Source organism: Ceratotherium simum, chromosome 5 (assembly GCF_057802395.1).
Source record: "Ceratotherium simum simum isolate JZ-2026a chromosome 5, ASM5780239v1, whole genome shotgun sequence".
Classification (NCBI taxonomy): Eukaryota; Metazoa; Chordata; class Mammalia; order Perissodactyla; family Rhinocerotidae; genus Ceratotherium; species Ceratotherium simum.
The window spans coordinates 81,303,818-81,447,996 of record NC_141904.1 but is presented as its reverse complement, the minus strand read 5'-3'; the positions used below and the strand labels follow the sequence as shown (position 1 = coordinate 81,447,996).

The window sequence follows — 144,179 nt, the reverse complement described above, 5'->3', positions numbered from 1 at the left end:
ATTCATTCATTCATTCATTCAGTAGACATGAGCTGAGCCCCTTCTCTGTGCTGAGCACTAACAAGGCCAGGCACAGGGGAAACAAAGATGACTCAGGCTCTCATCTTGCCTCGAGGACTCCTGGTCTTCAGACTAATGGTGAACATCTTTGGAGCACTGCCCATGTGTCAGGTGCTGTTCTCGGTTCCTTATATGTGTCAACGGACACGTGTCCCGCTAGGTAGGTATTAGTATTACCTCCACTTGACAGAGGTGGGAACTCAGGTCTGGAGAAGTTAAATCGAGGTCCCACATCTAGGGGAGAAGCAGAGGTTTGAACATGGGCAGTCTGGCTCCAGAGCCCATGCTCTCTCTGGTTTAGCAGGGGAGGCAGACATGATAACGACTCAGCAATAAGCGCGATTAGAGACTCGTGCCTCAGTTGCTTCATGTTCCCAGGCATGCTGATGCCTCACTGAGCTGGGCAGGGGGAAGTGCGGGGGAGATCATGCCCCGGGAGCAGCCCTCCACCCATGACAGGTGAGAGTTGGAGGACAAATACCCCAGCTCCTGGGTGAGACTACTCTGGGGTGTGTTCTCTACCCACCCCTGGTGCGCCCCCCAGCAGTACCCTGCTCAGTCACGCATGCCTCCTGGCTTCCTTCTTCTCCACCCTCCTATTGTTTCCTGGAATCGTCTTCCAACTAAGCTATTCCCATTGCAATCCTGGGCTCAAGACTCGCTTCCAGGGGAGCCCTGCCTGTGACACCGTATCTCCCTGAAGTTTGTATCCTTTAAGGAACAAATGCTAAGTCCAATTAATAGCTGTAGCCCTGGCCCAGAACACACTAGGACCGAATGGAGTACACCGAGTGGAGGCTGCAAAGACCTGGGGGGCACTGATTTGGCCCGCTGGGAGGCAGTGAAGGCCTCTTGGAAGAGGTGACATTGGAGCTGCTGACTCTGGACCCCCCCAACCCTCTATTAAAGGGCACTTTCCCCTACTGATTTCCTCCTTGCCTTTGGAATCCACATGCTCCTCTGGGGTCTCAGAAAGTTGTGACCCAGCCCCCCAGGATTCTAGTGCCTTCTGAGCCTCGCACTTTCATCTCAAAGCATTTACTTCCTACGTATTTATTAGCAGTGTTAACCACCTGATTGCTTCTGCTTGATGTTCCTGTAGCCATCGGAGGCCACAGGTTGCCTTCCAGGGCCTCGGTTTCCGTGTCTGTAAGAGAGGACGGTAATGCTTCTCTTACAGGTGCTGGTGTGTCTCAATGTGACAGGTGAGAACAGGCTGTCAGCTCACGGGCTTCTTTGGGAACTCCCTGACTGGGGGCTCCACCCTGCCCCTCGGGAGGGCTGTGTCCAGCTCAGCGCTCTCATCTTGTGAGTGAAGGAAGCTTGGTCACTAGCTGCTTAACTTCACCACCTCCCTGGGTGCCGGGCCGTCTCTCAGTCTGATCTTTGACCTCCCCGATGATGTCCTGGGTTCCTGGAAGATATCAAAAGGAGAGAGCTTTCCTTCTTGCTCGTTTCTTCTGGATGCCCCAGGCACCCAGTGGAAATCCAAGCATCTCACCTTTGGAGCTCACGGCTTGGCCTCTTCCCAAGGTGGGTTGGTCCCAGGTCACCTCTTTAGCCACACCCGGAGCAGAAACAGTCCTCCTGACTCTGCGAGGAGACCCAGCCCACACGGAGCCCTGTTTGTACTCATAGAACTCCGCCTCCCCCACCCCAACCCCACCCCCAGTCACACTGCAAAGCCGTGAGGATTCTCTAATCGGCCTTGGGAGGCTCCGAGACTCCTCCCAGTTCCTGTTTCCCTTTGTTGCTGATTGCAACAGGTAATAATCATGGCAAACGTTTATTACACCTTTCCTAAGTGCCAAGTGCTGTTCTAACCATTTTACAAGTGGTAGACCCTAAATCTTCATAACAATCTTATGAAGGAGGGATGATTTTTATCCCCATTTTACAGATGAGCAGATTGGGGCCCAGAGAGTTTAAATCACTTGCCCAAAGTCACAGAGCCGGGAAGTACAGAGCCAGGCTGTCTGGCTTTCAGTCCTGGCTACAAATGCAGTGTGCTAGTATAGACAGTGTGCTTATGGGTGTGTGTAAGGGGCAACCCCCAGGGACTCCAGGAGATAAATGTGCAGACCGGCTGACAGTGACAGCAGGCTCCCCCTAGGGCCTGCCCCAGGCTGAGTGGGCAGAGCAGCCCACCTGCCTGTGGGCGGCTGGGAACAGCTGCCCTTATTGAGAAGCGCTGGCCCTGCAGCTGCTGAGCAGAAGTGTGTTTGTTGTTCTTCTTGGGTAGAAGTTGTGGGGCCAACTTTCTCTGTTGTCAGAGCTGGCTTGGCCTCTTCCCAAGGTGGGTTGGTCCCAGGTCACCTCTTTAGCCATACCCGGAGCAGAAACAGCTTCATTTTGGAATGCAAGTAAACGTCTTCCTGTTTGTGTCACTACCCATGGCTTCCTCTTTGTGTCACTGTCCTGGGCAAGGTGACTGAGAGAGCCCTCTGTGATCCTTCTCCCTGCCGATCATTCGTGGGACTGAATTACTTATGGATTACACAATATATGACATATGTAGTACACATGCTCACAACATATATATGATAAATTGTGAAATAACCCCTACACTTGAGTAAATCCCAGCTGTGCTCTTCTGAGCCCTAAGACCTTGGCTCATGGATCGCTGTGAACTCAGTCTGCCCATCTGCAGAATGGGTATTAACAGTGCCGCCTCATCCTCAGGTGGTTGTGAGGACTAGAGATGTGTGGTGCATGGAAAGCCCTGGGAATAGGGCCTGGCACACCTGAAGCACTCAGTATGGTTATTATTCTTAATCCAGTGTCAGCGATTACTGTTATTATTCCTGTTACTTCTGTCTTCAAGATTGTTGTAGGACTTAAATGAGATGATGCTTGGCACAGAGTAACTGCTCATTAAAGGGTAGTTATTTTATTATTATTTTTTGTTATTGTATTTTACTAAGTTCTTTTGCCCTCGTTTGGTCCCCACTCTAGATCTGAGGGAAAGCTGAATTCCTTTTCTCACTGGAAAATTGTTGAAACAGATGCACAAAAAGAAAAATGTCTTATTCCAGGTTTCCTAAAGAGTAAGGGTCAAAGCTGTGACTGAAATTCAAAATCTTTGGGCTGGAAGTCCTTCGTCCTTCCTCCCAACCACCGTGAATCCCCACTCTGGGATAAGGCATCGAGGGCTCCTTTTAACTGTCCTCCTGTTATGCAGGAAACAGCTTTTTAAATGACACCAGCTACTAACTGCCTGTTTACAAAACAGTTTGCATCTACCATCTGGATCTGATACACTTATTAGTGCTTTGAGGCCCATTTACTTTAAGATCCATTTCAAAGATGGGGAAACTGCGGTTCACAGAGGTTGAGCTTTCTTGGACTAGAGGCAGAGTCTTCTGCTCTAGTTCTCCAGTGTGGAATTGCAGAGAGTTCCTTTAAGACTGGTGGAGGCTCGGGGTGTTGGAGGAAGCCCCTGCCTCCACAGAGCACAGTTCTTCCTTCCCCGTCCTCGCCTCCCTGGCCACCCTGGCAGCTCTGATCGTCTGTGAGGCCATAGCCTCTGAATCCAGCTCCGTCCCCTCGTGGAATTGATGACTCCTAGTGAGCTGGCTGTGTCCTAGAGTCCAGTCCCGCCTCACCTCTCGCTGCGCAGACCGGGTTTGGACGTCCCCAGCTCCCTCTCCCAGCACCTGACCACTGGCTCTCCCTAGGTCCAGCTTCCATGCTCTCATCCCAGATCCACCAGCTTGCAGTCACCTGTCCACTGTGTGGCTGAGCTAGACTCTCCCCCATCACATCCTGCTGCCTCCAGATCAAGGCAGGACACTCAAAGACGGAAGAGGGAAGTGTGCAGAGGTGCAGAGGACAGATGTTGCTGATGTCACCGACAAATAGTGACACAGATACAGCAGAAAGAACATAGAGATGTACATGTGGGCACTGACACTTGGTTGCAAGTCCCCACAGCCCAGCTCACCCTGGCTGAAGCAGTTTGCTGGCAGGCAGAACTGCAAAGCCTGAGGGGCGTCCCAGCTCAGGACCTGGTGCACCCGGAGGTTCAAACAATGCCACCTCCTGGCCTTCTCAGTAGCAAGCTGTCCACCTTAGTTCCAGGCTTGTGCTGACTCTCTCAGCAACTCCTGTGGCCAAGAGCACGGGCTTTTCTGGTTGTTCCAGAGAAGGTTCCAGAACCGAGACTCATTGGGCCAAATGGCCTGACATGGGCCAGCCTAGAGCCAATCCCTGTGGCCCGGGTGATGAAGCGAGCTGATTAGCCAGGCCTGGATCCAGGGGATGGGACCAGTCCCATGAAAACCTCCTGGATCCAGAAGGGGGAAAGGCTGGTTCCCTTAGAAAAATCTGGGTGCCGTTCCCAGAAGGGGAGGGGAATCTACGCAGGAAAACAACCAAGGACCAGGGCAGCATTTGTACACACTCTGTCACTGGGCATCCCCGGCCAAACTCTTGCATCCTGAGACAATAAGCTTGGACCTGTCAAGGTCCCAAATGAACTTGAGAGAAACCTGAGTGGGGAGTTTCCTCTGAGGATGCAGGGGCTGGGCAGGAGACTCTGTCTACACTGGCCTGAGTTCAGGCTGAAACTGGGCAGGGAAGTCAGGTTCCCAACTCTCCTTCCTTCCTGCAGCCAACAGTGTCCACTGATGATGGCCCTGCCTCAAATGTGGGGCGATTGTTCAGGAAGACAAAATGCTTGATAGCTTCTAAGGGACACATGCTGTCTTCGGGTGGTGCAGAATGCAGCCTCTTCACTCAGAAAGAGAGTGAGTGAGGACAGGCTGGGCTGCAGACCAGTGTGGTCTGGCAGGGGGAATGATGGGCAGACTAGGAAGGTGCCTTTGGGTCTAGGGTTGTTGGTGGGCATGAGGGAATCTAGCCTCGTGCAGGGGAACAAACCAGATCCAATTATGCCAACATGCAAATCCTCCCGGCTCGAAGCGTCTCTTACTTTTCTCATTCCTCCAGCTTGGCTCAGAGAGTTTTCTCAAAGAAAGATCCACTCGGTGTCTGCTTGTACAGCTGCAGAAAAGCCTCCTTAGCTTTGCCCTGGAGCATAGAGCTGTAGACGCAGCAAATGATCCGCGAAGGGATGGGATTTGTATTGACAGACACTTGTTTATCCAGATCAATTAGGGAAAATTATTTTTTGCAACACTCCCCAAACAAGGCTTTGCAGCTAATAAGGAGTTTGAGCTGTGCAACACAAATGACAAAAATGTGAAATGAGATGAGAAAACAATCTGCCAGATTGCCTCTCAGGGAGGGCACTGTATGGTCAGGAAGAAATGCTGCAGTGACCTCTTGGGACAGCGGGCAGGATGCTCTCTAAATCACTTGGCATAATTAAGGAGGGAGAAGTTTGAAGTTGGGGAGGGAGTGACAGTTTTTAAAAGCTGGCCAGTATGTGGAGGAAGGGCAGGAGAGAGGGAAGGGAATAGCATTGCTGAGAAAGGCCTAAGGAATGCTGACATATTAGGTGGGGAAATTCTTAGGGGAAATTCAGGGTGCTGGGTGACGTGGGCCTTCCCTGTGAATGTATGTATTGTCAGTAGGAATTATTAAGAAACCCCCAAATGCTTGGAGGGCTGACTTTCTTCAATTTGTCCCAATCCTGCATGGGCCCTCTTGCCCTCTGACTTCCTTTGGGTTTGGCCAACGGGAAGTTTCATTTGGGTTTGGCCAACAGGGAGCTTTGGGTTTGGCCAATGGGAAGCTTCATTTGGGTTTGGCCAACAGGGAGCTTTGGGTTTGGCCAATGAGGAGATTCCATTTGGGTTTGGCCAATGGGAAGCTTCATTTTGGTTTGGCCAACAGGGAGCTTGGGGTTTCGCCAATGCAGAGCTTCCCTTTGGGTTTGGCCAGTGGAGGAGAGTGATGTTGGGGGATATTTGTTCCCCTGCTTCCCACTTCCACATTGCCTTGGATTGGCTTTTGCTAGCTTCAAGGAACTACATGATCCCTTGGGGTTTCTTTACACCCTGCCCTCACCTTTGTAAAATTTCCCTCTATTAAACACTCCTTAAGTGATCCTAATTTGAGTGTGCTGACTTTTTCCAGCCAGGACTCTGACCAACCCGCTTGGTGTGCGTGCATTTCTTATGGAAACCTTAAAGGGGTGGGGTTCTGTGTCCTGGGTGGGAGACTGAAGCAGCAGTTCACACAGACAAAGGAAGAGCTGACTTCTGGTGCAGCACACACATTCAGGAGCTCCCCAGGGCTCTCCTGGCAGCCTGGCTGTCCTTTGCAGCTATGGTCACTTGGAAGTCAAAAATTTGAGTCTCAAAATATCAGAGAGGCCCCAGGAGCTCACCCAGGCTGGGTCTTGTTGGGCCGTCATGGAGTGGTCCTCCCTTGACTGAGGCTGGGAACAACCAGCATCTTGCGACACAGAGAGTGAGGAATTGTGAGTTGCTAAGTGTGACCATCTTATTGATGTGGAAACTAAGGCTGTAAGAGGTTCAAGGTCACATGCCAAGTAGATGGCAGCATGGAAAGAACTGTAGGAAAGTGAAAACAGGGCTTGGCCCAAGATCAAATATGATGTCAAGCAGAGGAGATGTCAGACAAGTAAGTACAGAATTGGAGTGGGCCAGATGGAGGAGGATGCAGAGTGGGAGCATTTCCAGAGCACTGGAGGCCAGTCAGCTAGGAGGGTTCTGTGGTGCTGAGATGGAAAAGGTGCTCCTCCATTTTTCTGATTATAAAAGCAATTCAGATTCATTACAGAACATTTGAAAACCATGGCATAAAGGAAAAATCACCCAGGGTCTTACCACTTAGACTGCCTCAGTTAGTACTTGAGTATGTTTTCTTCCAGGCTTTTTTCTTCAATACAGCTACAGGCATCCTGTTCTTATAGCGTTGCATTCTACTCCTCTCTCTCAGCATTGTGAGTAAACATTATGAATAAACGTGATTTTTTAAAATTTCCATTTTTTCTATCATATAGATTGCCATGATTTGTTTATATAGCTATTCCCATGAGAGTGGGCACTTAACTTTTTCTTTTCTAATTTTAATTTTTTTGCAAGTTAATGATACATATGTATCACTATAGATATGTTATATACAAACTTTGTACTTACATTTTTGTGTTCATCTCTGATTATTTCCTTCATTCAGAATTTTAAAAGTGGAATTATCAAAGGACGTGAACATTTTAAAGACTCTTGATAAATATTGATGAATTGCTTTCCAGACAAGTTGAACTAGCCCTGTTTCTCCTGCCAGTCACCTAGGAGAGTGCAAGTCTCAGTGAAGCTTTGCCTGTATGGAGTATGGCCAGCTCTGGTGGTCTAGTGGTTACGATTCGGTGCTCTCACTGCCATAGCCTGGGTTTGTTTACCGGTCAGGGAACCACACCACCCATCTGTTGGTTGTCATACTGTGGTGGCTGCATGTTGGTGTGATGCTGAAAGCTATGCCACCAGTATTTCAAATACCAGCAGGGTCACCCATGGTGGACAGTTTTCAGTGGAGCTTCCAGACTGACAGACTAGAAAGAAGGACCTGGCCACCCACTTACAAAAAAATTGGCCATGAAGGTGAAGGATGGCACAAAAAGATTGGGCAGTGTTCTGCAGGGTCACTAGGAATTGGAATCAACTTGATGTCATTAACAACAACTCTTCAAAGCCTGGCCCTACCCCCAGGTCCTGGCTCCACCCCTAGGCCCTACCCCACCCCAGATCCTGGCCTCGCCCCCAGGTCCCACCTCCATCCATCTCAAAGGTGAGCCCAATGCCTGTTAGTGAGCACGTGCAGTGGGTGAGGGTTGCTCTGGTTCCAAGAGTAATATGTATCTATTTTCTGCTTTCCAGATGTTTCTCCCCTCTGGGGCCAATTCCATGGCTCCCTGGAAAGTGATATGATGACCTTGGGCTTGAGCCCAAAGAGCAGGGGAGATTTTTGGCAGGTTAACGGTGGGTTGGTGCCAACCCACTTAGAGCAAAAACACTGTATGTTGGGCTCACGTGGAGGAACATGTCTGCATCTGCCTCCCGTGGACTTGGAGGCACCACAGCCTCCTCCAGGAGACTGCCTGGGCAGCCAGATCCCTTTGAAGCAGAAGCAGGCAGGATGTGTTTTGGAAGGGATTTATGTATAGGGAATTGATGTGAGAGTAGGCACGCACTAGGTGGGGAATCAGGAGACCTGGGTGTGTAGAGACCATTGTACAAAGTCAACAGTTGTGTAAGAAATGGATATTGAGCTTCTCTGAGTCGCAGCTTCCTCCTCTGTGTGGTTAGTGTTGGAAAGTTTTCTGGGCCTTTTCTAATGAGTGTACATACATGCATGTGTGCACACCCTCACATGCACATAAATACATCCAAAACACATGTTCTATTGTGCAAAATATTGTGCAATATTGCTGGATGGTGGATGAATCCCAACTCTTCTCCATCTTTAATTTTCGACTTCCTCCTACTTAGCCTGATGCTGCAAGTGCACTTAGTGGGTTATTAGTAGTAGCTATTGAAACCTAGGGCTGTCTTTACCCTGAACAGTGCCCTCTCCCTGTCAGTACTCTCAGGGCGCCACCTCTTCCTGTGACTGGATAGAGTTCATTTTAATATTAACTCAAAAAATATGATAAGAAAGTTGATCTGCAGAGCTTGCGTTTACACTTCTCTGGTGTTCATGCCATCACCCTGCGTTGCTCTTCTTCCTCAGTGCAGGAAACTTAGAGTTGCTGGATTGTCCATCTTGCAGATGTGGAAACTGAGGCCAACAGAAGGGACATGTCTGGCCCAAGAACCCCCACCCGGTGAGTGGTGGAGCCAGGACTAGAATGTAACTCTCCAGATTCCAGGCTGGTGCTTTATTTATTTTATTTGTGGTTTACAAAAGGTAGAACCCCTTAAAAAATGAGTATTATGTGAATCCAGTCAACTCATAAACAGATGGAAGCAGTGGGGAGGGGTTATGTGTAGCCCAGATCCTTATCCACCAGGGGCTTCTGAAGCAATTCCGTGGATCCCTACAGTTCTGATGTTCACCACGCAGCCTGCCCCATTCATTCACTTATTCTCTCGTTCATTTATCCTTCAACAAACTCCAGATGAGTACTTATTACATCTTAGGCTCCATGCTTAGCTTAAGTGAGCTACCTAGTGTTCTTGCAATAAACTCCTTGCTCTTGCCTTTTTCCTTTCTTAAATCATTCAGAGTCATTTCTGTTGCTTTCCATCAAGGAGCCCTAATAGGTGTAAGGAGTCTATACTATCTCGGTGGTGGAGCCCCTCTGGCAGATTTTAAGCAGGGGAGTCTCTGGGACAGATCTGAGTGTTAAGACAGATTGTGCTGGTGGCTGAGCAAGGGGTGGCTTGGTTCCCATGGAAGTAGGAGGGAGATAGGAGGCAGGAAGATTGGTTAGGTAGTATTGAAGACCAGGAAAGAAATAGCAAAAGCCTAACTAAGCTAGGTGAGTGATGGCACCAAAGGCAGGCAAGTGTAGTGATTAAGAGCTTGGACTCTGATGACAGACCTGGGTTTGAATCCTGACTATGCCACTTACTTATTGTAAACATGGGCAAGTCACTTAACCTCTGTAAGATAACCTCTTATCTGTAAGATAGGCTGGATAAGAGTGTCTCTGCTTGTGGGGACATTGGGAGGATTCACTGAGATAACTAAAGTGGAGGCTAAGCATAGTGACTGGATCATAAGAGGCACTCAGTAAATGCCCATATCCATTGATGATGATGGTGATGAGGATGGTGATGATGATGATGGTGAAGATAGTGATGATGGTGAGGACCATCAGGGATGGAGATGATGAGTGGGATTTAAAGGAAAAGTCAGGGATGACTTCTGGAGTTCTAGGCAAGGTGACTGAGGGAGCCCTTTGTAAGAATAAAAAAAGAATACAAAATGTATTCATGTGGCTCTATGCTTTTGTAGAGTTTGAAAAGTTGGATATTGGATATCTTAACCCGGGTCAGTTAAGATTGCCTTCTCTCTCCACTCTGACTGCCCCTATCCCATGCTCTCTCTTCTGTTGGGTGGTGCTGGGGCAGCTTCAGGAAGGACCTGTGCAAACTTCATTTGCTCTGTGTTAAACCTGTCTCGGTTTATGCACAATTTGCACAACACCTGAATTATGTTTACTTAATATTTCTTTATATTGACTTATGGTTGTACATGGGAAGCCAGCATCGTTTCCATAAATAGAAAGTGACTACAGATTGAAAGATGATGAAAATCAAAGTTACTCAGTCTGAGCTAGATACTGTTGCCTGCAAGGACTCCAAACCAGAGACTGCTCTTTATTTGTTAAAAAGGAAGATTAGCTAGGGTTAAAAAGGTGTTAAAGACATATGGCACCAAAGTAAGACTTTCTCCTTGCAGTAACCAGCAAGATTCGAAGAGAATTGATGATGGAACATGGTAAATTTCTCCTGTGTGAGTCAGTGTTATTTAAGGAGGGGTCTGTGGACCACCCAAAGCCCTGGTTCCTAAACTGCCAGCGGAACTCACCCTACACCACGTCCAGTCCTACATCATGGACAGTCCCGCCCCAAAGACAGGCTGTCATGTCACTGTGCCACGTGGCTGCACTCTTCAGGACCTGTGGAAATTGACGTCGACAGGTGAACACAGGTAAAAATTAGCTCAGGATTAATCAGCTTGGACTTTCGGCCTGACTTCCTCAAGCAGGCAGAAGGGAGACATCCTCACCCCAGGCTTCTATTTAGAGAAGGCATCTGAGCAGCTGGGTTGGGATGAGCCAGGATCTGCAGAGGGGTTGCTCTAATCGCCAAAGCAGGCGTGCTGGTGATGTCACTGGAGCCAGGGCACAATAGTCCAGCTCTAGAGACCAGCACGAAGTGATTAAAGGCAAAAGAAATCCCCCACATCTTCTAGAATCTTCCTCAGAGATACCCCCTTCCCACAAAGGAGGCTGAAGCCAGCCAGTTGTTTCCCTGGAAATGAGAAGTAAAGATGAGTAACTTTTTTGCCATGCTTTTTTTTTTTTTTTGAGGAAGATTAGCCCTGAGCTAACGTCCATGCTAATCCTCCTCTTTTTTGCTGAGGAAGACTGGCCCTGGGCTAACATCCATGCCTCCTCTACTTTATATGGGATGCCGCCACAGCATGGTTTGATAAGCGGTGCATCTGTGCGCGCCTGGGATCCAGGCCCGCGAACCTTGGGCCGCCGAAGCGGAGAGTGCGAACTTAACCACTATGCCACCGGGCCAGTCCCTTTGCTGTGTTTTTAATGAGTGTGCTTTTCTCCATCCCTGCCCTGCCGAACAGCAATTTGCTCAAATGACTTCCACAAAGACTAATTAATAAGTGCTAAGATAATCACGGACACCAAAATTGACCTCTGCAAAATATTTGCATCCTTTTCAAATTCCGTTTCTATGCTATGACATTAGCAGTGATGCTCAAAATATTGGCAACATCTCCTTTTTAAATCTTTAAATCTTTAAATTATAGAAAATTTCAAACATGTCCAAGAGTAGAGAGAATTATAAGAATAATGATGCCCTTGGACCCAGCACCCAGTCTCAGCAATTACTAACTCATGGCCAGTCTTGTTTCATCCATTACCACCTCCTCCCTTCCATTACCCTACTAGGTTATTTTGAAGGAAGTCCTAGAATTGTGTTATTTCATCCACAAATACTTCAGAATGTATTAGGTTGAACCATATGCAATTGCTCATAAACACATATATTTACTTAAAGTTGGTTTGTTTGATGAGCATTCAAACGTGGTCCACGCATTCTGGCAGCATCCTCATGTGCTTCTTCCCCTCCCTCCACATGTCTCCATCCTTCTCACGTCCTCTGTGTTTATAGTCATCCCAAGAGGGGAATTGGGGAAGGAGGTAAATTCGTCTTTGGAACTCCCAAGCTCTTTTTGGGGGGGAGGGGTTGTCTGCTCTGCGGGGTTCCCATCCACCTCCTTTAGGCACTCAGAGACTGTATATTTTCTACCTACTGAGGAATTTTTATTCCCAACAAATGCTAATGCCCTGAGAAAAGAGGTTCCAGAGATGAGACAGCTGGTGGATTGGAGGGTGGAAGGGGCTCTTTGGTGCTTCTGTGCCCAGTTGGGCTGACATTTCTGTTTGAGAATTGACTGAGGTCTTGCCACTGCTCTGTGACCCCAGCGAAGTCACCATCCTCTCTGGGCTCCAATTTCTTATGTTTGTTCACTTACTATTCCCTTTCTTTCCCATCACAAGAATCGAATGCTCCCTGTTAGTTGCTGTAGTAAAAGCCTAGCATGTAGCGAGTGCCCACTCGTCTGCTGAGCAAGTGGCCCAGATGCTCCCAGGAACCCCTTCCGTGCGGTTCCACAATACCAAGACCCGCCAGTCCTGCCCACCTCGAGACGCCTCATTTCCTGCTCCTGGCCGGGGGGCATCTCCCACCTCTGACTTTGCTTGGCTGACTGAGAGGGAAATAACCGCAGGCTCCAGTGGAGGGAGAAGAGCTGGGCAGGGATGTTGGAGGCCACTTCCCCAGTGTCCTTGACTGAACGTCCTCCTCCTGGGTGACAGCCTGGGTCCCAGTGCTCAGCTCTATTTTGGTCACCATTTGGCATGCATCACCTTGCAGAGGCCCGGGCCCTCAGGGACAAAGGGCCAAAATCTGCTACAAGAATGGTAATTTGAGGAACTTGGCCCCCTGCCCCTGGGGCTTCGGTGTTCTTTGGGACAAGTCGAGTGATGATATCATGGACGTAATTACTTTCTGGACTACGGAGGGCCCGGGTCTCTGGGTGCCAGCTGGTGTGAGGCCCCAGGGAGCCTAATTTAGGAAAAGGATTCAGTGGGATGACAGCTGTTGAAAGTGCTTGGCTCCCACCTTTGGCCAGAGAATTTAAGAAAAAGGCCCTTTGAGACCCCTAGCTCTAGAGGCAGATCTTCCCTGAGGTTTCTCAGGAAAAGGCTCAGCTCTTGGAGATGAAAGGGCCCACGAAGGTCATCTTGGCCAGCCAATACCCTTCCCAGCACCCCTAAGAGGTGGTCATTCTGGCTGTGCTTGATTACGTCCAGTAATGGGGAGCTCAGTTTCTCTGCAGACAATCCCTTTCATTATTGGACGACTCTAGCTGCTGGACAGCACCAACCTGACCTCTGCGTAGCTTCAGTCTGCCTTGATGCCACTTCTATTGCCCTGGTTTCACCCTGCGGAGCCACAGAGAACACATTTAAATTCCTCTTCCTTGTGACAGCCCTTCAGATATTTCAAAGCAGCTCTCATGTCCCCCCTGAGCTTCTTCTCCAGGCTAAACATAGCTCTTTCAGCCATTGCTCATATGACATGGCTTCAGTCCGCACCACTGTCCTCATCATTTTCCACTGGATGGATACCAGCTTTTCACTGTCCTTCTTAAAGTGTGGGGCCCTGGAGGCACTGATCTGAGCAGAGGGGAGTCGGACACTCACTTTATTCGTACCCTCACACGTCTACCATCACAGCTCGCTTGGCAGACACCCCACACTCTTTACACGCACCAAACCCCCTCCATCTTTCTCACACGTGCTGCTGTGAAGCCGCACCAGCCCCTCCAGGATGCAGGCAGCTGTGCTTCAGCGCCCAAGCACAGGGCTTCCAACCATCTGTCCTTGTTACAGTGTCGCCTTGTGGATTCATGCTCTTGTTCCGGGCTATCTGGATATTTCTGGGTCCTAATTCTCTCATTCGACATTGACAGCCCCCTCAGCTCTGCGCTGCTCGCACGTCGATGAGCACGCCGCCTGTGCTCGCCCCTTCAGGGAGAAACACTAGCTGTGGGACTGGGCATGCGCAGGCTCACGTGAGTTCCTTCTTCAGCACCCTTTTAGACGTGGTCATTCAACGCATTACAGTCACATGGTCACATAGCTCCCTTTTCTTCACCCACTCACAAGGGTGCTTGGGGAAGCCAGGTTACAATCCATATATTCTGTGTCTATGCACAATCCTTGCCGAAGTGCCTTGTTGTGTGTTCAAGGCAGTGAGGTGGGTCAGGGGTGTCCCAGGCACGGTTAACCAGGCTGCTCCTACTCATCGCCGCCGTGTCTGGAGGGCCGACGCATCTCCAGGTTGCCCCAGGGGCCAGAGGGAGGCAAGCCCCGAGGCTGCGGTGTGGACAGGACAGCCGCCTGTGTGGGGTCCTGGGGGCTGATCAGCAGGTGGTGAACGCTCCAGGCTCCTGGCTGAGACCACCAGGAAGGGCTGAGCTCTGGGTGACAGATGAGGGGAAAGGGGAGCCTCCTACCTCTTCCAGGTCCGCCCACCTGTGAACCATTTCCAGCGTCGAGACCCAGTGGTTTTATAACTAGAGAGACTATAGATCTCACATTTCTCTGGCTTATCTTCCTTCCTCCTTTCCCACTTTGCTTTCTTTTCCTTTCCCTCCTTCTTTCCAACAGTTTTTTTGCCCCCCGAGCACGTCTGTCTCTGTCCTCACCATTGCTGGGGTGCCGGTGTCCTCCAGGTCGCAGGCCATTGGGCGAGGCACATGTCAATCACCAACAGCCATGACCACGGTGAGAGGCAGGCCAAAGGCGCACACAGGGCACTGTGGGAATGCGAAGTTTCTGGATCATTCCAAGGCTTGAGGGTCTGCCCCATGGTCTTCATATGCCTTTGAACTCTCCCTGGAATCATCCGACTTTGGCGTCCAAGTGACAACTTCTCGGGTAAACTGAAGGAGATAAAATTCCCCAGTTAGTCTCTGGACTTGGTTTTTTGGTCTAGAAAATGTGTCCCCATAATTCCAGTCAGCCCAGGTCATTTTGGGATTCAGAATGCTGCTGAATTTGGGGACAAAACCTGACAGAGAGCAACTAAGCATAGGTCACTGTGATATACTGGAACCAGGGCCAGTGGTGGTATCAGAGCCTGGGAGAACCAGGAGCTTTTAGTACCTTATGGAGAGAGTGTAGACTCTGACATCAGTCTTGGGTTTGTATAGTGGCTCTTCCTTCCATTGGCTGTGCGACCTTGAGCCTCAGTCTCTTTGGGCCTCAGTTTTCCATGTCTGTAAAATGGGGGTGATACTTTGCTGGATCATTGTGAGGATTAACTGAATTTGTGCAGTACCTGGTGTATAGCAGACTGTTGTATTTATTACTTCACAGCTCTGCTGCTAATAGAACTACGAAATCTTTTTAAAAATCTGTGACTCTTCTAAAAAAAATGGTGGACAACATGAATAATATAGATTCCGTAGGGTGCTTGAATTATGGTTTCAAAATGATTTCTAATTTGTGTTTCTCATGCAAGTAACTGTAAGTTGGCCTTTCTTCACTGTTAGGTTTTGTTAGAAAGTGTTTCGAGAGGGGAAAGTGCAGGTCTTGCCTTTGTTTGGGACAGCTGGGCACCACACAGCAGGGGTCTGGAAGCTTGTCCTGATGACAATGACAGATGTGCCAGGGCCTGCCCTGATCTGAGGCCGTGAGGGGGGGTGGTAAATCAGGGAGCCCCTGGGGGCTGAGCTGGGAGCGCTTTTGCGTGGGTAGGACATGAGGATGGAACAGTGCCGTGCAGGAGGGGCACAAGGCTTCACCACTCGCTTCTCCTGGGCTTCTGGTCAGGGTTTGGGGTAGAGGAGGATCAAAGTGGGGAAGATTCCTCCTGCTCCTCTGACCTTCACCTCCTCTCCCCCAATTTCAAAGCCAAGATCTGAGTTCCGTGTTCTCTCTTCCTGCCGCTGTCCCCACTTGTCTACTCGCAGGACTCAGCCCAGCCTGGCCGCCGGCTTGCTGCAGGTCAAGCTGACCCTGTCTGGAGATCATTTCTCTCCTGGGTTTGTCCGCCTTCCCCCTTCCTCCTGAGTCCTAACATCACACTGTTTCATTAGGATTTCCCAACTCCGAATTCCGTGATGTGGCCAGCTCATGCCATTCCACACTAAGTTAAGTCAGCAGAATTTCATCCTATTTATAGGACGATGTGACAATCCAGACCCTCTGCTGGCCTGGCAGCCATGGTAGACTTTGTTTTCTTTTCTCTTTTTTTTTCATTCTCTAAGTTTTAAAGATAATTATTCTCACAAGTAATATGCAAATATATTCTCACTGGGAAAGATTTTAAAAATAGAGAAAAATAGGGGCCAGCTAGGTGGTGTAGTGGTTAAGTTCGTGTGCTCTGTTTCGGCGGCCAGGGATTCACCAGTTTGGATCCTGGGTGCAGACCTACGCACTGCTCATCAAGCCATGCTGCAGCGGCATCCCACACACAAAATAGAGGAAGATGGGCACAGCTGTTAGCTCAGAGCCAATCTTCCTCAGCAGAAAGAGGAAGATTGGCAATGGATGTTGGCTCAGGGCCGATCTTCCTCACCAAAAAAAATAAATAAAAGTACAGAAATATAGAAGGAATATATAGAGTAAAATATTTAGGTTCCACTTCATTCAATTCTGACTGTTAATAATTTGGTATGTTTCTTTCTAGTCTTTCTTCTTTGCATTTAAATACATATCTGTATAAATACAAATTGCTTTGTACAGTAAAGAGTTTAACCTTGCCCAAGAGGGGGTCTAGCCTGGCTCCTGGGAGGTAAGCTTTGTTCACCCGGGGGCCTTGGGCCAGCCAGATAGTAACAGTGTGATTTAGGGTGGGGCTGGCCACGTCAGAAAGACCAACAAAGTGATTTAGGGTGATTTGAGTCATGCACTATCAGTTGACCTGCAGATTAGACCAAACATGTGGGCAATCAAGCAATCAGCCAATCGTGCCTATGTAATGGAGCCCCAATAAACACTCTGAACACTGAGGCTTAGGTCAGCTTCCCTTGTTGGTGATACTCTGTGCGTATTGTCACACTTCAATGCCAGATAAGTAACATGCCCGTGACCCCACCTGGAGAAGATGATAGAAGCACCGTGTTTGGCACTTCTCCTGGGCTCTGACCCATGTTCTTCTTCTCTTGGTTGATTTTAATCTGTATCCTTTCCCTGTAATAAACCATAATTGTGAGTATAAGAGTTTTCATGAGTCCTGTGAGTTTTTCTAGCAAATTATTGAACTTGAGGGTTTTGGGAATCTCCCTGGATTTGCAGTTGGTGTCAGAAGTGAAGGTGGTCTTGGGGACAGTGCCCTGTGACTTCATAGTTGGCCTAAACTCATCACAGTGTGTGAATGTGTGTGTGTGTGTGTGTGTGTGTATGTATTTAAAATTACATAATTGGGAATTCCATTCATGGTTCTGGAACTTGAATTATTTCACTTCTTATGTGCTTGGAGACCTTCTTTAAGGCTTCTGTGCCTCAGTGTCTTCACCTGTAAGGGTTGGGGTTAGGGCTATATAAGTGATGATGATGATGATGGTGATGATTTCCACACCAGACCACTGAAGTCTAGCTTATTGCTTTGAATAGCTGATTAATGCCTATCACTTCTGTTAGCTCCCTCTGGGTTTCCCACAAAGACAGCAGTAGGTTGGGGGCTGGAGTGCTTTATGGGAAGTGACTCATTGGCTGCACTACAAGGTTAGGTAAATTAGCCAGATGGTCTAGAACAAGTATTTATTGAGTACCAATTATTTATGGAGCAAACATTAATTTGGCACACACTATGTGCAGAGGCCCTGTCCTGATAACTGTGGCATTATAAAAACAAGTATATTGGGGAAAGAAAAAGCAGAAGGGAATGAACATGCATGGGAACATCTACTAAGTGTCACTCACTGTTAATCTGTTATTTCATTTCATCCTCACAACACCCCTCAGAGGAAACTGTTATGACTCCCATTTTCCAGAAGAGAAAACTGAGTCTCAGGTTAAGAGACTTGTCCAGGTTCACACGGCCAGAATGTGTTGGGGGTAGAATTGAAGCCCAGGTCTGTCTCATTTCAAAGCCCATTCATTTTGAACTGCATCTCACTGCTGGACAAGACATGGACCCTGAAAAGGCTCATTGTTTCCTTGGAGAAGGAGTGGAGAGGTGGGAAAGATGAGACATAATACAATTAAAGGAAGCTCAGACTCGCAGAAGCACTTCCCATTTATAAAGTTGCTTTGTCACTCAACATGTCATTGGAATTTTCAGAACAACTCTGACATAGGCAAGCATTATTATTCCCATTTGCAGATGAGAACACTGAGGGTCGAAGGGGCTAAGCACCTTGTCCAGCTTACACATCAAACACGGGGCAGAGCTGGTACTTGAATCTGCATGCTGCAATGGGCGGGTATAACAATAATGTGAGTGATGGAGAGTCAGGACTCCTGCAGGCAGGAAGCTCTTGTCCCAGCTCCAGGACTTCTCCACTGGTCCCTGGAAGGTGGTCTGTGTATTCTTGGACTCTCAGCTCCTTTTTCTTCTGGTCTAGCTGCTCAAGTCCTCAGGATACTGAAAGCATATTCCTTTGGGCTGTTAGTAATGGAGCATTTCAAAATTGAACCTAAATTAAAGATAAAAGCCTAATTAGTTTCCTTTGCAGCTTTATCTGCAAACAAATAAATGGCTGCCTCTGGAGGGTTTTCTTCATTTTTCCAGGTATGAGTCATCATCATATATACGCTTCCTCCAAGATGCAGTAGAAAACTAATGAGAATTTAATCTCTGCTGAGCAGAGTAGGAAAAACCCAATTTGAATGCAGGGATGGCCACAGGGCAGTCAGCAAGTGAATTAGGATGCTTTTGCTTATGACCTGAGTGCGGCCTTCTATTGGTGGCTGAGCTCTGGCTGCCAAAATAAGGCATGAATGAAACCGGTGTTTATTTTTCTATGTAAATGTCAGTTTATGAGACACTCCATGGACTTTACTCTCCCTCTGGAGCAGGCCCAGTGGACAGGCAGAACTATGACGGCCTTTGCAATGATATGAACCATTTCTCCCTCTGGCACGGCTGCTGCTGGTGTAAAGGTGTCCCAATCTGTCCTGGAACTGAAGATCTGTTTTCCTTCTTTGGAAGAACAGATAAACCTGGAACAAACCTTGTGACCATCCTCTCTGGCTCCTGTTCTGAGGACCACAGGGTTGCCCGGACTTGGGGAATTATTCAGGAGACTTCTGCTCTGAGAAACCTTTGCTCAGCGGAAGCAGTAGCAATTAATTTGCCCACTCCTCCAGCTACTTTTAATTGGTCACCTGCTATGTCCCATCCACAGCGCTAGGAACTGGGGGCATGGCCAGGAACAGAACAGATGTGGACTCCCCAGGAAGCCTGAACACTCTTTGTCTTTAATCAGGACGAAGTGTTTTCACAGCCACAGTCACAGCTGGTACCCACAGCAAGTATGAGGAGGAGGCAAGGATTGGTTATCCCACCTTCCATGTGCGGAAACTGAGGTTGGAGAAGGCAAAGTGACTCACTGACAATCACAAACCAGTGTTGGCACCAGGTCTTCAAAGGGATAGCTTTTTCTAAAACCCTGGACTTCAAAACCAATGAACTGTGTAAACTTTGGGGAAGCTACTCAGTGTTTTAGAGCCTCAGGTTCCCCTCCTGTAAGATGGGGATAAGAGAATCTATTTTGCAGAGTTGCTGAGATGGTTGAGTTAGATGATATAGATGGATATTAACAGACGTCTATTGTAGACATTGATAGATAAAATAGATAATATGCTTAAAGAACTTCACAGACTGTCCAGAACTTGAGAATGATCACTGTTACAATAATTATACTGGCTAATGTTTATTGAGGGCTTATCATGTTACAGATAAATTATATTATCTCCATTTTACAGTTGAGAAAACCTACGCATAAGAAAGTAAGATAACTAGGCTAGAGTCATGTGGTTTATTGATAAAGGTGATAAAGCAAGTATTCAGAATGTTTAATACAGGTGTAAATTACATATAACTTCACCATCTACAGCCCTCTTTTATCTCCTCAATGGAAAGAAAAGGCAATTGTTTTTGAACTACCAGAGGAGAGGATAAAATATTTTCCCCAGATAATTATAATATACATAGACATTCCAGATGTTAGGCCACACATAGCCTCCTGAAGGAAGACTGGGGCCTCAGTGTTCACCTGTTCACGGGAGAGTGTTACGATTCTCTCCAGGGGGTTGTGAGCATTAAACGAGAGGAGTCTTAAATGTTTTGCACCCCAAGTGCTGTCACAACAAGAATCGCTTGTCCTTGTACGTTAAACTCACAGGGTCCCGGCATTTGGTGCTCTGAGTGTGTAACGATGCCATCTGACATGGAGATAAATTATTCTTCTCTGTCTACAGCCCAAAAGTTGATATTTTATTGGGGCAAAAGGACACCCAGCTGACCATCTTGCACATTTCAAGTAAATTATTTAAATTAAATGCCTGGGTTATTGATGACCCACTGTGCAAACTAAAGACCTGACTTTAATCTCATTTTTAAAGACTTGTTCAGGAGCTGTTTTCTCTGTCTCATTTTGCCTTTAATAACCTGTCTTTTATATTAAAATAATGGTTGGTGTCACAGTATTGAGGTACATAATTCAAAGGCGGAAAAACAACAGAAAATTGCAATTTCTTGTTTCTCAGGAAATAAGAAAAATAGAAATACTCTTTACTACTTCACCAATTTTCAGATGTGAAAGAGAAGAAACTTCAGGTAATAATTTCTTTTTATAGATTTTTTGCAAAAGTATTCTTTTTTAATGTGGTAAAATATATGTAATAAAATTTATCATTTTAATCATTTTTATATGTTCAATTCAGTGACATTAAGAACATTCACAATGTTGTGCAACCATCACCACTATCCCTTTCCAGAACTTTTCATCATCCCACACAGAAATTCTGTAACCATTCAATACCAACTCCCCACTCCTCCTCTCTCAGCCCCTGTTAATCTCTATTTTACTTTCTGTCTCTATGAATTTGACTACTTTAGGTACTTCACATGAGTGGAATCATATAATATTTGTCCTTTTGTGTCTGGCTTATTTGCTTAGCTTAATGTTTTCAAGGTTCATCCGTGTTGTAGCGTGTGATGAGCTGAATTTTGGCCCCCCCCAGTAAAATTCATATGTTGAAGTCCTGACCCCCCAGGACCTCAGAAATAACCATATTTGGAGATCAGGTCTTTACCCAATCATTAGAGTGCGCCCTAAGCCAGTATGACTGGTGTCCTTATAAGAAGAGGAAATTTGGAAACACACATACAGAGAGAAGACCATGTAAAGACACAGGGAGAAGATGACCATCTAAAAGTCAAGGAGAGAGGCCTAGAACAGATCCTTACCTCATAGTGTCAGGAGAAAACAACCCTGCTGACACCTTGATCTCGGACTTCTAGCCTTCAGAACTGTAGAAAATAAATTTCTGTTGTTCAAGCCACCCAGTCTGTGGTATTTTGTTATGATAGCCCTAGCAAACAGCGTGTGCCAGACAGTCCTTCCTTTTCATGGCTGAAAAATATTCCGTTGTATGTACAGACCTCATTTTGTTTATCACTTCATCTGTTGATAGACATTTGTGTTATTTCCATCTGTTGGCTATTGTGAATAACGCTGCTTTGAATAGTGGTGTACAAGTATCTGCTTGAGTCTCTGCTTTCAATTATCTTGGGTATATGCCCAGAAGGAGAATTGTTTGATCATACGGTAATTCTGTTTAACTTTTTGAGGAACTGCCAAACTGTTTTCCGCAGTGGCCGCACCATTTTATGTAGTCCTACCAGCAAAGCACAAGGGTTCCAATTTTTCCACATCATTGCCAACACTTGTTATTTTACTTTTTTGGGAGGATATGTTTGTTTTTTAGTACTTGTTCGACCGGAGGCATTAACATCAACACAAGGAAGTCCACTTCCAGGACGGCAGAGTAGGCTTTTAACAGGCTGATCCTTACTCAGAGAACAACTATAAACTCTGGATAAAATGCGAAAACCTGTACAAAGTTTCTGGAAAGTATATTAAAGTGAGCAGATTTTGAAGAAGGTCAAAACTCAAAAGAAGGGACCAAACACTGAGTAGTTTCCAGTTTTCATGGCTTATCTTAAAGGCAGGGTGCAGTCATGGTGAAATGAACAGCAGCTAAAACTCCAGTAGAAATCCTGCCATATTTCTGGCCTGGGAACCAGAGCTAAGTTCTATGGGGCTTCCATGACCACTGGAGAGTGACAGTGGAGTCCTGGATGCGAGAGAGCTGGAGAAGGGGAACCCCCAAAATTCTTCTTATTCTCCAAAATGCCTTGCTGAACACTGAAAATGCATGTGTGGGGTGGATGTAAGCAGCTTCCGGCTAGGGCTAAACAAAATCAATTGTGTTTTTATATATTAGCAATAAACAATTGGAAAACGATATTGTTAGATTACAGTATCATCAACAATTTAGGAATAAATTTAACCAAAGATATCTAAGACTTTTAGATATCTTGCAATGGAAGACATCTGCAATAAGAGAAATGAAAGAATACCTAGAAAAATGGACTGATATACCGTATTCGTGGATTGGATGACTCGATATTGTTGAGATGACAATTTTTCCAAACTGATCTATAGATTCAACACAATCCCAATCAAAATCCCAGCAGACACTTTTGTAGAAATTGACGAGCTAATTCTAAAGTTTATGTGGAAATGCAAATGATCTAGGGTCAACCAAAACAATTTTGGAAAAGAACAAAGTTGGAAGACTTACACTACCTGGTCTCAAGACTTACTATAAAATCATAGCAATCAAGACAGTGTAGTGTTGGTGAAGGATAGACATGTAGGTCAGTGGAACAGAAGAGAGGCCAAAATAGACCTACACACATACGATCAACTGATTTTCAACAAAGATGCCAAAGTGATTCAATGGGGAAAGAACGGTTTTTGCATTCTTTAGCCAAAACAGGTCACAAGCCTAGCTGAGAATCAAGGAATAAGGAAATAGGCTCTCCCTCTTGATGGGAGCGGCAGCAAAATCACATTGCAAGGGGTGTGGAGGCAGGCAGACGTGAACAACTGGATGCATTTTGGAGTTTGCCACCCCAGACAACCTGGATTATCCTTCGGGACCGCTCATCAGACAACTGTGCTTGTCTACCCAGGTTTCAGCTCAAAGGCCACCTCCTCTGAGAAGCCTTCCCAGATGGCTCTACCTCAAGGTGACCCACAATTACCATTTATCATGCTGCCCTGTTCAGCTCCATCCCAGCTCTTTTATAATCTTGTTCGTTTGTTTCTTCATTTGTTCGTTTTCCCCCATCAGGATATGATTCTAGTTTAAGGTGGCTTTGAAGTAAGTGAAAAGAATTGAGGCTGGAAAGGTAGCCAGAGACCAGGCCGTGAAGGGCTGGAATGCCCCAGTGAGGAGTTTAGACGTTAAGTTGTAGAGAAACTAAGGATCAGAAGTTTAGAACAAGGACGTGACCTGATAAAATGGATATTTTCTAACAAGACTCTTGAGACAAGGGCACTGGAGTACATTTCTTTGGGAGGTGGCGTGAAGGGAGAACTGGAGAGGGTGAGAACAGGGCAGAGTGTAGTCGATCGGAGGGCGGCTGTGATGGTCTGAGTGAGCGTGGACAGTCTGGGCGAAGGGGTCAGTTCGGATTGGGAGGCGGGTCCCTGAAGGCTGATACGGCTGGATCTTCTGATTTTTCAAGAGTACGGACATTTAGATGTTGTATGTGGAATCTCATAATTTTCCATTGTTGACAAGTAATAAAAATACTTCAGCTATGTTGAGGGTGGGCTGTGGCCTGAGCCCCACTGGACAGCCTCTCTGCCAAGCATAATATAATCACATTTCACAGGCGTAATTGTAACTTAACTTGAATGCCTGGAATCCAAGTTATTGCTCTGAATGGCTTGTGTGTGCAACCCAAGGTCCAGCACCCAGGAGACAAGGTCAGGAGGTGGGAGGGCAAGGAGCAAGAGGGAATTGGGAGCCCTGTGGGGAGACGGGGGCCCAGCTCTCTGCCCTCACTTGGAGGAACCCTGGATTCTAACACCTGACGAGGGGTCAGGGCGCAGCTCTGCCACTTCCCAGTTCTGTGGGCTCGGGCAGGCCGCTTCCTCACTTCAGCTTCTTCCTCTGCAGAATGGGAATGGTGACCCCTACTTCTCAGAGCTGGTTGACAGAGAAAACAAGAACATGTAATTACTTGTGTGGTGACGACCACGAACCACATGCGGTCCTGTACCCTCTGCCTGAACGAATTCACTTAACACTCACGGCAACTCTAGGAGGTCATTATTATGTATTCCTTTTTCATATGGGGAAACTGAGGCATGAAGACGTTAAATAACTTGTCCAAGTCCAATAGCTGGAAAGTGGCAGAACAGGATTCAACTCAGGCTTCAAAATCCGTGGTCCCACCTACTGTGCTATACTCCTGGATGTGAAAGTTCCTGGCACTTAGTAGGCCCTCAGTGAAGTTATTCATTTGTTCAACTGATATTTATTATACACTTACTGCGTGCCACACCATGTGGTAAGCTCTGGAGGTGGAGTGGCGGACTAGACAGACATGGCTCCAGGCTTCATTGGATCTTTGTTGAGTGTTTGCTGATTGCCAGGCTCTGTGTGTGGGGGTGGGAGATGTATTAAAAGGTAGGTTTTATTATTATTCATGTCTGATGAGGCCAACAGGTCAGGAGATGACTGCCGTTGAAAGATAGTTTGTTACTCACAGGTTCCAAGTGGAGGGGTGTGCCACACCGTGGGGGTCCACACGGGGAAGCACAGGCTTGGTCAGGCGGCAGGAGTGAGGGGAGAGCGTAGCCAGGAGCCTTTGTTGTGGTTTTTGCCGAATGAATGGGTGAAGAAGGGTAAGCAGGCTGAGTAGTTTGGGATTGAATAGTTTGGATAGTTTTGGCAGGCTCTAGGCTATAGGGGTAGTCCCTATTGTCCAGTACCTGGCCTGGGGGTGATGTAGGGCAAGGGGACAGTCTCCTGAACTGCAGGAGCTTGATAAAAGGAGGCAGGTGGGGGCAAGGACTCAGACTGGTTGGTTTGCATATCAAAGGTGTGTGTTTGTTGCTATCTCTAAGGGGCTAATAGCCCTGGGAGGACAGTCCCTCCCATCATTGAGGTCCCAGACACCAGAGAATCAAGGATCAGAAAATAAGAAGATATAGTTAATACAGAGACACATTCTCTGGCATGAAACAGACATGGTTCTGCCAGGAGGGGAGCACAATCGTAATACACAGTAGCAAACAAGTACAAGAATTTGTTTCCTTGTTCATTCCTTTATGGGACATTTATTCATTCATTCAGCCCATATTTATTGAGTGCCTGCTATGCGCTGGGTACTGGCCCAGGTATTGAAGGTACTGGGAATAAAGCACAGACAAGGCCCATGCTCCATGAAGCTTACATTCTAGTGGGGGAGACAATTAATAAGTAAACAAGAAAATAAACAAAGTACACTCCTATCGTGATATCTTGTACAAAGAAAATAAAGCATTGAGATGATTAAGTAATAAGAAATATATACATTTGTATCTGCCCCCCGTTCCTGACACAGAGCTCCTAAATTCCTTGGAACTTCCCTGGTGAGAGGAGCATCTTTTGTTGTAACGAGGTAACTCTTGGTGGGCTCCTGAATGGGGGCTGGACACCAGAAAGACCAAGCCATGGTGAGAAGCTTAGAACTTTCAGCCCTGCCCCCCATTCTAGAGACATGAGGAGGCTGGAAATCGTGTTAAGAATCAATCATGTCTAAGTGATGAAGCCTCCATAAGAATCCCAGAAGTATGGGGTTTGGAGAACTTCCAGGCTGGTAAAAACATCTATATGCCAGAAAGGTAGTGGTGCACCCCAACTCTATAGGCACAGAAGCTCCTATACTCGGAACACTTCCAGATCTCGCCCTATGTACCTCTTCATCTGGCTGTTCATCTGCATCTTTTATCATATCCTTTATAATAAACTTGTAACTGTAAGTATTTCTTTGAGTTCTGTGAGCCATTCTAGCAAATTATCAACCCCGTGGAGGGGGTTGTGGAAACTCTGATTTATATCCATTTGGTCAGAAGTACAAGTGACAACCTGGGACATACAATTGTCATCTGAATTGGGGGCAGTCTTGTGGGACTGAGCCCTTATCTTGTGGGGTCTGTGCTAACTCTGGTCAGTGTCAGAATTGCATTGAATTGTAGGACACCCAGCTGGTGTTGGAGAAGTGGTCAGTGTGGGAAAAACCCACACATCTGGTCACAGAAGTGTTCTGTGAGTAGTGAGTGTATTGAGTAGGACAAAACAGAGTTGTCCTTCAGTTGGTGTAGAGGAGTTTTTCCCTCACAGGGATGTAATATAGATTGACTGGGGATGGGCCTTTCTGATCAGGTGGTCAGGGATGGCCTCTCTGTACAGGTGACATCTGAGTTGATGCTGGAAGACAAGATGGAGCCAGCCATGTAACGATCTGGGGAAGGAAGGAGCATCCCTTTACACGGCAAGTGCAAGGGTCCTGAGGCTGAAAATGCTTTGTGTGTTACGTCTCAAGCACCATGGAAAGGCCTATATGGCTGGAACATAGTGAGTGAGGGAGGGAGTGGCGGGAGATGAAATTGGAGAGGTTGGTAGGCACCAGATCATACAGACTACAATAAGGAGACTGGATTTTCTTCTATGGGGAGATGTCACAAGCCTGTACGTAGGGAGTGATTTGAGCATGTCAAACATCAGCTTGTGGGGAATGGGTCATGGAGGGGACCAGAGTGGAGACCAGATAGGAGGCAATCGAATCACCAGGTGAGTGACGACAAGTGCCTACGGAGCACCAGGCACCACGCCAGGCACTGAAGGTGCTCGGTCCTGGTCCTCAGGGGCTCACAGTGTTGAGAGCAGACCATGAGGGAACAGACCCTCACAAACCCGGGTCAAAGACGGACAGCTCGTCTCCCCCCACGCCAGCTCTGTGAGCCTCGTCTTCTTAACTGGCCATATGGTTCTCAAAAGTGTCCAACTTGCTCTCCGGCATTGCTCTCTTGCAGGGAGACACCAGCAAAGCCTCTTGTAAAGGACCGCTGGCAGGGCCTTCTTAGGGACTTGCAAAATTGAGCTCTGCCTTGGAGTGCCAGGGCCACGGTTCCCTGGAAGAGCATGTGGCGGAATGTTCTGGGCCCCAAGCTTCCCTCTCCACTGCTGTCTGGTGAAATGTGAACAGGGCTCCAGGACCCTCAGCATGAGCCTTGAATCTGGGCGGCTCTGCCGGGGTCTCGGGTCATTTTTTCTGCCTCCTGCTACACGGTCTCATTGGAGTATACGGCTCAGAAGTATTTCCCTGGGGCCGGTCAATATTTTAATGTGGATTCTGTGAGAGTGGAGGTCATACCCATCCGTAGTGGTTCATCGAATCACGGCCAAACTCTGGCTAACACAGGGATTCCATCAGCCGGCAGGGACCAGGCTCAGTGTGGATTAAAGTAACTGGCGTGGTGGGATTTTTGTTTTTCAACTGAGAGTGCGGGACCAAATTGCATTGCAGGCAGAGTCTAAGGGAAGAATCACAATAAAACAAGAAAAATGAGTATTTGTTTAAGATCAATTCTTCCTTCGTTTATCTATCTCAAAGTCTCTGAACTTGGCTCAAAAAATGACGAGAAAAACAATAAAAATAGCAACAACAACGTCATTAATAAATGCTACTTGTTTTACCAGTTGCTTCCACCATTCTTTTTTTTTTTTAATTTTTATTGAGATATAGTTGACATATAACATTTTGTGAGTTTAAGTGTGCAATGTGTTGACTTGGTACATTTATATATTGCAATATGATTACCACCACAGGGTTAGCTAACACCTCCGTCACATCACATCATCATTTCTTTTTCGTAGTGAGAACAATTAAGAGTGTAGCTTTTCCTGCATCTGCTGGTTCTCAATGGCCTTTAGCTCAAAATAATCCATGTGCCAAAGAGGGGTATTTATTCTGGTATCCTTATTAGTTTAGGTTTAAACTCTTAAGCCACCATTCTTAAAGAGGAGTAGGAAGATTTCATGACCAGGACCCAGGAAAACGAGATCTAGTCCCAGATCTGCTACCTCCTGGCCACGTGGTCTTGAGTAAGTCACGTTTCTCTCAGGCCTCAGTTTCCTCATGTGTAAAACCCCTACAACACATTTTATCATCTATGAAAGGCAGTGACACTCTCCTGGTTTGCCAGCTACCCACCAAGTGACCCTGGGCTTGTTCCATGATCTTTCTGAGCCAGAGTTTTGTCATTTAAGAGATTAAAACACCTACTTCCAGGTCCCCAGATACACTATTTCTAGTCTGTATTACTGACAATAACGCCTGCTTACTTGAACTGTTCTGATATTTTTCCCCTGTATGGTTTTCCTCTGCTCCATACAGAATATCTAGTGATCTATGATGACACAGTCAAGGAACTGAACACAGTTGTTTTTGAGCCTGTTTTTCCAAGAGCCATGGGGTCTGTCAGTTTTGGGGGAAAACAGGACGGAACAAGTCCTCCCTCACCAATTCTGGGAGGCCAGGAGCTGCGATCGTGTTTCATGCATAAGATCTGTTGTCTCCTGATCAGAGGTCAAGGTGGGTCAGACAGAAGGGGCCACCCGCAGGTTAGCTCCAGGCCCTTTTCAAAGCTGGTTTCCTTCCCGACACCAGGATCTTGGGTGCGATAGGGGCCCCAATCCCCTTCCTGGAAGACCCTGAAACTGGTCTGGCAACCAGCAGCTCTGGGACAAAATGCTGCTCCAGCTGGTTGGTTGGTTAAGAAAAACCAACGTGGGGAGATTTCCCGTAGTTCTCCTCCCACTCGTCACCACATGGGCGTCTGGACAGAGTTTGGGTGGTGGTTTTCATTTGCAGCTGTTCGACCAAAGGCCGAGCTAGACAGGACTTGAAGGGGAATCATTAAACGTGGCCTTCACAACCTTTGCCCAAAGTTCCAGGCTCATCTCCAGCCATTGGACTTTTCACAGGCCCCTCCTCCAGTAACTCCCCCTTTCCTGCCCTCTGATTTGAACCATGTGGTCAAATTGTCTGCTGCACCCTCTCTCCCCTCTCAGCATCCTTCCTTAAGGGACTTCCAGAAGGAGACGGCCTGGCAGCCTGGGAAGACACAGGGAGCTCCTGCTCCCGCCTCTCTATTGATGCAGCAGCCAATAGCCAGGGGTGAGCCTTATGAAGGGGTCTGGTCTAGAGTGTTTCCCCTGGTTCCTGGGGGCCCTGGGGTCTGTGCGGGGCCTCCACTGTTGCCATAAGTTTGAGGCAGAAGCTGAATGGGAGGTCTCGAGCTGCCTTCCTTCTGCTAATTCTTACAGCCCTACTTTCGTTTATTTCCTATATGAGGAGACCGTATAAAATTTCATTGACATGAATAGTTCAAAAAATGTTTGAACATGCCTGAGTTAGCCCATTAAGTGCTGCTGAAAGAATGTTCATCTCAAACCAGATTAGGAAAGAGCTATTTCTTCCGGGAATATCAAATAAGCAGGCTGTACGTGAACAGGGCTCTGTGTAATTTACACAAGTCTTTCCCGTCTGTCACCCCACTAGATCCACAGTGATCCTGAGAGGTGGGCAGGGTGGATGTTATCGCCCCCACTTTACAGGCGACTGTTGAGGTTTAGGGAGGTCTCGTGACTTGCCACTAAGTAGGGAAGCTCAGATCCAAGCTCAGGTTTTCTGCCTTCTAGCCCAGGGCTCCTTTTGTTTCACATTTAGAACCCCTAGAAGAACTGGGGAGTCCTGGGTGGCTAAAAGAGGACCCTTGCTAGAAAAAGCCTAGCTAATGAAGGGTACCAGAATACACCACCCTAAAAAGAGCTAAAGGCCACTGAGAACCAGAAGATGCAGGAAAAGCTGTTAAACAAGGTGCAAAATGAAATTCATATTTATAAAGGAAATTTCTGGTTGTAAAGGCGTCTCTTTCTCCCGTAATAGAAAGAGGAGGATTCTTAATAACTCTTGTCAATGGAGAAAGCTCAGACTTAAATCTGCACAATAAGCCTTTAAGCAACCCCTACTTTTCCTGGTCACCTTCCCGTAACTTGCCTTCCCCTCCCAGAAGCCCCAACCCCCTTCTCCTTTGCTTAGACTAGGATGGTCTACAAGCCTCATTCATCTGACCACCTCTTTGAGCCACATTTTGCTTTGGGAACTCCTGTGCATAGGTATGTATCTAATTTTTTTTTTTTCTTTTGAATCCATCTGTTATCAGTTTGATTCGTGGGCTGCAGCCAATGAACCTAAGATGGGTAGAGGGAAAGAGAATTTTTTTCCTTCCCTACACTACTCTGGCAGCACTGCCCAGATGCCGGGGCAGCAGTGGGATGGGGGCAGTGAGCAGAACGTCAGAATGGTGTCCTAATCATCAGTCTCAGAAAGTTACCCTCTCTAAGTAACAACTGGGGCTGACGCCTTTGATGGGTCGTTTGGTGCTGGGGTATCGTTACATGCCCTCAAGTCGGCTCTGACTTCTGGCGACCCTATGAATGAGTGATGTCCACAACGTCCTGTCCTCAGCAGCCCCACTCAGCTCCTGTAGACTCATGCCTATGGCTTTCTTTATGGGGTCAATCCATTTCATATTTGGTCTTCCTCTTTTCCTGCTGCCTTCTATGTTTCCCAGCATTATTGTCTTTTCAAAAGAATCCTGCCTTCTCAGTTTATCATCTTTGCCTCCAGCTATAGTTCAGGCTTAATTTGCTCTAGGACTCACTTGTTCATCTTTCCAGCAGTCCGGGGTATCTGTAGAGCTCTCCTTCAACACCGTATTTCAGATGAATCAATGCTTCTCCTGTCAGCCTTCTTTGCTATCCAGCTTTCCCACCCGTATTTAGCAACTGGGAACACGAGGATGTGGATACTCTTGGCCTTGGTCTCTAATGACACCTCCTTACACTTGATGATCTTTCCTAAAACTTTCCTTGCTGCTCTTCCGAGTCCCAGTCTTGATTTCTTGGCTGCAAACTCCATTTAAATTGATGACTGAACCAAGGTAACACACTCTAACAATTTCAGTGTTTTCATTGCCTACGTTAAAGTTGTGTAGTTCTTCTGTAGTCATGATTTTTGTCTTCTTGGAGGGGTATAGTGTCTGCCATTTTTCCTCTTCCTAAACCTTTTCCTGAACGCTGCAGTTAAAGAGTGTTTTCAGGAGGGGAGAACACCGGATGTCTGGCCTCAAGTGAAGGAGACATGGCAACCTTCTTCCTCCCCCACAAGAGAAGCCTGGTGCTGCATGTGTCTCTCATACATTAGATAATCATGCAGACTGCTGGTCACCCACTTGACTACAGATGACTTAGCCTTGTGGAAAAAGCCATTTAATTCTAAAGAATTAGAGAAAATAGCTCTAATTTTGCATTATAATTGGAACAGACACGATCCAGGTTAGCTCCATTTCTTCTTATTTATTTCCTTTTGGACAGTTTCCTAACTTGGAGGATGCGACATGGTGTCATAAAACCTTTGTCTGCAACTGGATTTGGCTTTAAACTTTGGGATAGAAAGAAGTTTCTTAGGGGGAACAGTGCCCTGACCCTAGAGGGAAATTAGTCCCCAGGTCCCTCTCCATATGAAACGGATGGCCCATAAATGGGGCCACATTTGCATTCTCATGCAGGGGATTTCTTCGCAGGACAATGGAAAGCAATCACAGTTTGGGCAAAATCTGGAAGATCTCACTCTAACTGGCAGATTAACAGCCTAACAACAACGGAACCAAAACAAATATGTGTACCCAGCAGAAGGCACTTGTGACTCTGAATATGGAAGAAAAAATAAAAGTCATAAGAAGAGCCGGCCGCCCGAGACCATCAGTAGGCTGCCAGATATTTTCTGGCTCCAACAATTCGGCTTCTCACTAGCTCACGGGAAGTGTCTCTGGAGCCATTTAAACTGTTGTTCAGTGTTCCAGAATGAGGTGTTTTCGTTTTAGGCCGTGGGTGTTTCATCTAGAATATTTGGCATTTTCTTCCAAGCCCCTATTTTAACAACTCTTTGATTTAGAAAATGTGAATAAACAGAGGTGCAATCATGGCTCATTCTCTTAGCCCCACACGCTAATGTGGAATTTGAGATAATTTAGCCCCCACTGAATCGATTTCCTCTAGTGAAGATGCACGGGTCGTATATGGTAGGAAAACCACTGGCAGGGGAGTGAGGGTGGATGGAGGCGGGAGAAGTTTAACTTCTGAAAGGAAATGACAATTTTCAATTGCTGGTTCCAAATGAATTGAGTCCATTCACCGAAGCGAGCCATGAAGTTTCTCCTGGATGGAAAAGCGTCGCCCTGACTTAGAAAGGCAGCTTGTCATACCCGGTCACATCTTGGACTGAGAAGCCGAAGAACACCATGTCTGAAACCAGCTCCGTCTCTGAGGGGGTTTCTTTATGTGAGTTGTTTCCAATTGATCTGATGTCACCTTATATGTGGATTTTACCTCACTGTGCCTACAACCCAGCTTTGTAGGGGGCTGGAGGGAGAAACTCTACCACATGAAATGTATGCTGTAACTCTCACATGAATCCTTTTAGGAATGTGATGTTTTCATTCAATGTGTGCTTTGGAAGTGAAGAGACAAGATAGTCAACTTCTGTCCTCCATTTCTACAGACTCACAGACTATAGCACTTGACTGGCTCTGAAAGGCACAAGTTGCATTCTTAAAAGACTATTTTATAAGTCACAGTTTGTATAAATAGAGACCACCCCCCACCTCCCCCACCCCCCAGTTTGTCTAATCAGCTAAGGCAGGGGTTAGCAAATAGCCCACTGGCCAAATCAGGCCCACCTCCTGATACTGTAAATAAAGTTTTATTGGAACCCAGCCATGCTCACTTGTTTATGTATTGTCTGTGGCTGCTTTCCCAGTACAACAGCAGGACTGAGTAGTTGCAACAGAGGCCATATGGCTTGCAAAGCCTAAAATATTTACTATCTGGCTCTTTACAGAAAACGTTAGCTGACCCCTGGTCTAAGGTTATAGAAGATGCAAACTGGCCGCCCACACACTGGTCGTAGCCTACCGTTACGTTTTGCCGGTGTTTTAAAAAGTGAAGCAACAAGAGCCATGCAAGCAGCACGGCCCCTGCTGTGGGCACCTGGCCTGCTGCATGCAGTGACCTCACTGCCTGGCTCCTGTAGGGGCTGGAATCCCATCCCTAGTTAGTAAATTCAGGAAGGGTGTTGACTCGAAAATCAGGAGACCCAGGTTGCGGTATTCGCTCTACCTTGAGCTTGCTGTGTGACCCTAATAAAGCTACTTCTACTCTCTGGCCTCAGTTTCCCCACTTCTCAGGCAAGGTCTCAGATTACCTGGCCTCTAACCAGCCTTTTCAACTCTAACCTTGCTCAACACTCCAGCCTTGCTGCTCCAAGTGTGGTCCTCAGACCAGCCCCACGGCATCACCCAGAGCTTGTTAGAAATGCCCTCTTAGGCCCCGACCCAGACCTGCTGAACCAGAGCCCACAGTTCAACAAGCTCCCCAGGTGAGTCTTATAAACACTAGGTCTGAGAAGTACTTCTCTAGAATATCACCTTCCTGGTGTGATGTTAGCAGCGAATGCTGGTCTCCACTTTCTCAACTGGAGGCCTTTGGGGATTTCAATTTCTGAGATATTTTAGTCCTGGGGAGAGTTAGGTGAGACACAAAATGTATTGTCCTATTAGTATAGAATTTCCCAGTCTTCTGTCAAGGACTCTCTTAGGACTTTGTGGGACCCATTGTAAGTCTGAGGGTCAAGAGAGCTACTAGCCATCCTTAAAACATGCCTGGCACAAATGCAGGACAGGCAGCACCTGGCTTTGAAATGGCAGGCGGACTTTACCAATAAAGAAAATCTACATTCACAACGTGTGTGTGTGTGTGTATACACGCATACGTGTGTGCGCACATGTAGCAGGATGCTGAAATATCTCTCTCAGTGGGGAGGTCATTTTTGGGCATTTGCCAGAAGGTCTCAGGGATTAGAAATAAAAGCAAGTTTGCTGACGGACTTTAAAAAACATCACAGAATTTTAAAAAAACCACTGTTTCCAGGAGTAGAGGAGATTGCAATTGAGTCATCTTCCAGGGTCCACTGTTGGGTAATACAAACAATAATGATAATAGCCAGTACTTATTGAGCACTTACTATAAGCCAGGAACTGTTCTAAATCTTTCACATGAATCAACCCGTTTAATCCTCAGAACAACCCTATAAGGTAAATACTATTACTATCCCCATTTTATAATGGAGAAACTTGGGAACCAAGAGAAATGACTCATCTAAGACCACACAGTGGAGTCAGGATTTCACTCTGCTTTGGCTTGGTGAGCGAGTGGGGAAGACCAGGCCTGCTGGTAGCCTGTTTGCGAGGAGGCTGGGGGATGTCCTGAGAAGGAACCCAAGCTGGGATTCTGCTGGGATCAGGCATGTCTGAGCAGATAATTGTCTGTTACTTGTCGCTCTCCTCTGAAGGACTGTAACTCCTTTAGGGCAGGACCCATATCTCCTTTGTCCACTGTTATATTTCCAATGCCTGGCACAGTGCTTGGGGCATAGTAGATGCTAAGTAAATGTGCGGTGAATGGATGAATAAAAGAATGAACTAGTGAGTGAGTGAGTTGCCTATTGTTTGGAAGACAAACCACAGAGTCTGACATAAGTACGTTCTGGTCAAAGGCCAAATCAATTACACAGTCAGCTGAGACTCTGAACATCTGGAGAAATCAGCAAGGGCTTCCTGGAGGAGAGAGCACGTGTGCTGAGGCTTGAAGCAGAGGTAGCAGAGGGTGGCCTTTTGGGTGGAAACAAGCGCAGGAAGCTCACTGTTTGCGAGCTCTGGCCCAAGATGTCACAGACGCCTCCTCCGCAGAGGTGGACCACACAGGCACCAGACAAACACCTTCCTACTTGGCCTGAGGCTTTGGCTGGAGCATGTTCTTCCATCCAGCTTTGGCATCAGATGGTCCCCTTCTGTCGGCCAAGGATGCCCGCCCGTCTGCTCCTGCTCCCTCTCCCTTTATCAGCTGAAGATGAACTCCACAGAGCTCTCCTGTCAACCGAAGCACAAACCATGTCCTTGTAGGGCAAAGGCTTGCAATTCTTTGCAACAATATTTCATAATTTATATATTTGATTAAAAACTGGAACCTGTGCCAGCAGCCTGCATAATCTAACATATTGGGATCATTAGCTGCTTGTGTCACTCTTCTATTTTAAAACTTTCCATATTTGAACTCATGGAAGTACATCCTTCACATTTATTAAACTTTTCCCATAAAAACAGTTTAGTTAGTCTCCATCATCTTTCACAGAATGAAAAAAAAAAAGGCCACAGTAAAACCCTTTAGACATTTCCTTTAGGGAATACCATTTTATTTAGGCTTTAAAAACATTTGTCTTTTCTAGCCAGTAATTAAAAAAATATCAAGACAAATGAGATTTTTAGTGGCATGGTAATTATTTCAAGATGAGCTTTGTGACTTGGCCTCTATCCTTGCTCTTTGCTGTGGCTCCTCTGAGGCCTCTCAGGAGCCTGCGTTCCCCAATCCTGGGACAGCCTCAGTCCCTTAGATTCCTTGGGTTGGTTCTCTTCCAACTTCACGGATTGCTCCTTCTCTGTGCTTTGCTCTCGTAGTTTATCTACCCTCCCTCTCTTTAGAGACCTGAGCCAACTCCACTTTGCCTGGAAGGCTTTTTATCCCCACCTCCAGCTCTAACAGGACCTGTTTTTTTTTTTTACAAAAGGTCTGTTTCATGTGATTTGGGTGTGGCTGTCTTTTCCAATCCCTTGTCCTTCTTCTGAGAGGTTGGCTGGTTGGCACACGATTGAGGCACGGCCAATCCCAGTACCCCAGTCCTCTGGGCACAGTAATTGGTCGAGGGATAGGCACATGACCCACATTGGGCCAATAAAACTCATTCCCAGAGAGCCCCAGAAAGAGACTCTCCCTTTTCATTGTGCTCACTAGTTCCGAGGGCAAAGGTGACCCTAGCTGTTGCTGGTGGCCATGTCTGCCACCATCAGGGTGAGCCTGCCTGAAGATGAAGCCAACATGGAAGAAAACAGAGATGAGAGATGAGAGAGGAAGCAGATTCTTGACTACAGAATTTGAACTATGGGATCCAGCTGTTCCTGAAGCTGGCATGTCTCTTGAACTTTCTGACTAGAAAGTAGATTCTAGAATGTGGATTCCCTCTAATTTTTTTTTTTTTTTTTTGGTTTAAACTGGTTGAAATTGGACTTCCCTCACTTGCAACAAGAGAGGCCTGGATAATATTTCTTCTGTCTGCAAGTCCAAATCCCTTCTGTTGCTCAAGAATCAACGTTGTACTAACTCAGACCAAAGAAACACTTTATGCTGATGCCTGCAGTTTCTATTGTCGTAGAATGGAGGGAATCAGACAAAAAGATCATTTTGCTTCAAACTGGTAGAATCTGACTGAATGCAAATACTGGTTGAGAAAAAGGAGCAAACATACTTCTTCCTTCAACAGCATCATCGCCAGCCTTGGCTTGTCAAAGGCAGAGACGTGTGAATGGCCAATACACATGCCATTGCAGAGTCTCATCTTTCATGTAACTTTCTCATATTTGAAGCCAAACATTTGGAGCCAAAGTCTGATAACCCAGTGAGTCAAATGCTCATGTCACTATCACTTGTGTTTCCATGGGACAAACTTAATTAAAAATCCCAAGGAACTAGGAGTGTAAAGTCTTCAGAAATGTATAATTCACCCAAGCTGGAATGTGAAACATCTTGGGTATTAGTCACATTGTTTTGGCGCTACAAATAACAAGATCCCACTAATGAGAAACTATATGATGAGGAAATATATTACACAATGAGGAAATGGATCACCCTGCATAAAGAATAGCGAAATAAATGGTCTCATGTAACAAGAAGCCCAGAGGTGAGTTCGCTGGCTTGATGACATAATCAAGGACCTAGGCTCTGTTTAATTCTCAGCCCCATCGTCCTCAGCTTATTGGCTTGGTGCCCTTGTCTCCTCAGGGTTCTAAGATGGCACCAGGAATTCAGCCCAACAGCACCCAGCTTAAGAAGAGTGAACTCCTTGAGAAATGGCTGATTCCAAAGCTGGGGTAAAGAAAGGACAAGATTAGCCAGGAACTCCCTGTTGAGCCAGAATGTAAAACTGTGTTTAAAGAATGATGGGGATACGTCAGAAGTACATAACAACCAGCTTGAAAGAGCTTTCTTTGGCCAAATTTGGGACAATTTGAGCATCAAAATAAATAATGATAGCAATAGGTTATAAATAATGTAATAAAATAGAAGTCTATAACTCCAAACTGATATAAATAAATGAATAAATAAATAGGGAGAAGATAGAACTTTTCCTTAACTAATAAACATTAAAGGAATGATTGAATTAGAAAAATAAACATTTGGCAACTATCATAGTAATAATTAATTCAGTCAAGAAACATCAATGGATACTAAGAACTAGAGGGTGGAATTTTGATGAGAAACAGGATATTAACATGGTCTCAAAGTACCTTCCCACAAAATACTGATTAAATGCAAAAGGAGAAAGAGTAACTTTACAATGGAAAAATCTAGTGTAATCAAGTGTGTTTAAAATTAATATCAACACTAATGGAACAAAGAAAAATTTTGTATTATCTGATAGGATGCAATGAAAATAGCATCACTTCCGTAGCATTCCTACCAAAAATGCATAACCTGAATCTAATTATGAGAGGATATCAGACAAACCCAATTTGACGGACAAGTAAGTGGCCTCAATAAGTGGTGTTTAATCTTCTAAGATGTCAAGATCATAAATGCCAAGGAAAAAAATGAGGAACACTTCCAAATTGAAGAAGACTAAAGAGACAAGATAACTAAATGGAATGCGTAATCCTGGATTGGATTTATAAAAGACGTTATTGGAACAATTGGTGAAACTTGAACTGGATCTGCGGATTAGACAGTAGAATGTTAATTCTTGATTTTGATGGTTGTTTTGTGGTTATATAGGAGAATATCCTTGTTTGTAGGAATTACACACGGAAATATGCAGGGGTGATGGAGCATTGTGTCAGCAACAACATCAGGTGGTTCAAGCAGAAAAGTTCTTTGTTCTTTTATAATTTTTTTGGTAAGTTTGCAATTTTATCAAAAGAAAAAGTAAGCAGGGCTATTTCTTCCAGAACATCTCTTTTCAGTGAGGAAGAAAACTTTTCTAAGCAGCTCCCCAGCGGAGAAGCCCCATTGGTAGGGATGGAGTCACAGGCCCTTTCTCCTGCTACAAAAGTAGCTGGGAAAGTGAGTTTATAGAGTGGGAAGTGGGCTCTTCCCACAGGAAGAAGGAAGTGGGTGTGGAGAATGGCAACATGTAGAAGACAGCCAATAGTGTCTGCCTCAGTCTGAAGTTTTTATATTTGATTTAGGCCGTTTTGGAACCCAGTGCCCTTAGCAACAGTGAATCATCCAAGGGCCCTAGTCTGTTTGTTCTTTCTTGTAGTTGCTAGGCATTGTACTAAGGATTGGGAACCAAAGATAATGAGACTGTCCTCTCAAGAAGTTATGGGGGAGGCTTTCATGAACTAATAATTCTAGCACAATAGAATCAGTGCAGTGATCACTGTGAGCCAGGGGTGTCGTGAGAGCACAGAGGAACGTACAGCACTGCAGAAGGGAGGGAAGGCCAGGGAAGTCTTCCTAGAGAATGGGAGTGATGGGCGTGGCAGCTGCTTTTCTTGCAGACGTGGGGGATAAAATCACGGATGAGTTCACGTTGCAACATTTTAAAGCATCCATCCTTCCAACTCTATTACAGAATCCCACTCAGCTATGGCAGCCCCATGCAAGAGCCAGCAATTGAGCACAATGCGGGAACTCCAGGAAAAGGGCACAGCCTGCACAATGGCGCAGAGGTAGGGAAAGCATGGGGCACACACAGGGCCCTGCAAGCAGTACATCTGGCTTCTGACAGGGGAGCAGGCAGCAAGGTGGGTTGAGGCCAGGAAAATTAAGAAACTTGATTGGAAAGCTAAGAAGTTTCAACTTTCTTCTGTGTGTGCTGCAGGGAGCCCCTGAGTGTTCTGAAGAGGAGAGTGTATGATGAGACCTGTGTTTCTGAGCAGTTTGTCTGAGCAGTGTGTGGAGAGTTCACGGCAGGAAGACTCACTAGGAGGCTGTTGTCAGGTTATGCTTGAGGAGTACCTTGTAGGATAGATAGAATTTCAACAGATGGCTTTGGTCTTCAAGTAACCAGCACAGGATTAGCAAAAGCACAGGGGGGCTCAATTGAAGAGAATTTGCAAATGTCTAGGAGAAATAGACAAATGGAAATCTAGAGAAATAAAGGGTTCTGGGGCCAGAAAGATAATTAAGCCAAGTTTTGGAAGGATTTGAATGTCAGGGTGAGAACTTGGTTTTCAATTGAGAGACAATGGGGAGCTATGGAGGGTGGGTGAGGAGGATGACACACCCACAGCTTCTCTTTGAGAAGATGGACATGACAGGGGAACTGAGGCTGGCTGGAGAGAGGAGCTGGAAGCAGAAAGCCACTGTGGGAGGAATCGGCAATAGCTTTGGCCAAACTTGCAAAGTGCACGAATGGGGCATTGTAGATAAGAGATGATGAGAGCAAAATCTGGGTGGTGAAATTAAAGAAACTGGCACCATGGGAAGTTACAGAAATAAAGGGCATCGGCAATGGAGCTGGGAGCTCCTGGGACTCGTGTCTTTTTCACCCTTATATCCTCAGTAGAAAAAGAGATGTTTTTTCTTAGAAATTGTGGAAAGGAAACTAATTTGGGGACTGCAAATGCTCAGAGAGGCCATAAAAGAGGGAAAATCTGGCCCAAACACCTATTCTATTTGGCTCATTCAATGGTCGGTTGGCAACATATAGAAATGGAGAGATTTCTCATAAAAATCTCGTATTTCTTCAGGTCTGCCACACTGGTCACCTTGTCCCACGTGGCACCCGTTGATTGAGTGCAGGTGGCCCTGTTTGGCTGTTCCCCAACACTCTACCTGGTCTCACTCCCAGGGGGCTTCACTCATTACCTGCTTGGGCTCTGAGGGCAGCTGAAGCGGGTCCCCGCTCTTTAGGCAGCTCATCAGTTCCCAGAAGGCTGCTTTTTGGTACCATGAAACACGACACGCACGTTTCCATCAGTGATTAGGGGATATCTGGAAATAGGCGATGGGCATTCTGCCCCCAGGACCTACACTCCCCAAAGAAATGTGACAAGACACAATTGATGAAGAGGCACACTAGCATCTGCAGTGCCTTCTGCCAGCACCAGCACGCAGGGTCCGGGGCTAAATGGATGCCACGATATCACTGCCGCAGCATGAATAATTACATCAGGGTGTCTGTGGACTTCATAAAACTTTTATTGATACGTTTATCATGCCAAAAAGGTTTTTTATTTAAAATTCAAATTCCATTTGAAAAGAGGCAACAAACGATCGTTGGGATCCCAGCCTGCTCCCGGAGGAGCTCCCATGTTCACAAAAAAGCACGCACATTCTACAGCTACGTGATTTGATCACTCACAATTGCATTCTGGGAAACTCCTCTCAGAGATCCCTTGCAGGATGCCAATTGTGTCTTTAGTTGGTAGCTGGGAAACAACGACAACAACAAAAACAAAATAACTCCATCCTAAGACTTCTCAGAACATTTCTGGCTTTGAAACTATTGACCCTCAAGGATCCACCACCACCCAACCTAGAATATATGTATATATATATTCCCACTGAAAAAAAAATCACTGTTTTTGTTGCTTGCTGGCTGTCACGTCAGAGCCTTAGGATGGCCTCGGCACACCTGGCTTTCCTTCTTGGTGGGATCCTGTGGATTCCGGCCGTGGACGGCGGCCCTTCAGGAGCGTTTGGACTTGCTGCAAGTTGGGCACAGGAGCTGACCCTTGGTGATGATGTACGCCCGGCCGCTCAGCTGCTGCTCGCAGCCCTCGCAGACAAAGTGCTTTCGGTGCCAGGCCAGGTCTTCCACGCGCTGGTAGTCCGCCGAGAATATGATCTGGGGAGAGGAGCAGAAGAAACGCACACTCAAGTTCTGTCCCTCGTGGAGACAGTGCATCGAGGACAAGGTGGAGGATGGTGGTTCATCCGCCCCCATTCTTTCCACCTTTAAATGCTTCAGTGGAGAAATCGGACAAAAATCTCAGGCAGTAAGTACAGTATTTGGCGAAGGTCATGGTTGCAACTTAGCTTCTTGGATGGAAAAAAAAAAAAGTCCTCTGCCATAGTCAGGCTGTCCTTATCTAGCATCTGTGACGCTCTTTGGGCCAAACCCAAAGCCCAGTTGTGTTCTGAGATGGGATTACATACCCTGGTGAAGACAGCCCAACAATAGCTAAGTGGCCAATGGCAGTCTTCAAGGGTAAGAGCACACAGGGTCACTTGGGCATGGAATAAAGTGACTCTCTGGAACATATGTCTGGTGAGGAACCCCTGAGGCTCAGAAAGAGCAGAATAGCACACTGGCTAAATGTGGCTTCTGCTTTTGGGATCAAACAGGGACCAGCTCTGACTTTTCACTTAAATACTTACCAGCTGCATGCCTTTGGGCAAATTGCTTAATTTCTCTATGCCTCAGTTTCCACATCTGTAGAATGGGGATAATAAATACTACCCACTCCATAGGGTTTCACGAGTGCTGCATGTGTTACTACCTATGAAGTACTTCCACCGATAAGTGACTGAGACAAAGTCAATGCTGTATAATCATCAGGACTTCTCTGAGCTGCACTTTTCTCAAATGTAAAACAGAGATAATGATTGTCTCTGTCTAAAGCACTGCTGTGAAATATAAATGGCACATCAACGAAAAGTATGTAGCAGATTACTGACCCATTGTAAGCCCTTAATAAAGGGTAGAGCATTGTCACTGTGAGTACACTGTGGTCCTCACAAAACCGAGGCCAGGGGGCGGGCCTGCCGACAGTCCTTTTCCTTCTTAATATCAGTTGATCACAGCTATTAGGTGAGAGGATTGAAGGGCCTGAACTCCACATGGAGACCAGTTGTGGAAGGTGGAAAGAGCGAGATTTTGGCTCGATATGAAGAACATATTTCTAAACCTCACATGGTCCAAAGATGAAGATAGTGAGTTGCCTGTCACCAAAGGCATGCAGATAGTCATTATTATTACCATCATTATTATTGTCATTATTAATATATCTTAGAGTTCCTCTAGTCTAAACCCACATAGGAGAGTTGAAGTCTTTCACAGCATCTCTAACTACTGTATCGTGTATGTTAATGCTAGATTATTACGTCGTGTTACATGATCACAGGACTAACAGCAGCTCCCATTTATTCGTTACCGGGGCAGCCCTGTGCCAAGCATTTGCATGCCCTATCTCATTTATCCTCAGAGCAACTTCACAGGGTGGGCACTGTTAACCTTCCCATTTGATAAGTGATCAAACTGAGGCCCAGGAGTTAGGTAACCAAGCGACTAATAGAAGCAGAGCCAGGTTGGAACGTGGGCAGTCTGCCTCCTGGTGCACCTCCTGTACATTCTTCTGAGCTCTTACTAAGTGCCAGGCGTTGTGCCAAGGATAAGACGTGACAGGGCCTCTGTGTCTGTGCCATCCCAACAAGCCATGCTTGGGAACTAATATCGGCCCCATTTTGCAGATGAGAAAACAGAGGCTGAGAGCATGAAGAGAGCCCTGAGCCTCAGTTTTCCTAGCTGTGGGTCACATCATCAACGAAGCCACACTCCCCTTGGCCTCTGGGTCCTCTCCCACATCAGTGGGAGTGCCCACCCCAGCGTCCAGCCCCACTGGTTCTCACCTCATCGCAGCCGGAGCACCGGGGCCGCAGGCTCTCGCAGTAATGGCGGCCACACCAGGGCGCATTGTCCTTCCAGAAGTAGATGAGGTCCACCAGCGGCTCGGAGCACTTGACGCACACAAAGCAGGCGGGATGCCACTGCTTGCTGTAGCCTGCCCTGTCCGAGTAGACCACTGGGCTGTCGGAGGGGGCCACTCCCTTGCAGAGCTCGCAGACCTGGAAGGGTGGGGGAGAACCGTGAGGTTACGGGAGTCAGGAGAGCATAGTGACACAGGTTCGGGTCCTGACTCTAGCCTCTTTGCTTCCTGGGTGACCTTGAGCAAGTTACTACGCCTCTCTGTTTCTCAGTTTTCTCATCTGCAAAGTGGGATAATAATAATGCCTACCTAAAAGGTTGTTGTGAGGAATAAAGTACTTATTTAGTACAGTGATTCACAAACTTTTTGGTCTCTGGATCCCTTATACTATTAAAAATTAAGAACCCAAAGAGTTTTTGTTCATATGGGTAATAGCTATTGATATTTACCACAAGAGAAATTAAAACTGAGAAAAAATTTAAATATTTATTAATTCATTTAAAAATAATAATAAACTGATAACATGTTAACATAAATATTTGTTATTAAAAATAACTATATTTTCCCAAACATAAAAATTTAGTGAGAAGTGTGGCACTGTTTTACGTTTTTGCAAATCTTTTTAATGACCGGCTCAGTGGAGGACCGCTGGATTCTTGTAACTGCTTTTGTTTTTCAGCTTTTGCATTATGTTGTTTTCTTTGAAATATCTGAAGAAAATCTGGCCTCACACTGATAGGAAGGTGGAAAAGGAAGGGAGGAGTGTTTTAACAGCCTTTCCAGATAACAGTGGCTCTTCTTTGACGCTACATCAAAATTTGACAAGTGGTAATTTCTCAAAAGTTAGTTAATGTGGAATCTGAAACCATATCAATCATCCTTTCATCCTTTTTACATTAAAACCATTGTCCACCTTGCACTTTGAATTAAGTTTTGTCCATGCATGATTATTTTGTAATAAAATTTAAATTTTAGAACAGTTTTAGATTTGCAGAAAAATTGTGACGATAGTCAGAGTTCCCATATACCCCACACCCAGTTTCCTCTCTTCTTAACAACTTACATTAATATGGTGTATTTGTAACAATTAATCAACAATGTTGATATGTTATGATTAACTAACGTCCAAACTTTATTCAGATGTTCAGAGATTTTACCCAACGTCCTTTTCTGTCCCAGGACCCCACCCAGGACACCACTTTACATTTAGGTGTCATGTCTCCTTAGGCTCCTCTTGGCTGTGACAGTTTCTCACGCTTTCCTTGTGTTTGATGACCTTGACAGTTTTGAGGAGGACTGGTCAGGTATTTTGTAGAATATCCCTCAATTGGGATTTGTCTGACATTATTGTGATTACATTGGGAGGAAAACCACAGAGGTAAACTGTCATTCTCATCACATCCTATCCAAGGTGGATACTCAATCCATAAAATCTTTTGAGTCATTTTGGAGTTATCTCCTGCTCCTCAAAACTCTGCTAATGATGACAGTGATGACAAAGACGATGGCTGTCATCCCCTTAGGGCAGGTGTCCATCCAGCACTGTGCTCAGGACTCTACACTCGTTACTGACACCACTTACCGAAACCCTAAAGAGCTATTTTCCCTCCTGGAGTGCTCTCCCTTTGGGGAAATCATTATTTCCCCGGAGACATGGAAAAACTGAGGTTCAGAGAGATCTAGTGATTGCTCAGTCACACACAGCTGATAGGAGGCAAAGGTAAGCCAAGCCTGACCCCAAAGCCAAGGTCCTTTCTACTGCACCCTGTGGCCCTTCAATCAGGTGTCAGCAAACGAGGGCTGTGGCCAAACCCGGCTGCTGCCTTTGTTGAAGACCCAGCAGCTAAGAATGGATTTTACATTTGAACTCCAATTAAGTGGAACGTTTTCTCCCAAAAAAGAATTCCATTTTTCTCATTAGTAGACCTGTTATAGTAGTGTTATGGACTGAACTGTCACCCCTGTCCCCTAATTTATATGTTGAAGCCCTAATCCCCAATGTGACTGTATTTGGAAATAGGGCCTTTAAGGAGGTCATTAACGTTAAATGAGATCATAGGGTGGGGGCCTAATCCAATAGGACTGGTGTCCTTATAAGAAGAACAGAGACTAAAGATCTCTCACTCGTGCTCCCTCCCTCCCTCCCCCGCCCTGTGTGTGCACAGAGGAAAGGCTATGCGAGGGCACAGTGAGAAGGGTGTCTGCAAGCCAGGAAGAGAGGCTTCACCAGAAACCAAGTCTGCCCGAACCCTGATCTTGGACTTCCAGCCTCCAGAACTGTGAGGAAAGAAATTTCTGTTGTTGAAGCCCCCTAGTCCACGGTATTGTTATGGCAGCCTGAGCTGAGTAACACAACCTGCATTACAAAAACCTGTGCTTAATTATATTATTTTATTTAGAATTTCTAAAATAAAAAAATTTGTGGAAATTTGTTTTCTTGCTTGTGACATAAAGTGCCTGCATGATATTACCGATTTTGGCCCTTGGCCCACAGTACTGAAAATATTTACCACCTGGCCCTCTACAGAAAATGTTTGCCAACCCTGGCTTTAGATGAGAACTATCTTACTGAGCACCAATTACATGTCAGCTAAAACACAAATATTTATCAGTTTGCCATGTAAAGATGAGTAGGCATATGTTAAGGGCCTAAACACTTAGTATTCTTAATTGATATACTGTAATTACGTACTTAGTATATGAAGAGGAAATAAAAATTAAAATGATGAAAATTGGGGAAAGAAAACCAAATGACAAAGAATGTCCATGTACTGATGGTGGTCCCTAACCACAGCAGTTGTTGAATGAATGTCTAGGTAAGGAGTGTGTTTGGTTAATTGATCCTGACTGCCTGACGATGTTCCTTAGAACATGCTAGATGTGTGGTTTCAGTGACGCCCACAGGATGAATGGTGTGAGTCCTTCATCAAAATGAAAACCCTGTTCCTCTGCACATGACTGAGTCCCAGCTCGCCTGGAACTCATCAGAGGGTCTAAACCCAAAATAAGTGATGAATCGCGTTCATTTGTTTTCACCATCTCTTTAGCAAAGCCGGGAAGTGCAAACTCTTTGGCAAAGGCTTTGTGAGTACCAAGCGAGTTTTCTGTCTGTCTCCTTTCTCAATTTCACGGAATGAAATTTCTAGCCCTTTTCCTCCCACACGGAAGGGCCTTACTGTCGATCCACCACGCCTAGTCGGGCATCACCATGACACACCAGCGGCGCTCCCAACTCCAAATTTCCAGATGGTGCTTCACATGGAAGCGGGGAGAGAGGGAGCGATACCAATGCACCGGGATGTGTCTGGGGAGCATCAGCGGGCACCTGTGACCCACAGAAGGAAAGAGAGGGCTGCGAGGTCAGAAAGCTAGTTCAGGGGTGATTGTGGGTGGCTTTGCACCCAGGTTATAGGCTGGCACTTCACTCTGGAGGTGACAGGGAGTGAGAACTGGTTCTCGAGGCCAGGAGTGCTGTGTTCCAGTTTGCCCTGTAGGGAGATAAAGCTGGCGGCAGCTTGGAGGAAGGAAGAGAGATTCATGCTCACAGAGCTGGGTCCCAACCTTCCCGCCATCTGAAAGCGCTCTGCCCAGCGCCTCTCGGAGGAGTGTCTCTTCTCTCATTTCTCCCCAGCATCCCTGGCTCCTGGCCTCGTTACGCCCGGGAGCCAGCCCTTTCTAAGCAAACAGGGTCACTGCCATTTCATGAAAACATGATGTCCGGGTAATGACCCCTGTCAATATATATCAGGAACCAATTTCCTCTTCTGGCCTCTGAGCTATTTTCAGTGCCCCTGTCCCTGTCATCTCAAAGGATGAGAAATCTGACCGTGTCTTGGCTCTGTCAGCCTGGTGACCCCTCAGCCACCAGGGACAGGCTGGCAACCAAGAGTCAAAATGCCCAGCCTGCTTGGGTCCTATGATCTTGGCCCTGCCTTTCTCTGCACAAACTTGTTTTCCTACCACAATCTTTGGTACTGAGGTTTACAATGTCTAAATTGCAGTGACTGGTTGAGAAGGGGGGCTACCTGTGTGACCTTGGGCAAGTTACCTAACCTCTCTGTGCCTTAGCTTTTTCACCTGTCAAAGGGGGATACTAATAATGATACTAATAATAACAACATCACAGGTTTTTTGAAGGGATTAAATGGGATAATAGAATTAATAGCCTTTCTAGGGGCTCAATAATGATTAGCTGAAATCTCCTGTTTTTCCTACCTCCACCTTTCCTTTAAGATGAGAAACCTGAGGCTCAGAGGGGTTAAGTCACTTTCTCAAGATGACAAAGACATATTGAAGGCAGGATTTGCTTTTGGTTGGGAGGCCTGGGATTCCTTTCTGTAACACCCCAAGCTTGGTGGGCTTGCTCCCCTCTCTCCAACCCCACCCCCTCTAAGACAGTGGTTCTCAGACTCGAGCCTACCCCAGCATCCTCTGGAGGGCTTGTTAGCACAGACTGCTGTGCACAACCCCCCACCCCCCCACCCCGGACCCCACCCCAGTGTCTGATTCAGTAGGTCTGGGATGAGGCACAGGAATTTGCAAGTTCCCAGGGGATGCTGGCGTGGTCAGGGGACCACATTTTGAAAACCACTGTCATAGAGTGTTTAAAAATGACCTTATATATAAGCTCAGCAAAAATGACCTCACCAGTTCAGTTCAGTTACAGCCAAAGCCAATTTGAATTCCTGGGATGCTTAAATTCTAGACTATTTTTAAGAAAGCCCAATGTGGTCATTCTCAGGCTCCTTCCCCTGGGAAGGAGACAGTGTGATCAAGGAGAAGTCCTTCGGGACTGTGTTAAAAGGCAGAAAGAACATTTATCATTAGCACATCCGTTGGTTCTTATTCATACTCCCAACTATCTAAAATCACAGCTTGCTCGGGAGAATGTTTCCAACGCTTGCCATATAACCTAGTTTGCAGACTATCTTCCCCCTGGGGGAGGATGTGTGGTACTAACCTTTCACAGGCAGAACTCATGTGACATTTCTCCCTGTGCCAGTGAAATTTTGCCCTGCCCCTGTTCAAATGCAGAGATTCTTAATTAAAAGGGTCTAAACGAAAGAGTTTGAATATTCTGTACTCCAGGCCTTTGTAATCTGTAAACATCTGCTTTGAGAAAGTCGAGGAACATTTTCGATTCAGCGGCCTCAAAAGCTGAGACCCTGCAGGGTTGGGATTTCCTCAGTCATGACGTGCGTAAATGTTGTTGGCAAATTCTTGGACCCTCCTCCAACCAGTGGAGCGTCTTATTCCCTTCTCTTGAATGTGGTCCCGCCTTAGTGACTCACTTCCATGAAACAGAGTGCTGTGGACGGATGCTGTAGATTCTCGAGGTAGGTCTTAAAAGGCAACACAGCTTCCACTGGGCTCTCTCAGCACACATACCTTGGGACACCTGGGAGTCCTGAGGCCTCCATGTGGAGATGATGCACAGAGAGAGAAGAAGAGGCCCAAGGAGCCCCTCGGGGTCCAGCCCCAGCTGTTAGTGTCTTTCCAGCATCAAGGCCAGACGTGTGAGTGAAGGAACTGCAGAAGATTCCAGCCCCCAGCCTGCCAGCTTCTCCAAATGATGCCACATGGACATGGGCAGAGACAAGCTCTCCCCACTGAGGCCTGCCCAGATTGCCGATTTGTGGGCAAAGCAGATGTTATTGTTTTAGGCTGCTGCATCTTGGGGTGGTCTGATATGCTGCATTAGGTAATGGGAACATCGCACGTGGGCACGCAGAATTATTATGACTTCTGAAATGGAAGTAACCAAGACACCAAGTGTTTTAGGCAACAGCAGATGAAGGACAGGGGCCAAGGATGACAGGGCCAAAAAACTGTCTCTAAGGATGGAGCCGTGTTGGCCTTCAGAGAGGGATCAGCAGATAACGGAGAACCTTCTAAACCAGCAATAATCTCTCCACTGGGGTTGCCAGGAGTTCTGTCCCAATCATGCTGTTCTCTTCTGGAAGGCTCTTATCCAAAGGCCTACCTAGTCTAAACCCAGAGAGCCTTATGAAAATCTCACTATTACAATACAGTAAATATTAACACAAGGGCCTTGAATTTGGCACTGGGTTCGTTCCAACACAAATACTCAACAATTTATTTATAAACAGCATCTCCCCATTTCCTCTTATGGTGATTATTCACCATTTTTGCTTTACAGCCTCATGTATCCCAGAGTTTTTTTTTTCTTTTCTTTTCTTTTCTGGCCCAGTGTCACTTCTGGCATCCTTGGCTTCTTGTGTCCTGTGCCCCCACATTGTCATCTTCCTAAGGCTCCTTACGATGCAGATGGTTAGGGTCATGGGCTTTGGGATGAGGTCTGTACCACAGTTTCATCACTGGTGAGCCCTTGGACAAGTCCGCCACCTCTCTGAGCCTCAGTTTCCTCATCTGAAACATGTGGCAGGCCCTGACTCATCGAAGATGCTTTACACACGGTGGTCACTGTTGTTGGCCAGCCTTTGCCTCACATGTCTTCTGGGGACAGGTAATCGAATATGGGGCTCTCTGGCAAGCAAGGTAAAATAGTAGGTATTTCTATTTTTTTTTTTAGGAAGCCTGGCCCTGAGCTAACACCTGTTGCCAATCTTCCTCTTCCCGCCCCGCCCAAAGGCCCAGGACATAGCTGTATATCCTAGTTGTAGATTGGCATTTCTAATTGAACCTCCCTCACTGGTTGTCTGGCGAAGGTGGAAGATGAAGCCAGGAAGCTTCATAAATGCCACACTTGTAAGAGAGAACATCAGCCTGCGGTGTTCTCGAAGCCAGCTTTGACTAGCGTGTGGCAAGGCCTAGCTTCTTGCAAAAGGATGTCGCCGAGTAAGGAAAAGCCTTATTTACATGCGGTTATCTCTGTTGTAACAGCCTCGCATGGTGCCCGTGGCATGGGGGCTCTGGTCACGGGGGCTTCTCTTATTTGGAGTCTGTGTGGGGCTGGGGGTGAGGCAGGCCTGAATTCCAGGTCTGGCTTACCCACTCAGCAGCTAATGACCAGACAATGTCCTCAACTCTGTGCTTGCTTAATCTTTTGGTCTGTGATCCAGAGCAGAAAATACATTTTATGGCCTGATCCAGTACCCAAACACACATATTCTCACACATACAACCCTGAGACAACAGTCTCCCAGAAAAATATTTACCACCCCTGAAGTACTCTTTTTTTTCATTGTTTTTTTTTTTAAAGTTCTGGTTGTTATTGATTAAATCGATTTACTATGCACTGGTAGTTGTGACCTGAAGTTTGAAAACACTATTTAACTTTGCTAAGAACTTCTCTTAATGTCCTAGTTTATAAAAAGGGGAATAATATACCTGGTGGGATAATTCTTAGGATTAAATAAAATAGCAATGGGGACCCTGTGGCACAGTGCCTGGCACAACCTAGGTGGTCACTGATTGGCAGATGACAACATTGCTACCACCACCATCATCCATTAGCCTATAATAGCAAAGTAAAATTGGAGAAAACCTAAATAATGCATGAAAGGCTAAAACTATGTTTTACAGCTCTTCTAGCTCTGGGGTCAGCAAACTACACCCATGGGCCAGGTCCAGCCCACTGCCTGTGTACGCAAATAAAGTTTTATTGGAACACAGCCATGGTCATCTGTTTAGATACTATGTACGGCTGCGTTCCTGCCTCCAGGACAGAGGCGAGTAGTTGTGACAGAGACAGTACGTCTTGCAAAGCCTAAAATAGTCACTATCTTCCTTTTACAGAAAAGGTTTGCCAACCCCTGTTTTAGTCAATGGAATATTATGCAGCCCACTCCAGAAAAAAAAAAAAACAAAAACAGGATGCTTGTGAAGCTTATGTGGCAACATGGAAAAGCATTTATAGCATAAAAAGTGGGGACAAAGGGAATTTTCTATGGAAAAAAAGTGCCTCCTTTAATGTTACTAAAATATCTCCACCGTAAAGAAGGAGGAAAGCAGATGTTGAGAAGCCTGGTAACCATGGAGATTTTTTGGGGCTGCTTCTCTGGGCCTCTTACCCTCCTGTCCTTCAGCTCAGATGGGCACAAGGCATGGGGGTGGGGTGGTGGTTTTGAATGCCCAGAGCGGGGCTGGCAGGAAAGCCAGCCTGCCGAGCCCACAAGCCAAACATCTGCTTGGACAAAGATCTGGAAGTCCTTTGCCCACAAATATGTCCCTTGTTGGGGCTGGAGTCGGCTGCAGTGCCAGCTGCTGTAAATTTCCATCTGAGAGGCAGACCTTGGTGGAGGATGGGGACCCAGACCTCCTCTGTGCGTTCTTGTGGGGAGAGGGGGGCAGGGGATCCACACGGTAATTTGGGACAAAATTAACAAATCTTTAAGACTTCAAGGAATGTCTTGACTTCTCTCAATCTATTCTCCTTCTAGTCACTCTGTTTGGTGCCATGGCTTGGCCTGAAATAGGGGGTGGTATGGGGAAGGGGCGGGGTGGTATGGGGAAGGGGCGGGGTGGGGGGAACTCCTGGCAGGAGTGATAAATACTAAAGGGTGGAGACTATATTAAACGCTATGTTCTGGCTTTCTCTCCCCTTTCTTCAGTTATAAGCTAGGGGTGTAGGGAAGGGCGGAAATGCCTGGGCAAAATACCCAGGAAATCTGTAGATTTGATTTCTGAGAAAATATCCAGTAAGCTCTCTGAATGCAGGGAAATGGTTTGGTGGAGCTGTTAGCAATCAGAGCATTAAGGTCACTGCCGGCACAGTGCAGGCGCCCACAGGTTCCACCCAGGTGGGCGAGGTGGGGAGCGGAGGGCCTGGAAAGTGGATGGGAGGTTCACCATTCTGTGTGAAACGGTCCAGGTGTCGGAGTCGGCAGCTGCCTGGCCGTGGAACCCTTTGAAGCTCCCAAGACTGCTGAGAATCCACGGTGGGTGGGATTGGGGTGGGGTAGGGAAGTCCTTCCTTTGCTTTTGGCACGCAGACCAAAGGCCCCCAAATTCTTCACCGGGCTGGGCTGTGAGTTACTCCCAACACCGCCGCTCGCCCCAGCAAACGGAAATCCACACGCACCTGAGTTGTACCCGCTCTGCCAGGGCCCCACCCCAGGACTGCTCAGACTGCACACGACTGTGATGCAGAAGGACCTGGGATGGAATTCTGGCCCCCCTCTCATCAGCAAGCCGGTTAACCTCTTTGTGCCTCAGGTTCCACATCTGTGAAATGGGTATAACAACCCAACCTCTCTCGCTTGAGGATTCAAAGAGATGAATGAGCCTGCTATGTAGTAACAGTTCCCTCCCCTTCTTCCCTGTTCTCAGCTTGTCCCCCCCACCCCCCACCACACACACCCCCACACCCACACCCACACACATACACACACACACAGTGGGGCAAGTGTGAGAGAGAGAGGAGGAAACCCTTTGGTGTGGGGATTGACCTCACTGATTTAAAGGGCATGCTTTGGAGTGACAGTGGGTGAGCTAGCATCTGGGATTTCTCTGCCCTGGTGTTTCCTCATGAAGAGGGATTACTCTGCAGGCATTTCCCATGGCATCTGCCTCTCCTAACCTCGGTGTAATAATGACACCTTCAGAGGACTGCTCTAAGGTAGGTGTGGGTTCATGTCTCACGTGCCACGCTAATTTTAGGTTGTCCCGTCCTGTCAGTGGGGCCCATCTGAGGGCCTGGAGCTTGAAAGCTGGGGGTGGGGTGCAGATCTTCGAACTTGACTCAGATCCGAGTGACTGGACAGCCCCGGCCACAAGGACGGGTCGGGCTCAGATGGCACTGTTTCCCGCAATCTGGCTGCCCTGCCATTATCTGGTTTCACTCAAAACTCAGCCCATGGGTGGGACTTCCACACGGGCAATTTGGAAAAGGCTTTTGGCAATCATGTTCCTCTGGTCTGGAAGAATAACCCTTTCGTCTGAGGACAGTGTGGTGGAGGGCCTGTGGGGGAGGACTCAGCAGCCTGACCCTGCTCTCTGAGGAAGGATCGCGGTAACAGGCTGACAGCAGTGCGATGGAGCCAAGTGAGCTCAGTAGGAGAACTGTCCTACAGCGTACACTGAGCGCAGCATAGAGACAAGTGGGAGCTCAGGAACCCAGATTGCTGAATGCAGAGTGGTCAGGTACAGGGCTGGCTCGGGGGGGGGCAGAAAGCAGCGCGTTAGAGCCTGTGCCTGCTTCCAGAACTCCCATGGACAGTTCAAAGAATGTGCGAGTCCCGTGCAGTGTTCTCAAAGCTGGACTCCCTAAGCCAGGAGGCCAAATAAATCTAGATAGTGCCCGTGTCATCGTCTCTTAGACCCTCACCATAGACCATTTTTGGTCTATGATTCATTTTGCTGAGCTTATATGTGAAATAATTTTTAACACTCTTTAGCTGTGGCTCTCAAAGTGTGGCCCCCAGACCAGCGTCAGCATCAACCTGTGACTCACGAGAAATGCAGATTCCCAGGCCCCACCAGTACACCAATAAGTAGGGAGCTCTGGGTTGGGACCCAGCCCTCCGGAGTTGGACCAGCCTTCAAAGTGATTTTAGTTTGAAAATCACTGCCTTATCTCCTACTAAATGCTCAGAGAAGTCAGGTCAGAAAGAAACCACTTGGTTTTGTTCACTGTAATGTCTCCCAAACTGCCATGGCCCAATGACCCTTTTATGGCATAGGATTGGTTAGCTTTCTGAGGAATAAGCTTTGGGGAGAGGAAAGAACATAGACTTGGGGTCTGACAGAGGTTAGTTCAAATCCCACAGCCTTTCTTCACGTCGTTGTGTGGCTGGGAGCTTTAAATTGGACGCTCTTGTGCTTAGCTCTATCCTGGTTCAGAGAAAGCCCTAAATTGTAGCTGCTAACAACAATCATAATGATCACTGTTTGGATGACAAACAGCGATGTTACCAGTATAGTTCCTGTACAATATGTTTCACATGTCCCTCTTTTTGCCTCCATTTTTTTTTTCCCAGAAATCTCCATTTGGATTTGGGGTGTCAGGCTGAGTCCCACATCTCCTCCCCATATCTGGGTTCTCCAGTTGCACGCCCTGACCACTTCTGGCAAAGTTCATTGTCCTCACCAGGGAAGCAAACATCAGGCTTCGTGCCTGCTGCTTGGCGCCGGTCACCGTCCTACACTGCCCTTTTACGAGAAAAAAGAGGAGCACAGCGCACAGGGTGGCCGGCACCCACGCCCACTTAACGTGGCTCCTCACGGGGGTAAGCAGTTCAGGGAGCGTGGCCCACGTCCACACCTCACGGCGGGGCTGCTGGGGGCAGGCGGTCTGTGGCCTGGTGGGCTAGCCAGCTATCTTGACAGGATTTGCTCCCTGGCTTCAAGGAGATAACGGGGAGTTAAACAAGAACACCAGGCTTCTTTCTGCCTGGAACAGATAACAAGCAGGGTTTTCTAACTCAGCATCACGCAGAAAGAGCATCGGATCCAGGTTCTGCCCCTTAGAAACTGTGGGGCCTCGGAAAAGTCACCTAATCTCTCTGAATCTCTGATTCCTCATGTGTAAAATGGGGCTGGTGAAGTTCACCCCCCCAGGCACTGCGTGAATGAAACAAAGACCCTGAAAGAGGAAGCATGGCATTTGGCACAGAGCAGGTGCTGACTAAACGTGAACCTGGGATCTCACCATCCTCCTAGGCAAATGGCTATCCAAACTGTCCCCATCTTTCGAGGCTCAATTTAGTTTGAACATTCATTCATTCATGGATCACATACTTATTGAGCACCTAGTATCTGTATTGATGGCACCCGCTGCAGATACAGAGTTGAACATGACAACACCTCAGCATCTAGGGGGGGAACAGACATTAATCCACTAATTACATCATTAGTTATTGAATTAAGATTGGGGTTAGGGTAGGAAGGAGAAGTGTGTCTTCTCCCACCAGCCCAGGCCAACCAATACTGTCTTCCTTTGGATTCTTATTTTCTGACTAGAATTTGCCATTTACTGTCTGGTCTTGTTTAAATGCTTCCAAAGTGTCAGAACTATTTCCTAAAGTTGAGTGTAGCAAGGACCTGGGATCTCGGCTGCCTTTGCCCCACTTCCACCCTGAAAAAATATGTGGGGCTGAGTCAAGGATAAAACACGTTCTTAGATCAGCACAGCTCTTTTGGGAATGGCAATTGGAAATGGCACGAGGACTTAGAGAGGTCTCCCTCCAACTTGGAATTACGTGGTGCTTATTCCTTGAGGACAGGCAGCTATCTCAGGGTGGACAGAGGTGGGGGTGGGGAGGAGACTAGTTGATAAAACATGGCAACTGGATCTAACATTTTTTAAGACCCTAGGACATGTACTCTTCCTGAGAAATGGATCATTTCAACATCATCACCGGATTGGTGGTAGAGAAAATAAGTTTTGTTCCTTCGTCTCAGTTCTCAGATGAAACAGCGTGAGGCCATAGCTCATTGGATGGCCATCCCAAGTGAACATGCCAACGAGATGGGAGTTAGAGATGCAGGAGGCAAGTTTTGGGTAACAAGTTTGAGTCGCTGCAGAGAAGACAGCACCCGGCCCTCTCTGGATGTAGGGGCAGTGTTGTTGGGGCTGGCATTTCCCTGGGATGTCTGGCTCACACGGGTGACTGCCAGCCTCTTCCTAGCAAGACAGGTAATTTCCTTGAGGACCTCATGTATTGAGACCTTGATTTCCAAATGTCAAATAGAAGCAATTGAGACCATGTGGCTGCTGGGGAGGGGTGGGGGATGGGGGGTGAGGGAGCAAAAGATAGAAGAGGGGCTGGGAGCCACAAAACTTAACAAACATCAGCCCCACGTGGCCCCGGTCTCAGGCTAGTCCTCTCACCTCCTGTGGTGCAGAGTAGGACAAACCAGTCCAGGAGGCCTTCACCTCCCAGGCCCCGGTTCCTCCTCTGTGTTCCCTCAGCCTCCAGTGGCTCACACCTCACAGCACATCTTCCACGCTCCTACTAGAGGAAACTTTCGGAAGCACAGCTCAGATCCCCCGATACCTCCCACGGATAGCCTGCCGTGGCTCCCCATGGCCCTCAGAGTAAAGTCCTAAGTCCATGGCACTCTCCAACATGGGGACAATGTCCTCTGCTTGTTTGACTTGCTGGGGCTTCGCAGACAGTACAGGCTAATCAACACTTGAGTGATGGACGGATGGGTGGCACGACTCTTCAGGAAGCTGCCCTGCTTACCTCCCCAGCCTCGTGTCCCCCTCCCCCGTGCTCACCACACTTTCAGTCACATGGGACTTTGCAATCCTCTGACTCCGCCGTGCACTCTTGAACTTGGGGCTTTTTTTGCATGTGCTCTCCTCTTTAAGGTGGCACAGGTCTTTCCTGCAAAGCCTGAAGACGTGGCAGACCCCAGTTATTCTTCGGAAGCCAGCTTGGGCCTCAGCTCCTCTCCAAGCCTACCCTCAGCCCCAGGCAAGCTCAGATGCCCTTTCTCTAAGCTGCGACAGTTTGGTTGTCTGTGACCTCCACTGGATGATGAGCCTCTCGAGGGCTGTGACCTATTTTCCGTGGACAGTACCTGGCACAGAGTAAATGAGCACCAAATAGCTGCTGGAGGCATGAATGCATGAATGCATGAATGCATGCATGAACGGGGCCCTGACCGGGCAGCCTTGGGCCTGGGCGGTTTCAGCCAGACCCCGAGGCATGATAGGGACTTACGTATTCTTTGGATGGGTCTGCGATGCTGCCATTGGTGGTGGGGGCAGCGGTCTCTGCGCCCTCTGGCTTTTCCTGCTGCTTCCCCTCCTCCTTGGGCAGGCCGCCCTGCCCGGGGAGGGCCACTTCTCCCACGCCGAGGGCCTCACTCTTATATTGCTTGACAAATTCCTCCATCAGTTTCAACTCATTCTCCAAAAGTCCGCGGCAGCGCGAGGGGTCCTGGTCGTAGATGGGGAGCTGGCGCATGAGCTGGCGGCGGCGGTAATGGGCGCCCTCGGTGCCTGTCACTGGCTGCTTCTCCTTCGGGATGAGATCCATGTACTGCAGCCCCTAGAAGGGAGGAGATAAACTGACTGTGATTCTTAAACACCCAAGCAGAGATCTGAGAATTGGTGAGATCTGGAATCGGTGAACAATTTCCTGCTTCTTTAGGTTTTTGCAGAACCTAAGGATTCTCAAGGAAGAAATGTTGAGAATTTTGGTAACACCCAAAAGAGGCCTAAGTAAGCTTTCACTCTCCCTAAGTTGTGGTCACAGATTCATGTTCTTGATGAGAAGGGTGTAATTTAAGTAGATGTTCGTTTTAGACTTGCTGGCTTTGCAACACGGATTTTGTTTCCTTCAAAACTGAGTATTTTTACTGCATTTACCTCATGGCAATGCTCCTAATTAAAAAAAAACGTCAATCTAGTTTAAAATTGCTTTTCTTAGAAAAGTATAATTAAATCATTATGGGCAGAAAGTATTTCACGGTTTATTAATTTAAAAATATGCCAAGGCAGCTTCTAATAGAATCGACAAGGTCTCAAGTCAATAACATTTCCACATCGATATGACTAGTAACCATCTGAATATTAATATGTCCATAGATAACTGTTCAATTTGGCCTTTTTCTTTTTTTTAAATGAACAGAAATCTTATGTTTGGGTGAGTCCCAGGGACGGGGAGATTAGGGGGAGAAAAAGGTCACGGCCACACAGCATGAGAAACTGAGAATGGCAAATGGTTTATCCTGACGACCGTTCTCCATTCTGTGCCTGACCTTGGCCACGACCCTGACACCCCTCTAGGTTGCCAGATTCCAGCTGCCTGGATGGCTGCTGCCAATTTACCCTCTTGGAACCTGCCCGCCCCATATCGCACTGCTTGGGGTTGGACTCGTTTTGAAATTGTGTTAATCAACATGGAAATTCATGCTGCAATTCATAATGAACGCTCCCAATTGTTGCCTGATTTTAGGGAGCAGGGGTGAGAAACCAGAGGGGTACTGTAGTCCAGAGCCTGGTATTTGCTGAGTTTCACAGTAAATGAATTCTGGTTAAGAGCGCTTTTAGAAAAGGAAGACACAGGCGACCTGGGTTCCTATGGGACTTAAAGTGAAGGGTAACTGTGGATGCCCCCTTAGTGGCTCTGCCCTGGATCCCAGGGACACCTTCTGGCACGGTGGGATCACAGCACACCCTGTTAATCCATGTTCATCTGCACGGTCCCTAATACTTTTCAAGGTGCTTTCCCAGATACAGGAGATGGCCTGGGAGGTGGACCGAGTCCTGGGGTGTCAGGAAATTTGAGTTTCTAGCTCCAGCCCTGCTGCTGCTCTCTGTGCTTTAGACTGAGAAGGCCTCTGGGCCTCAGTTTCCTCATCTGCAAAGTTCAGGGTAGGCTGCATGGTCATTAGGGTCTTGACTTTTGTGAGATGTCTGTGGTGACCTCACTTGATCCTCATCACAACTAAGAGAGAGATGTGCAGTAGCGCTTCCTGAGTCTACAGCCCAGGAAAGAGGCCAAGGATGCGATGGGTTCCAGTTGGCCAAAGAGGCCAAGATCTGTCACCCAACACTTGGAAGAATAAGAATTCCTAAGCAGCCACATAGCTGACTCCACATCTGGGAAGGGCTCATCCTTGACTCTGTCTTGGGAAGACCAGGCGACTGCAGTTCTTCTCTTGATCGGTAGGAAATCGCAGGTGGCTTCCAGCATGAACATGCTAGACAGGTGGGTCTGAAGAATCGAGTCTTGAACTTGATGGTGCGTGAGAATCACCTGGCGACCTTATGAAAGAAAGAGCCTCCTGGGCCCGCCCCAGACTCTGATTTAGAAGTCTGAAAGGGCCTAGAGGTGAGCACTTTTACAGATCCTCCATGTGAGTCTGAAGCAGGACAGCCGAGGGTTGGGGCCTCTCTGGGGACAGTGGGTAGGGGAGGGATGTGACTATCCGAGGATAAGGGATACAGCAGCCCAACAGCCAACAGGCTGGGGCAGGGCACAGGGCCCTAAGGAGATGGGTTAGGGGACAGCTGTGGGGGCAAATACCCACCCCAGCCCTTCTTATTTCTTGCCTGGGGCCTGTCCTGCACCCAGCGTCTAAGGAAGATTTTGGAGAAGTGGAAACGAGAGCTTTGCTCACTCTGTTAGAATGGGCATCCAGACCTGGCCAACATCTCACTCATTCCACGTGTTGAAGCAGCCCCATGCGCATGGCTGATTCAGCTCACAGGAGAGTAACCTCTTCGTTTATGAAGGCTTCTGATTCCCCTGGGCTGAGTCGTTTACGGAATGGTAGGAATAGCTAACACTTACGTGGTGCTTACTATATTCCAGGCAGTCTTCCCAGGGTTTGACATATATTAACCCATTTAATTTTCACAACATCCCTAGGAGGAAGGTACTAATATTATCCCTTGGGAAACTGGGGCACAGAGAAGTTAAGTAACCTCCTGAAGGTCACACAGCTAGTATGTGGTAGAGACAGCTTTGAACTCAGCAGCTTGAGTCTCGACCCCTTCTATACTACCTCTCTAGAAGATGGATGATTTGCAAAGAGAAAATAATGTCCCCCCATCTCTGGGGGAGTGTCCCTTTCTCATCATTTCAGGGTGAGGGGGCTGTGTAAGCATTGCCTGGTGCCAGGATTCCCCAGTCCTTCGATATGTCTGTGGCTCTGAAGGCTCTGGCCTTCAAGGGCCTGCACCCCTCCCTGCTCAGCTTTACAAATAAACACTGTGGTAGAAGCCCTGGAGTGGCAGCCTTGCCAGCCAGCCGACTGTTGATCCCTGCATGCACAGTGTCCTTTCTTGGCTCTGTTCCGGCCGTAGGTGTCTGTGGCCTGCAGAGCTAATGGGTTGCTGGCTGGGGCCCTGAAGACATGGAGTTTTCCTTCCCAGGGACCCAGTGTTCTTGTTGCAGCTCAAACTCCCAGCTGGGTACTGGCTCTCTGCCTTTGCATTGTCAAGGCCACAGCATCCAGCTGCCACTGGTGTGTGTTTTGTGATGGCTGGCCTTGTCTGGCTGGCCTGAGCCTCCTGCCCCCACTCCCTGTTCACAAATCTGTGGCAGACATTACTAATCAACCCTGATGGAGGTCTCAGAATCTACCTCCACATAGCCCTTCAGATACTCATTATTGATTGGTATGGACTTGGGAAGGGGATGAGGGGGAGAGAGGGTTGGGTCAGAGTCAGCTGCCTGTGCTGCTCAGAGCCTGTAAGAGAACCTCCTAGATATCTCTCCAGGAAGCTGACTAAGGTCATGTTCCCAAAACCTTTAGCAAGAGGCCTTTTCTCAGCCAAGTTGACAAGACTGGTTTAGCTTTTAAGTTTTTCATGAGGACCTTTCTGAGTCATTTGGTGCTTTGCTGGCTGGCTGGGACATCTCGGGTGAAGGGGTTCCTGGAACCGGGCTTTATTAGGAGAGGAATCAAGTGCAGAGAGAAAAGTGGAAGGGAAAGGTGCTCTATTTCTAGGGTTGGCAGTAGAACACATAGGATCTGGAATCAGAAAACCCAATCCTGATTCTGCTCTTTCTGATTCTTCTCCAGCTGTCAGACAAGGACAGCAAATGGGCTTCATCTGACGTGTCAATCCTGGTCAATAGTGGCTACCTGGAGTGCTGTGTTGAGAAGGATTCTGAGGCCCAATGAGGGCTCAATGGGACACAGTGCTCTGACTGATAGCAGTGTCTGCCATAGGTGTGGGAATACAGGGTGAGGTATGAGTGTGTGCCACCCCTGCGTAGGCTTCTCAAAAACCTCTGTTTGCTCCCCTGTAAAATGGGGCTGTATGGCTCTCAGCACATAGGGAGGGGTGAGGTGTTGATGAGATAGAAATGCAAAATGCTCAACAGAGCTGGTTCCCTTCGTCTTCTCTCCCTCGCTTCCCCCCAAATTCTGACTAGCTTTCAAAGACCTGCTCAGGCCCCTCCCTATTCTTGGAAGCCTTCCCTAAAAATGCTAACACAAGGTACCTGCTCCTTCCTGCCTTTTCTCTCACCTGCCCAGTGTGCCTGGCCTGGCTCAGTGGGGAAGAGCCTGAGCTTTGGAGTCAGCAGGGCCTGAGTTCAAGACCTGGCTCTGCCATTCAAATCAACTGTGGGACATCTGCCTAGCTGCATCACCTCGCTGAACCTCAGTTTCCCCCTCTGTAGATGGGGCTAATATTAGTACACCCCTAACAGTGTTGGAAAATTAGATGAGATCGTGCATGGAGAGCTCTTAGCTGAGTGCCTGGTACATGGTTAATACTCAATAAATATTAGCAATTAGGTTTATCGTGACAAGTCTTTAAAGGCTTTAGGATTTCCCTGGCTTTCATTCTGGTTGGGAATGATGACAGAGCAAGATTCAGTCCCATTTCCAAAATATAATCAGTCCTGATCACTTGGTAATTAAAAAAAGTCAGGAAGGTGAGCAGGGAGGGAGAGTCATCGAATCTCAGAACTGTGAATGCTCGCGCAGGCCAGATGCAGGGCAGACAGAGCGGCCTTTCTACTGCGTGGTTTTATGAGCAGCATTAATCACGGCCTGACGATGCCTTCCTGGTTTTCACCAGCCAGGGCCTGACGCCCACAGCTGGCCTTTTTTACGAGCTGCTCACTCTGGTTTCCACTGACATCGTGGAGACCCACTTGATGGCTTACCCAGACCTGGGTCCTGGGGGCAGACCCACGCTTGGCACCACCCAGCACGTCCCGGCGCTGCTGTTGTTCCGTGCCACCCTCTGTGGCCAGGCTCTGCCCCTACCTCGCCCCTCCAACAGGCGAAGGCCAATTAACCACTCTACATTTCCTTACATGTGAAATAATTCCTGCCTCACAGGGTGGCTGAGCTCATGAATGCCGAAGTCTTCTTTTAAAATACTCTTTGCAAAAAGTACAGCTTAAAAAAAAAATCTTTGCTTCTCTTCACTTCATCTAGAAGGGATTTTTCCCCCTCTCCAGCTATAGCTTAGAACTCTACTGCTCAAACTCTCTATGGTGATGGATCAAGGTTTGTTTGGTTGGTTTTTCCCACCTCTTGCAGAATGATCTGTGGGCTCACTGCACGTGATGAGAATGTAGCTCTTGCCACATGAGATGTCCACGTGAGTCTGACCACAGTGGAATTCTGTTCAAGGAGAGGAGTGCTCTGATCGCAAGCTTGGATGTCAATTGCTACAACATTTTCCCAAAATTTATTCTCAGCTTCTGCACTTCTTGCTGTGGACCAGTCACAAGGATTTTGTGGAGCGGCACCAGCCCACAGACCACACGTGGAAGGTCACTGGCCTGGAGGGTGATGTAGCACAAATACTCATCAAGCCGACCAAGTGCCCTGCACGGTGTGAGGTGCTAGAGAGGATGGTGCACAGGACGGGCATGGTGTCTGCCCTTGTGGGCCTCAGTTCACTCCAATGTGGGAGAGAGATGACGCTAAGCAAAGACATGCATAATACAGGTACAGCCTGACATAAGCTTCTAAAGAAACAATGGAGAACTGAGAGAGAGAAAAATGTAGTAGCAGGTTGGTGGCGTCTACTGTAGATTGGGGAAATAGAGACCTGACTGTCAGAAGGACCCCGAAGAGGAAAAGAACATGTCATGTAGAGGGAATAGCAAGTGCAAAGCCCCTGAGGAGGGCAACAGCTTAGCGTGTTCCCCAGCAGGAAGGAGGAAGGTCAGTGCGCTCTAAGGTGTTGAGTGAGGGGGCGTAGCAGGAGCCGTGGGAGGAGCCTGTGGGGATAAGGCCGCGCGGACTCCAAGGGCTCTGCTTTTCTCTCAGGAGGGATTAATTAAATGCCAGGCTTGCATTTCTAAAATTGTAGGACTTGTTTTATCTCATTAACTTGTAGAAATCATCTAGGCCCTTGCCACTCCAGGTGTGTCTGGGGGCCAGCAGCATCAGCATCACCTGGGAGCTTTGGAGTGCGGACTCTCAAGACCCGCTCCAAGCCTACTGGATGTATTTCTGCGAGCTCTCCAGATGACTTATACGCTTGTTGAAATTTGAGGAGCACTGATCTGTTCCACTGGGTCTTGAAGGTGGCTGCATGTGGCATGGCCTGGGGAGTCATTTAAATGCTCATGTCTGGTAACTCTGATCCCGCAATCTGGAGCTTCTGATTTAATAGTCTGGGGGAGGCCTGTGCATGGGACTTCTTATGGGTCCTTTTTAGTGGGCAGGCAGGGTGTGACCTTGTGCAAGTTACTTGCTCTCGCTGGGCCTTGTCCTCTGGGGCCCTCTTCCCCAGGGTTGTGTAAAGCCAGTTTGGTTCTCCCTTCTAAGCCCAAGAAGCCTCAGCTGTTAGGGAGAAGAGAGGACTATTTGTCTGCTCTTCCAAGGGCTTGTAAAGGGCACATCCCAGGCCACTTTGAGGGAAAATGAACATCTTACAGATGAAGACAAGCACTGAGAGTTCTGAATGACAAACCATCCTCTGTTCAGATGTGGGGAGCCCAAAGAGAACCATGAATGACCCTGTACTAGAGCTAGAAAGGCCCTTAGAGTTCATGTGGACACCTCTACCCATTTAATGGACGAGGATCACCAAGACCCAGACAGTTTTCACTTTAAGATGACACAGTCAGGAGCAGGTTTGAAACCATGGCTATTCCTACTATTTTTGTTACCTTGCCTTCTTCTTACCTTGTCTTTGAAATTCAGGAACTCGTGGCATGGCTAATATTTACAAGGGTAGGAAAACAACCACTTGGTTGGAAGAAGCTGTCTTACCAGTTTCTGGGTGACTCCTGGGGGAGCCCACTCATAGGTGATGGTGTCAAAAGTGGGATCCTTCCCAGTGGCAATGGGATTGGTCATGATCATCCGATTCCTCTTGTAAATCCGGATGCCATCCCCACCTTTCACCCGGGCCGTGAGGGTGGAATACTTCGAGTCCATTAGCAGGCGGCCAATTTTCCGATCGTCTTCCAGGTCGGAGCTCAGGCAGTGGTCCTCTTGGCTGCATTTGCATGACTTGCATATTTTCCTGTGGGGGCAGGGGATCAGGACAAGTGAGATCCAGAAAACAGAAGCAGAAGCTCCTGCTGGCAGCATCTACCTTTTTGAAAGCAATCTCAAAGCTTCACTTTAGCAATTTGGAAAGTTAGCAGCGGACAAATGGTCCCTAAGACCAAAAGGCCTTTGGGATTGAGAACTGTGTTTGGGAGACTTCAGTCTTTCTATCAGTCTGTCTATCTGTAGGGAATGTGGGATATGACTTTTCCTGGTAAAAACAGCAGTACATTTTTCCTCACGGTGGTTGTGGTGCCAAAGTCTGGTTCATTGATTAGAGATGCTCTAAAGCAAGAGTCTTCATGACTTGCAGGCTGAACCTGGCCCCCCACCCGCTTCTGTAAATAAAGTTTTATTGAAACACAGCCATGTCCATTCATTTACATATTGTCTGTGGCTGTGTTTGGGCTACAATGGCAGACTTGAGTAATTGCAACAAAGACCAAGTGGCATGCAAAATCTAAAATATCTACTATCTGGTCCTTTACAAAAAAAGTTTGCTGACCCCTGCTCTAAAGAATTATTGAAATTGTCTCCCAAGATTCACGAGTCTTGGAGCTTTAGCAACTTTTAAACTCTTTAGCATTCATACTGAAGTTAGAATACAGCTGGAAATTGTATTCAAGAAACTGGCGGACAGGACCCAGGGGGAAGGGAATGAGCTTAGAAAACCCCTAGGGCTGGAGAGATCGATGTTCACTGGCAAGCCTTTGTCATGAGGCCAAGAGAAGGAAAAGCATCCTGGGGAAGCTTCAAATTCACTTGAAAGCCTGACGCTTCTCTCTGACAGTTAAAAACAAGAGTGTTTGGCTGCTTTGTGTCACGCTGTTGAGGTTTAGAAATCCAGAGAATTCCATGGTGTGAAAGGAAAATTGTGCTCCTCCCTTTCTGGCTTGTCACTGTAGGCATGCTGTGTCTCAGATGCTCTAACGCAGGCATGCGGTTTAAGAGCTTGTTACGTAAGCAATGTCAGGGCCTACCGCAGGGATGGGGCAGGCCGATGCAAGGGAGATGGCATGGCAGTTGTGTGAGCGCTTCTCAGCTAGGCCAACCCCAAGGAACCCTACTTTCTCCTCTAAACTCAGGAGGTTGATACGTTTAATCACATATCACAAATATGGATTTGGGGGCTAGCAGGAGTCTGCCTTGATGCTGTATATCAGTGGTTCCCAACCAAGGTCAATTCTGGCCCTCAAGGGGCATCTGGCAATGTCTGGAGACACTTTTGATTGTCACATGGGTGCTACCAGCTTCTACAGGGTAGAGGCCAGGGATGCCCCTCAACATCCTACAATACACAGGACAGCCCCCTCCACAACAAAGAATTATTCAGTCCAAAATGTCAATAGTGCTGAGTGAGAAACCCTTGTTTAATATGAAGAGAAAGAGGCCCCACTGTAACCAACAAGGAGCCTACAGTTGTGGTGGGAGAGGGAGAGAAAATCAGACAGAAACTATAACATAAAGTAGAAAAGGTTGGGCCATAGGAGAGCTACATATGCTCTGGGGTAGTTCTGCTGGGCTGGACCAGTACCCCCAGGATGTAAGCACATGGCATGTGGAAAAGAGCTCAGTGGTGATGAGTTTGGAAAACAGTGGGTTATGGAAGGTTAAACACATTTCTTTAGTGCAAGGCTGCTGCTCGTTTTTATGCACTGATATGCAGCGTGACTTTAAGGAGGAGAAGAGGGCAGCATTTCCAACATGATTTAAGGAGAAGCTTGCAGTCCAAGCTCACACTCAGTGGGCTGCAATTTGAGAAATGTTAAAATCGACAATCTCAAGGATAATTCCAGCACTACAAAAGAGATTACGACCCTAAAGTGATGCAGGGCAAAAACAAGAAGTCTTTTCTTTCTGTTCTCCTAAGAAGGGGTTGCTTGTTTTGCGAAATTGGGGCATTTTATTCATGATCAATAATATTCTCTTGCCTCTTCCTTTTATGAGCTGGGCATGGAGGAGACTGCTTCTCTAAGAAGATGGGTGATAGCACCATTGGTTTACACGTGGGGAGTGACAGCAGCAGAGCTGGAGGTGGAAGGAGGAGGAAGAGGAAGGAAGTGAAGGAAAGCCCAGTGTCCACTCAGATCCTCTGACCTCCCCAATACCTTCCATACACAGAACTTGGCGAGGAAGCTGCCCTTTGCTTTTTTGGCTAATATAGACTCTCAGGATGCCATTAGAGATGCTGGGAAAGCAAAACACTTTGAAATGGAAAATACTGACAAATATGAAGTGTTCTTTGAGATTGTGTCAACATTATTTCTCCTTTTATTCATGTTCTTCATGTTGCCAGGCACATTGCTGGGACTTTATAGATAAGGAAGACACCCCTCTGGCCCCACTCTGCTCTTTCCAGGCACCTAGATTGTAAAGGACAGACACACTAGTAAGTTCCTCAATGGTTAAAATGGCTATTTCTGCAATCTGTCACAGGCAACCTGGAATTGTGGAAAAGGCACAGCCTTGGAATCTAAGCCCAGCCTGAACACCAGCCCACCACAGGTCCATGGTCAAGTTTCTTATCTGTAAAACGAGAGGGTTGTTCTACATCAGGGGTCAGCAAACTATGACCGGTGGGCTGAATCTGGCCCATCACCTATTTTTGTCTGGCCCACGAACTAAGAACAGTTTTTACCTTTTCAAATGGTTGAAAAAATGCGAAAGAAGATTACTGTCTTGTGACATGTGAAATTCAAATTTCAGTGTCCTTAAATAAAGTTTTATTGGAACACAATCACATTCATTCATTTACATATTGTCTAAGGATGCTTTCATGCTATAAGGGCCAATTGAATAGGGGTGACAGAGATCATACGGCCTGCAAAGCCTAAAATGCTTAGTATCTGGGTCTTTACAGAAAGTGTGCTGGCCCCTGGTCTAGCTGATGAGTTTTCAAACTTTGCTGCACATCCAAACCACCTGGGGAGCTTGGTCAACTTGGAGATGCCCTGCCCCGGCCCCAGGCAGTCAGATTCACGGGTCTGGAGTGGGATCTGGGCATGGGCATGCGTGATCACGTTCCAGAGGTGATTCTGATGCACACCAAAGTGCCAGAGTCACCCGTCGGTCCCTTTCAGGAATTTAAGCTGCTCAGGTTGATTTTCTCTAGATCGTCCCTCCAAAAGCACGGGAAGCCCAGCTCTTAAGGCAGAGTTATCTGTCCCCTGCCCAGTGAGAAGAGGCAGAGTAACACTCCATTTCCCAGGGCAGTTGCCGAAACTGGTGCGGAGACAGACCTCAGCAGAGGGGTGCCACAACCAGGGGGTTGGGAGAATGCATCAAGAGCGACCCCTGAAGAATGTAAAATTTTGTAACTGGAAGAGCCAGTGGTCTTTCTTCCATTTTCGTACGATGTCCCCTGCTTTCCTCAAATCAAGGTTTTTTCTCTATTCACTGAAGTCAGTGTACATTTAAAAAATAAAGCTATTAGAATAATAATAGTAAAAAAAATCTCTGCATGCAAGAAAGACACCTTGCGTTGGGCTCTCTCTGAAAAGCTTTGAGTCCTGGAGGTGTGTTTCCTTCCACCCTGAGTGGCAATTCAGCATCCTGTGAGGTTGGCCAGATGGGCAGGGAGCCCAGCACGGCCATGTGGAAAGCAGGATGCTGAGGCCGCTGGGAGCACTTCCTCCTTATGTTTTCATGATATTTTGCTCTGAAAGTCTGCCCTTGTCTTCACTCTGTACTCTCCTCTCTAAGCAATTCTACTATTCTGTGCTACTAACACTAAGCCCATTCTAATTCTACAACCATGTGAATCATTACTGCGATTACAGACAATTTGCCTGAAACTATGGAATTGTAAAGCTGGAAGGGGATCCTAGAGCATATCAGCTCCAATGTTCCCATTTTTCAGATGGGAAATCTGAGGCTTCGAGAAGGGAAGTGTCTTGTTCAAGCAGAGTCAGCATGTGAATCCTGTCCTGTGATTACTAGTCAAGGGACTTTCCCACTAAACCAGGCTGGCTGCCACTTTGGTCATTTAAATCTCTTTCAAACTATTGAGAGTGTGAGAACTGGAGCACAAAAATGGTTTGACAAGGTTTCCCCCCGAAGGTTCTGGGACCTCCTTGCACCAATGGGGCTTGAAGTTAGGTCCCTGTTAAGGTCGTTCAAACCAAAGCCAACACTTGATATGCAGGACCTACAGGCTGCATGCAGTCTGTGGTTCTCAACGATAAATTCACTTGATGTTCAAATCATTTGTAGGACGACGAGGAAATGTAGGGATTAAAACAAGGCTGAGAGACTTCTGCTTCCAGCCATGAGGAACAGGGTCCAGAATTGCCCTCCTGCCATAAACGACTAGAAAACCAGACAAAACATACTAAACTACCATTTTCAGATGTCAGACAACAGGCAGCGCGGGGCTGTGATCCTTGAGAGAAGGGAAGCATTACTGAGCTGACTTGGGGTGTGCATTTAGGGAACGTTATCCCCTGCCCCAGGAACTCTAACAGGAGGTATCCTGGCTGTCTTCAGAGAGCTGGTGAGGGGTCAACATTGTTCTATGACACCCTGACGGCAGATTCAGGACCAAAGGGGTGAAATGATAGAGAAACTGACTCTCCTCAAGGCTAGAAAGAGCTCAAGTGGCCAAAATAGATGCGTGGGGAGTTCCCCCTCATGGGAGTGTTTCAGCCGTGGGAGGAATTTGTGCAGGGACGGGAGTCGGGATTGGATGACCTTGAAGGTCTCTTGCATCGAGAAGACCACAGGACCTCCCCTGAGGTGAGGACTGTCAGAGAACAGAGTCAAGGAACAGCCTTGTGGGGCTGGCCCGGTGGTGCAGGTGGTTAAGTGCGCGCGCTCCGCTGCGGCGGCCCGGGCTTCGCCGGTTCGGATCCCGGGTGCACACGGACGCACCGCTTGTCAAGCCATGCTGTGGCGGCGTCCCATATAAAGTGGAGGAAGATGGGCATGGATGTTAGCTCACGGCGGATCTTCCTCACACACACACACAAAAAAAGAGACAGCCTTGTGCTCTGAAAGCTCACGGCCCACAGTGCTGCAGAATAGTTGAGAGCATGGGGTGGGGTTTCACGCAGAGCCGAGTTTGAAACCTGCCATTTAGTAGCGTCTCCTCATTATCCACTCTCAGTTTCCCGATCTGCAAAATGGAGACGCTAATACTTACTGCTTAGGGTTATTTCAACATTTAAATATAAAAGATTTATCTCAGCTCAATAAATATTTTTATAATTGCCATCTCACAATGGAAGTCAACATCTCCGAGACAAACACCTCCCAAATTTTGTTCCCCAACTGAGTGCCCAGGGCAACCCTTTGGCAGTGGAGACAAAAGCTCCTTCTTTGCTGTCATGCCCTACAGAGCTTAGCCTGTCTCTCCCAGGGCTGCAGGGACAGTCACACATGCTGTGCCCTGCACAACTCGAGGGGGTGCCATCCACATAGATTCTGATGTGACTAGAGCCTGGGAGTTGTGCAGCGTGGCAGCCCTACCTCTCGTTTTCAGAGTCCTCAATGAAATAAAGAAAGAAAAGTGCAGCTGGATCTCATGGCCTGCCCGCACGGGTATGAATAGCAGGTCTTGGTTTTTAAGTACAGTGGACCCAGTGACTTTCATTTCTGTGCCAGGGGCACTCTTAGATCAAAACCCATCAACAGGGATGATGGCGCAGCAGGGAGAGATCAACCTCAGGCACCAACCCCCAGGACAGATAGTTCTATCCAGAATGGACCAGGCACCAGCTAACAACTGGCCACATCTTCCCAGCGCAGTCCGTGCTTGGCTCAGCTTGGCAGCCTTCACCTGGAAATGGTTTATGAAGCACTAAACTTCTTCATCTTGGCTCCCCGAAGGCTTTTCTGTCATTTCTGAATTAGGCAAGCAGGAGTGCATTCACTCCGGAGCCAGTCCTCCAGCAATGCATGCATTCTAAGCAGTCCCAGCAGAAAATGACCAGGGTTCCCGGAAAGGACAGCCAAGAAATGAAGGCAGGCAGAGCCTCTCCTGACAAACTCTGTTACCTCCATGGATGTGGCTCGAAGCCTGAACACGTCCCCTTGCATCTCAAACAAGGCACACCTCTTGCTGACTGCTGCTGGCCCAGGGACATCTGGAAAAGGAGACAGAAAAGAGGGCGTTTTCCTTCCAAACATCTTGGACCGGGGATGCTTGACCTCTAAAAGACTTGGCATGCCAGCAAAGGGATTGTGTGGGGTTCAAAGGGCTTGAGATGAATAAGCCATCACTTACTGTTTACCGAGAACGGAGAAGACCAGCCGGGAAAGTGGCCATAGGGCAGGCAAGTGTGGAAGGGTGGGGCCCTTCCCAATAAAAATGAAATGGGGGCTCCCTCCTGGCCTCCAGTGCTGTCACCAGACACCAAGGCTGTGTTGGAAACCCTCTACTGTGAGGGATCATCTGCTCCTTCCCCCACCCTCACCCACACCCCTAATCCACTTGTCAGTGGAATGGAATCTTCCAGCCAGTGTCTCCTCTCCCTTATTTATTTCTGATTTATTGATAGGGTGTGATTAAACCAAAGCTACAGGCAAAGACAAATGTCCATACTGCCAAATGTTTATAGCTCAAAGCATAACTTAAATATTTTGCTAAAATATGGAAAATCAGGAGCATTTGAAGTCTGATTGTCGTTTAGAAGGAGAACGAGCGTGACACAGGTTTTATTGCTTGTTACCAGCCAAAGGTAACGAAAGTGCACTGGCTGCTGCTGCTGATGTGCGGAGACCCAAATGGCTCTCAGACGGAGTCTTCAAACCAGCAGCATCACCGGAAGCTGGCCAGAAACACAGACCCTCAGGCCCTAGACCAGCTTTTTGAATCAGAATCTGCACTTTACCAAAATTCAGGAGATTTGTATTACATGAAAACGGGAGAAGCAGTTTTTTTACTCTATGGGTCTGCTGGCTGAGAAACTTACCTAACTCTCCACTGGGGGTGGGGACGGGATGACTCGGTAGTATGCACAGGTATTATGATTTTATCAAAAGCAGGGCTCTGTCAAGTAGCAAGATAAAGGGATAAGCTCCTCATTCAACAAACTACTGAGTCATTTAACCATTTATTTAGCGTCTACTATATGCCAGGCACAGGGATACTGCATAAGCCTCAGGTGTGCCCTAGAGGAACTCACAGTCCAGGTGCAGATGGAGAAGGAAACACATATTTATCACCTGCTCCTGGAAGGGGTAAGTTTGAGGCAAGGGAAGCTGCCTGCTGTGTGGTGGAGAGGCATGAACTTTGGAGCTTCAGAGACCAGGCTTCCAAACCCAGCTTCACGACTTAACAGCACATCGGCCTTGGAGTAGCTGAGCTTCAGTTTCCTTACTTGTCAAATGGGTACAGAGATAATATATGTAAAGTGCTCGCCCACATTAGGCACTAAAAATGACAGCTGCTATTATATTGCACACAGACCTGAGGAGCACAGAGGAAGGTGTTAATAAACCTGTATGAGAAGTCCAGGGAGGCTTCTCAGAGGAGGTGACTCTGGGTTGGAGCTGTGCAAGATAAGCAGGCAAAAAAAGGAGGAGAAAAGGATTCCCAGCAGAAGGAAGAGAATGTGCAAGGGCAAAAAGGTACAAAAGGGCTTGATGGGTAGGGTGTTGCCATCTGAGCACGCTTTGGGGGACATTACGCATCTATTCTCTTTGCTTTTAAGTAGGGAAAAAAAAAGTAGTGAAACTTGTGAGGCCGTCCTTACTGCTAATGTGAGAATTCAAAGAAGGACACGGAATGAAATGTTTCTCTTCTGCACCCCAAATCTTCCCACAATAACACCTAGCTCCACACCTCCCACTTGGCGACTGCTGTTTACACCATGTCTTCACAGACTATGCTGTTCTGTCTAATACACATTCACAGCCTCAGGGAGTGAGAGCCACGCTGCACATATTTGAAGGGAAGTATGTTCATATTTGTGCCAACTCAGTGCTAGATTCATGTTCAAATTGAAAAACAAGACGATGCTCACCCCCAACTCATCGTCCTAAGCTGGGGAACTTTCACTGGCAGGCAGAACGCTGCTCCCTCAAGCCGCTGGCATATAAAACCTTGCAAACCTCCGCCTCTTGTTCTTGACACCTTGGATTCTACTAGTTGAAATAGAGCGATCCTTTCACACTTAATATTTGAGTGATTCAAAGGTTATTTTGGGAGGTATACAATTTATGAATAAGGCTTCGTTGTTGGATCGTGTTAGACAGACCCAGAGGCAGCGAGGCCTGGAAACAGAAGAGCTATGTGGAAGCATTTCGTAAGCGGCGAAGCTCCCTGCGTGCTTGAGCGTTATTGTTCGTCTAACGAGTGGCTGATTTAACAGTCATCCTACAAGGGGATTAGTCCTGATGCTTGGCTGCGAGAGCCGAGCTGCTGGCTCGGGGTTTGGTTTAGAAGTAGTGATGTAAGGCAGCACGGCGCAGCAGAGCACTGGCCTGCGGGGCAGGGCTGGACCTATGGTGCCAACTCAGACATTTATTAGCTGTGCAGCTAGAGGCGACTCATTTCCTCGGCCTGCCTAAGTTGCTTCTCTGTAAAATGAGAAAACTGGCCTGGATCGGGGTTGCCAAATTCTGTTCCACGGAATCATTGTTCTGTGACATGTTACAAAGTGGTTTATGGCTGGGAGAGGGAAGGATTACGTGATCAAGTAAAAATGGCGCACGCCAGATGCGCAGTGGCTTCCAGAGCCTTTCAAGTGCTAGGCTATGTTAGAAGCAAGAGCAGAGGTAGAGGGCAGGCAGCCATTTCAGTTTAGGAGGTCTAGGCTTTGGGGTCAGAAGATGTGGGCTGTAGTGTAATTTTGTCCCCTTCTTCTGCTGGACTTAGGCAGGTGACCGGACTTGCAGAAGGTCAGTTTCTTCATCTGTGTCACGGGGATAATAAGAACCAACCTGCTTCATGGAGTTAAATGGGTTAATGCTGCACGGAAAGGGCTTAGAATGCACTTATTATGCACTGAGTGTTTGTTGTTGTTGTCATTACACCTTGTGTAAACAGTCTGCGAGACCCTGAATCAGATGTTCTAAAAAAAATTTTTTCCCAGTTGCAGAATTCCAGGGAACTTCAGAGAAGTGACTTTTCCAACTGCATACCTCATATACTTTCTAACTCTCTACTTTGTTTCATGTATGTAGGTGTTGCCTCTCTGACTAGGTGCAGGAAGCAGAGAGTTGGCCTTAGTTTCCATCCTGGTAGTGGGACAGTTTCCATGGTGAGAGAAGTCCGCGGGAGAGAAAAATAAATGGCTTTGTGAGGAAGAAATAGATTTGGGCCATCAGGCCACACTTGCAGCCGGTTCCCTGGCCAACTGCTGAACACAATAAATAGCCATTTGTCCATCGCATGCCATTCATCCAGGAGCCAGACAGACCCAGCTATCTCCGACATAGAAATGATGATCCTGTTTATTGAGGAGGGGCAACCATCAACCAGAATAGTATTTCAAATGAGATATTCTGTTTCATAAACAGTAGTTTTCTCTGATGTGGACTCCATCTCAGATGAAAGATGACGCAGCGGCTCACAGTAGCTGAGACTAGAAGAGCTTAAAAGGAGCCACCACTTAAAAAAAATGGGTTCTTGGAATGCAGCATCTATTCTGTCCTTTTTCCTGAGGGGAGGATAAAATGTTTTGACAATTTTCTTTGGCTCAAGATAGTAGGATGCAGTTCAACTGATGTGGAACTGAATCGTGTTAGGGACTTAAAAGGACTTAGATCAGACCAGGAGTCCCTGGGGATGCGAAGGGCAGCGGCAACAGGGGACTCCTCCCTCCTCTGAGCATTCACTTTCAGGTGGACCCCAAGGGAAGTCCTAAGGGGGAAAAATGTCACCCAGAACAGTGTAGGACTGAGATGAAGAGGAACTGAAAAGGGGAAACACAATGTGGAGTTAGGGACGAGTATGGGACTTGGAACTAGAAAATGGGGGTTCTCCTTCCAGCTCAGCTCCCTCTCCTTGTGTAACTTAGTTTCCTCCTTCGAAAAATGGGTTTTTGCTGCCCTTTTTGCCTCAACAGGGCTGTTGTAAGCATCATGTAAGATTAAAAGGTGGTTTGAAAAGTGAAATAAGTATTTATCATCATCAAAAAAAAATCATCTGAAACCTGGACATAAGACAGAAAAGTGGGTGGCACATCATTTCAATGTCATACGGTGGCACTATGACATTGAACCCCCCCCATCCCCACAAGGATTATCTAGAGAAATTGACTTTGCTCTACTCTAAGACTTGGTGAACTTACATGTTAACTTGTAAATTTTTGTCCAGTAGAGATATAAATACAAACAATTTTTGTTCTTTTGAAAAAGATAACTCCAAAGCCTGTGGCTTATTGTCCTATAGGACATTAACTAGTTATGTACCTAACCCATCAATCCTGTCCTAACATTAAATTGCCTATAAATACCTAGCTCCTCAAACGGTTTTTGAACTGGCCTGAATATCTTACTGATTCCTTCATTAATTAATGAGTTGAATAAGTTTCATTTTATATTTGTACTAATGTCATGACTTTACCTTTTTGAAAACCGTACCTTAAAGCCATCACATGCCCTTCTGACTATCCATGGATTTGCTTTCTAAGCTGGAGTATTCTGAATTGACACTAAATTCTATTCCAAGTCAAATACTCTGACTTGTCTTTTACAGGTAAGCTCTGTAATCATATGTGTTATTAAAGATTATTGGTCAACATGCTTTGTTACTTAAAAACAAACCCTCCCCTTGGGGGTCCCAGGAGAGAAGGTGGAGTAAGGTGGAGATGGGTGGGGTGGGGTGAAGTTATAGGAAAGTCCAGAAAAAAATTGCGATCATACACAGAAAAATGATCCTGGAGACTATCCTACCGCCATCAACAAGCCCAAAATAAAAACAGCTTGACAGTCCACAAAGTGATTTTACTTACTTAAGCTTCTCTTCTTGAACAACTATGACAACCCTGTGAGGTATAATCATCATTCCTAGTCAACAGATGATGCGTGACAGTGAACCTGAGAGAGAAGAAGCAACTTGCCCATTCAGAATGGTCTAGACTGGAGTTCCTAGGGGGAGGGGGTTTCCTAACTCTACCCTTACCTGTACCGGCCTTTGAGCAAAAATGTTCTATCTTTCCTAATGATTATGACTGTAGCCTACGTTTATTGAGTATGCCTTATGTGCCAGGCATGTGCCAAACATTTCATACTATTTAATTTAAGCTTCTTGAGGAACCTATGAGAGAGGTACTTTTAGTAACCTCACTTTCAGATGAGGAAACAGGCCCAGAGAAGTTAAGCCTCTTCTTCAAAATCCAATAGCTAGTAAGTGGAGCCAGGATGTGAAACCAGGCAGGCCATACTTCTTTCTATGCTCTCATCCAATCTGCTGTGGTACTTCCCACCAAGGGTACAGCACTTTACAGTTTAGAAAGTATATTCACCTCCCTTCTCTCACTTGGTTTTCAGAACAACCCTAGGATGTAGATATTTCACATTTGGTTCATGAGAAAAACAAGCTCATAGAACTGATGGGACCTGGTGCTCAGGACATAACTCATACTCATGTCTTTGGAATCCAGATCCTGTGACTTCCTACCACACCAAGAGCTTCCAGAGCCCAGACAGCCTCCTACGAGTCTAGCCTTGACTCTGGGCATCAGGCCAGTTGGGTCCAATGGGGTGGACAGTGTGTTTGTAGGGGTGGGAGGTCCTGGAAGGGTGAGGGTTGGGAGCAGGACAAGGTCAAGATCATCTTGGTCCCAAGATTTCTACCATCTAACCCTGTTCTGCTAAGTAAACTAAAGTGTAGATGTTTCAAGGCAACAGACAGGCTTCAAGGGCAGTTGGAGAGGCCATAGCCAGAGCAGAAAGTGATTCAGAACCACAGGCAGTGCCTGTGGGAGCAAAGTGCCCAGACACTGGCTTCACTTAGTTTATCTGCCCCCTCCCTGGAAGCCCAAAACGACTAGAGGTTATGTCTGCTTAGTACCAGACCAGGGAGCTGGAGCTCACCCTCTAACCCAAGCAATGGAGATGGGTGGACCGACAGTCGCTTAGGGGACATGTTGAAGACTCTTTCCTAGAAACTGTTATCACTTAAAAGTAAGAACCAAAACCATAATAACCAAGTAGCCAGCCATTTCTGGGTTTATTCCCAACTCTTAATAGTTTGTCTATATTAAGGATACCCGCACACATCTCATTTTGAAGTTATGCTGAACCACTTTTACAGGGATAAAATTTGTTGAGTGTTAGAAATCACGGGGCTCCCATGATGTGGCCCCCCTCACCTGTCCAAATTTATCTATTTCTATTTCCGTATCATCTACTGTTTCGACCCAGATTCTCCTCCCAATCACCTGGGCCTCTTGCAGTTCTCCTGAACATACACTCAGGGTTTTGCTCACGCCCATCTAAACCTCAGAGAGCTTCACCCCCACCCACTCTTTAGGGACCAGCTGAAGTCCCATATTTTCCGTAGTAGAAAGAATTAATAGCAGCTGCAACAAGGACGAGGCTTTGTGGTTTTCCAGTCACTGCTAAGCCTGAGCTCATGCAAATCTTACAACACCTCCATGAGGTTGGTATCTTGTGGGGGTTCTCCAGGTGTGCTCCCCAAGCAGCACCCTGGAACTTGATAGTATTACAAATCCTCTGTTTACCCCAGACCTGCTGAATCAGGCACCGTGCGAGTGGGGCCCAGCCATCGCTGTGCAAGCCCTCCAGGTGATCTGGATGCACAACTGAAGTCCGAGAACCATTCCTCTTGGCTGGTAGCCCCAGGCTGCACGTGAGTTAACTGAAGGGTAACTGATTGTCTTGGTTTGCCCGAGACTGATTGAGGGCCCGGATGGGACACTTCCAGTGCTAAGACCAGGAAAGCTCTGGGCAAACCAGGATGAATTGGGTTCCCTAATTAAGGGGATTAAAGAGGTCAAATTAAAGTACTAGAGCTTGGATTTGAACCCAGGTCTCTCTGAATCCCGGATCTCCATTTTAATTTAACCAATGCACTGCAGGCGATGCAGAAGTCTTTTCCAGATATTTTGGGGCCCTTCCACTTACTTCTCAAATAACTCACATAAATGTAGAATTACAAATGCAATCAGTGCCAGGAAGGAGAAAAAGAGCGTGTCATGAGATTGCACTGTGGTAGGGGGATTTGGCATAGTCTGTGTGTGTATGGAGGCAGAGCTTCTCAAATTAATGTGGCACTCTGATTAGCATAAAGATCACCTGGGATCTAGCTAACATGCAGATTCTGGTCTAGCAAGTGTGGGGTGAGCCTGATATTCCATAGTTCTATAGACCTCCCAGGAGAAGCCAATGCTACTTGTCCAGGGACCACACTTCTGGAGCAAGGGGCCACATCAGTGGTTCCCAAACATGCACATTAGAATCATCTGGGGATCTTTTAACACTTCTCAAGCTCAAGCCACATCCCAGACCAATTTAGCCACAATCTCAGGGGGGCGGCGGTGGGGAGGGCACAGGCCGCAGTCATTTTGGAAGTTTCCTGGGGGATTCCAATGGGCAGACAGCTTTGGGAACAACCAGGCCTCACCATTGTACCCTCAGCTGCTCCAACTTGGACTAAGACTCTCTTTATTAGCTTAACATCTCCTCTTCCTGTCCTCTACTGGCAGACCACCACTCCCGACAAGGTGAGTTTTTACAGCACGGCTAACTTTTGTTATTGTCATTTCATTTTGGTCCCATCTGCTGTGGCACAAGCCTGCCTCATGGCTTTTGTGCCAACTGTAGTCGCTCTCTTAACAGCCAGACGAAGGGAAGCCACTGCCCTTCCTCTTCCTCTAAACTTCACTGGCTGGCTGACGCCCCTCGGGGGCTCTTCACGAATACTGAAACCCTCTGTCAGACCTGAAGTCAGAGGTGGTCCTCCCCACCCCTTGGGGCCAAAGGGGGGACTGAGGGATCCTGCCAGACAGAGGAGCCCAACCTGGGACACCTAAGACCCAAAGGGTCACAAGGCGCATCAAGGAAAGCTGGTTTTTCTTTGTTTCCTAAAGACGGATGATCCTTTTGGGGAGTGGCCTGGCTGGGAGGTATCATGGGGGCCTTTCACTCCTCTTTCTCATTCAAGAACCCCAGGGTCTTGACAGGGGTCTGGACTTCTACTTTTTGAAGCTTCCCCAACGATTGAAAAAATGAGTTGCCAAAACAGAGTTACAAAATCTTAACAGAGTAATGAAATCAATACACTCACAGCACAATAACTGTCTTTCTATAGACTTCAAGTCTACATTTGCCACCCTTACTGAAGGCAAACCCTCCCTGTGACATGTCCTGTGTGCCACCAGAAGTGGAGGCCAAGGCTGGAATCCCAGGGATGCCAGGGGAACAACACACACTCTTTCCAGTCTATTCGCTCTTACATTAGGGTGACTGTTGGCATCCTATTCCATAATATATAGTTATCCTGTTTTAACGTAAAATGACTGCTCCCTATCCTGCCCCCTCCATTCTAAAGCAGAACTGTTGCTCTGTGTTTATCCTCTGGCTTCTGGCTCACTCCCCTCCCCACTGATGCTCCACCTCTGGGGAAACCTCAAGCGAGGGCTTCAGGTTGTGGCTGAGAGAATCCTGTTTCCCCAAATATGAGATGAAGGAGTGGGACTTGTGACCAAATCCTAGAGGGTTCTATCTTTTATCCAATCTGGCCTTAAGACGACTGGCTTAGAATATGGTACGACAGGCAGAGGAGCATGCAGAACTGGCTGCTGGCAGTCTTTCTCCTTGTTCGAATTTCCATTCTGCACCGTCCGACCTATGCTCTCTCTGATGACGTGCAAATCAGTCATGGAAACAACTTTGGATAAAGCACCTCCTAAAACCCCAGCATATCTCACACAGGCAGCAGCAAAGACTTTGTCTACATTACAGGTCATATCTGGGGGCAAAAATGTTCTTCAGGGGGCTGTGTGTGTGAGTGTGCACACACGTGTGTGTGTGTGTGTGTGTGTGTCCAAATCTAGCATCTCTCCCCCAGGGCTGCTCCTTGGGTATTTCTATTCCTCTATCTGGACAGGCACTGATGTGAAAAAAATTTCTTCAGTTTAGATCCCCCTTTTCCTAAATGTGTAATGAGGATAAAAATGCATAGACTAAACAAATGGAGATTAGCCCGAATGATCTAGTACTTAGAGTTCTATGCAGGGAAAACTTTTTCTTTTTTGTTTTTAAAGACCAATCCTATTTAAAGCAACAGAACAGGAAAACATTTGGTGGGTGACGAGCTGATTGCAGACGTGCCCGAGTTGCATTTGAGGGTACAGATACGATGGTTTTCCTGCTAAATGGTTTGTGTGTGTGTGAAATTCATCCCATGAACTGGCTGTGGCTGACAGCGTTAGTCTGATGGATTTAGTTCATGATGTTAGGAGTGTCTAGTGTCCCAAATAAAGTCTTAAACAAATGCCCAACAAAATAGTACTTTTTACTTTCTATATGAAATGGTGTTTTGTTTTTGTCTGTCGAGGTAGTTTGTCCAGGCTCAGCTCTAGGAGAATTGGGGTTTGGGGCAAAATATACCACGTTTTCCTTACTGCCCAACCTCTCTCAACATGTCACATTTAATAGGTAAAATTAAGTTAGAATCAGGGCAGCCAGGAAGGAGCACTGAATTCACAGAATCCTAACACATGCTGCTCTAGAGAGCATGAAAAGTTAGCAGGATGCATGATGGCCCCAGGCCTTTTGGAGGGTGAAAGGGGCCTGTTGCTCCTGTGTCTCCCACACCAGCTGTCCCTAAAGTGGGTCCCAGTCATCTCTTCAGGCTCCTTGACGAACATGCTCCTGGGTGAGTTCTGGAAACCATCATCCAATTCCTCCTCTCACTTCCTCAAGGAGGTCCTCGATTTTCCTCGACTAGGTACCCCCTCTCTCCCTACAAGCTCCTAACCACCTCGTGAGACCCTTTATTGAACATTTCCCTAGTTGTAATCACTTGTTTTGTTCTGTCTTCCCCACCAGGGAGGAAATTATTGGAGATCCCCAAGGTTCACGTCATGTGTGAACAAAAAGGGTTAATCTGGCTGTGAAAACCGAGCAGAAAAGCAAATCCATATGTGGAGAGGGAACATAAAATGAAAGGTTTCTCTGTTTAAGATCCTGCTTTTTCCTCCCCCCTCCCTTCCTCCCCCCTCCATCAGCCAAGCTTCACTGATTGGAGGCTGGTTCCAGAAAAGCAGGATTGCCCATTCCCAGAGCCATGAAAGGAGTAGGTGCAGGCAGCCTGGAAGCCTGCCTTCAGGGTGGCTGGTTATGAAACCGCACTCCACCCCGATAGCTGACCCCATCCTTAACGGTCTGCATCCTGGAAATCTCCTCCTGATTAAAAACGAACTATTGCAGTTATAGTTTCCTCTGTTATCTGGCCTGGTGGGCCCACCGAGCCTATTCGTAATGTCTGCCTCTTACCACGTTATCACTTGGCATAATAGAGCAGACACCCTGAGGGCTCCGCTAGCAAGGCAGGGGATTATCGACCACTTTTTCTTTTTCTTTCTATCTGCCTTTTCCGTAATTTTACTCTCTTGTATTGTTAGGGCTTTCATCAAAAAGTAGGCAAAGAAGCGATAAGACTCCAATCAGTACATTTTTTTCAAGGGTTTGCAGCTCTTGGAAAGGCCTGACGTGAGGGACATTTGGATGGAAGAACTATGGGGCTTCTGTGAAATAATCCGCATGGCTGCGCTCCTCTCCCAGCTGGCGGTGGCAAGAGCCCTTGAAAGCAGGCAGCCTAGAAATATTCGCAGAATATCCTTTTTTATCTTTCTAAGGTGATGGGGATAGGATCACTTCGAAAAAAGAGGAGTTCCGAACAAGGCAAAAATTTCCAAATCCTAAATTGAGCGACGGATGGCTGGATGATTGGATCTGTGTCAAGGCCCATGGAAAATCTAGGAAGTTGTCAGTCCCCACCCAGGACTCTGACTCCTTCGTTTAACATTCTGTTGGCAGGGCGAAAATGATGCTGACTGAGGGAGAAGGGAAACCAGCCTCTTCAGCCGCCAGCTTCTTGCTGATAGCTGATGTTTACACGTGATTGTATCCAAAGCAGGTCCACAAATCTTATTTACGGACCAAAGTAGTAGGATTTTTAGGACTGAACTAATATTTTCCTTTGGCACCAGCTCCCTTTGAACTAGCCACAGACACTGTCCAGGCTAACGTGAATGGTGAATTGCACCAACGCAGACTGGCAAAACCAGCAGAGGGGGCACGACCATTCTCTCCTGTTTTTAAGAACTGCCCCATGTTTCTAGAAAAGTCAGCCCATTATTTGAGGGACTGGGTGCTTAATTCAAATAGTCAGTGGGAGGAGGGTCCTCCTGCCTCCCCCACCTCCAGACTTTTTATGGATCTTCTGAGAGCACTCAGGTTCCCAGAGTGTGGGCACTGTTTTCATTGACTATGAAAGGGATTTCCACAGGGCATGAGCTGACCTGGCATTTCTTGCCAAAATAAGTGCTTCCAGAGGCTCCAGTGCAATCTTTTTTTCTGGAAGTTGTCTTTTTCCTTTCTTGGATAGGCCCTGCAAGCTTTTGGGAAGATGTGGTAAAGCCACTAGCCTCACTATGAGCCAGAAGTTGTCCAAACCCCTTGGGAATCTTATCTAGAGGTTTCTCGAGTAGCTTGGGGGAAGTCAAGATGAAAGAAAATAAAAGTCCATGTAGGACTCTTTACTGCCCCCCCCTTCCTAAATGAGAACAGGCTGTTGGTGTCCCCCAGCCTAATATCTTCAGGTTACACTTGGAAATGAAAATCTAATTGGCTTCATGGTTCTTGGGTTTCAGCCTTTAACAGATTCCTTCTCAAGTATAAAACTGTAAGCTTGAGGCTGGCAATACTTATTTATTATACCTCCCCAGTTTTATAAGACTCCCTCAATTTTAGTGGTCTGATGTCTTAAGAATGTCTTCCTATAAGGATGTAATTTGGTTTGTCCACGTCTGTGTGTGTGTGTGTGTGTGTGTGTGTCTGAATTCTTAACTTGCAGTGTTACCCATCTTTCCAAGGATAACACACTTTTATGGGAGTTAATTTTGGAAAAGGGGGAGACTTAGCAAACCAAGTTGGAGAATTTCTAATCGAGCCTATCTGAATCTTAATATCTTAAAAGGCAATGTGCTGTGTATATGTAAAGCCCTGTTATTAAAAGTCCGAAGGCTTTGCTTATGCAAATGATTCCTGCTGGGAATCTCCCGCCTAAATTCTTAGGTTAACTTCCATGACAATAGAAGCATTGAGGGGCCGGCCCCGTGGCTTAGCGGTTAAGTGCGGGCGCTCAGCTAGGGGAGCCTGGGTTTGGATCCCGGGCGTGCACCGACACACCGCTTCTCCGGCTGTGCTGAGTCCGAGTCCCACACACAGCAACTAGAAGGATGTGCAACTATCACATACAACTATCTACTGGGGCTTTGGGGGGAAAAAAATAAAATAAAGAAGCACTGAGGCACACACCTCTCCTTCAGCCAACATTGGTGTCGTGATGGTAAAAACCCACTTGTGTTTTAGTGTAGTGCCTTTAGCAAGACATTTTCTTGGTTTAAAACAAGTAGACTCATAAATGACTTCCTTCTTCTCTCGTTTTTGCTATCATATGCTTTAAAAATCAACATTAAATACATTTTTTAGTTCAAATATTTCATCCTTTTCTTGATTCTTCCCCCTACATAATGAACTAGTTGTACCCACTTTATACAGTTGAATTTTGTGTTAAAATCTGACAGAAGAAAATCATAGATTCTTAGAAATGAAAACACCTTGAAGAGGATTTAGGCCAAGTTTTTCTAAGCCCAGTTTTATGAAACAGAAGTTAGCAGATGGTCATTCACTTTGCAAATAATTCACTTTCAAGGTCTCACCTTTGAAGCTCGTCTAACACAATTAAAATATAAAATCAGAACTATAGAAGCCAAGTTACTTTCCAGAAAATTATGCCTTGAGTAAATTTAGAATTATTCATTGAACCACATGCCCCAGGAAAGATGCCAAATCCCTGTATACCTCTGAGCCTGCCTGAATGCAGCTCCCTCTGATTGGACCAGTTCTGTCTCCTTTCAACTAATAAACTCCTATTTGTCCTTCAGGTACCCTTACCATGTGGTCTTAGAAAACCTGTATCTTGTACTTCTCATAGTACCAGCATGGTTCTAATTATTTAATCGCATACATAACTCTTCAAGGTCATTCTTTCCTGCTAGACTGTAAGTTCTATGGGGCCAGGGTCCCTGCATGTCTAGTGCATTGCTCTATCACCAGTGCCTGAAATAATGCCTTGCACATCGTAGCTCCTCAATAAACATTTGTTTGAATAGCTTCTTTTATAACACTTGTGTTTTTGCCTTCTATCAATGCTTCTTGGTGCATTAAAAGCTAACGCAGAATAGATATCCTACATCTGAGGCTGATGTCTCAGACGAGTTGGAAGAAAAAAGAACCACCTTGGTTTCCAAGATTCTAGCCTCCTTTTGGAGCCCCAACTCCTCTGGCCAACTCTTCTCTGCCCCCCTCAATGGCTCCCATGTCCCCTCCAAAGTTCTAGCACTGGCTTTCCTCTCCTTTTGGTTTTTTTTTGTGTGTGTGAGGAAGATCAGCCCTGTGCTAACATCTGCCAATCCTCCTCTTTTTTTTTTTTTTAAGCTGAGGAAGACTTGCCCTCGGCTAACATCCGTGCCCATCTTCCTCCACTTTATATGGGACGCCGCCACAGCATGCCTTGCTAAGCCGTGCATCAGTGCGCGCCCGGGATCCGACATGCCTTGCTAAGCCGTGCATCAGTGCGTGCCTGGGATCCGAACCGGCGAACCCCGGGTCGCTGCAGCAGAGCGCAGGCACTTAACCACTTGCGCCACCGGGCTGGCCCCCTCGTCTCTTGGTTTTCAGTATGCTCTTCTCTTATGCATGAAGCTGCTCAATTGACTTCAACTATTCCCTCCAGCTCTCAGCTTTATACCCCAGGGATGTTTTCAGCTTCTGGAATCTCTTCATGGATAGACTGATGGAACTGCCAACTTGCGTCCTTTGCCACCCAAACCCACTGATTCTCTTATGTTTATGGTATCCCTGTCTGTCCACCCACAGACCTGTGGTCTGAATCCCAGTCAACTGCTCAAGGCCAGCAGACTTGGAAAGAAAGCTCTTCTTACTGGGCACAACCAGCTTTTCCTCATTGTGGGGGCCCATTGCTAGTTTGTGTCATCGCTTCTATGGTGGACCCCAGAAGGTAGGAGATGTTCCCCCAATGGGAGAGCCAGTTTCTGAACCTTCTGGAAGGTGACTCAGTAGAGAGAGAAAATCAGACTTCCTTAGAGAAACTCAGAATGTAGCAACCGCAGGCTTCTCCATGAAATGGAATAGAGACAAGCACCGGGAAATTGTGAAAACTCAGGCCAATCCGTGAGAGTCATTAAGTTCTGCAGACTCTCCACGTGGCATTTCTGGTCTTGGCTCATTCCTTGGCTTCGGAATCTCCCTTTATCCACTCCTGCCCTTGAAATGATTTGCTGGCAGAGTGCTGGGGGAACACTGGTTATGCTGGAGTTGGAGGAGTTGAACCTGAGCCCTGGCTACTTTTTTCACTACCTGTGTGACCCCGGCGAGCAGTTTCCACTCTCTGAACCTCGATTTTTTTTTTTATCTTTAGAATGGATCATAATCCCTACCAGCTTCATGGGTTGTTGTGAGAATCAAATACGATAATGCATATACGATGTTTTCAAAACTGTAAAGTGCTGTAGAGATCAGGGCTTATCAAATATTAGATGTTTATGAATCCCATGTTTCTCCTTCATGAATTTTGTCCTCAATATACTATCTGTGCGATTATTTACTTATAATTTTTCTTTAAACAAATCACTTTTTAAAAAATTATTTCTTGAAAAAAATAACCTTTATCCCTAAATATACAAATAAAGAAGGTAACCATGAACAATACAATCAATATGAAACAACATCATTAAATTCTAGCTAATACTACTGCCTTTCAAAGGCTCTGAGCCTGAGGGCTGCTCTCCATCTGTTTAAAGTGAAGTTGGGCAAGAGTTGGAGGTGTTAAAGACATTTTAGCACCAGATGGAGACTTTCTCCTTGACATAATGAGAGGGATGAAGGAAGTGAAAAGGGAAAAATATTCTGCCTAATGTGGTTCAAAGTTGTTGATACATGTCTGTGTACCAACTAAATTCACCTGTGACAATCAAGTTCATGGCCCGTATCTCCGGAACCCTGTAAACATGTTAGGTATAGATGAGAAATGGTATAGAGGGAAGAGCTGTGTATTGACTATCCTACATTTAATTCACATTCATCATACGTGCTATGTCACCTTGGCATTTACTTAATCTCTCTGAATCTTAGTTTTCTCACCTGTAAAATGGGATTAGTGTAAAGATTAGGAAAAATCTATGTAGCACAATGCCTGGCACATGGCCTGTGCTTGATAAGAGCAGTTAATACACTTAATGTGAGAGCAAGGCTTCTATTTTAGTCCCTCATATCAAGGGCAGAACTGGTTGAAGTTTCTGGTGTTTTGGTTCTGAGGAGTATGGAACGAATAATAAAACTGAGGAGAGAATTTTGGGCCATGTCTCTACCAGCAAAGTAAAGAGGAGAATTAAAGTGATTAGCTGGACCATTCAGATTTTAAAAAGATGGGAAAAATATCAACCAATGAAGCAATTTCACCTAGCAAAACTCGGAATAGACTTATCCACTCTTTCAAAACAGTGTTTACGGTCAACATGGTGCCAAGGGCTTGGCTAAAATTATACAGCACTGAGAGGTGTTGATAGTAAGCATTTTTTAAAAAGGGAGTGCCAACTCTAAGGCTTCAGGATAAGAAGAAATATAATGGGTCCAGGGCCTTCTCAGAATTTCTTGTACTTCAAAGAGCATGTACTTGGCAATGATTCCCCCACTTTCCTGAGTTTGGTCAACGTGGCTGAGGAAAGGCAAAACTCTTAAAATCCACACAGATGGAACTTTTCCACTGGCCCTATTTTGGTATAAATATTCATCAAGGACTAGAAACTTAAAGTAGATATTGGTTTGAGCAATGAGTGGTTTGGATTCAATTTCAGCTGATTTTCAGTCGTCCTGCTGGCTTTTGTCTCTCAGGAGGGCCAACTCTCCTGAGATGTGGCTGCTGTTGTCCAGAGATCCGAGCCAACTGCCTCCCCAGACCACAGAAATCATTGGAGTTTGTTCTCAAGAGACTTTCAGACAGAAATAAGGGGCCTCAAGGTTCAGAGAAAGGTTTGAGTTATTTGTTTGAAGGAGGGGAACAAATCAAGTCTTGGCTCATCCACCATCCTAAAGTCAATCTTTTTGTAGACAAGCTTGAAGGAGGATAATAAAACTTGCGACTAGACGTCACATATTCAGGGTCTGGTTTGGAATGGTGCCTTTCTCATCCCTCTGACTTTCATTTCCTTTTCGTCTTAAGATCCTTCCTAAGTATTATCAAAGAGTCTCCCTCCCACTCCCCTGGTCCCTGCCTATCTTGCCAGTTCTCATCTTGGTCCATGAGTCAGAAGGTTTTAGATTAAGCAACATGTATGGGGCGCTGGGAGAGGTTAATGGTCTCACTAACTCTACCGCATGTCTGTCTTGTGTCCCCCGCCCTCATGTTCTCTCCCTTTCTATCCCCTCACGATTCTTTGTCTCTGTCAGGAAGGAGAACCAAGTTCCTCTTACTTCTTTTGATATCTTTCCTTCCCTCTCCCATATCCCGATTCCCTTCTATTTCCTTTTCTATCCATTAATATTATTGAGCCCTTACTATATGCCAGGCTTTCCGAGGGGACACCAAGGAGAATAAGGCATGGTCCCTGCCCTCAAGGGAGCTTACAAATGGAGACTATTATGGTATAGGAGTTAAGCAAGGACAGCGATTGCTCATGTTCCAGGGCCACTCAGAAACCTAAATGTGCACTCAGTGGGAGAGGAAATCCATGCTAGGAGTTCAGAGGAGAGGGAATTGACGGCCTCACAGATGAGAGCACCGAGGAATGGAGAGGATTTTGGCCCATGGAGAAGGCCATTCAGCATGTATGTGAGGAAGAAAAAGTATGTTCAAGGAACAAGTGACAGATCAGTTTGGGGGAAGCAGAATGTTGTAGTAAGAGAGGAGGCTGAACAGGGACCTACCATGTGCAAACTTGAACGCCAGACTAAAGTCAATGGAAAGATTCACAAGAGTCCTAGCGGCGGCTCCCTGGGACAAAGTAGTCCATCAACAGGATACCTCCATGGGGCTGCAGCCAGAACTCAGCCCTCAACCCTTTTGTCCCCACATCCTTGTGCTGCTTGGATATATAACACTTTCCCATTATTTATCAAATATTGTCTTTTTTATTTTCTAACAGTACTTCAAGGTAAAATTTACATATAGTAAAAATTCACACAGCTTAAGTATTCACTTGATTACTTTATATGTCTATCCCCTGTGACCACCATCCAGATAAAGATACAGAACACTTCCTGTGCCCCAGAAGTTTCCCTCATGCCCCTTTCTAGTCAATAATAACCGCATCGTATAATAGTAGCTACTATTCTTCTATCATTGTAGATTGGTTTTGCCTGTTTTTGAATATCACATAAATGGAACTATATAGTATGTAGTCTTTTGTGCCTGTCTTCTTCTGTCCAACATATTTAAGATTACCCATGTCATTGCATATATTAGTAGACTTTTTTTTTTTTACTACTAAGTAGTTTTCTATTGTATAAATATAAAATGATTTGTTTTATCCATTCTACTATGCATGGATGGAGGTTTGAATTATTTCCAGTGTTTGGCTATTGTGTGCTCCTTTCTTTTGGATATATACCTAGAGGTGAAACTGCTAGGTCATATGGTAGGCATACATTTAACTTTATTAGAAGCTACAAAACAGTATTCCAAAGTGATTGTATCATTTTACATTCTCCTTGCAATGTATGTTAGTTTCCATTGCTCCACATCCTCGCCAACACTTGCTATTGTCAATATTTAACTTTACCATTTTTCTGGGTGTATAATGCTCTCTCACTGTGCTTTTAATTTGTATTTCTCTGATGAGTAATGATGTTGAGCACCTTTTCCTACACTTATTAGCCATTTAGACATCTTCTTTTGTGACATGTCTGTTCAAGTCTTCACCTATTTTTTAAAAAATTAGATTGCTTTTTGAAAATTATTGATTTGTAGGAGTCATTTACATATTTTGGATTATAATCCTTTGTTAGATGTATGTACCGTGAATATTTTCTCTCTGTGGATTGCCTTTCACTTTCTTAGTGGTATCTTTTAATGAAAGAAATTTAATTTTGATGACCATCTTTCATATTTATCTATTGAGCATTCCTTCCAGATGGAAAAATCACAAGGATATAGAATTTATTCTTATTGTTCTAGCATTCCATATAGTAATAAGCTATGACAACTTTGCAAATAATTTTTAAAGTCTTCTTAAAAAGATATTACCTCTATTTACCAAGGTTTTCTTCTTTTCATCCATCATCTTCTCTGATTTCATATTATACTCCCCCTGTTTTTATAAATCAGGTACTTTGCATGTGCAATAGTGCTGATTTTTCATGAATGTTTATGACATGGGTTTGGAGTTCTCTTAGTGTTTTAAAATTTCCTATTCCCATCTCTCTTGACATGTTTTTCCACTTTAAAAACTCTCTTCCAAGAAACAGGATAGTTTGGCGGCACAGAAGTGGCCTTTCCAACTGGGTGAGGACGGAAGGAGAGGGAAACATCCTGCCCAGATGGAGGAGGTGGCACCAGTCACAAAACTGAGGCCAAAACAAAAACTGGGGGCTGTCTGTTGGCCATCTCACTGAGCTAAAAGCGGACACTAGGTCTCCCAGAAGGTAGGAAATAACCCAAGAAATAGATGCTCTGACCTTAATCCTGATCGATACGTAGGACTTGGTCAGTGAACCAGAACTGGAACATTAGAAAAAAGTGGCCATGGCATCCTTGAACTGAAGAACTAAGGAAACAGAGAGCATCAATGGGAAGAAATTGCAGAGAGAGGATTTCAGCTCAAAATAAAGAGCTGTCTAATAAATAGAGGGGTTCAAAACAACAGCTCTCTTTAGGAGGTGTAAGTGCTCATAAATGGTCTTCTTATGGCATCTGGCTGTCCAGTTTATCTCACAGGTAAGGTTTTGGATGGGGTACTTGGACAAAACAGAGTTTTTAAGTCTTTCTGAACCTGAAATGCTATGATACCCCAAATTCGTACCCCAGTTCTTCTACTAACTAGCTCTGTGACCTTGAGCAAGTCACCTAACCTGCTGGATCTGTTTCCCTGTCAAACAAGGAAGTTGGCCTAGAGAATCTCTAAGGTCTGTTCCACCTCTTAAAAATTAATTCTAAATGCTGAAATATATAGTACAAGCATTTTTCAAGTAAATATATGATGATTTCCCTTGTGATGGTCCCAGACCTGGGCCAGGTCCAAGGAAAGGTACAGAGGCAGGAGAAAACAGCCATTCTAGTTAGCGTGAATCTTACTATAGATGTGTTCTCCCTATGGCCTGTTTGGGCCTGTCGACTGTGTAGGAGGACAGACTCGAGGAAACACAGCTTTTCCATCAAACCTCGCCTCTTCTTCAGGTCCTGGCAAACACAGAGATGATCCCTATAATTTCATTTTCCAGATAACTGGCAGGGAATCATCCAGGCTATTTTTTCCCTCTGTTTAACATACCATATGCAACCGACAAAAATCAAGAACAATCATCCCAGTGACATTTCGATATCCAAACTGTGTGTTTTTCCTTTCGATGCATCACCTGCTCTAAAACATGGCAAGAAGGAACCCACATTTTCAGACCAAGTCAGAAATCTGAAGAACTGTGCAAAAGGAATTGTTTTGACGCGACATTTTGAATCTTGTTAATCAAGTTCCCATATTTCAAAAGGCTAATTTTCTTCCTCACAGTTCCTCGAGAAATGCTACTTGGGGTTTCTTTTCCTCTAATTATCAATTAAATGGCTTCAGAGTTTAAAGGAGAATGAAACTCAGGGCACACACGCATATCCTGTGGTGCTCTGAACTGTTTCCATGTTCTGCTCACACGTGCAGTGTGCTGAATCTCCCAGAGTGTCTGTGCATTCCTTCCTTTCCATATATATTGCATATCCTCAGTTATCTTTTTTTCTTCTGTCACAACATGAATCTCCAACTTCCTGCAAAAATCCAAACTCAGTGGGGGTGTGTTTGCTGGAACTCCATTGCTGGGGTTAGGAGAGCCTCAAGCCACGGCCATAAGAAGTTTTCTGCAGGCCACCTTGGCAACCCCTGCTATCCTGTCACCCTCAAGGGTTTCGGTTGAGAGGCAAGAACAAGTTCTCAGAGGAGAAAATAATAGACGTGCCTCGTGGATGGATACAGATATAGGAATGTATTTCTCCACAGTTCTAAGTGGATGGTATTCCTCAAATTAGAAGTCAAATAGGATGGAGAATATGCGTGTCAGACTTGGAAGGCATAAACTGGTCTGTGACCTGATCCTAATAGCTCATTTATCTTTGTCTTTCAACACTCAGCTCGAATGTCGCCTCCAGGGTAAGCTTTCCCTAACCTCCCCAGGTAAGGTTAAGTACTTCCTCTTCTGAGCGCCCTCAGTCCCACCTTCTACCTCTGATCAAGGTCTTGAGGCACTGCTGTGATTCTCTGATGGCCGGACTGACTGATCCTTTTCTGAAACCGTCAGCCTTTGGCATTCCTTTCCTTTTACTTTTCCACTTCCCAGCTCAGTCCCTGGCATGTAATAATTGCATAATATATGTTTGCACAGAATGAATTCCTAAAGTTGGCCAAATCAGAGCTGGGTAATAAATTTCATCAAAATAATGTTTTTATTCTTTTTACCATTTCATTCTCATGAGCTCTTTTAATAGTGATGATAACTCACGTTTAACGCACATTTGTTATTTGTCAAGTACCGTGCTAAGAACTTAACAGATTATTCTTGTGAGGACAATAACTTTTAGGCCCATTTTATTGATGAAGAAACTGAGGCTCAGTGGTAATGTGACTTGTCCACATAGGGTAATAGGGAATAAGTGGCAGAGCTGGGATTTGAACCCTGTTGTCTGCGCCAAGAACCTCAAACCTCAATCCACTATAGTTGTGCGTGTGTGTGTGTTCATATATGCATATATGTGTAGGTGTGTGTAGGATACTGTTAAAGCTTTATTTCGATGGAGGTCTTAATATATTTGGGCTCTTTTAGCTGTCTGACATGAAAGTATCCCTTCTCAGAACAGTGTTTCAAACGCATAAAATAAAATGTGTAAGATTATAAAGGAAACCAATATTACCAAAATAGTACCAATATATAAAAACAAATCTGTGATTTAGTAACATACATGCATTTATTAAGTTAATTAACAAGATCTAGCAGTGGATTTAATTACTGTTATTTTGGAACAGGGATGAGTCTAAGCGATACGCTAGGCATCTATTGCAGCTGTGATAGGATATGAAAATATCAGATTTCCATTGGTATCCAGGGCAAAGGGCCTACATCCAGCTATCTTTTTCTAACATAAAGGTGGTATACAATAGCTTTATTTAATTAAAAACAAAAGGCAGAGGGGCTGCTAAACTGCCAGAGCTTTTGCCTTCATTCATAATTGAAGGGAATGCTAAATTTCATTTAGAGGCTGGGTATATGAGGATGCAATATTTTTCTTCATTTACATTCCTTGATACCTTCAATTCTATCCACAGATCCTGGTTAAAAACCTCTCCTCTATCTACTAACAAGATTAAATAAAATCTCCCTCTCAGACTTCCTCTAAAAGAAGAAGCCCCATATGCTGACCACTCCCCCCATGAGAGACGAATCCCCCTAACAAGGATACCAGTGGCCACAGGGTCAGGGCTGGGGTGGGGAGCGCTGGCGTGCCTCAGTGGCTGGGTGGCTCTCCTCCAGGATGACGGCAGAGACGGGCTCCACTTTCCCTCCACCTCTTCCAGCCAATGGATTCCAGGTCAGTCACCTTGGTGGTCAGCCTCATGAATCAGTACCTGGAAATGCCACTTAGTCATACAGCCCAAATAGATGCTGTCTTCTTAAGGCAGGTTTCTTATGGAGGTGTTAGTCAGCCAAGAGCTCTTTCCCCATGCTCCTGCCCTTTGGTGCTCCTGACACAAACACCACGAAGGACAGAGCTGGGGTGTCGAGCTGCCTCTGAGGACACAGGCTGAGCACAGAAAACTCGTCTACCATCCACGTCTGGAAGGAGGCTGCCTTGCCTCAGACCTCTCTTCACTCAGTGCCCTATTTAAAATGCAGCAACTGGGAGAAGAGTTATACTCATTCCGCTGATACTGTAGAGATGACTGGGGTTGGGATGTGGCTCAGATGTGTACAGTGCCGGGAAATCTGAGAGTGGGGAGCAAAGGAAGAGAAAGAGGGGTGTGTGTGTGTGGTGGAGGAGGTTAAGGAACACACAGAATCATTGAACATTGAATTATTTGGCCTTTCTCCCACCTTTATGAGAAATGATTTCCACCAGACTCAAGTTTACATGGCAGGGACCAACTTTCTCATTCATTGTCTTGTATTCTGTGCTCAGCACAATGCCTGGCCCATAACAGATGCTAAATAAATATTTGCTAAATTAAGAAATGAATGGCTATTACCCTGTCTCATAAGCAAGACATCTGAGGCTCAGGATGTCCCTGTGTAAGGTCCCTGTGTAACGTCACATCGCTGGGGCCAACGACTGTCTTGGGCAAGGGGCGGGCTGCTTTTTAGAAGTGTAGCAACCAGACATCCAAGGCAAATTGTTGCCATTGTCATGATTTTGCATACGATGCGGCCTGAGTATATTTATGGCTAGGTCTATGTTTAGCTACAAAGAGAAGGTCCTGCAATATGATATCTTAGAAGCCACGTGTGACGTAGGTAAGCTGAACTTGGTCTTCCACGTTCCAGCACTTAACTACCTATGGGATTTCTGCTCTGTGCTGATGAGAGGGGATAACAATAACAGCAAAAGGAAACATTTTTTGAGCACTTACAATGCACCCAGGCACTTTATGTGCTTTATCTCCTTAACTATTCTTTAAATGTAAAACTACTGTTAATTCTCTTTCTCATATGAGGAACCAGAGTTCCAGAGAGGATAAACAACTTGGCGAATGTTGCAGACCTAGCAAATAATAGAACTACGAGTCACATCTAGATCTCCACGCTTACAAAGGTTGTGCGTTTAACTGCTCCTCAAAATGGCCTCCAAACCTTGTGGCCAAAGCTAAGTTCATAGCCAAAATATGCACTTGACCTTCTGAAGCTTGAGGGTAGGAAGTTGACATGAAATCAGAGTACTCTGGGCATAGAAGTGACAGAATGTAGAAGATACCCTTTTCTCCTTCATCCAGAAAAGATGCTGTGAGTCAATGCCCCTCTCAGTGATGTCACATGCAAGTTTTGGATACGCCATTTCTCCCCCATGTCCCAACTACAACATGAAGGGACTGACCAAGCAGATCACTAGATTCTGCTCAGCTCTTTTACACAAGGATTCATTCGCATTTTTCTCCAAGAATTAATTTTACAAAGGATCCAATGTTTTAAAACAAGAGAAGAAAAAAGAAAAAACAATCCATAAATCATGTGGATTTGAAACAGCCGCCATGGGCTGCATCCTGGCGCTCCTTTGTCCTTCAGAAGAGTGACTTGCCAAATGGAGCCTCTGATTTCTTCACCCTCAGCAATCTTATTTCCTTTTAAAGCATGTCCTGGTGGGGGCTCGGGCCATGTTTTGCTTGGTCTTGATTCACGTGTTATTGGGTAGACCATGAGTCAGGCTGACCAGGCATGTAGAGATACACATTCCAGAGGCCAAGCTTATCCCCAGGCTAGAATTTCCTTGAAGCTCTGAGGCTGGGACCTCTAGGATTTGTTTTTTCTTTTTTTTTTTTGGTCACGTGTCACTGCTTCTTCAGTAATTTTATGATAATATTGTATGACTCCTTAGATTGTCTCTCTACCAGCCTCTTTCCCTAGAGAGTTCTATCAGTCTTCTAGAAAATTGGGAACCAGGAGAAGTCTAGAAAGCCCTTGTTCTATACCTAGGAAATGGCTTTGACTTGGTGTGGGTCACAGTATACACTTGGTAGTGACCAAGAGAAATCAGAGAGGTCCAGATGCCTGGTAACATTTGGTAAATGCTGGGCAATTCCTGAATCAGACTATCAATGTGTAGGAAGACCTTCATCTCTGTGTGAAGCTCGTAGTAATAATCATAGTCTCTCTCCCCTAGGCTTCTGCTTCTGATGAAAGCCTTCTTGTTTCTTCTCGTAGTGGAAAGAGCTTAAGTTTTGGAATCAGAGAAGACTGGGTTTGAGTTCTTAACCTGCCATCATATGATCTTAGGCAGGTCATTTAAACTCTTAGTCTTAATTTACTCATGTGTAAAAGGACATTAATATTTTTGTGTGATAGTCTTGAAGGCTAAATGAGATAAGATGTGAGAAAATGTCAAGCACTCTGTGTGCACTCAAGAGATGCCTTTCCTTCCTCTCTCTTGGCTTTTCCCAAACTTGTCTGTCCTAACAGAGAACAGATGAGTCTTCCTGCAGAGTCCTTAGGAGGCAAGAGACCAAACACGTCTCTTCTCAGAAAAAATGTAAAAGGGTTTGCTTCTCATAGAAAAGAGCAGACAATGAGCCAAAGAGTTGATTTCGGAGTAATTGTATTATTGTTTCTGTTTTTGTGAAAACACAATTGAATTTCCACATCACATATTTAGGCTTAGATAGCAAATATAAGTTTCAGCCACTAAAGGAGTCTTGATGCACATGTGAGACCCAACTTCTTGTTTAACTCTTTCTATAAAAAAGCTTTATAGAAAGCATTTCTAGAGCTTCTGCAGATCTATGCCATTGACATGTGCAAAACTCCAAGAATGGGTTCAGGACACCCTGAATGTTCCATGTGAAGTTACAGGAATGCCATGATCTCAAGGGACTCCTGTAGAAGTGGCTGGTGGCCCTGCACCTGGTGAGACCATGGCAGCTGCCAGCCAAATCCTCTTCCTGTTAGCAAATGAAAGGGGTGGGGGGGACATTTCCAAGTGAACACACTTAAAGAGCAACAGCTGTCTCTTCCTTCTGGATGTCCTGAAAAGCTGTTCCACAATTCTGCTTTCAGTGGAACGAATTTTTAGGCCTATTTTTCCATAATCACTTGTTATGTGGGAGACAGACTGGTGTACAGGAAAGGTCGGTGGAATGGTTCTCATCCAGTGCCTGCCACTTCCACGAGAAGCGACCTGTCCAAAGTCACCCAGTGAGTAAATGCCTGCAGTTATTACAATGACTGAACCCCTTGCCAGAAAACTTTTCTTATAATAAATACTTAATTGATGTAGGACGAACACTGGGGAGATAAGAACTCCCAAGGTCTTACCTATCGTGACAGATTTCCACTTAATTATATACATACTATTTTGGATGTGCAAGTTGAAAAGAAAGAATGATTCTTCCTCCCAAAGTCATATCAAATACCTCTTCTGCAGCCCAGGTGACTCCACTGGGTTGCAGGAGGAACTATCCCCTCACTTCTCTGCTCCTTACCTTATCCTCACCGGAAGTGGCTAGAACAGCGGTGGGAAAGAGACACACACATGGGACTGTGTAGCTGTCCCTCCTTTCTGGTCCTCAGCCTTTGCTGAATTCAGCCTATTCTTTTGCTTCCTTGTCACCTTTGATCAGTTAATGAATGTGGAGAGGAAATCAAACTACAGGATCTCCTGAGGGAATACCAAAGTCACTTTTCCCCTGTCCTACTTGTAGAACTGTTGGTAAGCCCTGGGCTAGGAGATGGTCTTGGAGCTGAGATGGCTTAGATTAAAGCCTAGAGATGATCTGTGATTAAGCCTTCCCCTGCCTCCCACCACCACAGGTGGCAGACGCACTGGTGGAAGTCAATCGTCAGCCCCCAACCCCAGATGTTCAGACACGTCTGCGCAATATGACAAGCATCTGCAATTTACAAATAATGGCTTCAGCATCTGTTTTTGGAGATCCTTTAGAAGGACTTGGATAATTCCTTCTTTTTCTCTTCTATTTTTTTTAAATAAGGCTCTCTTTTGGGCCAAGTTGCTTATATACCTATGGGCATGTCTCCAAAGCCTTGGCTATTAAAGTCTCTAAGTGACAGCTTAATATATTTTTAAGATTGAGGGAGCCAACGACAATTCTCGAGGAGCCGTGTTTACGTTGGATCGGCTCACCCAGGCGACGTGCCAGCAGTTTTGCACACTGCAGGAACTGGAGGTGAAAGCAGGAAGGGCTGAGTACAGAGGGGAGGAGGAAGCTTTAGGACAGGAAAGCCAAGAGGGATGTGATGTGGAGAAGGCTGGAGGGAGACGCCCAGCTGAACCTGGCAACACACTTAGAACCATCACTTAATGCTCTTTCAACATTGTGTTGAGGGGTGAAAAATAGAACCCTTTGGAGCCAGTCCATTGACACACGCATAGTCAACAGTGAACGTGCTTAGATCTCTTTGTTCTAGTTCTTCCTAAATTCCTGCAAATGGCTCCTAGCGGGTCAAGGGACCTGAATTCTTGCAGAGCCTAATGGGCTTCAGCACACCTTCTTGACAATCTCAGATAAGGAGCTTGACCCCTCTGGGACTCAGTTTCCTTATCTAAAAAGTGAAAAGATCTCTATGTCCCCTTCCACACCTAAAATCCTATGACTCCAGAGTGAAATGCTCAACAACTGGTAATCTCTGTTCTGTGTAAGCCGACTTTGTATCTGTTGTGCTGGAATGAAGACAAGATCATTGGTCATTGTCCTAGATTATTAAGGCTGAGCAACTGCCTTTGGTTCAGCTGAATGAAAATTAGTTGCTCTTCAGATGGGACAGTCATAAAGAAGAGTGTGTCCTTCATTCACCAAGACTCCTTTCAGCATTCACACAACCATTGAAATATACCACTGCCAGTGACAATAACAATGGCTAACACTATTTGAGAACTCATCTGCTGAGCCCTTTATATACATGATCTCATTTAATGATCACAGATGCCTTGGGAGGTAGATGCTCCTACTATCTCCCTAATTTTCCAATAAGGACACACAGTCAGAAGTTAATTAGCTTGCCCAAAAGCACACAACTAGTAAGTGGTGGAGCTGAAATTTGAACCCAGATCTGGTTACAAAAATACTAGTAACTAGTATTCTTAAATACACTTAAGAAACAATAGAAGAGCAAATCCACATTAGTGGTTGACTCCACTATGAGAAATGGAGCAATTGACTTAGCACAGATGAGAGGAGGGAGGGAACTGTTCCTAAGCTCTGCCACTAACTATGTATGTGACCCATGGTGAGTCCCTCCATCTATCTGGGATTGGTTAGATGATCTAGAAGGCTACTCCAGTTTTGGGATTTTGTGTTCTCTCTTGAAGACATTTTTATGACTTTCCAGCTGCTGGGGATTCCCTGTACCTCCTCCCCTTGGGGGCATGGCAGTGGAGACAGCTTGTTTGCCGTTTTAAACCATTTCTCATTTTGTAAATAGGTCCCTTGTAGCTCTAAGAGTCTATGAAACTGTTTCAAAATGCCTAAGTGTGATTATGCATCCTGAAGCCAAATGTTATAAAAGCCCCCAGTGTTGCAGATTTAAAAAGTAAATATGCAGTAAAAGCTTTTCAGCATGCTGTTGATATGTCACAGTGTTTAATCACTGCTGTGACGTTCAGCACGTAGAACTTCTCCTCCACTCCCTCCCCTTCCCTCAACATTTCGAGCCGAAGACACTGGTTAATCTACAAAGCGGTGATCTTCCTCCTGATTGTCACAGTCCCAAGAGGTAAAAAATATCCGCCCTTTCATCTCTACCCACCACATTCTTTCTCTAAGCCTGTAATTGGATCTAAATGGAAAATAAACCCTTTGCAGGCCAAGGAAGTTGGCACTAGAGGGTGACAAGAAGGAGAACATGTTCAGCCTCTAATCCAGATAATCACACTCTCCTACGCACAGGAAAATAAAAACAAGGCTTCCTCCAAGTGGTGGCCTCGGCTCACTGTGAGGAGGGCAGTTTCCATGTACCCCATCTCACTTCACACATTAACCATCAACCACCTTGTAGCAAACTACCCAAATCATCTGACTTTCCAGAGGACAGGGGGACTTTGCCCCTTCAGCTCTGAACTCTTACCTCGGCTGAATTTGTGGAGACAGTTCAGACACACAAATATCCGGGTGCGACAACAAGTGAAAAAACTATAATGCACAAAATGTACTGTCTGCAAACACTATGGTCTTAGCTGGACGGATATTCAGCGGTTCACTCATAGTTTATTGAGTCCTGCTGTGTGTGGCATGCTGCGTTGGAACAGAGATGAGCAGGAAAGGTTTGCCCTCAAGGAGGTTAGAAAGATGCGTAGACAAATAAGAGCAGTGCATGCCTGACTCACTACTAGGTAGAAATTAATAGGTATCTTACCAAGGTCTAAAGTGTTATGAGAATTCCATAGAAGGAGAGATGACTTGATTCTGCAAATAGTCTGGCAAATGCAATGGGGGCATGGTACATTCCAGAGAGATGCCCTGATAAAGTGTACACATTCAGAAGGGTCCACTGGGCTGTGTGTGGGAGGATGCGGCAGGGCTGCCATGCAATTGCGCAGCTATAAATCAGGTCCATGAATGCTGAGCCTCTAAGTGGCTGGCTTGCCTTTTTATTTTGCTTCTGACATAGTTTTTTTTTTTTTTTTTGCCTTTCATTCTACCCTACAGGTGATGGCAGATGTCTAAGGAGGACTTTGCCCTGCAAAGGCCAAATTTCCTGAAATCAGAGTTTAAAAATGACTGCTTTGGGAGATTAACCCACAGTGTACCATGGCTGTTACTGCTGCTGTGAGGCAGGCGAAGCCTATCATCCCCACATCTGAGACAAGGAAACTGAGGCTCAGAAAAGTGTCTTGGTCAGTATGGAGCAGATATAAAGTGACAAGGCCAGGGTTTCAATGCCTAAGGCTTTCCTTAGGCTTCGCTGCCTGCTGGAATCAACTCTCTGTGACCCTGGGCCTCAGTTTCTTCATTGGCTGTCTCTCTGCTCCCTTCCAGCCCACATGTCCTCTAAGCCTCTGGCCTGTGCCCTCTCCCAACTGCATTCAGGTAAGTAACCGGCGGGTATTGGAGCTACAGGCACAGCTGCAGGCCCTGCCTGCGGGTAATTCACCCGTGACCTTCTGGGCTGCCTGCCAGCCCTTCTTGAAAGGGAAACGTGCAGACCCTGGGGACAGAAATTAGTTCCTGTGTGTTGGAACTGCTGCCATTGCCAACATCACCAACTAAAGAAACTGTGTGTGTGTGTGTGAAAAACACAAAATAGGAGGATGACAGCAAAAGGGGAGATTCCTTGTCAGTAAATATTACACGCCGCCCCCCCACCCCAACCTTCATTTCAAAGGAGGGAGAAGAGAGAGGGAAAGGTAGAATGTTTTTCCCCTATAGACCACAGGATTACCATTCAAAAAAAAGTTTTACCGTCTTTAAATTTTAATTAGCATCACCAAAGAAGTAATATCCTTTGCAAATACTTTACACAATGGCTTTTAAGAGTAAATTCTGGGGTGTGTGCCTGTTAGCTCAAACTTGTATTCCCAACTCTTCTGTTTCCTGTGAAGTCTTGGAATTTAATGAGTGTCCTTTTCCTTACTTCTAGGTAAGTTTCCGAGAACACACGGGAGAGGGAAAGGGGGAAAAGAAAGAATCTAAGTTCAGACAGATGTCAGCTCACCTTCTGAACTCCTGGGTTGAGGTCCTTGGCTACCTTTGCCATCTTCTTCTGGGGCGGAGAAACAGCGCCTGGCTTCTCAGGCAGAGGCGCAAGGGCGCGCAGCGGGGACAGCGCTGGCTGAATGGCTAGGTTCGCGGGCCCAGGGGGAGCTCTGCGCGCAGCCGGGCGCAGCGGGGCCCTTTAATTGGAGAGTGGGACTCCCTCTAAAACCTCGCCAGCCAATCCGGGCAGGCGATCGCACTTGGCCAGCCAATCCCAGCGCGCGGCTCCCCCCTCCCCTTGGGTGGCCCCGGCCGGGCTGGGAGGCTGCAGCGGTGCGAGCCTGCCCTGACGTCAGTGCGGCCGCGGCCCCTGCCTGCCCGGGCCCGCGGCTCGCATCTGTCCCTCGAGCGAGCGGCAGGAATCCGTCCCCACGCCCTTTTCCTTTAAAGGACAACGGGCAGAGGGTGGGGCGGGCCGCTGGGCCCCGCGATCCATTCAGGTCAAAAGGGAGAGTGATCAAACATGAAAGCCGAGGTATTTTTAGTGAGCTGGCTCCAAAAATAAATGCTGAGCTGTGTTCCCCTTCCCACCCTTTTTGCCTTGGCGTAGGGGGGTCGAGGAGAGGGAGGAGGCAAGTGGTATGCAGCAGCATTGATTCAGCCCGTGAACTTTTCCCAAACCTGGGCAAGTTCTCCAATCACTAGAGAGGAGGTGCGATTCCAGTGAGTTATGCTTTTTTTTTTTTTTTTTAGTTAGTGTTTGTAAAGTATTATTCTGTCTTTCATAACTTGCCTTAGGGTAAATCCTCCCTATTATAAATGGCAAGATGTACATCTTTATTCCTATAGTCATATTTTCTCATTATATTCTCATAATTATCTCAGGTATTATTATGATTACCATGATGATGATGATGATGATGATCACTCCCATTTGATAGATGAGGAAATAGGATCTGAGAGGGTAACTGGTCCAAAGTCAAATTCTCCAACAAGGCTTTAACTTGAGAGATTGAGAGTGAGAGCTCACCTGGGGCGAAGGGGCACAGGATTACAAGCCATATGCCTGGAAATGCGTATTTTTTAGAAAAATTGGGTCATGCAGGTCTGGACAGGCAAGATTCCATCTGTGGATTTCTCACTTCCTCGGGATGAAGTGTCTTGCAACATCTAACGTTAACAACTCCTATAAGACACAATTGGCCCACTTTTCCCTCACTCTGCCATGTTGTCTGCCTATAAATCCACATCTCTCTATTGAACCACTTCCACAGAACTGGGTTCCCAGAGGAATTTTCCTTGCCAGACAGAGGACTGAACATGAGCCCTTTTTCACCCTGGGGAGAATACTGCTCTGTCTGTCATGAAGTTTTCATCCTGTAACCCACGTTGGCAGCGCCCCCCTGCCAGAATCCAGGGCTCAAGTGGAATAAAATAAAACTGGACTGCAGGCAGACTGAAGGGAGGTCTCTGAGTACATTATGTGGGACTGATTTGGGGGGCCGAGGGAGCTGCAGGTCACATTCTAGGGCTTTCTCTCTTATGGGAGGCACTTTCCTTCTTAAAGCCTCCTCCAACTTGGTTCTTAACACACCATCATCTCCAGCACTCCCAAATCTTGACCAACAATCCCCAATTGTGATTCCTTTTTCGCATTCCTAGAAAGGGCTTTCTGTTTGATATTTCCCTTTTCCAAGATGAGGGATGGCCTTTTCTTCTTTCATGGCTTTCTGCTCTAATTGATGTTTGTCTTGCTTGCCCCACCTACAGTCACAACACCTAGCATGTGACAGACCTCAGAACACCTTTGTGGAATGAGTGCAGGTGGGGTTCTGGCTTTTAATCAGCAGTCACCAGGCAAGACAGGACTGGGAGAGATGGCGCAATGCTACACCTGATCTGGTTTGTCCAAACTTCCAAGGTGGGCCACATGTTAAACCAGTGTGTGGATAAACTGGAGGCCAACGGGAGCCTGGCCTGGGCAGGTTTCCACGTGAATAGCCTTTTCAGTAGCAAATCTGAGGAACAATAGTACTGAACTGGCACGTCATGCCAGAAGCCTTTATATTTCCGCGCTGTGGGAACAGAAGCCAGGAGGATAACAAAGACAAGCTTTATCCCTCGCAAACTAGGCAGAAGCCTTCCCAGTGAAGTCATTTCCCATTCCCTTCCGAGCCACCTTCCTTGCCCCGTCTTGAGAAATCATTGTTCCGTGAAATGATTCTAATTTTATTAACTTTCACACTGTTTAGCTCCAAACACAAGACCCTCTCCCCCCTCCTTATTTTTACCCTTGGCCCCAGTTTCAATTAAGAAGGCAGATATTGTGGCTGTTGCTCAGAATGTGAGAATCAGGAGCTACTGCTTGGGGGGTGGCCCAGTCTCTCCTTTCTGGAAAAGAACCTGTTGTAGGCGGAAAGGTGATACCTGCTCCTTGCTCAAGCTTGCCCTCTCCCCGGCTGAGGAGGCTGACTCGGACTCTTTATACTCTCCAGCCGAATGTTCCAGGAGTCCTATAGTCAGAGTCTTCGCTGGACACCTGGACAGACTGTTATAATTTGGGACTGTTCTGGGAAATGGAGGAAATGGGGCCATGACACCTCAGCCTCACTCCAGCTCTGAGGTCTTTTGCTTCTCTTTGGAAGAAAATGGGGTATCTTTTCCAGGTTGGAAGAGTAGAGAGATGTGATTTCCCCAAGGTTCATTGCTTTGTGGTGCTTGGGCTTATGAGAAGCTTCATTCATCCATCAAGCAGTTTTGGGGCACCTGCCTTAAGCCAAGCCCTGTGCTGGGTGCTGGGGACACCCAAGAAAATAAAAGAATCCTTCCCCTTCAAGAATGGCTTAGTTTAATAAATATCTCTGGGGATCTCTGGTTGACAAAGCTCTTATCTTACTGGAACCTCAAGACAACCATGGAATAATTCTAATTATTCGATAATAATTCTAATTATTTCTCTGGGAGAAAATGGAGATTTGGGACAGTCAAGGACTCTATCTAAGGTCACACAGCCAGTAAGTGGCACAGCTGAAATTTGAAATCAGAGCTTCTAACTCCAGACTCTCTCCTTTCAACTATATCACACTACCTCCCATGACGACTCTTGAGGATTGATGAGAGGGAAAAGAGTAGGCACTTGGTGGTGTTGTCGTCATCATTACCAGTGGGTTTGTTCTAACTGGGATTTTTGACTCTGAGTCTCATGCTTTTTTCACTGTTCCTTCATTCATTCAACAAACATTAAACTGCGAATTACAAGGGTTAGGCCATGGGCTGAGGATACAACAGGCAGTGAATAAGACAGGAAAGGTTCCTGCCTTCATGTAGCTTCTATTCTATGGAGGGAGACCAGTATTAGACAGATAAACAGATAATAAGATTAAGTAACTGAGGATGGCAGTAGGTGCCTCGGAGGAAACAAATAGAGGGACTCACTGGATGTGTCGTCCATTCAGATCAGGAATCCAGGAAGCCTGACTGAAGGGGTCATGTGAGCTGAGACCTGAAGTGGGAGAATGAGTCAACTATGAGTAGAGTGGCCATGGAAAGAACATTCCAGAAGGATGGAGTCATGAGGGTAAAGACCCTGAGGTGGGTACAGGCTTGCTATGTCTGAGGGATCATAAGGTTAGTGTGGCTGGAGGGTAATGAAGGATGGGGAAAATGCTTGAGGGGACCTGAGAGAGGGAGATGAGGACTGGATCATATTGGACCCTGCTAAGGAGTTTAAATTCTTTTCTGAGACCAGTGGGAAGCTATAGATCAGTGCTCTCCAACTGAGACATAATGTGCGCCGTATGTCATTAAAATTTTTCTATACCCAGCCCTGATGGCCTAGTGGTTAAAGTTAAGTGCTCTCACCACTTTGGCAGCCCGGGTTTGCTTCCTGGTCGTGGAACCACACCACCCACCTGTCAGTTGCCATGCTCACATGTCAGTGGCAGCAGCTCACATAGAAGAACTAAAAAGACTTACAACTACAGTATACAACCATACACTGAGGCTTTGAGAAGGGAAAAAAAAAAAAAGAGGAAGATTGGCAACAGATGTTAGCTCAGGGCGAATCTTCCCTGCAAAAAAAATTGTCTAATAGCCACATTAAAAAAAAAGTAAAAAGAAACAGGTGAACTATTTATAATAAATTTATTTAATCAAATATATCCAAAATGTCATTTCCATCTGTGATTGATAGAGAACATTATTGAGATGTTTACAGTCTTTTTTTCATGCTACATCTTTGAAATCTGGTGTGTTTTTTTATACTTACAGTACATCTTAGTTGAGATCAACCACATTGCAAATGCTCAGTAGCCACATATGGCCAGTGGCTACGTAGTGGACAGGGCAGTTAGAGAGAGTTTTAAGCAGGGGAGTGACAGTATCTGATTCACTATTTAAGTCACAGCAAGGACACCCCAGAGGTACTAATAGAAACCTAGCTGGTAACTAATAACCCCTCATATCAGATGGAGGGACTGAGGGGCTGGGAACCAATAGCCGTGTGTCTGGTCTACTATGTGTTTCAAGCATTGCACTGGGAGGGACAAGTGAATTGCCCCAAGTTACAAAGCTAGAAAGAGGCCAAGCAAAACCCAGATCTTTTGGCTTCATACGAGACACTTTAGGAAATCCCCAATAATCACGGCTCGCAATGATGATGTTTTTATTGTTACAATGTAGCAAGCATGGCTTAGTTGTTTTAGTATGCAAACATGAGTGATGACTTCTATTTGGTTATGATTTTTTAAACATATTTTCTTCATTAAAAACACCCAAACTTAAGAGTAGGTAGATATAAATAATCCATGAACCACATAGTATATTTTAATGTGTGTTAATTGATATAAATATATCATAATTACATAATATATTTTAATTTGTATCAACTTGGACCACCATATATATGTGAATTGTTCACAACTTAAATTTTTTGGTTTCTTTCCTGCCATTCTTACAGTAACTTTAATTTTACAATAACTATCTACTTTTCTCCAGATTTTTGGATGGCCTTCTGGATCAAGAAAAACTTTGCCTATAAGGCTAAAATATCTGGATAAAAACAAAATGTGATTGTTGGATCCAAGTGCTCTCCTGCCTTGTAGCCTGTCTTTGACAGGGACAGTGAGAGAGACAGGGAGAATTTGCCCATTGTGAAGGAGCACTGGACCAGGAGTCCAGAGCCCTGGTCCTGCATTTGGATCCTAGCTCTGCTAAAAACGGTGTGGCTGACCATCATCTGTAAGGCCACTTACAACCCAAATTTGTTATTATTACCTGGAAGCAATGATCAATTTGCTCTCAACATCAGATACATATCCCACCTGATGGTGCAATGGAGCCATTTCCTTCTTCACCAGGTCGACAAGGGCATGGAAAGAGCACAAGATTTAGACCCAGAAAATCTCTGTGTGTGTTTCAGTTCTGTCACAGAGGAGAGCTCAGTGATTTTGGCAAAGTATGAAGGAGCCTCTGAAAAATTAGGTAACGATCTTTATTCCTCCTGTCTTACAAAATGTATCCACATGCTCATCTATAACTCTCTGTAGTGGGCAGAATTCTAAGGTGCCCCTGTGAGTATGGGTGGTACCTGTAACTTGCTTCTAACAGATAGAATGTGGCAAAGGTGGTGAGATTTCATTCTTGTGATTATGTTGTGTCTTATGGTAACACTGAAGGGGTTTTGCAGATGTAATTAAGGTCCCTAATAGGTTAATCAAAAGGGATATTATCCTGAGTGGGCCTAACCTAATCAGGTGAGCCCTTTACAAGAGGATCTAGAAATCAGAGACAGAAGAAATCTCTACCGCTGTCCTGCAGGCCTTAAAGAAGTAAGCTGCCATGAGTTCCACATCTGTAAGGAAATGAATTCTGCTAACAACCACGTGGCAGAATGGTAAATGAGTATTTTTCTAAGTCGCTGTGTTTGTGGTAATTTGTTACACAACGTAGAATTAGTAGAAAACTAATACATTATTATCCTCATCGTTCTTGGATCTGTTTTGAAGATTTAATTCTCTGCTACTTCCTGGGATGAGGAAGTTTGGGACCTCTTTTTAAAAGAAATACTTCTGCTGCCCTCAACTCTTAAAGATTCCTGGGGCAATAAGTTACATGAGTTGAATGTGCCCTTTTTTTTTATAATTTTTATTTTATTTATTTTTTGCCTCAAAGCCCCAGTAGACAGTTGCATGTCACAGCTGCACATCCTTCCAGTTGCTGTATGTGGGACGCGGCCTTAACATGGCCGGAGAGGCGGTGTGTCAGTGCGCGCCCGGGATCCGAACCCGGGCCGCCAGTAGTGGAGCGCCCGCACTTAACCGCTAAGCCACCGGGCCAGCCCTGAATGTGTCCTTTTTAAAGCAACATTTACTCTTACCAAGGAGAGAGTTCTAGTTATGGTCCTGGAGGCTTGAACCATAGCACACATTTAATTTCCATGGGTGTGCCATTTAATGCTACATTCGGCCTGTCCATCCTCTCAGTGTGTGTGTGTGTGTGTGTGTGTGTGTGTGTGTGTGTGTTGTGGATAGCAGGAAGGCAGTGAACACGTGCCTGGTATTTTCTTTGTGCCCTCAGTACTTCACGTGGTTAATTCTTAAAACAACCCCCCGGGGGCAGATGTTGTTATTCCTATTGACAGATGAGAAACTGACTCTCTGCTCAAGGCCTCATAGCTGGTTGGGATCCAAACCCATCTGGGGTCGCTCAGGAGATGCCTGGCTTCAGAGTGAGGGCTTAGCCTGGACCAAGGTGGAGAGATAGGACTTCCAACCAGAGAACATTCTGGATGTTCTTCATGTCCCCCTCCAGATCCACTCTTTCTCCCCTCCTCCAGCTTTGTGCTTGGGAGGCTGACCGCAGACTCCATGCACAGGCCCCTTTGCTGTCTTTCCCTTTCGGTTCAGCCGCTGAGAGGCTCAGGTAGGAGACCAGAGGTGGGTGTATTTAATCTCCCCACCTCCTCCCTGTTGGCCTGGGTTTTGGAGGTGGTGGTGTTCCTCTCCTTGCAGCCATGGCTCCTGTCAGCCTGGGGACAGCTCTGTCCCTCGTCCCCGTCAGGCCTTCACCAGGAGTGGTTCCTGCTTCCTTGTTGTCGCTGGTCCCCGGGGTGCTTCCTCCTCCCAAGTGGGTTCATTGAACCCTGTTGTCTCTGTCGTTGATAGCCCCTTCATTACACTCCCTTAAGTTACCCCTTCAAGTGTTTCCAGCCAGGACCCTGACCCTTACAGAGGCCAAAGTGGGTTAGAGATGACCCTAGGGCAGCCTTCACTAGGTTGTTGAGATACAAACTGCCCCATGTGTTCCCCATATAGTCTTTCTGGCTATTGGCATGTAAATTACTTAAAAAGATTTGAGGCTTGGCAGTTAATTAGAATAGGAAAACCAGTTAGAGGTGCTTGGAAAAGCAAGACAGAAATTTGGGGACCTTTTCCTGGGCAGGTCTGTGGCTGCTTTTGCATCATGATGAAAAGACTGCCCATGGAGTTCTCCTTTGGCCACTGACAGTGACTTGAGATCCATAACTCCTTTGAGACTTGGTCTCCCCATCTGTACAGATGGGGCTTATTGGGAGGCTTGAATGTAGGGCTGTATGCAAAAGCATGGTCATGGCCCTTCCAAATGTAAGGTGTTCCCGTGCCAGGTTCCAGCTCACATGATCTACTCAGGAGTCTTTGGGGATGAGGCTTGAGTGTGAGACACTGGGGAATTTGGAGCAGTTTGCTGAGCTGGACCCTCTTCCTAAGCTTGAATCACTGTAATTTGCTGACCTGCATGGAGTTTGCAGCCAAGATGTAGCAAAATATGCGGTGTGTTCTACGTGGCCCACTGGGAGTGAGGTGTTGACATGACTCACTAAGGAGAAAGTGTATTGAATAGGATTAAGAGGCAATACTGCAGCTCCACGTTCCTAGTCTAAGAATGATTTTGATCCTTGGGGGACGGTGGGTAGTTGTGGGGGGACTAACTCGGAGAAGGCTGGGTGGTGGATTTACAGTGGCCTATCAAAGGGGGGATTGCCCAGCTTCAAGGGACATGCTCAGGATAATTGGTACCAAGTGCCATTTCTAAGCTACCACCACCGTGACTGCCGGGCTCTATCCACAGGCGATTTTACTGTATCATCCCAACACCTTTCTGAGGCAGGAGGTCTTATCCCCATTTTACAGAAGAGCACACTGAGCCCTGGGGACGTTAAGTAATTTTCCCAAGGTTACATAGCTGGTTGCAGAGCCTGAATTTGGACCCACATGTGTCAGACTCCGAAGATGGTATTGATAAAAACTACGAAACAACAGCTAAGGCACCAGCAACCATTCCTCGGGGTGTCCACCATGTGCCAAGCTATGTTTATCCCATTTAATTCCTACAGAATAGGCTCTGGATCCTGAGCACAGAAATAAAGACCAGTTCATCCTCCCATCCCCCCACACACATGTAACACCTGTGGTCTAATTGTAGGTAACCCTCAACAACCTAATTATGGGGACTATTTAGAGTAAAATTCTATTTTAGAATAACTTTCTACACACCGGATAATGGGGAAAATCAGGCCTATTCAACCCATCAGGAAATCTCTAATTATCAAGGGGTTGGGAGAAGCATTGTAGCACCGCTGTTTCCCAGGAGAACTTAGAAAATAGAGAGGAGATAAAAATCAGTTAGTTAAAACCATCATTAACATCTTTTCTCATTATCACATTTTCCATTCTGCTTGCCATGTTGGCACTTTAATTTTCCAAAGCCTTGAAAACCCGCGTTACCTGGTAACATCTCCCCATGGGATATTGAAATCATTCTCTACTCTGGAAAAAAGTGGTGAAGGTGCTTCTGTCTGTTACCTTTGGGGGCAAAGTTGACAAATGTGGGTTTTGTTCAGATAGCAATGTCTATTGCTGAGATCCTATCTATGAACCTGCATCATTTGCGACTTGCAGTTCTGTGGCTTGGGCTCAAGGCCAAAATTAGACTAAGTTGTGAAAGAGGTGATGTCTGGCTTGATCCATTTCCGCTCAGTTTCTTGCCTTTCCTCAATGATTAAATTGACCTGTCTGAGCATCCCATTCTGACCTACTCCCTTGTGTCTCACTCCGTGCTGCAGTCTTATTATTCCTTTTCCACCTGTCAAAATCTACCTGTCCTAAGGGCCCTTCTCTCATGCCTGCCCAGCCTCCCACTCACTGGGTTCTGCAGCATACTGTTGCGAAAAGAGTGAGGGATTTGAAGTCAGGCACATCTGAGTCTGAACCCTGGTTCTCCCACTTATTAGCTATGTGGCCAGGGGCAAATTAACTTCTCTCTTAGATTGTTCTAGCTGTGAGATGGAAAGGATCAACTCTACTTCAAGATGGTGGACTCAGCTTTCACCCAACCCATTGCTTGGCACACGATAATACCGTAGTTCCCTTCCTCTCCCAGGATTCCTCTCTCCTGTAATGTCCACCAATTCTTCCTTGTTTATCACATATAGGCTCAGAATAACAGTTCCCCATTGTTGCTTCCTCTATCGCCAGGGAGATGAAATTGTCACGATGAACTGGTTTTGCAAAGATATTTTGACTAGCATGCCTGCAGCAGGTAGCAGTTGGGTGCAGACAAGGGTAAACTTTATCAGCTGATTAGTGAGCCTCACCCCAAAGCAAACAGAGGGAATGGGAGCTGGACAGGACCCCAGAGGTATCCCAGCCCCACCTCTGTGGCATCCAACAGGATGTTTCCTACCCTCTGCTTGGATGCTTTCCATGTCCAAGAGCTCATTCTCTCACCAGAAAGTTCCAGCAGTTGTGGACAGCTCTCATTGTTACAAGGTGCTTCGTTACTTTGGGCTGACATCTGCCTGTCAGAGCTGTCATCCGTCTGTTCTTTTCCAGCCTTTGGAACTATACGAAGAGCTCTCCCTTTGTCACATGATGGCAGTTGGTCTCTTAGGAAACTGTGGTTGTGTGTTCTGAGGTCTTCTCCCCATTCTCTGCTTCAGGTTTTAGGCACTATTATATTCTAAGTTATATTCCACAATTCCATTCCACTTTGTCGGCAGTCATCCTTGCCTCCTGTCTACGTGGGTTGTGGTGCAGCCTGTGGAGGGGTAGGAGCACCAGCCTTGAAATCAGACAAATTGGGTTCAAATCCCTGCTTGGGCACCTATTGGGAACCTCCGTTTACCTACCTGTAAAATGGAAGCAATAATACCAACCTCATAGTACAGTCATGCAGATTAAATGTGCTGAGGTATAGATATAGAAAGCATGCAGTCTAGTGCCTGGCATGGAGAAGGTATCTGATACCTAGTAACTGTGTAATTATTATTTGCCACTTTCCAGGTAGGTAGTCACCCTGCTTCGTTCTCTTAGAAAAATCTTCCCAGTGACCTTTAAGGTTTTGCTCAGCCTGGATTTTGGAGTCCTTTGCTCCCTCACAACAGGAAAATGGCAGTAAATATGTGTTTTGCTTATTTCATTACAATCACAGACTCTTAGGAGGATAGGATAGTCAAAATACTGTTCAATGGTCATTTTAAGTATGTTCGTTCAAGGCAAGTTAAAATTAAAAACATAATTTGGATCCATTATGGCTAACCATGTACATCCTAAGAGGCCCTCTGGGAATGCAGTGGAATGTCCAGTTGTCTGTGGGCAGAATTCCAGAGCTTCTGAAAGATGAGTGTGCCCTGTGGCTGAGGAACAAGGTCTGAAGACACCAAATCTCCCTGACGGAGTCTAGCAATGCTTTGCCACTGATCAGTCTTTCTGGAAAGACTGGGTGAGCTCACCCAGAAGAAAGGGGTGGGTGGGAGATTTCAGGAAAGATTCCTAGTTATCAGAAATTAGGCAGTGAAATCTGGGGCTTTCTGTTGATTTCCCCAGTTGTTCTCACAGCCTAAGACGCATGGTTTGGCCATGATGTCATCTGACGTGGATAGACATGCTGAGGCCAGAAGCTGTCAAGCAGATCCTGGATTATGATGGAGGGTGGGAGGATATTCAATTTGAGGGCCACGGGAGTGTGGAGTGAGTAATGCTTTCCAGTAGGGTATTATCATCCATCCCATCATTGATGGAGGGGAAAAAGAGAATGAAACTGTTCAAGATATTCAAAAACAGTTATGATATATCCCCCCCAAAATTCTACTTTTCCAAGGTAAAATCCTGTATTTAGTAGTCTCATCTTTTGTCATGCTAGGAAAGTATTTTCATATCACCCAGTTGAATTTAGATGACCAACTCAATCATTAGCTCATTCATTCACTCATTTAATCACTCAGCTGGTCATTCAATCATTTGTTCTGTGGTTCAGTCAGTCATTCAGTCCATCATTCCATTGGTCCATTGGTTGTTCTGTCAGTCATGCAACAAATAACTCTTGCACATCTCTTTCTGTCTCAAGAACTCTGCTAGGTATTGGGCATGCAGCAGTAAAAAAACTGTCACAGGATCCACTCTCCTGGGGAAGATGGCTGTTAAGCAATTACAACAAAAGGTGATGAATGGGGAGTGTTATGATAGAAAGAGCCTGTGTCCCGAGGCCAAAGAAGTTCAATTTGGCTGGAGCTTACAGTTTTCTATTCCCTAAAACATCAGATTCCAATGGCTTAACTTCTAGGGTCACTGAATAAATAACTCCAAACACTCCTCCATTAGAAAGAAGAGCTAACATGTGTGGAGCTCTTGCCATGTGGCCAGGCACTGAGCCAAGTCCTTGACAAAGATGATCTCCCTTAATCCTCCCAAGAATCCTGAGTTAGGAACCCCATATCACAGATGAGGAAGCTGAGGCTGAAAGAGGATAAACAACTTGTCTGTGGTCACATCGAGTGAAGTGGCAGAGCCAGGAATTGAAGGTCTGTCTGATTCCAGAACTCATGGTATTTTGAAAGCTTTTTTCCTCCACGTACCCAGGAACTGGAAAACCAGTAACAAAAGGCACTGAGAACTCAGGGCCAAGAGAACTTCTGCACCTTTTTAGCTTACTCCCAAATAGCCAAGAGCTGTGCAGGGAGGGTTGCAGCCCATGGGAACAAGAGTGAGAACTTGGGGTGACCAGGTCAGAGAGCATCTTGGGGTGAGCTATGTTCCTGCATCCCAGAAGGCATGAGAAAGCTTTGCGGGAAGTTATTTGTAATAGTAGAAAGACCTTAGGCAATCCAGCCCAGAAATGAATTAATCTTAGGCTTGCATGTGCATTTTAAATGTGGCTAGAATAGTATAAACTGAATTAGAAAGCCTGATGCTCACATGACATCTTTATTTGCTTGTAAAGAAATTCATTGCACACGCTCTCTTTCCTTTTTAATGATCAGAAAAATAAAGTGAGTTAGTCATTTTTGCAAAAATAGGTCCTGTATTTCAAAAGGAAAGAAATTGTTTTCTTAGAGAACATAGCCTTCTATTTTTTCTCTCCCTATGTCCCCTCCTCCAACTCGGTAATATATATCCCCTGTCAAGATGTTAGATCATTTTGAGCTAATTTGGAAATCTTCATGCCGAATTTAGAAATGATTCATCTATGAATTGAGTAGTACCTAAGTTTGACTGGGGATGGGGATAGTTGCTAGTGGTGCTGGTGGTGATTCAGGCTTGCCAGTGAGTGATCTTTCTTCTATCACACGAGATATTCCTGAATTGCTGCGATGACTCAGCTTGAGTCTGTACAACTGTGAATACAATGGTGAGCTCCCTCAGCCGCTTCTCTTCACGTCCCCCACGTGGTTTGAGATGATTCTGTGCTCATGGACCCTGCTGAGTTTGTGTCACGTCTTCTCAATGAAGGCATGAGTGACTCACGTTTCCATGTGTCTCCCTGTCAGTTCTATTTGGTATTCTGTAGTTACCACAGGCTTCGTGCACACATCATCTCCTTCCTCAAAAGGATTCTTTTACCCAGTATCTCAATTATTATTAAATATGTCTCCCTCCTTGCCAGTCTCAAGCGCAGTGAGCCTCAGAATCCAATTAATCTGCCTAAACCCCATCTAACTACAGTGGTACGGCCTCTTCTTGACAAAAGCTAGTACTACTCTACTGGTGCAATACTACAACTACCAACACCACTGCCACCATCACCATCACCACCACCACCACCATCCCCACCATCACCACCACCACCATCCCCACCACCACCATCACCACCACCACCACCACCACCACCACCACCACCACCATCATCACCACCATCACTAGCACCACCACCATCACTGCCACCAATGCCACCGCCACCATTACCACCACCACCACCACCATCATCATCACCATTACCACCACCACCACCACTACCACCATCACCACCACCACCACCACTGCCATCACCACCACCAATGCCACCGCCACCATTACCACCACCACCACCATCATCACTACCACCACAACCACCACCACCACCACCACCATCATCATCACCATTACCACCACCACCACCACTGCCACTATTGCCACCACCACCACTGCCATCACCACCACCATTGCCACCACCACCATTACTACCACCACCATTGCCACCACCACCACCATCACCACCACCACCACCACCACTGCCATCACTACCACCATCGCCACTGCCATCATTACCACCACCACCACCATGACCACCATCACCACCACTGCCATCACCGCCATCATTGCCACTGCCACCATCACCACCACCACCACCACCACCACTACCACTACCACCATCACTACCGCTTCCCTCACTACCAGTAAGCAATATTTTGGAACACTTACAATGTTACAGATACTGTTGAGTTCTTTATATGCTTTATCTCAATTAATCTTCATACCAACCACATGTGGTAGGTGCTATTTGGATCCTGATTTTGCTCAGGAAGATAAACTGAGGCTCAAATAAGCAAAGTAACTCACCTAAGGTCTCACCGTTAGTAAATGGCAGAGGCATTATCTAAACCCCACTTATCTGACACTACGCTTTTAACCACCACATCAGTGTTTTCTACCTTCATGGTCTTTTTTGCCACTGCATATCATATCTCTTCTGTGCTGTTATTTATGTAATACTGGCTGTCTGGCACTCGCTGCACTCATATGAATAAGGCTGCAAGCGCAGACGAGTCATTTTCAGCACGAGATACTTTGAACCTCCTGATACATCAACCGTAATGTGTATCATCCATCAAAGTAAATCCCACAAAGGAAACCAGAGACCTACACTAGCATGGACTCGGAAGGATGAGTTTGTCAAACTCCTGGTCTCCTCTCTGTGGCAGATATTTTTCTTATCAATCTTCAGGCAAGAGAACTATTCTTTAAGTAGCTCTTCCTCTTTGCTATATGACTTCTTTTCCCTACCATATTATCATTTCATTTCCTCTAATGAGGACCTTAGTCTGTTCTTTCTTAGGAATAGTCTGAGGGCATCTATAAGGTTTTGTGCAAACTTTGTTTCTCGGGTTGAACCACTCTAACCTCTGTCCAGGAGGACCTGGTGGTGTGTTTGGAAATTGGAAATTACCTCATGGTTTCTAATTTCAGGGGCCTCCAGTGAGTGTTGACTCCAGTATTGCCTTTAGACTCAGGTAAGAATGGCTCTTGTCCTGGGGACCCCACTCTGGCCCTCTGGTCACCCACCTCTTCCAGGCCAGGCTTAGATTCCATGGACCCCAGCATTCCCTGCTTGATGGGTCCTAATACCACTTCCATAGCAGAATGGGCCTCTTCCCTGGGGCCATTCTCCTCCAAGGATGGACCCCGCACAGTTTACCTTAGGCCTGAGGGGGAACCAAGAGGTGACTGTTTATGGGCTGTGGATGGAGTTTGAGTATCTGCATGTATGCAAGCAAGACCCCTTGAGAAGTGGGAAGAGAAGGTGGAGACAGACCAGAAGCCAGAGGGGAGTCCAAGAACTCAGGACTCAAACTTCTCAAACTTGGCCTTCCGTGTTGTTTTGAAGACATTTGTCATGGCAGGAGGATAGAACATGTTTTTATTGAGCAGTGTATTAGCTTAATTTATAACTTCTATATATTTAGACCTACACTATATAGGCCTCCACTTATACCCCTTTGCCCTGCATCCCTCAAGTATTAGGGATAGGCCTGTTAGCTGCTAGTAGGGCAACCAGTTGTCTCGTTTTACCTGGGATAAGGGGTTTCCCAGGATGCAGGATTTTAAGTGTTAATGGAGAAAGACCGAGGCAAACTGGAACAAGGGGAGTTGACCACTCTAGACCACCCACTATCTATAATATAGTGACTGCTATTGATTTGTATAACTGTATAGAACTCAGACTCCTTTTTTCTGGGGCAAAAAAGAACTTCTGTTTACATTTCCATCATAATAGCACACTAGAAATTCCATTTAATGATAGACTTGCTCTCAGAGTCAGCAGATAATTAAAGGTCATTTAACCATGGGAAGGCCTCCTGTCTCCAGGGCTGGATACAGCCATTAGCAGTGGCCTTTGTAAAATTGCCACCCAAATCACAATGAGAATTCATTGACCACTAGAGGAAGAAACATCATCAAAATTGTTGCTGGAAGTCAAAATAGATTTCTCTACCTTGGCCTGTGTTATTTCTCCAAGAGCAAGGAGACTGGAGATGGGTCCATGCGACGTTATTCCTATCAATCCCCAGTTCCAACTTGGCTGCAACTGTCTAAAGCAACTCCATTCAGAAAAGCCTACAGGTAACTAAGAGCTGTGGACATTTTGAGCTATTTGGCACCTAAAAAAAGAGTGGGTGGAAGGATCTTTAGCCGAACAACTTTCTAGGCAAAATTGAGAAGTAGGTGAAGTTAATCTCTACCTATACCCCTGCTCCTGCTTTTCCCACCATCTTGTTTCCTGAGTTCTTGGGAATAAGACCTTTGTTCATTCACTCATGCATTCATTCAGCAAATGAGGCCAAGGGTAGTAGCATTCCAAGCAAAAGGAAATGCAAGAGCACAGGCCCTGTGGCCGGAACATGCTCACTTGAAGATCTAAAAGCAGAACAGAGGAGTGGGCTGGGAGAGGAGGGACCTTGTGAGGGGGGATCTGAGAGGTGGGTAAGGGCCAGGTCACATAGGACATTAGGGGCCACAGTAAAGACTTTGGATTTTATCAAATGCCATGGGAAGACAGTGTGGTAGGCTGAATAATTATCCCCAAAGATATCCACATCCTCATCCCTGGAACCTATAAATGTTATCTGATATGACAAATACAGACTTTGCAGATGAGATTAAGTTAAGGATCTTGAGATGCGGAGATTATCCCGGATTATCCAAGCGAGTGGTAAGTGCCATCACATGTATCCCTGAAAAGAGGGAGGCAGACGGAGGGTTGACACAGACAGAAGAGGAGAAAGCAACGGGACCACAGAGGCAGCTATTGGAGTGATGCGCCACAAGCCAAGGAATGCAGGCAACCTCCGGAAGCTGGAAGAGGCAAAGAACAGATTCTCCTCTAAAGCCTCCAGAGGGAGCATGGCCCTGCCAGTATGCTGATTTCAAACCAGTGACACTGATTTTGGACTTCTGGCCTTCAGAACTGTGAGACGATAAATTTTTGTTGTTTTAAGCCGCTATGTTTGTGGTAATTTGTTACAGCAGCCAAGGGAAACTGATACAGGCAGTCCTTAGCTTTAGGCTGGGATCTGTATGACATGATGTGATTTACGTCTTTCAGTGACCTCTTTGAGTGCTGTGTGCAGCAGAGATCAGAGGGAGGCAGGAGCAGGAGCAGAGAGACCAGCTGGGAGGTTCCTGCGGGCATGCCAACCAGACAGGATGCCGCAGTGGAGGGGGAGAGAAGTGGAACATTCAAGATTTTCTTTGGGAGTAGAATGAGAAGACTTACTGACAGATTGCCATTGGGAAAAGCAGGCTCTGAAAAGTCATCAACAACTTAGTCTGAATGTAAATGTGCTTTTTCTTCTGAGGAAATTTTTAAAAGAAGCACGAGGATCACGCAGTGGTGGAATTTTCAGCTCTATAATACCCCAAATGTGGAGAAAGGTGCTTAGTGGCGTGTGGGCTTGTGGAATGTCCCTACAGTCCATTTGGTTATGCTGCTTAGCTGACCACTTGCTCTGTTTATAAGCTGTCACAAATCCTTTTTTAGTTCGTTTGGGCTACAAACGAACGGATGATATTTCCCATGCTGTCTCTAAGGGAATTTTGTGACCCTGAAAGATGTGGTTTGCGTGCCCCAATATAGACGTCCTTATGACATTTCAAAGGTTTCCCGCTGGCTCCCAAACTTCAGCGAGTATCGGATTCACCTGGGGAGTTTATAGTCAAGCAGATGTGAGAAATGTAGCTCCAGAGATTCTGATCCTAGGTAGGGGCATGCTCTAGGACAGCGCTTCGCACTCGTTGAAGATTCTGATTCAGCATGTCTGGGTGGAGTCTGAGATTCTGCTTTTCTGAGGAGCTCCCAGGTGAGGCTAATGCTGTTGGTCTGTGGACCACACGTGGAGTAGCAAGGTTCATTGGGACTGTTTTCAGAGCTTTAAGCCCCTGTGCCAAGGATGAGCCCGACTCCAGTTTAGATGTGGTGCCACACGTGTAAGAAACAAGGGTAGCTCAGACACACTGCCAAGCCCTTCTGTGTGATTGCCCAGCTCTGATCTCAGGGCAGCAGATCCTTTTCCTCTCGAAACTGGTGACACTCTGCACTCTTTCCTGCTGAGCTCATAGATGCCTCCTTGCCAAACCCAACAGGGGCCAGCTTCCCAGACTGGGTTACCAGGCTGAGGTTTGCCAGGCTCGCCCCTTCCGGGAGTGCCATGGGCCAGACAGCTTCCTCAGCCCAGTGGTGTCTGTCTTGTTTGGGCCGCTGAGGGTTGGCATGCCAGTCAGCATGCTGTCTCTGACACACAGTCCTGGCCGTGTTCCTCTACTGCTTCAAACCCTGCCCTGGCCTGGCCCTGGTGAAGCTCATAGGCCGACCCGCAAATCTCCACTTCCATCTCCAGCCTTTACAATCTGCAACCCCTTCACATGGAACCACCATTAGTACCATTAGCTCCTTGTTTCAAATGCACGCTTTCTCTTCTCTCCAGGCCTGAGGAGTCATAGTTTAGCTCGGAAACCATCCTTATACGATGGGGAAGGATGCACACGGTGAGGAGAGAGAGGAGCAGGATATGGGCATAAAGAGAGGCCGCGCAAGCTAGTGGTTAAGAGTGCAGCCTTTAGCGTCAAGTCCCAGCTTGGTCACACCTCAGCTGCGTGACGTTGGACGAGTCTCTGAGCCTCAGATTTCTCTTCTATAAAATGGGGAAAATAAAACCTTTCTCTCAGGGCTGTTGAAAGGATTCAGTGAGCTAATGTACTTAAAAGGCCTAACTCTGCACCGGGCATGTAATAAGGGTGAAGATGAGCAATTCAGGTTAGCCTTTGCTGTCCAGCACGTTCCTCTCTCCCTTCCTTCCTTCTCCCCTCTCTCCTTGCTCTTACTCTCAGGATCTTGGGGCCTCCATAGGGTTACCATTCTTGGCATTTCCTCTAGGTGAAATTCCACGGGGGCGGGAAGTATTGATTGTATTCCAGAGACTCTTTTTGATAACCGACCAACAGGAGTGGTTTTGTGCCGTCCACTTAGCTACATTATCAGCAGCACTTTAAAAGGAAATGAATGGAAATGCTCATTATTCCGGCCATTAGTCCAAACTTGGAGCAAACAGGATCTCTAGGTCCAAACATTTCCCCTGTAAAGCTTTGTTTATCTTGGAGACCAACATCAACACAATTAGGTTTCAATATCAACAACGTGGGAAGGTTTGAAGTCAAGGGCAGTGGAAACCTTTTATAAATCTGGTGTCCGGGGCCACCTAGTCTTCCTTCCTAGACTAGGAGTAGGCCGGCATTTCAGGGTTGCTCCACCAGATTAAATAATCAGGAGCTGACAGTAGATTCCTGATGTGGTTATCTCTAGGATTATGGAGGAGACTCTTTGAATCTGTGTAGATAAGGTCCAAAGATGAGCGTTTGCTGAGGCCCAGCCACCTCCACTGCCAGCCGGATGAGACATCATTTGCCCAGGGGTCGCCCAAGGAAAAGAATAGAGGCTTTGGTTAGGGTTCCTTCATCCATGTTCATCAGCAAATGTTTCCCTAGCGCCTAGTTTGTGTCAGCCGCTGTTGTAGATGCTAGTGGTGCAGCAGTGAAGGAAACACACAGAAATCCTTGCCCTCCTAGAGCCCATGTTCTAGTTAGGGTACATCTTTAAGTCTTATAAAATATCTACTTGCCCCCGCCTGAATTCAGAGACATAAAGGATTCCAGGTCCTGGGGTTTGGTGGGGGGAGAAACCTTAAAGATCATCTAGTCTATTGGTTCATTGTCTTTCTTAGGGTCACATGCTTCTTTGAGAATCTTGTAGAAGCTGTGAACCTGCACTCGAGTTATACAAACTTCTGCCATCAGTTTCAGAGGATTTCAGTCTTATCCTCCCTACCTCCCCTACTTGAGAATATTCCTCAGCATCCTTGCTCAGAGGGCTTACCACAAGTTACGTATTTTTTTAAGAGATGAGGAAGTTGCTACTTCTGCAGGCAGCCGATTCCATTCTTAAGCTCTGTAGATGACCAACTCTACCAAGTTCTTTTTCCACCCTGTTCCCTGCCTCTAAGCCCTGAGCCTGGGATCTGGTGCACATATGTCTGGCACCCTATTCACTGGTGTTCTGATTTTTTCTTGGAGGTGCAGAGAGAAGTGCCTGTGTCTACTACCCTCCAGGGCTTGGGGGCTATTATAGGCTTGCCTACTATCCTGTCCCCTGAAAGGGAAAGACTCCAGTAAAATTTCTCCTCCCGGTCTCTCTATAAAGATACTGACCTAAGATAGGCCTCCTTAGTCTCCTTCACCCTCTGTTTACCTTCTTATCTGAAAATATGACTGGATTTGCAGATTAGCCAAAGGAAACAGAGACATGTTTTTAAGGCTGGCGACTTGCTTTTTGAGCCTGCCAGTATTTATAAGGCCTAAATGACTTCTCTGTTCCTTGTCTTATGTGGGAGGAAAAAGAAAACTCTTACCTACGGGGTGGGAAAGCAGTGTCAACAACTCTGCTGAAAGCCAGTGTTTCTTTTCACCCAAAGTCCAGGCCAGGTGAAAGCCTTCAAAAGGACAGAGCCGGAGACCCAGCTGTAAGAGTTCCTTCTGAAGGGAAGGAAGTGTAGGCACGCTGCAGCGCCTCGAAGAGCTTACTATTCAAAAATTGTCGGTGGTAGATTTTGAAAGTAACTGGTCTTGTTATCTACCGGACAAGAGCTGTGTGATCTTTAAAAGCACTGGCACCAGGAGAGTGAGTGGAGAGACTGTACTGAGTCACAAAATCGGTTGAGCCACGAGGCAGAGGGAATCGGAGTGAAAGGAATTTTATTTTCTTTAGCTCACTTCAAGCTGTTTTCGAGCCACATATATGTGTACCAACCACCACCCCAGAGCTGGCTGTTTTTATGGACCCACGGTGTGCTGGGGAGGTGCCTAGGAGGTGGGCCACTCATTCTGATCCTCACAGCATCCCTGCCAAGAAGGAATCTTTGTTGTTGTTGTCATCATTGGTCCTCAGTTTCACGGAATTAAATTAATAATGACTCCGGGTTCATGACACACACTAAAAATTACATATTTAATAATGTAACGAACACTCGTGACCAGGACTTTGAAACAAAAGCTCAGACGTTGACATTAGCTCACATCTAAGCACATGGCTCCCTCCACCCACCATCCCTGCCACCCCATCAGAGGTAACCAATTGTCCTGAACCCTATGTCTGCCACCATCTGGCTTTCCTTTTTATACAATTGCATTACATCTATGCATGTAAATATATGTGTATATTTCATTTTAGTTGTTTTAATTTTGTTTGAGATGCTACCAACCTTTACAGCCTTTAGGGACTGGGTTTTTGCACACGATGCCTTGCTGAGATCCGTGCCTATCGTTTCACTTCTCTGAGGTCTGTCCACGGTGACTGCTGTAGAAGGTTGCACCGTGGGACTATCCCACAGTTTATTCATTTGCTCTCCTACTCATGAGCTTTTGGGTGGTCGCCAGACCTTTGCCCTTGTTACCAGCATGACCTTGAACATTTTTGTGTGTCTCGGTTTTCCAAAGTGGTCGCACCAATTTACACACTGACCAGCCACATATGAGAGCCTTCGGGTTACATCCAGTTCAGTGTTTGGAATTATCAGATTTAAAATTTTTTCCAAGCTAATGGACATAAAAATTTACTCTCCCATTTTGGTTTTGATTTGCATTTCCTTGAGCACTAAGGGTATTGAGTATATCTTCATATAGATGTTTTTGGCCCTATGTTTCCTGTTTTGTGAATTGTCTACTTCCTTTGCCCGCTTTTTCTGTTGCATTGGTTGTATTTTGCTTACTGATTTTTTTGGGGAGTTTTCATATGTTCTTGTTACTAATCCAAATGAAGGAATTAGTATCTACATTTTATCAATGGAGAAACTGAGTGTCCTAGAGGTTAAGTGACTTGTTCAAGATTGCATAGCTATCCATGGAGGGCAGCATTTGCTCTTGGCCCTGCTTGACCCTGTGTGTATCCAGGGTACCAGGGCCATGCTGTCTTCCTTTGGTGGACCGTGAGGTCTGGTTCTAGCCCCTGTGCACCAGCAGCAGGCTGGAGGCACTGGATTGTTTCCTGTGTCTTTGGCCTTCAGTTGCCTCATCTGTACAAGGACAACTTTTATTCTAGCAAATCTCTGCAAACCTATCTCTAACTTCTCTGATTGTTACTGCTTTTAAGTACCAATGTGGCTGGTGTGTCGGGGAGGAAATGTTCCCCACCAGCCCCCACTCCATCTTGTCCAGGCCACAGGGTGGTGTGCATGGTCTTGGAAAATTGTGTCTGGTCTGGCGGCTCCAAGCATTTTCCTCGCTGGCTCAATAACTATCTGTTACATGGACAAGATAAATGAAAGCTACCATGATGATTATCCTTAATTTTGCCTTCTGCTGTGTTTAATCGATGGCTTCCTGGAAACAGGGAGATGGCAGACGATAATCAAGGAAGAGGTAAGAAACATGTTAGAACTATCCTTGTTCACTTCTTCCACGTTTTGGGTTGCTTCCACATTTTGGCCATTGTGAATATGGTGCTATGAACACTGGTGAGTACTTTTTTATAGGAATATTGGAAGGGTAAAATGAGATAAGAATGCCCTGGCACGTAATAAGAGCTCAATAAATAGTAGTGGTGATAAACGTGGATCTTATCAAGGGCAGGAAATGTCTGTGAGAAAGTGTCAGAAGTCTGAGAGGCGAGAGGCTGGCTTGGTAGAGGTCCTCTAACTACATGCACACTGGATGTTAAGTCACACGGATTGAGAGAACCGCATCTTCAGTCCCTCAGCACTTTTTAATTTAGGGCTAGACACAGGAGACACAGACTCATGTCAGTAACAGCAGACGTTTATCCAGCACTCACTGTGTACCAGGCCCTGTTCTTACTGCTTTCAACATATTCACTCATTTAATGCTTGCAAGAACCTGATGAGAGAGGTGATGACTAGAAGTTCCACTTTGCAGATGAGGAAACTGAGGTACGGAATGGTTAATTAATTCATCCCGAGTCACAAGCTAGTCAGTGGTTGAGCCAGGGTTGGAATCCAGGCTGAATGGCCCCACAGTACTGTTACAAGATGAGTGAAGCCACCCCTGTCCTTGGAGAGTTCATGCGTCCTGGGACATGACCTTGCAGTGTAGTGCAATAGGAAGCATCTGGAGAGATTCACACCCAGTGTTGATGATATTCACCTCCAAGGAGAGACACTGGGTCGATAGGCAGAATTTACCTCACTTTTTATGTCATTCACTCATGTATTGTTAGGATTTTTTTTTTCCATTGAATATCTCTTACTTTAGTAGTAAAAAAGAAATCATCATATGGACAGAAACAAAACAAAGATGATGACAGGGGTAAGAAGAGAGATGCGGGTCGGTGCTCTGGGAGCCCAGAGGAGGCAGCACCTAACTCTGGAGGAGGAGGTGATGGAGGGTTTTGCAGGATGGGTAGGAGTGCACTGGATGGAGATGAGTGGAGAGATTATTCCAGAAGGAAGGACCACTTGGGTAGAAGCAAGTATAGTTACCCCCAAAGTAAGAAAAGAGTTGGCCCAGAGTGTAGGACATAGGAGGTACTCGGTGAATACTAGATTCCCAGTCCAGCGCCCCGGGATATAGGGGCTGGCTGTTTGTGCCTCTCTCCGGGATTCTGCTCACTAATATTACATTAGTTAGGATTTTTTGGTAGCCATTGACAGAGAACCAAACTCTGTATTTCTCACAGTCCAAGTCTGGCCACACAGGGAAAGCTGAGGTCACTCCTGCTCATTTGGCAAAAGGGGCTCAAATAGTCAGGAGACAGTCTCCCCACCCGTGTCGCAGCTTTCCTCTCGGCAGGCTCCCCTCACAGTCTGCCCTGGCCACCACCCGCCCCCTGCAGCTGCAGGCGCAGGCGGGAGAGTAGGGCTGCCCTTCCCTCAGAAGCCTCAGGCCCCCTCTGAGTGGCCCACAGGGAGCTGCAGGCAGGTCTTGAACAATCCCTGTGGCCAGGGCAATGACACATGCCAATGGTGAGACCCGGGGCACCTCAGGTGCCCTTGGGACTGGGAGGAGATCTCTCCCCTCCCCAACTCCCTGCATACACACGGGAGACAGACGTCGCCTCCAGGAAAACTAAGGTGATGCTCCCAGAAGAAGCGAGAATAGATGCCAGGCAGGCATAGCCAAACCCAACGAAACAGAAAAAAGCCGGTCTTTAGAAATAAAACATGGTTTTATTTATTATGATGTAAGCGCAGGTAGAGGGCCCTGGTACGTCCGCATAGAGACTCCTTGTGTGTCTCTCTCCGAGCGCATGAAGAATTTGGATTAACGAGGGGAAAACTATCATAGAACATGGCTCTGTTTCTTCTAATTTATCTCTCTTATCTCCATTTTTGGATATTTTCAGGCTGGGGAAATGTGACCTTGTGGAATACATTTTTAATATTGTTTCTCATCCAAGAAGTGACTTACTTTTATAGACACTCATTCAAACCACTGTTGTCATTGCTTGCATTCTTGGTGTTTCCAGAGGTGAGCTCCCAAGGCTGGTCAGGGCAGTTGCGTGAGAGGGTAGAGTTCACTCCCAAAGTATTTTTGAAGCTTCACGGTTGCCAGATGTTAGCAAGGTCGCAGGTCTCTAAGAGGTCTGGGGTGTCTATTGTTGCTTTGGGAAATCTGTATTTTTTACAGAGCTCTTTTCCTGACTGGTAACTACTTCTCAACTGGCATGCCTGGGCTATAAGGCATAGATACCTGCAACGTAATGAATGAGCATCTGAGTAGGGATTCAGCTTCTGGAATCAGACTTGTATTCAAATTCTGGCTCTACTACTTATTAGCTGTGTGGCCTGAGGTAAGTTACTTAACCTCTCTGAGCTTTACTTTCTTCATCTGTAAAATGAGGATAACACTAGCGTTGAGAAGACTAGATGAGACCGTGCGTGTAAAACTTAGCCCAGGGAGAGAGCAGACCCAGTCTTGGTCCTCTGGAAGTTAATAGTGTAATGACTATTAACAAGGTGGATAAGCCCCTAGAGTGTGTAACAGCAAGAAAGCAAATGTTGGCTTCTGGCTAAGTCTGCGTTCCAACCCTGACTGTCTACTTAACAAGTGTGTGGACTTACCTCCCTGAGTTTACATTCAGTTTACGTTCTTATCTGTAAAATGGGGGTGAGGATACCACCTCGCAGAGTTAGGAGGCGAATTAAGGCACTCTCTTGGCATAAGTGAGTGCTCAGTCCTGCACCTCCCTTTCGTTCTGGGAGGCTGGGGCTAGCCGCATCCCTGTGCTGGGGTGGGATGGCTGCTGTTGGTGTGGCACAAACCAGCTGCATTCACTGGGGCTGAGAAGAGAGGGTATTCACAGCATACCTCAGCGCTGCTGTTTCGGTGCTGAAAACAGCCACATCCCCGCCTCTGGGTACCCAGAAAGTGCTCGTTAAGTTATTTCCCCTTTTGACAGGATTTGACTTGTAGGACAGATGCCTCTGCAGTGCCCACAGCCAGCATCACTTGCCACACAGGGAAGCCACGTGCCGATGACCAGGAGTAACCTCAGCTTTCCTTGTGCGGCCAGGGTTGTACTACAGCCACTGGCGTGTTACACAGGCTGCCTCCACCAAGTTCCCAGGCAGCTCTGAGTGCAAAGCCCGTGTGGCATTTTACTGCCGTGACCCCACCTCAGAGAGCACTTCAGGAATAATTAATTACAATGCAGGAATCTGGGTGGGAGTAGTTGGTTTCCAGAGTGAATAATTCACTGGATACAAACAGTCCCCAGCCACCTCCCACCGAGAGGATGCTGCTTTTCATCCTGGCACTGCTGCAAAACTTGGGCTTGCTAAGTAAGAGGCAAATCACAGGGTAACATAGTCAGAAGAAAGAATAAATGAAGATGGGTTTGCCTGGAGCTGAGACTCTTGAAAATTCCCTTTGAGGCCATCAGCAGTGGAGGGAGTGGGGAGACACCATGATGCTTGTCACTGGTCTCCTCTCACCCTAACCTGTTGCCTCTTTTCTGTTCAAACCCACACTTGTCTCTCCTTCCTGTCTTGCTTCCCGCTCAGTGTCTTTCTCACCACCTGACCCAATAGTGGCTCCAAGGGCAGCCCTGCTCCCAGTCGGCTTGAGAGAAGTAGAGAGCTCCTCATCCCCCAAACTGGTCCCCCAAAGTATATCCCTCACTGTCTCCTTGCAAGAGCCTGAAAGTCCTGCTCTGCCATAAGACACTGGAAGTTCAAGAGGCTCATGTCATAGGAGAAATTGATCACCCAGGAGACTAGCACCCCAATCCACTGATGCCCAGTGTACTGGTCAGCTATTGCTGGGTAACAAATCAGCCCAGAACCTTGTGCTATATAACAATGAGGATTAATTTTGCTCATAGGAATGTGCATTGGCTTAGATGGCTAGGTTGGCTCTGCTCTACATGTGTTCATTCTGGGACCAAGCTGAAGGGACAGTGTGTCCTTGGGGGAGCCCACCTCATGGGGATGGCAGAGATGTCCGAGGATAAGCTTAACTGCACAAGCACATTTCTAGCCCCTGTTTGGATTACTTCCACTAACATCCCATTGGCCAAAGTCACATGACCAAGCCCAAAGAAAAGGAATGGGGCCATATAATCTGCCTCTTGTGGAGGAACTGCGTGGCAAGGGTCCCAATTATAGGGAGGGGTGAAGAATTGGGGCTGATAATTCAATCTATGACAACCATTAACACCTGAGTATGAATGAGGTGGCTTAGTCTAGGGAGAGTAGTGATAAGAAAGCTGGCAAACAGGAAGGACTCATACAATTCCGTGAGGGGAGGTGAGAAGAATATGGACAAAGCCCAGTGATTCTCTAGTTGGAACAGCAATTTGGACACCTCAGAGACAATGTGAGGGCACTAAGTGACCCAGAGCAGTGGTTCTCAAACTCGAGCATGTTTCAGAATCGCCTGGAGGGCTTGTTAACACAGACTGCTGGGCCCCCAGAATTTCTGATGCAGTAGGTCTGGGGTGGGGCCCGAGAATTTGCACTTTCAACAAATTTCCAAGTAATTCTGATGCTGTTCATATAGGAACTACGCTTTGAGAGCCACTTATCATGGGAAATGATTATTAGTGAAGGCCAGCTGATATTCATTAGTGACCGTCTTGCCTAAGTGTGGTCTAGCCCTCTCCCCTTTGATTTCATGCCAGTCCTATTCCAACAGCTTTTGTCCCTCATTCCCATTCATCTCCCTCCTAATTCTGCAGCCCGTTTTTCTGTCCAGACAGCTCCTCTATCCTTCTCCTGCTCCCTAGCACCTTAATGTGTGTTCCCTTCTCCTTGCTCCTAGAAGATGATAGAACCCGGGCTGTGGCTGGAGTGTGCCTGACAGACACACCGGGCCGCTGACTCAGAACCTCGGAGGAAAACACTCCATGTTTTGGATGGAGATCGCCAGTCTCTATGAAGATAATATCTTAGGAAGTATATGGATCCCTTGGCTCTATTTATGATGGTTTATTTTTTTTTTTTTTGCCTCTGTGCTACATCTTTCTCCTTTCACTTCAAAAATATATTTAATGCCTGCTGGCAGCCATCACAAGGCACTGACTTTAATGACTTGTGAGAGATGGAGATAGTCCCCATGGGACCATAACAAGTATGTCATGAAACTTACCCACGAATTTGGGAAGTGGTTGGACCTAAAACCCAACTCACTCTTAGAATTCAACCCAGTGCTAGTACTTTCCAGCATCATCACATAACTTGCAGTGAGCCCAGCTCAACCTACAGGACTGGAGTGCCAGGGAGACCAAGATTATAGGTGCCCTGGCATGCCCTTAAACTCCTGCCTGAGCAAGTCTGTGATCTGAAGATGTTTATAGCTGGTTCCCAGAGAGAGATGAAAGAGAAGGTAGCTACTACACTGGGGCCCACCAGTGGTTCCTTTATTGCTAAGCACCTCTTTACATTTGGGGCCCATGTTGTGCACAAAATGTTTTCTTTCTTGTTCTTCCCACAGGCTCCAGGATCTCAGTCTGCTCTGTTCTCTTCTCGGTAGCTGCCACTACATACACCATCCCTTGGGACTCCCTACCCCCCACGCCTGGCTGGGGAGTGGAGCAAGTCTTCCTGATTCTCTTTTTCCTGCCATTCCAGAAGACAAGCCCATAGGGACATTTTGCTTAATTTAATGCTAACTACCAGGGAACATCGCAACCATAGTGGCCATTGGTTAACAAACTTTGCCTCTGAAATAGTAAATAAAAGCATCATGGCCTTTATTTTCTTGATTGTAGGGATCTGTAAATTCTAATTGCTTCAGAGCTGGCCTTAGTGCAGAGATATTTAGTGAAGGGGGCTTTCTTTCTATAAACGAATGAATGACTTGAATCTCGTCCGTATTAGCTTTCTATTGCTGCATAAGGATTTACACAAATTTAATGGCTTAAAATCACACAAATGTTAATTACCTCACAGTTTCTGTGGGTTTGGAGTCTGGGCACAGTTTAGCTGGGTCCCCTGCTCAGAGTCTTACCAGGCAGCAATCCAGTGTCAGCCAGGGCTGTGGTCTCATCAGAGGCTCAACCGTGGAAATAATCACTTCTGAGCTCCCTTAGGTTGTTGGCAGGATCCATCTGCTGTGGTTGTAGGACTGAGGTCCCTGTTTTCTCTCTGGTTGTCATCTAGGGGTTACTCTCAGCTCCTAGGGGCCACCTGCAGTTCCTTGCCACATGGCCCTCTCAATAGGCCCTCTTACAACACGGCAGCCAGCAAAAGAGGGAGAGTCTCTTTGCCTCCCGTCTGCTGAGATGGAGTCTTTATATAACACAACATAATCGTAGGAGTGAGAGCCCATCACCTCTGCCATATTCAATTGATTAGAAGCAAGTCACAGGTCCTGGCACACTGACGCAAAGACATGAGTAGTGGGGCGGGGGGTGGGGGGGTCTGTCTGTTGCCTCCTCTTTCCAATCTGAAGATGTAGTGCAGGTGGAATGACAGGTACCTCTTAGTCCCACAAACCACTTTGCTTTTCTGAGGACCTCCAGCTGGACGTCACTCAGTTCTGGGGACCTCTTCCTCCACTCAGAAATGAAACCACAAAACTTTTCTACAACAACACTACTATTCGGGAAAAGAACCCAAGACCATCAGACACTGAGTGGGTGTCATCACCTTTGCATATTTCATTTTCCTCACAAATATTGACTGAACACCTGTCAGGTACTGGGCACTGTTCCAGGCACTGGGGAAACAGTTGTGAACTTGACAAAGTCCCTGCTCTCGTGTAGTTTATATTCTAGCCACTGAAGAGAAACCATAGACAATTAAACAAAGAAATGCATAAGCAAGTGACAAGTGCTATGAAGGAAATAAAATGTGGATAGAACATGCCAGAGGAGTGTTTTTAATGGAGCAGATAAGGAAGGTGCTCTGAGGAAGTGATATTTGAGTTGAGCCTTGAATGTAGGCAAAGAGCCAGCCGCATCACCATTTGGGTGGAATGAAAACATTTAAGGTAAAGAAACAGCAAGTGCCAAGGCCCTGAGGTTAAAAAAACTTGGCCTCTTTGGGGAACTGAAAGAAAGCCCATTGGCTGGAGCTGTGACAGTAAAGGGAGCTGGTGGGAGATGAGGTTGAGGATCTTGGCCGAGGGCTGATCTCTCAGGGTTTATTCAGCCACGGCAAAAGTTTGGATTTGATGCTTGCGTGATGGGCAGCCACTGGAGGGCTTCAGTAGGGATGTTCTGTAAAGTAATTTATACTTTCTGAGGCTCCCTGTGGTTGCTTTATGGAGAACAGAGTTTGGGGCAGCAGGAGTAGAAGCCAGGAGACCCATAAGAGACCACCACGATTGTCCAGGCAGTGATGCCATCAGCTTGGCTACGGTCGCAGCAGTGGACGTGGGGAGAGGTGACTGGAGTTGGAGTATATATGGACTTGCTTCGTTTACCTCCTAAACGTGTGACTTGAGCACTATCGCATTGTTCACTAGGTAAAGAAATCAGTCCTCAAATGGAAAATGATCATTTTCTTTAGTTTTGTGAATATTTGAACATTTCTATAAAAAGTTACAAAGGGGGTAGAGATCCTTCCCGTGCACCACCCTCGGCTGCCCTCTCGAGGCCCCCGCTGTCAGCTCTCAGCAGCACGAGGGCCTGCTTCAAAGTGGAGGCTCGAGAAATAATTAGAACTTCGCTGACTGAAGAATCCCACGTGCTCGGCCCTTGTGCAAACTGATTTCTGCCCACATGGTGCGATTGTGGGGCATCTATAAATATTTTCTCTGTAATTCAAGGAGTAAAAAAAAAGTGCTACTAAGTTCCCAGAGCAAAGGAGTGGAGCAGATCCTGTGCTGAAGCTTGAAGCGAATGCTTCTTGTTAATGTAGAGGCACGGTTGAGTATCGTGGCTAGGAACCCAAATTCTGGAGTTAGAGTATCTGGGTTGAATCTCTGTTCTGCTGTGCGACCCTGCACAAGTTGCTTAGCTTCCTTTTGCCTCAGTTACCTCAGTTAAAGTGGGGCAATAACAAAAATAACAAAAATGATTTAATGAATTAACATTTGTGAAGCACTGTTAGAGAGTAAATGCCGTGAAGGTGTTTGGTAAATTAAAAACAATAGGTCAGATATTTTGATTCTCTTTAGGACCCTCATGATACACAAGGAACCTATTAAAAATGCAAGTTGCTTCCTCTTCCTTTACTTTAAATGTCAACTCGTTTTTTTGTGGAAAAAACCATGAGATTTGGTGTCAGATGGACCTGTTTGAACCCTCAACTCTGCCATTTACTGGCTGTGTGACCTTGGATAAGTCACTTAACCTCTCCAGAAGCATCATTTCTTCATGGGTAAAATAGAAAGAATAATTAGAGTGGTGTGCTGGTAAATAGTTAATAACTAGCTCTCTGCAAGTAAATAGCCCTTACTAGTAGTGCTGTCTGATTTCCTTGATTTAAATCCGTCCACTCTAGCTGATTTCGAGGTGTCTATGTGAAGTCACTAAGCACAGAATTGGGAAGAAATGCACACAATCTACTCTTGGGAGCCAGTGTATTTGCTCCAGCATGTTCACGAATGACAGCAATACCTACCATTTACTGAGCACTTAATATGCAGCCAGTCCTAAGCTAATCTAAGTGAAATAGAGTATTTTACTTCATCTCTGAAGCCACCCTTTGATGAAGGTGTTACTATTATCCTTATTCTGTAGTAGATGCAGTTGAGGCATAGATAGGTAAAAAATAAAGTCACTCGTTCAGTGCCTGGCCCCTGGGAGGCACTCAAGAAGAGATAGACATTGATATTATTGCTTCTGCGACAGAAGGAGGGATACTTCTTAATATTCAGTCATTTCTATAATGTTCCATTGATTTTCATAAATTTCACCCTCAATTGTTATACTTATAAAGGAACTAAAAAAAATTTCACCCTTTCTGTTAAAGTGAGGATGAGAGGATGAGGTTCAAAGAATCACTCTTAGTCATTAAGACAAAAGCTGAGGATTTGATTCTGCTACATACTTGGAAGAAGGATTAGGGATGGAGAGAAGATGGGGATGTTCACTGAGTACCTACTATGTGTTAGCTGTTCATATGCATTGCATCATTTCATCGTCCCAGAGGTAGAAAGAATTATCCTTACACCGGCCCCCATTCAGCAGATGAAGATACTAAGACTAGAGAAATGCAGCGACTTGCCCAATATTACATCACTAATAAGTGGCTATGCTGGGCTTTGAACCCAAGAGAATGGGCCAAACTTGGTTCCTTTCATAATACCACGCTTGGGTTCCCCTGTCCTGTGAACTTCAATGAGGCTGTTTTCTAGAACTCAGGTTGGAACTCTGTGAAATAACAAACGGAGCCTTGCCAATCACAGAGCATCTCTTGGCAGCTGGCCCAGCCCTCCTCCCTCTGACCACCATCAGTAAGAGCAGTGGCACAGCCAATGTCATGATCAGTGGCCAGAAAAACACAGAGGACCCGCTGTGGGCCTCTGGTACTGTTTATATGAAACTGCTCAGACCATGCCCCTGGGATGCCCAAAGCCCTGGCTGGTTGTTGAAGGAAAATCTCAGGCAGTGTTCCATTTCTGGTCACCATCTGCACACGTTCCAAAGAACAAGCAGTCCATTTTAGCTCATGACCAAGTTGACTTCAGGACTGCAGAGACCCAGCATTACTTGTCAGTACTCACGTTCCTCTTATTTGCTTTGTGTCCAGTGTCCAGGGCCAGTGTCCAGAGCAATCCTGAATTTAACTTCTTATCTGCATGGCCAGAGGGCCTAAGTGGCTGAGATTACATGGGAAGGTACCTTTGGAAACACTGACAAAAATATTACTACTAGGTATCTGGAGTTTTCTGACCTAACAAACTGAATGGGGAGCATTGTTTTTTTTCCTGCTGAAGGGGATAGCAAGCCAGTGTATGTTTCAAGCATTACAAGCAGCCAGAGGATATCAAAATGGAAAGGGTCTTCACTTCTCTTATTCATCCATTCCTCATTCATCAAATATTATTTGAGCATCTGCCTTGTTTCAGAAATTGTTGGGTGTCCAGGTTACAAGAGGAATTTGGCATGATTCTCATTAACACGAAGCTTATGGTCTAGTTGGGGAGGCAGTTTCATAGAACAATCCTATAAATACATTTAAAATTGCAACTGTGAAAAATATTATGAAAGGGGAGTACCAACGAAAGCACTTAATTAAGGGGCCTGACCCAAAGTATGGGGGTCATGGCAGGCTTCCCCAAGGAAATGACATTTGAACAGTGAGCTGGAGAATGACCGTGGGTGGTGGAGATAGAACCTCAGGTAGAAGGAACGTTGTATGCAAGTCCTGAAGGCTGAAGATAACATGGCTTGTTTAAGAGTGGAAAGAAGATCAGAGTGGCTGGATTATTGAGTTTAAGTGAGAGGATGGGATAAGACGAGACCGGGGAGGTGGGCAGGAGCCAGGTCATGGAGGGACTTGCTGACTTAAGGATATTGCTCAGTCTCCTGAGATCAATGGGAAGGCACTGAGGATTTCCAAGCACCGTGGTGATATGGTTGATGCTGTCCTCGTGAGAGAGCATCTGTGGAGGACAGGATGGAGGGAGGAAAAGGTGGATGGAGTGTGGGGCTGGGGAGTTCTGATATATCATTTCAGCCGTCAAGGGCAGAGATGATAGTGGCCCAACCTAAGATTTTGCAGGTGAAGAGAGAAATGGAGACATTCCATTCTAGGGAGATTTAGGAAGTACATTGACAGGACTTGGAATTTTTTGGGGGGGTTGGAGGAGAGAGAAGAGGCACTAGAGATAAATTCCAAATTCATGGCTTATGTGGATAGATGGATGTTAATCTCATTCACTGACATGGGAACATTGAAAAAAGACCAGGTTTGTGGAGTTCATTAGTCTGTTAAGTTAATTTACGCTGAGGCAACAAATGACCCCCACATCTCAGTGGCTGACAAGAACAAAGGTTTATTACCTGCCTGTGCTCTTTGGCCACATGGGTCAGCTGCATTTCTGTTCCCCATCCTCTTTACTCTGGGACCCATGGTGACAGAGCAGAGGCTGCTCAGAGGGCAGAGGGAAAAGAGATAGGGCAAACCACGTGCTGGTTCTTAGAGCTTTGGAAATGACACACATCACTTCTTACTTTTCACAGGACAAAGCCAGTCACATAACCATGCCTGAATATATAATCCTCCTACAGGGAGGGGCGTCCCAGGGTGGGCAACAAAAAAAATCCACAAAAGGGAAATTTAAATTTCAACTTCATCATCTGTAAAATGTAGATGATAATAGTGTTTATTTCATAGGATTCTTGTGATGCTTGAATGAGTCAATGCACAGAAGTGCTTAGAGCATGCACACAATATACCCTGTGGCTCAGAAAGGAAAAGGAATTTGCCCCGTGATTCTTAGGAATATATACACCCACTCCACCTAACTCCCAGGTGTGCGGTAAAAGTAAGATTCCATCTGACAAATATTTACTGAGCATATAACTATGTACCAGTCACTGTGCTCAGCTGAGATCCAGACAGGAAGACTTCCCCTTTAAGGAATTTATGGTATAGTAGGGATGTGGTAACAAGTACAAAACCCAGGGATCACATAAGAGCACTAAGCCAGAGTGGTCAGCTCTGGACTTCCACTTTTCCCTTTGGATGAGTAAACACGTCTCAGAGCCCTAAGATTTCTCAAAAGTGGTGATCCTTGACCTGGGTCTTGAAGCCTTAAATGGTTCATCAGATAGGGAATGTGGGAAGGGCTTTCCAGAAGGAGGGAACAGCATGTACACTCCCCGAGTCAGAGCTGCCTGGTGTGTTTGTAAACTCTAAATGGTGAGTGAATTGAGCATCAGCACCTCTCCCCAACCAGGAATGCTGGGTCGTCAGGGATGCTGGGTCATCAGGGATCTGGTTTCAGCCTCTCAGCTGGCTGCCTGGCTCTTATTTTGTTCAGTGGATATTTGAGCTGAGGGTGGGGTGAGGAGAAAGAGTTAACTTCAACTGGAGAAAAGTTTTTGCATAAACAGGGGAAACAGCTGACAGTTGTCATAGGGAAAGGAATTTTGAGAAAATATTCTAAAACGAATTTTTAAGGGACATTTGGCCAAATGATGCACAGTCTAATCCCCTTCTTCAGTCTTCTCTCTACAGATCTTCAGTAAAATTCTACTTTACTGTCCGAATGCTTTAGGGAATGGATTTGTGTGTCTATGTATTTGTGTTTATGTGTGTGTAAGCATGTGCGTTTGGGAGGAGATGATGTGTTGAACTTGACTGTAATACAATGGTGGACTGGCCATGAAAGTCCAGGTACATTTGGGCCCCAGATGAGCAGCTTGGTATTGTTAGCGTATAAAGTAAAATGTAGGCAGTGTTAGGATATGAAAATATAGAAGCAGGCAGGGCCAATTGTGAATGGCCTTGAACACCAAGCTAAGAACTTGGACTTTAGCACTCAAAGTTAAAAACTATTTACAAGTGCACAGGATTAATGTCATATGGGGGACTAGAGAAAGAACTACAATTCCTTGGTAAAGATGGGTAAGATGTCCTCACATGCCCTCAAGAGAGTCTGCCAACACTGGTGTAATTGTGGAGTGAGAGAAAAAGAGGGAGAATTCCGTTCAGTTTCAAGATAAATAGTATTACTTTAAAAAAAAAAACCCAAACCTGCCATATCTCTATGTGGTGTTGCCATGGAAAGAGCTATTTTCATCCCATGTGAGAGCAGGAAGCCACATAAAACAGAGAGAAATGGCCAGAATGCAGGCTTGAAATATCCCTGGGCTGCCCTAACTTAGCAGCATTTTTAGAGAGGGCAGTTTCTTTGTGTTTATATGACAGGAATGAGAAAAATGAAAGGTCTCAATGACCTATTCCTTCCATTTTCCCATTGAATGAGAAAACATGCCTAAAATCCATGGAACGGAGGAGATATTCCAAATAAATGCCGTCCCCAGACGGCACGTCTGCGATCTCACGCCTGTCACTGCCTTCCCCTCCCACCATCACTACCATCTTTGAATGATGTGGCATACCTTGTTGCCTTCCTGTTAAATGTATGCATTGAAGCTATTTAATCAGTTGTGGTTGACATTTTAAGGGGCATATTATGTTCCAGTGAAAGCCGAAAGACTATAATGAGGACATACAGATCTTTCCAAGAAAAATATGTTTTAAAAAAGAAGCACATTCATAATGTAGGAAAAAAGAAAGCATAGTCAGAACTTGGAATGAGATGCTGGAGCCACCTTAGGTGCCTGAGAAAATGATTGGTGCCCGGATGAGTGGTGAAGCTCTGGGTTGGGACAGGAATTTGCAGTCTTGGGACTCTGGGAGCTGAAGGCTCCTGTCAAATGCACCAGAAACCAGGGAAGCAAATAATATTTTGTTAGCATGTCTGGCTCCTCTGTGGCCCTATGGTCAGAATCTTAAACTTGACACAGTCCCTGAGGCTGGAGAAGGGGAGGGTTGGCAATTTTAGGCAGCAAAAGGCTAGGACATTAGGTCTTGTGTTTTCTGAACAATTTTGGGGGGAATTTTTGGGAAACAGACCTCAGCTTGAGAAGTGAATGTGAAGACACCTCCATTTTAGAGAGAGGCTAGAGGCCCAGATACCAACCAAATGTTATTTTCTGCTCATTCTGTGCAACCGTGCTAATAAACATGGGTTAGAAGGGCAGAGTACACAGACTAGACACTTAATTGAAGATAATTCTGCTTGGTGTGGGAATGTGGGGCATGATTATTTTCTTGTGGCTGGCAAAATTTCCTCTTAAAGCTTTGCTTAAGACATGAGCCATATGGGTTTGCTTTCTCTGGATAGCTGCAGACCAAGCAGAAGGAGTACAGAAGCCACTCAAATGCCTGGGTCGTATTGGAATGGCATCCAATTTAATTTGACAAGCATTAATTGAGCACCTACTGTGTTTGAGGCAAAATGTATTCTCTTTCAGAATGCAAACAGAAACAGCACGTCATCCCTTCCCTGTAGAATTCACACCTGTCGGTACACACACGTCCACAAATAGCTGTGATTAACACTAGAATTCTAAAACAATGGTGTGAGGTACTGCAGCTGGACATTTTCTGTGTATTTGATCTCATTGGGTCCTTACAGAAATTCTGTTAGTTGATGCTATTATGAGCTCCATTTTTCAGATGAGGAAACTAAGGCCTGAAAAAACAAAACATTTTCCTGAACCCGTAGCTAGTAAGCATTGGAGCCAAGATTCAAATGTGGGGCTGTCTGACTCTGAGCCTGTGCTATTTCTATTATACTGTACCCTTCACCTTACTGAGTGAGATCAGAGAGAGGCAGGAGCACTGGTGGATGGCAGGACAGGGGTGGGAGCAGAATTGATGCTGTCATGGGCTGAGGTAGGGGTTGAGGCAAGCTACAGAAAGAAGGTGACCTTGGCCGAGGCCATGAAGAATGAATGGGATTCATTAGGTTGTCCAAGGGTGTGAAAGTGGGGAAGGCCGTGCACTCCTAGTAGAAGGAACAGCCTAGGCCAATGTTTAGAGGCATAAAAGGACAGAGTAGCAAGGAGTCTGCTATAGCCCCTGTCTGGGGCTAAGTGTCAGGGGGAAGGAGCCAGAGAGAATTGATTTATCTTTTCAACAAATATTTGCATGCCAATGCTATGCCAGTCGCTGGTGGAGTCATTGGCCATATATTGGCGACCAAGATTGGAGCAGGGCTCTGCCCGTATGGGACCACCCTTGAGCCAGAACATAAATGAGTCCACAGGCATGCCAAGAAACCAGATACATACCAGCTGGTGAGATGCTGAGAATTCAGATAGTACCATGAGAAATAGATCTTGTGGTCAGGCATCTCTGACAAGGTGATGTTTAGGTTGAGATCTGAAGACCAAGCCTGAGCCAGTCACACTGACATCCTGGGGAAAGGCATTCCAGGTGGGAGATCAGCAAGGACAAAGGCCTTACGGTGGTAAAATTGGACCAAAAAATATGTCGCAACCAAACCTACACTGCACTGTGTTCCTCTGTTTGTCATGTGGTCACCCAGGGGGCTGTGAGGTTTGGTGCCCTCTACAGGCTTGTGCAGGAGGGCCCCATAATCCTCCTGAAATTAGTGCATTTATTGTGGGTTCCGAATTACATAGAAACCACTCACGTGTTCAACCCAACTACTTTTCCAAATGGATAGGAGGCTTGGAATGTTACTTAGGCTGCACGTTATTAAAACCTGCCTGTCGTGTGTGCTCTGTGCCAGCCCTATCCTCACCCTTTCCCATCTGAACAAATCTGCCAGAGATTAAATTGCCTCATTTTAACCAAATGGCACCAATTATGCTTCCCCTTTTATTTTCACTGTGGCCATGAAAAACAAAACTTCATTAATAAGCTCCTAAGTGTTTCCTTTCAAAACCTAGGTTAAATGAGGTTTTTACCACTGAGATCATTTGGAGACTGTCAGTTTCCATTAATTAAACATGAACTTCTTTCCTCATCCACCCACCTCGCTCTTGGTTTGGAATGATTCTTGGAAGTGATTTTTGTTGTTTAGCAGGGAGAGGAGACTATTGAAATGCACAGACTGTTCGATTGTTTCCTCCTTACCCAAGAAAAATCAGGTGGAGGCTGTGAGGAAAGAATGGAAGGCGTCAAAGGGGCCAGATCACCTCCTTTTTCCAGCCTCTACCTGCTTCTCTCACCCTGTGCCTGCCCGGCTTCCCTGTCCCCTTCTGCTCCTTACCTCTGAGTACCCACCCTCCTCCTTCCCCTGCCCGTGGGGTGGTCATGTGACCCAGACCTGATGGACACGTGACCCAGAACTGACCAGTCAGCCCCCTCACGGCCACAGGGATTGGGTCAGGGATGGTCTGAGCCAGGCCGTGGAGCGTCAGAGCAGGTACTTGTGCTGGACGGTTGGAGAAGAGCACCCCTTTCTCTTGGGGTTGTTGAGCTGGGGGGGACTTGGGCCTGCAGCTGCTATTGACCATCTTGTGAAAAGCAGAATTGAGAGACGAATTGAGACAGAGTCCTGAAAATGTTATTTGAATGCCTGGATCCAGCCTTGTCCTGAAGCCAGTACAATCTCAGACTTCTCAATTATGTGAACCAATAAATATAATTTATTCTTCTCAGAAACTAGTTTTGAATTTAGTTTCTATTTCTTGCAACTCAAAAGGTTCTGTTGAATACATGCTCAAAGCTGTCCTGCTGCCCCACCTCTTGCAACCATTCCGGCTTGCTTGTTCCTTTTCCTCATTCAGAAAACACCTATTGAGCTCCTACTGTGTGACAGACACATGGCTACTGCGGCAGACAATGACCCATATCCATTTCTCACCCACCCTTGCTTTTCCTGGCTGGCAGAGCCCCTACTAGTTCACTTTTGCCCTTCTCTGCACAGCCATGGGCCAGGCATGGGACACCTTCTCCATTCCCTATAGTGGATCTAGCCCAAGCAATTCTCTTTCTTTTCTTTAAACCAAACTTGGACTTAATTATGAGGGGCATGTGGCCAATTTTTGGCTAACGATGTGTGAAGGGAAATCTTCTGGGGGAAGGGGCACTATGAGGAATAAAAATGGGGCAGAAAAAATCCTTTTTTCTGATGGATATTATCTTTGCGTGAGACACCAGGAGTTGTAGTAAGACAATGGCAGAGCAAAAATGTAAGGAAAAAAATCTGGTACTTGATGTCATCATTGAACTACTGAATTAACTCACTCTGGGTCCTCTGAACTTTCTGATATGTGAAATAATAAATTCCCTTATTGCTTAAGACTTTGGGTTGGGTTTTCTGTTGCTCACAATTGAAAGAATTTTAACAGATGCAGATGCTCAATAAATACTGATGCACTAATTGGCAGCAGTGTGCCTCCTGGGGAGATTACCCATCCCCACCAGATGGGTCCCTGTAGAGCTAGGGCACCATGTTCTACATCTGGGCGTTCACTGTGTAGGCTTCGGTGCTCGAGTGCCTGGGCTCCAGAGGACTGACTTACTGGTGATAACCTGATTCACATGAGAGCGATAGGTAAGAATTGGGAAGTCAATTTATTAATTTGCATTTGAAATTTAGTTCCTGTCTGGACATTCTTTCCCTGTAGAGAAACTTTCATGGGAAGTCAGTGATGACTAGGGAGTAGCTGGGTGAGCTTGGGGCTGGAGCCAGAACCAGGAGACTTTGTTCTTTGTTGCAAGATTGTAGTGGCTCGTATCATCCAGCCCCAAAGGCCTGAGACCTCCAGCACCGCTGTCCACCCACGTGACCTGCAGTTCCGTATCCTTGCCTGGCTCCCTCTTTCCTCCAGGCCTTCGTGCATGCCATTCTCTCTGCCCAGGACACCATTTCCATAACCAGCCTTGTTCACCTGGCTGACGTTTGTTTGTCCTTCAAATAGCGGGTTAGTATCACCTCCTCCAGGAAACCTTCCTTGACTGTACTCTCCCTCCCGCTAGGCTGTATCAGGTCCCCTCACAGATTGTTACAGTTTGTTTGTGTTAACCTAAGCAGTTCATCTCCCACTGAATTGTAATTGTCTATCAATGTGCTGTCCTCTCCTGAACTGGGAGCTCCCGGGAGGGCAGGGACTGTGTCTGTCTTGGTTCCCATTGTGTTCCTAGTGCTTTGGTTGGCATCCAGGTGATCAGGATGTGTTTGTTGAATACACAATGAATGAATGACTGTGAAGATGTTCACAGAGCCTCTCCTCCCCATCTTACTCTGTGGGTGCTGCCAGTGGCCTCTCATAATTCTTTTTTTAATGGGTCAGTTGCTGATTGAAGTTTTCAGTCCTTCTGTAGTTACTTAAATTCCCTTAGCTGGTTATTTCCAGTTACTCCCAGTCAGTCTGGGAGTCCTGGTTTGGATTCAAGCAGACCTTGTTTAAGATCCCTCCTCTGTCACTTACTTGTGACCTTGGGAGATTTTCATGTTTTTCTTGTGAGGAGGATTGGCCCTGAGCTAACATCTGTGCCCAGCTTCCTCTACTTTATATGGGAAGCCAGCCACAGCATGGCTTGACGTGTGGTACGTAGGTCCTCACCCGGGATCTGAACCTGCAAACCCTGGGCCACCGAAGCAGAGTGTGTGAACTTAACTACTATGCCACCAGGCCAGCTCCTTGGGAGATGTCTTAAGGCATAGAAGCTTTGGTTTAACCACCTGTAAAATGGGGCTGATGGCAACACCCTATCTCTTAAAGTTATGGTGAGAATTAAATGAAAAAAAAGCATATAAAATGCTTTACGCAGCACCTGAAATCCACCAAGTGCTCAACTAATGTCCTTGGTTATTATTATTATGAAGCTTTGTGCCAGTTCTTAGGGCTGGGGCCGAGGAGGGGAGTGTCTCTCCTAGAATTATAGAGGCTGACATTTTATGCCCTTCATCACAGAGGAAGAAAGAAGTAGGGGCTTCCACCTAGCATTTCCAATGATGATGTTTTTCCATAAATAGTTTTTTTAAAAAACAAAATGTAAGAATGTTTGAGTCCAGCCAAAAAATGTATGTTATGTTCTTTAAAAAGGAAATGTCAACAGAGTGTTGGGTGACAACCAGTCTCATACCAATCCTTCAAACAAAGCAAAGAGGGCATTCCATGGAAAATATTTATAAAGGACCCTGTCTGAAGGAAGTTAGTTCTAAGTTTCCTTCTAATTCAGAGGACGAGGAGGTCAGATCCTTCGATGTGGCAGACTTTTGGAGTGAGTGTTGTAAAAGCTGAAAGGATACAGCCACTCCCTCTGGAGCGCGGTGTGGGAGGCAGCTGGCCTGATGGGGGCGCTCCAGGACCTGGCAAGACATCAGACAGCCACAGTCCAAACTCTACCACCTCCTTGCACGGGTTGACATCTGCAGGTCTCAGTTTTCCAATCTGTAAAATGGGCATAGTGATAGGCAGCTATCTAACAGGAAAGTTGTGAACAGTGAGTGCACAAGACACGCTCAGCATGGTGCCTGCCTGGGAGGTCATCAGTGAACATTGGCACTTTTACTCCCTCCTCCTCCCCCTTCCGCCTTTCCCTCCCTCCCCTCCTTCCTTGAGGACTGCTTCTTTTATTATTACTACTACTTCTTCTATCGCTGCTATTACTTCTTTCATTACTACTACTACTTATACTACCATGACTTCTATTACTACTACTATTTCTATTACTGTTGCTACTACTACTTCTATTACTATAACTACTGTTATTACTACTCTAATTTCTTGTATTAGTAGTACTTCCTTTATCACTGCTATTATTATTTCTTTTTCTCCTCCTCCTTCGTCTTCTCCTTCTTTTACTGCTGTGACTTCTACTACTACTTCTGTTACTGCTACTACTATTACTGCTAATACTTATATTACTATTTCTATTATTAATTCTATTACTATTGCATTTACTATTACTTTTTTTTATTGAGGTAACATTGGTTTATAACATTATATAAATTTAAGGTGTACATCATTATATTTCGATTTCTGTGTAGATTATATCATGTTCACCACCCCCAAAGACTAGTTACCACCCATCACCACACACATGTGCCTAATCACCACTTTGCCCTCCTCCCTCCCCGCTTCCCCTCTGATAACCGCCAGTCTAATCTCTGTATCCATGTGTTTGTTTATGGTTGTTTTTTTCTTCTATTATGAGTGAGATCATATGGTATTTGACTTTCTCCCTCTGACTTATTTTGCTTAGCATAATACCCTCAAAGTCCATCCATGTTGTTGCGAATAGCAAGATTTCATCTTTTTTTTTTATGACTGAGTAGTATTCCATTATGTATGAATACCACATCTTTATCCATTCGTCTCTTGATGGGCACCTAGGTTGTTTCCAAGTCTTGGCTATTATGAATAATGCTGCAATGAGCACAGCGGTGCGTGTATCTTTATGTACTTGTGTTTTCAAGTTCTTTGGATAAATACCCAGCAGTGGAATAGCTGGATCATATGGTAGTTCTTAATTTTTTGAGGAATCTCCATACTGTTTTCCATAGTGGCTGCACCAGTTTGCACTCCCACCAGCAGCATATGAGAGTTCCCTTCTCTCCACATCCTCTCCAACACTTGGCATTTCCTGTCTTGTTAATTATAGCCGTTCTGACAGGCGTGAGGTGATGTCTCATTGTAGTTTTGATTTGCATTTCCCTGATAATTAGTGATGTTGAATATCTTTTCATGTGCCTGTTGGCCATCTGTATATCTTCTTTGGAAAAATGTCTGTTCAGATCTTTTGCCCATTTTTAAATTGGTTTGTTAGTATTTTTGTCATTGAGATGCATGCGTTCTTTATATATTTTGGATATTAACCCCTTATCAGATGTATGGTTTGCAAATATCTTCTCCCAATTGTTAGCTTGTCTTTTCGTTTTGTTGATGGTTTCCTTTGCTGTGCAGAAGCTTTTTAGTTTGATGTAGTCCCATTTGTTTATTTTTTCTATTGTTTCCTTTGCCCGGTCAGACAGGTACTTGAAAATATGCTGCTAAGCCTGATGTCGAAGAGCGTACTGCCTATGTTTTCTTCTAGAAGTTTTATGGTTTCAGGTCTTGCATTCGACTCTTTAACTCATTTTGAGTTAGTTTTTGTGTGTGGTATAAGATAATGGTCCACTTTCATTCTTTTGCATGTGGCTGTCCAGTTTTCCCAACACCATTTATCAGAGAGACTTTCCTTTCTCCATTGTATGTTCTTGGCTCCCTCGTTGAAAATTAGCTGTCCATGGATGTGCGGGTTATTATTTCTATTACTACAACTCCTACTTCTACTACCGCTTTAAATATTATGACTACTGATATGTCTACTATTCTTCTATGACTACTACTACTGCTGCTACAACTACTGCTACCACCACTACTACACGAGCTCCTCATTTATATCAGTCAGGTCATTTTATAAATGGGGAAACATAGGCTAAGAGATAGGAAAGAACCTGCCCAAGATCCAAGTTTGCTAGCAGCAGAAGTGGCACCATAAAGCAGATCTCCTAACTCATAGTGCAATGTGCGCTTTATCCCTCCATGAACCAGCACTGCTGGCCTCTCTGCTACAGTGGTAATTCGTGGTTAATTGGAAACTGGATAATTAACTCATTAGAGACGAGACTCAGGGGAACGCTTACTGGCTGTGTGGCTGTGGGTGAATCATTTAACCCTTCAGTACTTTACTTTTCACACCTGCAAAATGGGGATTATAAAATGCCTATCTCATGGGGCTATTGTGGGATTAAATGAGTCAATACAAATCAGAAGTGCTTGCACCAGGGACTAGCATGCTCCTACCCAATGGGGAACTCACTTATCCTTGTCCACTGGCCCCTAGCCCTCTGCCCACCGTTTCTCTCTTCAGTTCTCTCTCCTCCCTGCTAAAGGAAGGACTAACTCAGCCATTGCTTGGGCAGGTGCCAGACCGGAAAACCAGATGGTGAGTTCCCTTACTTGTAGGCACCACTGGCTGACAACTCCAGCCATCTCTGTCTATCTATCTGTCTCTCCTTGCCTGTCCTCTTCCTTTCCTCCCTCTCCATCCTTTCCTCCCTTGCTCTTCTCCAACACCTGCCTTAGTCTCCTGCTCCTTTGCAGGAGTCCCCATGTGTCTGGGACTCGGGTGCTGGTTGGGATCATGTGTTTCCTTTGAATAAGTGCCAGTGGGGGTCCTTGATGCCTCTGAGTCACCAAGAGCAAGAGAGAGAACAAGAGACTGAGAGACCAAGAGCACAGATGCTGGAGCCTACTTGGGTGTGAATCCTCGCTCTGACATTTACCTGTTTCATCACCTTGGGAAAGTGACTTCACCTCTCTGAGCCTCGGTGTCCACATCTGTCGTGGGGATTAAAGAACTGAATAGATGTCAAGTTCTTAGTATAGTGCCTAGCACATTTTAAGTGCTAAGTCAGAGAAAATCCCCTTCACATTGTGTGTGTGTGAGAGAGAGAGAGAGAGAGACCCCCAACACGCCAGACTTTCCCTACCTGTTCACATGTTTTCCACCTTTTGATACTGGCAGAAGAGATGTGAGAGCCGATGTGGGGTTTGTGGAGCAGTTTCTTCTGCCCTGAAAGAGCACGGAGCAGGATTAGCCCTCCCGGTCCTCCTTTACCTCCCTTTCTGTGAAGCCAGACCAGAGAGGTGCAAAGAGCCTCAGGGTGTGGGGGCAGCAGTGACCTTTGTGTTCTAGGCCTGGCTCTGTGGCTAGCTCCAGGTGACCGTGACACCCTGAGAAGGAGAGAGAGCACCAAGCAGTGGATTTGGAAGGAGCTTGTGAAGTCATCGTGTCTAAACATCTCGCATCACAGAAGAAGAAACTGAAGTTCAGGGAGGTTAAAGACTTAAGACTAGTAAGAGTAATGATGACTCAAACTGGTGGTGAAGAACACAGACTCTGGAGCCCGGCTGCCTGCGTTGGGGTCCTGCTTGTGTTGCTCACTGGCTGTGGAATGTTGGGCCGTTTGCTTAGCCTCTCTGTACCTCAGTTTCCTTATCTCTGACAACGGCACCGAATTCCCTGGGTTGTGACTAGCATTGATGAGTTAACACATGAAGCACATGAACAGTGCCTGGTGCGTTGTTAGTGCCATATAATCGTTAGCTGTTACAATTGCCATTAATTGTTGTTAATACCTCATCTAACCCTCACAGAGTCCGTTCGTTCTACTTGTCCAGCTTTGCCAAGCCCCCTCCGATACACCACGCTGACCGAGTGGGTTTTCTGGCAGCAGACCCTGAGATGTCTATTGGTGCACGTGATGTTAGTTAGGGGCCAACAGCAGTGAAAGGGTGGGGAAGAGGCGAGATTGGGCAGAGGGAGGATCTGAACTGCTCTGCAGGCCCCGCAAGCCCCCTCAACTCAGTGGGGGCTCAGGA

At 46.1% G+C, this 144,179-nt stretch overlaps 1 protein-coding gene across 1 annotated transcript; it reads right to left on the bottom strand.

Annotated features, from left to right (window-relative positions):
- Nucleotides 1–40,189: 40,189 nt before the first annotated feature.
- Nucleotides 40,190–99,504, bottom strand: LMCD1 (LIM and cysteine rich domains 1). Its single transcript, XM_004442204.3, has 6 exons — nucleotides 99,367–99,504; nucleotides 69,580–69,668; nucleotides 63,304–63,559; nucleotides 56,319–56,648; nucleotides 42,647–42,862; nucleotides 40,190–40,862 (listed from the first exon to the last, which is right to left on the bottom strand). Exons 1-6 carry the CDS (start codon nucleotides 99,406–99,408, stop codon nucleotides 40,704–40,706), a joined length of 1,092 nt encoding a protein of 363 aa, XP_004442261.1. The 5' UTR covers nucleotides 99,409–99,504; the 3' UTR covers nucleotides 40,190–40,703.
- Between the last annotated feature and the right edge of the window lie 44,675 nt (nucleotides 99,505–144,179).

What these genes read in the sequence shown, in the direction of transcription:
- LMCD1 (XM_004442204.3), bottom strand. Translation starts at nt 99,408, where the DNA reads ATGGCAAAGGTAGCCAAGGACCTCAACCCAGGAGTTCAGAAG. An exon ending in CAGGAGTCACCCAGAAACTG is followed by an intron (nt 56,649 to 63,303) that starts GTAAGACAGCTT and finishes CCTCCCTTCTAG; the next exon opens with GGGCTGCAGTACATGGATCT. An exon ending in CAGACCCATCCAAAGAATAC is followed by an intron (nt 42,863 to 56,318) that starts GTAAGTCCCTAT and finishes CCACCCTTCCAG; the next exon opens with GTCTGCGAGCTCTGCAAGGG.